This window comes from Solenopsis invicta, chromosome 11 (genome assembly GCF_016802725.1).
Source record: "Solenopsis invicta isolate M01_SB chromosome 11, UNIL_Sinv_3.0, whole genome shotgun sequence".
In the NCBI taxonomy this organism is placed as follows: Eukaryota; Metazoa; Arthropoda; class Insecta; order Hymenoptera; family Formicidae; genus Solenopsis; species Solenopsis invicta.
In genome coordinates, this window is record NC_052674.1 from 872,303 (window position 1) to 1,013,244 (window position 140,942).

General features: G+C 36.9%; 15 protein-coding genes and 2 long non-coding RNA genes across 39 annotated transcripts; 7 read left to right on the forward strand and 10 right to left on the reverse strand.

Annotated features, from left to right (window-relative positions):
• The first annotated feature begins 13,706 nt into the window (after nt 1–13,706).
• LOC105205943 (actin-related protein 2/3 complex subunit 1A-A) lies at nt 13,707–15,872 on the forward strand. The gene is made up of 6 exons (XM_039455076.1): nt 13,707–14,190; nt 14,285–14,545; nt 14,627–14,917; nt 15,131–15,309; nt 15,394–15,663; nt 15,738–15,872. The coding sequence occupies exons 1-6, from the start codon at nt 14,124–14,126 to the stop codon at nt 15,774–15,776; spliced, it is 1,107 nt and encodes a 368-aa protein (XP_039311010.1). The 5' UTR covers nt 13,707–14,123; the 3' UTR covers nt 15,777–15,872.
• A 680-nt stretch (nt 15,873–16,552) lies between these two features.
• On the forward strand, nt 16,553–26,133 carry LOC105198817 (F-box/LRR-repeat protein 16). Of its 2 annotated transcripts, none has more exons than XM_039455074.1 (7): nt 16,553–17,581; nt 20,557–20,924; nt 21,124–21,417; nt 21,503–21,794; nt 23,047–23,242; nt 23,434–23,582; nt 24,102–26,133. In XM_039455074.1, the coding sequence occupies exons 1-7, from the start codon at nt 17,485–17,487 to the stop codon at nt 24,248–24,250; spliced, it is 1,545 nt and encodes a 514-aa protein (XP_039311008.1). In that variant the 5' UTR covers nt 16,553–17,484; the 3' UTR covers nt 24,251–26,133. The 2 variants fall into 2 exon arrangements, with proteins under 2 accessions (XP_039311008.1, XP_039311009.1); XM_039455075.1 differs by lacking the exon at nt 16,553–17,581 and adding an exon at nt 19,917–20,225.
• LOC105198816 (DNA-directed RNA polymerase III subunit RPC8) lies at nt 26,104–29,763 on the reverse strand. Of its 4 annotated transcripts, XM_039455079.1 has the most exons (6): nt 27,860–28,320; nt 27,663–27,791; nt 27,398–27,581; nt 27,008–27,148; nt 26,793–26,932; nt 26,104–26,711 (listed from the first exon to the last, which is right to left on the reverse strand). In XM_039455079.1, exons 2-6 carry the CDS (start codon nt 27,771–27,773, stop codon nt 26,658–26,660), a joined length of 630 nt encoding a protein of 209 aa, XP_039311013.1. In that variant the 5' UTR covers nt 27,774–27,791; nt 27,860–28,320; the 3' UTR covers nt 26,104–26,657. The 4 variants fall into 4 exon arrangements, with proteins under 4 accessions (XP_039311013.1, XP_039311014.1, XP_039311012.1 ...); XM_039455080.1 differs by lacking the exons at nt 27,663–27,791; nt 27,860–28,320 and adding an exon at nt 29,164–29,763 and having other exon boundaries at nt 27,398–27,508; XM_039455078.1 differs by lacking the exon at nt 27,860–28,320 and having other exon boundaries at nt 26,793–26,878.
• A 151-nt stretch (nt 29,764–29,914) lies between these two features.
• LOC105198776 lies at nt 29,915–44,239 on the forward strand. The gene is made up of 4 exons (XM_011165616.3): nt 29,915–30,322; nt 31,755–32,007; nt 39,627–39,797; nt 40,581–44,239. The coding sequence occupies exons 3-4, from the start codon at nt 39,655–39,657 to the stop codon at nt 43,168–43,170; spliced, it is 2,733 nt and encodes a 910-aa protein (XP_011163918.1). The 5' UTR covers nt 29,915–30,322; nt 31,755–32,007; nt 39,627–39,654; the 3' UTR covers nt 43,171–44,239.
• Nucleotides 44,240–44,686: 447 nt separating this feature from the next.
• Nucleotides 44,687–49,354, reverse strand: LOC113004085. Of its 4 annotated transcripts, none has more exons than XR_005575884.1 (3): nt 47,238–49,354; nt 46,731–46,963; nt 44,687–46,657 (listed from the first exon to the last, which is right to left on the reverse strand). It is a non-coding gene; the product is annotated as an uncharacterized LOC113004085 (long non-coding RNA). The 4 variants fall into 4 exon arrangements; XR_005575883.1 differs by having other exon boundaries at nt 45,203–46,657; nt 46,731–48,527; nt 48,794–49,354; XR_005575885.1 differs by having other exon boundaries at nt 45,203–46,657; nt 46,731–47,543; nt 47,811–49,354.
• A 495-nt stretch (nt 49,355–49,849) lies between these two features.
• On the forward strand, nt 49,850–61,467 carry LOC105198773 (peroxidasin). 2 transcript variants are annotated; one of them, XM_011165610.3, is made up of 5 exons: nt 49,850–50,560; nt 56,348–56,865; nt 57,288–58,152; nt 58,369–58,729; nt 58,801–61,467. In XM_011165610.3, exons 1-5 carry the CDS (start codon nt 50,343–50,345, stop codon nt 60,901–60,903), a joined length of 4,065 nt encoding a protein of 1,354 aa, XP_011163912.2. In that variant the 5' UTR covers nt 49,850–50,342; the 3' UTR covers nt 60,904–61,467. The 2 variants fall into 2 exon arrangements, with proteins under 2 accessions (XP_011163912.2, XP_039311004.1); XM_039455070.1 differs by lacking the exon at nt 56,348–56,865 and having other exon boundaries at nt 50,469–50,560.
• On the reverse strand, nt 61,129–63,797 carry LOC105198774 (acyl-coenzyme A thioesterase 13). Of its 6 annotated transcripts, none has more exons than XM_011165611.2 (5): nt 63,327–63,596; nt 62,322–62,442; nt 61,952–62,084; nt 61,631–61,818; nt 61,129–61,391 (listed from the first exon to the last, which is right to left on the reverse strand). In XM_011165611.2, the coding sequence occupies exons 3-5, from the start codon at nt 62,030–62,032 to the stop codon at nt 61,226–61,228; spliced, it is 435 nt and encodes a 144-aa protein (XP_011163913.1). In that variant the 5' UTR covers nt 62,033–62,084; nt 62,322–62,442; nt 63,327–63,596; the 3' UTR covers nt 61,129–61,225. The 6 variants fall into 6 exon arrangements, with proteins under 6 accessions (XP_011163913.1, XP_025992052.1, XP_025992053.1 ...); XM_026136267.2 differs by lacking the exon at nt 63,327–63,596 and adding an exon at nt 62,766–62,906; XM_026136268.2 differs by lacking the exon at nt 63,327–63,596 and adding an exon at nt 62,822–62,846.
• On the reverse strand, nt 63,613–67,318 carry LOC105198775 (diphosphomevalonate decarboxylase). 2 transcript variants are annotated; one of them, XM_011165615.3, is made up of 10 exons: nt 67,136–67,317; nt 66,161–66,231; nt 66,012–66,079; nt 65,906–65,952; nt 65,375–65,526; nt 65,128–65,295; nt 64,761–65,054; nt 64,510–64,671; nt 64,271–64,397; nt 63,613–63,798 (listed from the first exon to the last, which is right to left on the reverse strand). In XM_011165615.3, the coding sequence occupies exons 1-10, from the start codon at nt 67,185–67,187 to the stop codon at nt 63,794–63,796; spliced, it is 1,146 nt and encodes a 381-aa protein (XP_011163917.1). In that variant the 5' UTR covers nt 67,188–67,317; the 3' UTR covers nt 63,613–63,793. The 2 variants fall into 2 exon arrangements, with proteins under 2 accessions (XP_011163917.1, XP_011163916.1); XM_011165614.3 differs by lacking the exon at nt 63,613–63,798 and having other exon boundaries at nt 64,162–64,397; nt 67,136–67,318.
• A 412-nt stretch (nt 67,319–67,730) lies between these two features.
• LOC105198772 (folliculin) lies at nt 67,731–72,790 on the reverse strand. Of its 2 annotated transcripts, XM_026136264.2 has the most exons (13): nt 72,693–72,790; nt 72,573–72,618; nt 72,261–72,464; nt 72,060–72,182; nt 71,699–71,974; nt 71,517–71,582; nt 69,973–70,118; nt 69,716–69,821; nt 69,284–69,558; nt 69,007–69,119; nt 68,573–68,902; nt 68,244–68,478; nt 67,731–68,132 (listed from the first exon to the last, which is right to left on the reverse strand). In XM_026136264.2, exons 1-13 carry the CDS (start codon nt 72,707–72,709, stop codon nt 67,991–67,993), a joined length of 2,079 nt encoding a protein of 692 aa, XP_025992049.1. In that variant the 5' UTR covers nt 72,710–72,790; the 3' UTR covers nt 67,731–67,990. The 2 variants fall into 2 exon arrangements, with proteins under 2 accessions (XP_025992049.1, XP_011163910.1); XM_011165608.3 differs by lacking the exons at nt 71,517–71,582; nt 71,699–71,974; nt 72,060–72,182; ... (1 more) ...; nt 72,573–72,618; nt 72,693–72,790 and adding an exon at nt 70,716–70,987 and having other exon boundaries at nt 69,973–70,393.
• A 912-nt stretch (nt 72,791–73,702) lies between these two features.
• LOC105198769 (mapk-regulated corepressor-interacting protein 1) lies at nt 73,703–76,812 on the reverse strand. 3 transcript variants are annotated; one of them, XR_850892.3, is made up of 7 exons: nt 76,543–76,812; nt 76,365–76,449; nt 75,830–75,948; nt 75,531–75,599; nt 75,163–75,216; nt 74,785–74,989; nt 73,703–74,406 (listed from the first exon to the last, which is right to left on the reverse strand). XR_850892.3 is itself a non-coding variant. In XM_011165605.3 (6 exons), the coding sequence occupies exons 1-6, from the start codon at nt 76,592–76,594 to the stop codon at nt 74,919–74,921; spliced, it is 450 nt and encodes a 149-aa protein (XP_011163907.1). In that variant the 5' UTR covers nt 76,595–76,812; the 3' UTR covers nt 73,703–74,918. The 3 variants fall into 3 exon arrangements, 2 of the variants coding, with proteins under 2 accessions (XP_011163907.1, XP_011163908.1); XM_011165605.3 differs by having other exon boundaries at nt 73,703–74,989; XM_011165606.3 differs by lacking the exons at nt 76,365–76,449; nt 76,543–76,812 and adding an exon at nt 76,059–76,265 and having other exon boundaries at nt 73,703–74,989.
• A 29-nt stretch (nt 76,813–76,841) lies between these two features.
• Nucleotides 76,842–77,727, forward strand: LOC113004093. The gene is made up of 2 exons (XR_003268834.2): nt 76,842–76,984; nt 77,372–77,727. It is a non-coding gene; the product is annotated as an uncharacterized LOC113004093 (long non-coding RNA).
• Nucleotides 77,513–83,187, reverse strand: LOC105198768 (TOM1-like protein 2). 3 transcript variants are annotated; one of them, XM_039455073.1, is made up of 10 exons: nt 82,868–83,187; nt 82,369–82,538; nt 81,706–81,987; nt 81,322–81,588; nt 80,870–81,170; nt 80,595–80,712; nt 79,464–79,575; nt 79,247–79,270; nt 79,002–79,052; nt 77,513–78,818 (listed from the first exon to the last, which is right to left on the reverse strand). In XM_039455073.1, exons 1-10 carry the CDS (start codon nt 82,920–82,922, stop codon nt 78,621–78,623), a joined length of 1,578 nt encoding a protein of 525 aa, XP_039311007.1. In that variant the 5' UTR covers nt 82,923–83,187; the 3' UTR covers nt 77,513–78,620. The 3 variants fall into 3 exon arrangements, with proteins under 3 accessions (XP_039311007.1, XP_011163905.1, XP_011163906.1); XM_011165603.3 differs by lacking the exon at nt 79,247–79,270 and having other exon boundaries at nt 82,868–83,186; XM_011165604.3 differs by lacking the exons at nt 79,002–79,052; nt 79,247–79,270 and having other exon boundaries at nt 82,868–83,186.
• Nucleotides 83,188–85,283: 2,096 nt separating this feature from the next.
• Nucleotides 85,284–88,799, reverse strand: LOC105198764 (DNA replication factor Cdt1). Its single transcript, XM_011165598.3, has 6 exons — nt 87,857–88,799; nt 87,539–87,788; nt 87,084–87,420; nt 86,813–86,998; nt 85,997–86,238; nt 85,284–85,909 (listed from the first exon to the last, which is right to left on the reverse strand). Exons 1-6 carry the CDS (start codon nt 88,624–88,626, stop codon nt 85,538–85,540), a joined length of 2,157 nt encoding a protein of 718 aa, XP_011163900.2. The 5' UTR covers nt 88,627–88,799; the 3' UTR covers nt 85,284–85,537.
• Nucleotides 88,800–89,000: 201 nt separating this feature from the next.
• On the forward strand, nt 89,001–90,301 carry LOC105198765 (mpv17-like protein 2). Its single transcript, XM_011165600.3, has 3 exons — nt 89,001–89,247; nt 89,317–89,478; nt 89,563–90,301. Exons 1-3 carry the CDS (start codon nt 89,152–89,154, stop codon nt 89,980–89,982), a joined length of 678 nt encoding a protein of 225 aa, XP_011163902.1. The 5' UTR covers nt 89,001–89,151; the 3' UTR covers nt 89,983–90,301.
• A 55-nt stretch (nt 90,302–90,356) lies between these two features.
• On the reverse strand, nt 90,357–94,696 carry LOC105198766 (N-acetylneuraminate 9-O-acetyltransferase). Of its 4 annotated transcripts, none has more exons than XM_026136303.2 (13): nt 94,411–94,691; nt 94,023–94,155; nt 93,785–93,906; nt 93,545–93,641; nt 93,208–93,466; nt 92,862–93,119; nt 92,554–92,789; nt 92,248–92,469; nt 91,779–92,100; nt 91,444–91,683; nt 91,081–91,371; nt 90,754–90,972; nt 90,357–90,647 (listed from the first exon to the last, which is right to left on the reverse strand). In XM_026136303.2, exons 3-13 carry the CDS (start codon nt 93,897–93,899, stop codon nt 90,522–90,524), a joined length of 2,385 nt encoding a protein of 794 aa, XP_025992088.1. In that variant the 5' UTR covers nt 93,900–93,906; nt 94,023–94,155; nt 94,411–94,691; the 3' UTR covers nt 90,357–90,521. The 4 variants fall into 4 exon arrangements, with proteins under 4 accessions (XP_025992088.1, XP_011163903.1, XP_039311005.1 ...); XM_011165601.3 differs by having other exon boundaries at nt 94,023–94,163; XM_039455071.1 differs by having other exon boundaries at nt 94,023–94,163; nt 94,314–94,691.
• A 391-nt stretch (nt 94,697–95,087) lies between these two features.
• On the forward strand, nt 95,088–96,475 carry LOC105198767 (39S ribosomal protein L33, mitochondrial). Its single transcript, XM_011165602.3, has 3 exons — nt 95,088–95,299; nt 95,537–95,640; nt 95,944–96,475. The coding sequence occupies exons 1-3, from the start codon at nt 95,259–95,261 to the stop codon at nt 95,991–95,993; spliced, it is 195 nt and encodes a 64-aa protein (XP_011163904.1). The 5' UTR covers nt 95,088–95,258; the 3' UTR covers nt 95,994–96,475.
• A 24,150-nt stretch (nt 96,476–120,625) lies between these two features.
• Nucleotides 120,626–140,607, reverse strand: LOC105197179 (doublesex- and mab-3-related transcription factor A2). Its single transcript, XM_026136296.2, has 6 exons — nt 139,157–140,607; nt 136,899–137,250; nt 124,864–124,980; nt 124,175–124,452; nt 123,168–123,498; nt 120,626–122,547 (listed from the first exon to the last, which is right to left on the reverse strand). The coding sequence occupies exons 1-6, from the start codon at nt 139,424–139,426 to the stop codon at nt 122,216–122,218; spliced, it is 1,680 nt and encodes a 559-aa protein (XP_025992081.1). The 5' UTR covers nt 139,427–140,607; the 3' UTR covers nt 120,626–122,215.
• Between the last annotated feature and the right edge of the window lie 335 nt (nt 140,608–140,942).

The following is a 140,942-nucleotide window of genomic DNA, read 5'->3' on the forward strand; positions in this document are numbered from 1 at the left end:
GGTCGTACAACGAGAAACCGATCACGTATAACGCGCCGGTATTGTCATAAGCGAGCGGTAGAAATGTACAGCATGGTAGGTGCAGATATTTTTAGCAGAAACTTGGCTGCCAAGTTGGCCGTGGACGCCTACATTTGCAGTTGTTTATTGAAATTTTGATATAATGTATGACAAGCACATTTGGTCCATTCCAGAATACCGTCGATATCTCTATAATACAAACGTTTTTTAAAGCTAATTATTCTTTTCATCGAGAAAAGGAAATATAATTATTATTTTACTTCTTCCTTGATATCGTGATTTTGTCAACACTGACAAGTGCACGAGAAAATATTAGGAAATAACTTGCAATATATTTTTTATTTTTTTATATCGTCATAATCCAAAATATTACAATAAAGATTCAGCACACATGGCTTTCTATACTTTCTATATTGAAAATTAGAGAGCCTTAAGAGCTGTGCACTAAAATAGAGAACTACGCGTGAGAATGGAAATTTATACGTATTATTTATAGCTGTTACATAAAATATTTTTTTCAATATTTTTTTCGATAAAAATATATGAGAATGTAAATGAGCGTAAAGGTCCGCGCTATTTTAAAATTTATTGTATTGAAATTTTATCAGTGTCTGCCTTCGTCTATTTATTTTTTGTTTAAACCATGTTTCAATTTCTGCTGACAGCATCCCGCTGTGATACGGGACTCATGCAAAGCGCAATATATTACCTCAACGTTTCACTTGTAAGCAGATATGTACAGGATCACAAGTCTTGCCAAAGAAGCTTTCAGAGGCTTACCTACACTCTTGCATAGAGTTACGTATACGATGGCTATCTTTGAATACGACGCTCATAGTTGCACGCACAACAATGTAATCATGATTAATTGCAATTGTACTGAATTTCTTGAAACTGTTATTTTTCGTTTTTTATTCAGCAACTGTCCAACTAGTGTAACAGAAAGAAAGAGCGAGAGAGAGAGAGAGAGAGAGAAAATCTCAATCAAAATTTTGTCCTTTTAAGGCTTTTTCGCAAATCATCCAATAGCGCTTTAGTGACTTGCAAATATTGCAATTTATAATTACTTATTCTTTGAAATTATGATACTTAAAGAATTGATGTTGCGTCCTTGTATACACAAACCATACACGCTATTGTCAACGGTACTAAAAGATTTTTCAATTTTTACTTACAATTAATAACCATACTTGTCACGTTTCCGTGAAATTTAAGCAACAACGAATAATAATTGTATAAAAACATTATTGTGCTGCGCGACACTCCCACATTAATAGAGTAAATATTTTCTTCCGTCATCGAGCAAAATTTATTTTCATGCACATTCGACTGTTGTCAAACGCGTCTCGGTGATATAACAGACCCGGCGATGCAGAAATATGCAGTATGTGTTTGCGCGATCTCACGCTCGCGCCACTTGTACGGAGTTTTATTATGACGCGACGATATCGGTGCTTTCATTGGACAGCTCCAATTTAACGGCGCAAAACGGTAAAGTGGATTTACAAACATGGCAGCGAGTCGATTGCAAACATATGTGCATTTACAGTCTGCCATGCTACGCTTGTGAACAAGCGGTATAATTTTAAATGATACAACAATCGAACGTTTACAAAATATTTCAATGCGTCCGATAAATCTTGAAAAATTGTTTCAAACTTAGAAACGGATACAAATGTATGAATAATGAAATCTGCGTATGTAAAACGAGCCCAGCTAAACTTGGGCTATGTATCAAATATTCAGTAGAAAGATGATTTCCAAATTATCTTATGTACAAAATTTTAGAATTTAAATTTTACAATTATATTGCAAAAACAATATTTTATGTTTGAATTACGTGACAAAAGAGATAACCGATTCCAAATAAATTAAGTATTCTATATATGATACTAAAAGTTTATGCTGATATAAAAAACATTTTATAACTATGAATTGAACAATAACATACATCTAGTTATAAGATGAGAATATACCCTAAAATTTTATATAATGACAAGCTATTTCTTTCCACGTATTGCCTATCGCTGGTGCGATTTCGTAATGGAGCTTTTAGATTGAACGGAATGTTGGGGCAAAAGCGGATATATATCGTCGGCAACGGTAATGCTGAAAACAATGGCTCGTACTTAGGATGCGCTTTTAGTGGTGGGAGAAAGAAAGAAAGAACAGAGGAGGGGGAGGGGAAGATAGATAGACAGATAGATAAATGTGAAAGACAGAGAAAGAGAGATTGAGAGAGGTGCATAAACCTAATAGGGTACGAATATCAGGTGGTAGTTAAAAAATTTCATTTTAGACGAGGCTGCATGAACTGCATCCATCTCCATTATAAGAACTGCTACGCGTGCGTCTTCGTCTGTTACAATGCAGACATTAGTCGGATTTGATTTATCGACCCATTTTAAAGCTCCATTACACGCGAATAAAAGGGCATTTACCGCGCTGCTCCAAGTGTAGGACTAGCGCGAATGCATTATATGTACTTAAGAGCTGTTAAAGGTTGTTACTAACTTCAACACGCTAAAACGATCGATCGCGAAACTCGCAAATCAACTCTACTGATAATCTCCAAGGAAGATAACAGTCAATGTGTATAACGAAAAAAATTATCCTTTTACCTTCTGAAATATGTACTTAAAATTGAATATTTTGTAACTCTCATTTACTCTTTAATTTTGCATTGGAAATATGTTACTATCATCTATATAACACTAGTTTTAAGAATTCTATTCTTTTTTTCTTTTTATTTCTTATTTGTTTAATTCTTGTTTTCTCTACGCATATCTCGACATGTATCTTTATTGCATGTATTTGTATGAAAAGTTTGCGGTAAAGATATTTGCAACTTAAAAGATATATTGTAAAATAAATTCTAATATAAATTCTAATATAAATTCTAATTCTTTAGAGAAAAAATTTAAAATATGTAAAATTATTAAAAAAAAAGCAACGTTGTATGTCACACAAAAACATTTTCAATAAAAAATAAATATCTTTTTAAAACACAATTCTATACCTCGACAAAGCTTTATTAACTTTATTGATTACATTCAGTTTAATCGAGTTTTATTCGTTCTTTCCTCTAAATACGTAATAGTGCGTCATAGTAATCGTGAATGGTCGGTAACATTTATGTACCTCGAATACGTCAAATAAGTAATAGCAATAAGTTAATAGTCATTGCCAGAAACATAATGATTAATGTCGCTCGCGACTCATTCGTCGACTCTTGTATTACGTTGGCTCATAAAATTTTTCAGCACGTAAATGTACGTGCGACGTTTAACGCAAAACGTGCTCATCTAATTAGGAATTTTATTTTTCTAAGAAAGATCGCAGCCGGGTTATGACTGAAAAATATATGACGATATTTAGTGTTAAATGCGCCCCGTGAATATGAGCCTTTGTTTCGGTCGGTTCACGTATACTGCAACTTGCACGCAAAATTGCCTTGATTACTTTAACAAGTACGCTTTTAACGGGGTACAGGGGAATAGCACGATGTAGAAACCTTCGCAGATGTTAAAGAATTAACGAGAGATGTTAAAACGCGTTCGCATAGCAGCAAAAGGTTAAATGGAAGGATGATAAAGTACGAGCCCAACAAAGCGACAGATCGTGATACAAAATAATGCACGTTCCAACTTGTATTTTATAATACTTGTAGTGTCTTCTAGACTAGCAATCTTTTTCCAATATTAGGGGTCCGACATGCGAGATTTAACGAGGGAATATTCATGCAATTTACGCGCACACACACATTAATTCGCGATCTTTTGGAAACGAGGCTCTCAATTATTACCTTATTGCTTTTGTGAGACTTTCTTTATTGCCAATCAATTATTTTCGCTATAATAGCGCTCGCCTACCCTTTTTTTCTTTAGTTGCCTGCAGCGGACGTCTAGTCCTTGATATCCACTACGTCACCATCATCTCCACGAAAAACCAGAGTGTCTCATTTATTTCTTGTCAACATTTTATAAGAACGCACCCAGGTATTTACCGAGAAACTCTGATGTACATACACTATAATGCGAATCTCGGTGAATGGCTCTCGTACCTCTTTTTACGAAATACAATATTGGTCCCAATATACATACATGTGCATACGTATGTATTACACGTACGTATGTATTATTAGAATCTTATTAGAAACCTATCGGAAAAATATTCATCTTCTTTTAAAGGAATGCTTTGTCACGGCATATATAAATACACACCATTTTATAGTATAACTTTCCGTCACGAGTCTCTCTAAAGCCAATCTAAAAACTTTGTATGCACTGCAAAAAAGCCTGTGATCGCTTGGCAGCTATTTGGCTACTAATAATTTTACGTATGCATTAATATCGTTGCCATTTGATACTTTTTAGCTCGTATCAAGTAAAATTGCTAAAGAGTATGCAACTTGAAAACTATGGATCTACAACCTTTGAAATCTTCTTTCAAAGCTATTTCAAAATGGCATCGCATATTGGTGCTGCAGTTTATTCACGCGTTAATCAGCAGAAAATAACGTAAAATTTTTGCAAACACGTAAATACATTTCCAAGCATTTTCAGGATTGCATCTCTCGCCAGTGTGGTGTATAAATTATTCTGAACACATCCCGAAAGCGCGGAAGTGATTTATACTCGTAGCTTATAGGAGTGCATATTATTCTTGGTCGGTTGTAATATCGTGCTGTCAATATTTACGACTGGCATCAGACGATGTCTCGAGTCTGCAATAATTTAAACTTTACCTCGTGTACGTGGTGCATTTTGCAATATATTCAGTTAGAGATTCTACAACTAAGATAGATTAATACAAATTTAGCAAAATTTCTTTCTCTCTTTGAAAACTTTTATATCAATTTTAAAATATTTCGTAATTTAATTGAGCGTAAGATGTTATAAATTATTTTTAAATTATTTTAAACAGCGAGGGAATCGGAAAAGTACAAGTGTAGTAAACAATTAAATTGTATCTGTATATTTTGGAATGAATTTCTGATATCATCATTAATTGCCAATAAACAAGGCGCGCATTGATCGTACATTTGCTATATCTGTTTGCATTTACAATTCGAAAATCAGCTGCAGCTGTAGGGGGTACAAATTCAATCGTGAAATCAACCGTTCATAGGCTACACAAATGATCCCTTTAGCAACTGTTTTAAAATAGTAATAGATAGAAGATCGACTCGATTTAATTTTTATGAATTGTTTATTTTAACGTACTGAGAAACGCGATGCTATTTTCTCACACGCCTTTCTGAATACCTATATGAAATACATCTAATCGATTGCACGGCGTAGCACGTCTAAATTCTCTTCTTCAGGTGTGAAAAATTGACATATTAAAAGAAATCGAACAAAACTCGTTTTCACGAATCTACAAATTTTATTTTCGAAATATCAGATTGGTAAATTTTGCAAATTTTTTTTTCTTTTTTATTCTTTTCTGTTTCCTCCTGTTTCGTTGTGTCATTGATTGTTAGCGCTAATTGTAAGTGTCGAGTGCGAAGTGGAAGGGAATTCAACATTTGTAAAATCTGATTTCAAAGTTTAGAACGACAAACAAGCGATAATTGATCGATTCCTTTTGTAATTCTCTGTAATTCTATTGTTCGCAAAAAGAATAATTCAAAAGAATAATTATTATTAATGAATAATTTAAATTCTCCCTTACACGCAGAGTAGAAAACTATAATATATAGATACGTATTTGCAAATACGAAACTTTCTATGAATTATCAAATATTTCACATTAAAGTATCTTTGCTTTTAGCGTAAGTAAGTAATATAGGAATAATTGGAGGAATTATTACGAAAGAGTTGAACATCTACCATTTCTAATTTGAACAATATCTCATTCAGTCAAAAACACTCACCGCAACGATATTTACGAAACTTGCGACAATCGGCAACACTTTTCGTTGCAGGAACAATCGGCGATTGGAAAGCGATAATCCTCGCGAGAGGAAAAATCGGCATTTCGCGAGCACGATTTCGCACCGGATATTTCGTCCGTGGGTACTACGGGATTACTGCAATGACAGCTACGCCGATAGCTTTTTCCGGTTTGGTCGGGTAGTACGCGTCATAAATTACAAACAGTTTCAGAAACTGTTACGTAGATTCGACACGGGGCGGGCATATGCCCGCCTCCTTGGTACACGCGGCGAGGCTTTCCATGCACCCTTTTGCGCGTTCTTACTCTCTCTCTCTCTCTCTCTCTCTCTCTCTCTCTCTCTCTCTCTCTCTCTCTCTCTCTCTCTCTCTCTCTTTCTCTCTCTCTCTCCACAACCTCGCGACACATTCAATTCGCGAACCGTTCAGCAAATTCGATACGGAGGACGTCGTGCGAGTGAAAATGTTGAAAATTACTTGAACTTTAAATAAATTTTAATGCACGGTCTTTTCGTAGAGAATGAAGACGCTCGTGTTAGTTGATATCATCGCCGTCCGCCGCGGTGCAATTCATTACAAGTTTCCAGTTTCGTTTTTAAGATTACGCTACTTGGTAATAACAAGATTCTTTACGAGATTGTACATGGAAGAAGTAGAATATTAAATGGCGTCTTGATTTTATCCATTTCTTCTTGAAAGCAGGCGAGAACACAGATAATATCGTTTCATTATATAATAACCGAGCAGATTCCTTCGAGTATCGTATTCTCACTCTTCTTATACTCTGCTTATTAAAGCAATTGACGCATTATTCTATGCGTTACATATATTGAATTAATATTGTATAGTATTGGAAATTAATAGTATAATTATCGCGCGAGAACAAAAGATTTTTAGTTCATCTATTCAATATATTCCCAGCAACGAGATGTTCGCGAAGCATTACTCGGTCGCGCCGAGTAATGCTTCGGGAAACCAGAATGCTCTCGGATCTTAAATTCTAATTCTCAAGTAATAAAAGGGCAGGAAGAACATCGGGATGACGAAGTTGGGAAAGTTCTTTGCGCACTTAGCAATGGCGAGTCATTCGAAGAACATCGACTAAATTACTACAGCAATTTTCAGAATTAATGTCTGCAAACGATAAAGATGGAGGCGTAGATGAGATAAATCCCCTTAATTTACCGTAGCTCCATTTCTATTCTCAACTTTAGCGGATAGATAATTACAATGCAGATGTTACTAACTTTTGGCATTTTATCGTCAAGCTGTGTAAAATAGCCCGTTCCGTCATTGTTCGATTACAAAGATTTCAATTAGCATTATTGCTGTCACATTGATTTATTAGATTCATTATCGTTACCATTGCGTTAGTAGGGTGATACGTATCCGATTTAAAGTATCGATCTCGTCAAATCATTCTCGATGCTATCAAACGCGCGCGGCTGACGTGCGGAGTCCAAGTGGATGGCTCTGATAAATTACAATTCCTGCGTTCGACCGTATTATGCAAATTTTATCCTGCCATCCGACATCGATGACAATACCGCAAAGAACTTAATAAGCGAGGAAGTGACGAACGTCGAGTGATAATGGTAATGTAAAATTGGTTAAATAATTCGTTTCATTATTTCTGTTAAGAAAGTTATTTCGAAAAACTAATATTAATAGGATGAACACGATGGCCGTTTGCCCGTAAGCTACAACGATCAACACTTACCTTAAAAATATTTATAAAAATTCCAGGCCAGCTTCCTGTTCTGAAACTGCAGCGGCGGCGCGCGGCGCGGCGTAGAGAACTGTAGTTTTTCCTTTCTTTTTTTACTGTGTTGCGTTAACTGCTGCTACGGCCTGTGGTAAAAGAGAATACATAAAAGATTTTTTTTTATCCCAAGTTTGTACAAGGAAAATAATTTGTGGGGATAAAACGCCGGGAATATTTTAAAAATTGCCTCAAGCCAAAGTTTCTGTGGTTACTTTACCGTGGTTATCGCCGCATTTATTGCTTTTTCATATTAAACCAGACAAACTGTGATGAATAGTAAATTAACTTTTACGTATTCGCGAGATTTTTTATTACAAGGTAATCCTTATTTTATCGCATTCGAAAGTGTAATCGCTTCTTAAATACCACTACTTACACGCCGGTGAATTCTGAATCAAAGGTAAATCGCAAATCAGATTCCAAGTGGAATGGAAACAGCGGTAGTTTCCTACGAGTGCACATCAATAAGACAGTTCTTTGATATGACGATAACTAGTATCTATGTGCGGTTTAATGTAAAATTCGAATCAGGCCGATTCAAATATTAGATTCTATAACTTGCCGAGAGTTATAGTTTATATTAAGTTATAGTTAATGCGCTAGCTTTGTTAAACAAAACGTTCGCACGTTTGCGTATTCTTTTTAGTAATATAATTATAAGATTATAGTATCTGTAACTTGAAATATCCTTCATCCCTTGATAAGCATTCCTTTCTCGATCATCACTCCCTTCGATACCCCCAACACGAACTCTATTACTCGATATCAGATAAAATTCCTTTCATGACACACGTACGAGTATATACATGGCCATATGCAAGCCGAGGATGACATTTCGCTCGTTCAATATCACCGACTAAAATATCCTTCCAACGATAGAGATCGACGGTAGAACGTCAATGTTAAAGTAACTCAATCGCGGATTTGCATGTTGAAAAGTTGGCGTATCTAACACAGAACAGTGATTAAATCGATGCAAAAAATGTTGCTCCTAAACTAAGTTAAAAACGTTGATGTAGATTTTGCCTGCTCATTTGTATAAAATGATTATAATAAAACTTGCAAATTTTGAATCTTGAATATCAGATAATCAATCTTAAACTCAAACAACCATATTTTCGTTAATTATACAGAATACATGGTTCTTTGCCATTCTGTATAGGATAAAGATTCAACTGATACCTTGTCGTACATTATTTAATCATAAATTAAAAAATATTCCTTAATTTACTTAATTATCTACATTGCGTAATATTTCAAGCTAATGTACAAAGCATAATGTACAAACGATTGGAAGAAAAAGTAACGTTAGAGTCATTAAAGGAAGAAATTACATAGTAACGTAATTATTTCTCATACACAGTTATATCATTACACGACAAATGTCTGTTGGTCGAAAAAGATCGCATCGATAAGACGACGACAAATATGAGATCAACGTTGGGTTTACCTTTTATCTAAATGACAATCTGTCTCCTAGCGCTGTATTTATATCCGGTATATCTGACAACACATCATATCGTATAAACCAGATATATTTGTTGGGAGACTTAAAAAATGTTTATTATTATTATTATTATTATTATTATTAAACTCTCTTAAAAATGTATTGATTATTAAAAACATTCATTGATCACATGATTGATAATTCGAAAATTCTTGTCCATCTTTATGCTCCATTGGAAATTTTCGATAACGACGTAAAGGAATTTTCCCTTGTATCCCAACGAAAGCATTGCGAGCGAACAGGTTGATCAAGATCGCGCATATTTTAGCGGAAATTTTATTAGATACATCGTCTGGAATCTTCGACACGTAGAGGAAGGGGAAATTCAAGTTCCATATTTTCCTGCTCATCGTTACCTTCGACGAGCGATGCTGGCGCGAGAATAATTTAAATAGGAAATCGGAATACCACCTTTCTCTCACATTTTATCGTGCGACTTTATTAGATCGAGGGAAGAAGAAGCCTACGACGGAATCTGATAACTCGTAATTTGCGTAAAAACGAAATGCAAAGGAGTAGAAACTGAGCTAATTTAACGAACGAAAGATAATGAAATTTAAATCTCTGCCCGTTTTCATCTCGCTACTGTCAAATTTCTTCTTGCCAAGTGAGATGAGATTCGTCCTCTCCTCTCCTCTCCTCTCCTCTCCTCTCCTCTCCTCTCTTCTCCTCTCCTCTCCTCTCCTCTCTTCTCCTCTCGTCTCTTCTCGTTGCCGAAGACTCAAATAGAACTGAGACGAGAGACACGTCTCGAGATCTAAATATGACAACCGTGCCAATATAACCCATCAGAATTAAAATAAAAGATACAAACGCGCACGATTAACGCACGCAATCTCCGCATTATCTCCATTATATTATCAAAATATTTTTTTCAAACAAGACAAATCCATACAGATATTCAGATTATCAAAATGTGTCATATTCGGCACATACGAATAACAAGCGTGATTTTTAAGTTCTATATAAAAAAAAAAAAAAAAAAAAAAAAGAGGAAACACGCGAAAGGGCAATAAACAAAAATTCTTTCAATTCTTTGCCATTGTTTACAACTTTATCAATTATTGTACATACGTACTTGTAATGTTGACTTAATAAAATTATAATTTCACTTTGATTTATGGAAAAAATTATATCCTATATAGATGTATAAAGAAAGAATTTTGGTTGAAAACTAACTTTACAAATAGTTAAAACACGTGCTTGCATTGAAAATAATCTGCGCATAGCTATCGATCCAAAAATACAAACTTCTATAGAAACAGAGATAAAGAATTCAGTGCTCCAAATATATATAATGTTATTTTTCTGTATTACGTTTCTTCCAGATAACTGAAGGTTACAATTTATACATTCGATTTCACGGAAATTGTAACAAGCGTTTCTGTATCTCCGAAACGATTGCACGAAATGCAATCAAAAAATTCTCTCGAAATTTCGTGTTGTTAAAGGTAAAATGTACGATTGTATTTTTGTATCTGATGTAATCATAGCAAAACAGATTAACAATATTTTCACTCTACAATACCGGCTATAAAAGTTATCGAAAAATTATAAAATTCAAGACTTTATATTTATTTTCTTTTTTCCTAAGCAACAACAAAAATTTTAATCGAGAGTACCAAAATTTTGGATCTAAAATGAGCTACAAAATAAAAAAACAATGATGATGAATTTGATTTGGTAATGGTTTATGCAGTTACTAAAATGATTCTATTTTGTTGCAGTTTTAGGTAAAACATTAAACTTTTTAACGAACGAGTGGATTCAAATGAATTCTTGCACGAATATACTAGCGATTTATTAATATACGTATATAAAAAAATTTGATTAAATTCATAATATGTATTTCCCCATCAAATTTGCAAATGAATACTATAAGTAAATAAAAAATTTAATCACTTTAAAATCAATAAGAGTATTATGCTTTTACATAAATATTCAAGCGTAATAATCTAAATAATAGAATAATCTATAAAATATTTCTCATGATACTAAGATGTCACACATACATCCATGTATTGTATTTATACGTGAAAATAATGGATCCTGCAATGTCTCTTGAAATCTGCATTGTGTTTAAATTTCTAATCTGATATCTAAATTTATGTGTTCCAAATACTACATTCGCGCAATTCTCTTTGGCATTTGAATCCGCAGCAGTTGTTTGTCTGTTTATTTCTATTAATTTCTAGTAAGTTGTTTGGGCTTGAATTTATCCAAATTAACATAAGAGCCTTAAGGTCTCTAGCTCAAGCTCGACGAATAGTCGATTTCGAAAACGACTTGGCATTCTTAGAGAACAGTTATTTAATACAAAGTACGAAGCAGGAGTGTGTGGTCTAACCAGTTTGTCTGCCAGACTCAGACCCGGTCAATTCTCAAGGGACTGATTTCTCGGTTGCAAAGGTGGTTTTCCGGTTTTCTCACTATGACCACATCGAATATTGTATTCGCGTTACAACGTCCGTAAAGTCGACACTATAGAGCCGTTTGGGTAATGGGAAATGTGGTATTGTCTTTAAAATAGAGAAATGAAGACTATTCTTTCTCAGAATAAGAAGAATATCGTCTTAAAAAATAGTTGTGAGAATTATTTCTATATCAAAATCGCGAAAAAAAGAAAATGATATTAATTTATACACAAAACTGTATTTTTTAGCCTAGATTTCAATAAATATTTTAATCAATATAATTGTAACTTTCAAAATTATTTGGAACTTTACATAAATTATTTTATTACTGTTTTTGCAGGAATATTTATATTAATACATTAATGTCATGTTTACCTATCCGCTAAAACGAGATAATAATTTCATTATATTCCATTGTACTAAATATTAAAAAGTCTCTTTTGATATGAACCGCAAAGTACAAGAGAGAGCTTTTACCTGTGCAGTAATAGAATTTTACTAATTCCATTAAAAGTTAATTTGAAAGAGAGCCAGCAGGATGGAAAGCCGCTTTGCATAGTAAAGCAAAATATATTCTTCTGTATACATATCATTTTAATAACTAACAAATTCAAAAATATAAAAACTTAAAGCTGTAGAAAATGATAAAAATAGCACTTGATATTATCATTATCGCACGACGAATATCTATTTTGTTTAATCAAAGTCAAAAGTTATTCTGCTTTTAACAAATCTTTAAATTATATAATTAAGTTGTTTCCTCCACCCCCCCTCCCTCTCTCTCTCTCTCTCTCTCTCTCTCTCTCTCTCTCTCTCTCTCTCTCTCTCTCTCTCTCTCTCTCTCAATTTATATACAGGTATATAATTTTCACGTTATTTTATACAAATAAAAATGTTTCAACTAAAATATATATGTAAATGAATCTAATATAGTATTAGAATATAAAGTTCAACATGTCTCATTAAATAATTAAATTGTGAACAAATTTTTCATGCGATCTACATATAATGAGTGCATAATAATAATATACTTAAAAAATCTGTAAGGAATATAACAAGTGTTCGTATTATAATTTATACGTTTTGGAATTGCAATTCAAAGCGTTAATTGGTATCGATATTTTACGACTTCACCCGCCTGCTGTAAAAAATATTTCATTACGAGAGGCGCGTATTTTAGCTTCGTACTCTACAGTACGAGATAGTAACAGTAACGGCTTGCGCTGTGAAAATAAATCTGTTGCAATCGCACGCACGCACATGTTACAGCAGTACCGCAGTACCTACTTTATACATCGACCGATTACAATTACTGGGTATACGTACTATATTAGAATGAGAAATAAAACCAACAAGTTTCAATCACCAAAATTATAAATGCGCCATGCAACTCCTACTAGTTGCGTAGATATGGGGTTATAAAGCCTAAATTTTTACGACGACATTTAAATTCACGTTGCAAAATGTACGTAGTTGACTTGATATTTTACTTTATTTTTATTTTATGTTAATTATTATATACTTTATTCACATATATTTCTTCGTTTGTAACATATAAAAATAATTTAAAAGATAACGTGAGAAATTATTATTTAATCGATGTAAACTTACTGGTTGAAAATCTCCAATGCTCCACGATTTTTGGAGCTTTTAACAAGTTTAAAATTTTCATTTGCCGAATGAAAATTTAATGGAAAGTCGATAAAAATGTTAATCTTTAGATTGTAGAGAATTTCGAATAATTCTTGTTGATCGACCACTACAACGTATGTGTGTGTGTGTGTGTGTGTGTGTGTGTGTGTGTGTGTGTGTGTGTGTGTGTGTGTGTGTGTGTGTGTGTATATATGCATTGTTACTTACAAAGTTTGATTACAAAAAAACACTTTGTTGAAAAATCCATTAGTCGCGTATCTCAATATCTCAAGGAACAGTAGGGTTACCAACTTCTTATATTTTTATTTCAAGTTTAAAACTATAGCCTAGAGCCTAGGGAGGAAATTACCAAGTCCCTAAGAATTCGTTTCGGGTGATGCTCGGCAGAGATCGCTGCAGCGAAATTGTAAAAAGCCGGATACCGAGCGGCGCGTCTGCAGTATATACGTATTATACGTACATCCGGGAGAACATAACCTCGAAAAGTGGGTAGATAACCCGCTATCTATGGATGAAGTGTCAATTCCGGTGTGCAAAGGGGCGTGTTTTACGAGCGCGAGGAGGTCGTGGAAATTCGTGTAGACTGACCAGAGTCCGCGAATTTCCGTGAGCTCTGTCGGGGCACTCTCGGGGAATCGTTCGAACGCCAGTGTCTCGTTTAATAAAGTTTAATAGACGACCGCGCCCGTCGCGCGAGTGTCGAGCTCTCGAGTGTCCCGAGTCCCGGATTCATCGCCTCGCGTGCGCGCGCGCGCGCGCGTCCTTCGACATCTCCCGTTTGCTTTAATTTCAACGTTGACGAGCCTTCTTATCGAGCTTTCTTTTCGCTCGCACGCGTCTAAGCGATCGTTCCGAGAAAGCGCGAGATGACGGAGATCTATAACTTGGGTGTCGATGCCATCAGTTGTCACGCATGGAACAGAGATAGAACTGGTATGGAAGATCATCTTTCCCTCTAAGAGCTTTATCATTAGATATTAGATTTGGAGGAAACGATAGGAAGAATAATCGAGAGCCGTTTTCACAGAGGTTGCAGTATGCCCGAACAACAATGAGATCCAAGTGCACAAACGTACTTCTTCCGGATGGAAGTTGCTGGAGACCCTGGAGGAACATCATATGGCTGTCATGGGAATCGACTGGGCACCAAAGACTAATCGCATAGTCACCTGTTCCGCGGACAAGAACGCCTACGTATGGACTCAGAAAGAAGACGGCAAGTGGGATCCCGCTTGGGTTCTCTTGCGAATAAATCGAGCCGCTACATGTGTAAAATGGTCTCCTCTAGGTACGATTTACGCACGTTTAAAACCATCGTTATGTACTTGAAACTTATACTTGTGGTTTTGTACAAAAACTATCGTTACAGAAAATAAATTTGCCGTGGGTTCTGGAGGACGAGTTATAGCTGTTTGTTACTTTGTATCAGAGAATAATTGGTGGTTATGTAAACATATTAAACGTCCATTGAGGTCTACGGTAACTACCGTCGACTGGCATCCAGATAATAAGGTTCTGGTTGCTGGATCGACAGATTACAAGGTCCGTGTCTTCAGTGCATTTATCAGTGATATGGAGGACGCTCCTGGTACTAGTTCTTGGGGACAAAGTAATACCTTAGGAACATTGTTGGTTGAGTTTCCCAACACACCCAGTGGAGGTAAAATTATAAAACTAATCATTTCTTTTATTGCATTTTATTATACATTTTTAATTATATATATATATATATATATATATATATATATATATAGAAATGATTAGTTATATATATATATATAATTAAAAATCTACAATATACAAAATGTACAAATTGTCAGATATTTGTCATTATGAAGAATTGAACTTATCATAATTGCTTTTATGCATTCAGGTGGCTGGATACATTCAGTAGCATTCAGCCCATGTGGCAATAAAATTTGTTGGGTGGCGCACAACTCGTCAATATGTGTCGCCGATGCTACTAAAGGAAACGCAGTCATGAGACTATATACAGAGCATTTACCGTTTTTAAGTTGCATTTGGATAGGTTCTAATAACATTGTTGCCGCTGTAAGCGAGATACGACCTTTAAAAATCATCCATCCTAGATATCGTTCCGATTGGTGATTCTCTCTTTCTCTCTCTTTTTTGTAGGGGCATAGCTGTATGCCAATGTTGTATTCCGTAGATGACAACGGACAAATATATTTTGTTTCAAAGTTAGACAACACGCAAAAAAAAGAGATTGCCGGATTATCCGCTATGCGAAAGTTCCAGTCGCTAGATCGACAAGCGAGGAACGAGACGAATGATAATGCTTTGGATAGCGTGCATCAAAACACAATCAATTGCGTTCGCAGAGTATCCGATCGTGAATTTAGCACAAGCAGTTTAGATGGACAACTAGTAGTTTGGGACTTGAAGGTAATTTGTGTGTTACGTGGTGTTTCAATATTAATGTTAACGATACATTCTAATCAATATTTGTCTTTATCAAGCTTCTAGAGAATTCCATTGCTGGTCTCAAGATAGCGTAAGCATGAAACTTTTTTTATATTGCGAAGATCAGAGATATTACATCCAATACAACGATGTATAAATGTTAAAATGAATACTATACAATTTCTCATTAATCAGTCGCCTCATTAAATTTCCCACGCGATTCCTAGCTCCTTGAAAAGAAAATTATCATTACGCTTTACGAGATGGGAAACATTTAATAAGAAGGGAAGGTAAGAGCTTGACGTCGTTGGAACATCATCGACAGACATAAAGTGTCTAAAAAGTCTGAATCTTAGTTTATCCATAGTATCTTTACTATTTCACCGATATTTCTTATTTTGCTCTAACCAAAATCTGCTAAATCTTGAAGATGTTTTGAGCTTTAAAAACAAATTTATTTAAAAAATAAATGAAGAATTTAAGAGGTCTCGATAAAGTATTTAAAGCTTGGAAAAATGAAAAATCGATAAATTAAAACATTCTATTTTTACTTGTAAAAATTATCGCATAAAACGAAAAACTTGAACTACAAGAGCAAAGTTTCAGTTGTTTTATACGTAAAAAATATTTGTCCGTTAATAGAGATTTTATTTTTATATGAAAATATATTGGAAAATGTGCAAATCAGGAGATTTCTTTCGATTTACGGGGCATTAAAGATCGTAGCGAAGGGTGAGCGCGATATCGCACATTGCCAGGCGCGCGCAATCCCATTCGAGCGCTATTAAGTAGCTGGCACACGCGCCAGGAAGGCAGCGCCGATAAGCGAGGGTGGGGATGAGGAGGCAAGAGGCAGGCAGGCAGCCAGCCAGCGAGCCAGCCAGCCAGCTAGCCAGAGTGGACAAGTTCAGCAACGCGAATATCGATTCAGTCTCGCGCAAACCACCCTTACGCGGTACGGTGTGCCGCTGCCGTCACCGCGAATATCGCTCAATCTCGTCGCTACTGGTCGAATCTTGCCATGCTCACGACCGCTTGCGCGTAAACAGAGGCTGTGACAATTAGACTCGTACGAGTATCTCTCGATGAGCTGGCCCAAATTGGCCCTCCGATCTCCTCGCGATCCCGTCGCCGTCGTCGTCGCCGTCGTCGCCGTCGTCGCGATGTCGAGCATCGATGTGCCGCGCTCGACGTGGATATCCCGTCGCGCCGATCGCGATTATTGATTCTCGACCAACTCGCGCTCCGTTTTCCTTCTACGGCTACCGAACCGTACAGAATCGTATCGTTGATGAGCGTACGCGGCGCGCGCGCGCACGCCTTGAGAAATAGAAGAAAGTAAGGAGTGAAAATCTCGCGCGGGCAGGCAAGCGGACAAGCGTGTGCGCGCGCGCGCGCTCACGTCCGCCCGCTCGCTCGCTCGCTGCCCTATCGTATCCCTTCGCGTGCGCGCTGCTATCATCCCCTTCTGCCGAGAGCCGAGAGTGCGTCGTCGTCGCCAGCGCGGCGCGGCGCGGCGCGCGCGGAAGACTCGTCTGTCGTCCGACTATCGAGTCGAATATGACGTTGCTCCGTCATCCACAAATCGTCGTATCGCGTTACTCTTGACTACGAAGAAGAAGCAGAAGCAGCAGCAGCAGCAGCAACAACAACAGCAGCAGCAGCACGGACGCCGCGGAGAGACGCGCGAGACAAGCCACCAAGTGGTGCGGTGGTGCGACAGCGGCGGGAAGAGACGCCAAGAGCCGCGACGGTCGAACGCCGTCGTCGCCGCCGTCGCCGCCGCCTCATCGAGGAGGCATCATGTCTTCGATATCGGCGCAGGGCGTCGTCGAGCGTGCCAGCGCCGAATTGACCAAACGAATCAACGGCCTGGGATTGCGGACGTCGAAGCATCATGGTCGGTGATAGTAAAGAGCACGTTTCCGTCCATTTTACCTGCTCCGTCATCCCTTGACTTTTGCTATACTGCCGCCACCACCACCGCCACCGCCACCAACACCACCACCACCACCACCACCACCGCCACCAACACCACCACCACCACCACCACCTTCTCTTGCTGCTGCTCCTGTAGTAGTGGCGCGCGCGTACCGTCGTACCTAATCCGTGTTAAATCCACGCTGGCTTCGATTTTTTTTCTCCTCCACCAAGGGAGGAATCGGTGTCAAGTTTATCTTCCGCTCGAATGGCGATAGAGAATAAAAAGCTGTAACAGGGGTCACCACCGATTCGCTGATCCCCGATTTCTCTCGCGCGACTCCATTTCTACCTACCCTCCTTACGTAATTCATCTCTTCGCGAAAGCTCGTCTCTCCCTCTCCCCCCCCCTCTCTCTCTCTTCTTTTATCTGAGCGTTCTATCGGTGTTCGCTGGAGCGACGCGTTCGTTACGAGCGCGGAAACAAAACTTGCACCCTTGCTACACGCGATATTTTTTCCATAATTTATCAAGCGGCACACCACTGCGCTACGTGACTTTCGTCATCGCAATCTTAACTGCAATGAAATCGATAGCACATACGTTCTCGTGCATGCAAAAATAGCAGCGATATCGCCAACTCGAGTATAACGAAACACTTTTAGAGTCTAGCTTGTAGAGTCTAACTTTCCCGCTTAGCATCGCGCTTTACGATAATCGTGATGTGCAAGGCGGTCCAGTTTTCTCGATCGATGAAAAGATCTCAACCGAATAGTCGGATTTGAGAATCCAATCGACATCTTGGTCTAATTCGACATCTTGTGTTTTTTCCCTTGCTAAACGCGCCCCGCGCCACGTCACCCACGATTCATCACATCTCTTCAATTTGAACGTTGAAAAACGCGCCGAAGACTACTGCGTTTACCTTAAAAGACACGCAAATAGAAATTATTAAATATCTGTAAAAATAATCAGGCACTAAGTTCAAGCTTTTTGTTTTAAAATTGTATTCGCGTGTAAATTTACCTCTTGATAAAAGACGATGGAGAAAATAGATCAATTTTAGTTCCCAAAGTGGCAAACAAAAACGTTATAGTTTTTTATCTGTTGAATCTAATTCTGCATTTTTCAAAAAATTTTATTTTTCAGAAAAGTATTCAAATATTAAATATCTATAATAATACTGTAAATTATTATTGTTGAGCTTTACGAACATAGCGTTTTTCTACTACTAAAACATGATAATTCGTGTTCTGCTGGGTAAAAAAAAAATTATCTATAGGAGCGATAAGAACTATTTTAAATCTTGACTACACGACATTTGAGAGCATTATTATTTATTATGTTTTTCAAAGATTCTTTCGTAGAGTATACTGTTTGTATTTTGTGTTGTAATACTAGAAACTTTACTATTAAAAATTGCAAAATTTGCGCAAAAAATATTTTTAAGATTTACTTTAACCGAATAAGGCGTTCTCTTCATTTATTAATTTGTATTATTCACATTGGTCGATTTTCACTTAATATCCTCCTCTATTTTATATATTATAATTATATATTTTTATACCGTTGTCATAATAGTTTTTTACGTATTTAATAACTTTATATGCTGATTTAAATGCTTTTCCGACATATTAAAATTATTTAAAGGATTCAGAATCAGAATCAACAGCTCAAAAGCTACAAAAAACATATCGTTTTAATTTATCACTCCAAAAGCCAAAATTGGCCCATTTTACTCACCTATTGACCCACCGTTGTTCTTTAGTTTAACCTGTTTTATTTTTTATGTTATATATATATATATATATATATATATATATATATATATATATATATATATATATATAGATATCGCGTTTTGGGTATAAGAGATATTCTACTACTCATCGAGCCATATTTGTTTACACGCTTAGAATCCCTCAAAAGCTTCTCAAATTTGCGTTACTTGTTATTAACGTATAATATATTGTTAAATTCGGAATACGTTTATGCATCGCGCACACGGCACTCTTGTAAAACATACGTTTTACACAAGAAATGGAAAAACTTTGTTAGCAAAACATTCCCGGAAACTGGAAATTTGAAAGAAACACAAGGAAACGTAATTAACAATAAGAATTCCGTTTAATTTTCGAATTGCACGTAACGATACGGAGGCGATGACACTCTTTTCTCAAATATATATATATATATATATATATATATATATATATATATATATATAATTGATCAAAGAGAACTATAAATACAGAATGCAACTCTCACACAAATGTATAGATGCCAAATGAAAAAATTGAAAAGAATGAAAAAAATAATACGCCGGAAAATCTCATAACTGTAATATCGCTATCACATTATAGTGGATATTATCGCCATTTGTACAAGATAAGCTTATACAGTTGCTAAAAGTAAAAATAATTTGCAAGATAAATGACATGAGGAAATAGCGGTGCACCGCGTCGTGCGCGAGCCAAATAGAACATACAGCTCTGAAAGAAAACAAGAATACCCAGGAGAACTTTGACTAATCTATCATGCCAAATTTCGCTAACGTATGGAAAATTACAGTACAGTCACGCTGATACTGTATCGACTCAGAAGTCTGATTGTGAGAAGAAAAAGTAAAGCACAACTTTAAACACAATTCCAGTTTACGTCTTGCCGCTTTACGTAATATTAAAAATTTCATAGATCCTTCAAAGCCCAACAAGTTTTGATTTTTTTTCTTTAATTTTTCTGTTCTTTAGTCGAGCAGATTTTCACTTTCACAATTTCTTTACTCTTAGCTCTAGCTTTTTCCTGGTCGAATTGTATCCTCTAACTCTAAACCATCTCGTTCTCTTTCGACTTGAAACTTTGAATTTTCCAATGTTATGATTATCGCTTAATCCACTGCTACTTTGAAAAGTAGCGAATGAAGAATGTTTTTTTAAAAGAAGTAAATTTTTTCAGGGAGCGGCAAGACGAGCGTCATGGAACGCGTGACGAACGTCTTCTGTGGCAGCAGTAACAGCGTCGCTTATATGAATTTACAAAGTGCGAATAATGTAAACGCGACACCCGAAAAGCCCAGCCGAAGTGCCGCACAGAACGCCATTAACAATGTGCCAGCGGGCAATAATAAGGAACGCATGAATAATGTCACTCCGAGCAGAACTAGAATACCTAGAAACAAGATGAAGATAGCCGTTCCCCTGGCCAGTGGAGGAACCGGCGGCTACGTGCCGCCGTCTACGTGGGAACACTTGATGCAGGACGATAATTTCCTTGGACGATTTTTTCTCTACTTTAACGCTACGGAAAGAAGAATCTTGGCTCAGGTGCGTGTAACGGATGAAACGATGACATTTTCTCCTTTTCATTTCTATACGTTAATAATGCCATGACGTTCAACGTCCGCACGATTCGCACGTCCCTATTCTATAAAGATAAAGGCAAAGATAAAGATGTATCCTCACCAGCAAAATGCATTACCGATGCAACCCAGCGCTTAACTGTATGACATTATCGTGTGTATAGGTTTGCACGAGATGGAGAGATGTTCTGTATGCAAGACCACGTCTTTGGACAGGGCTGGTGCCAGTGGTGCGATGTCGCGAGGCTCGCGCTATGCAACCAAACGCTCGTACTCGACTTTACGCTTCTCTAGTGAGAAGAGGTTTCGATTCGTTAGTCCTTCTGAGTGCAACGGATGAAGATATTCCGGAATTAACACGCGGTTTCCCATTGGCACAACGATACGTGCACTCTCTATCGTTACGATGCTGCGCGGTAACGGACAGAGGTCTCGAAGCTCTCTTGGATCATTTGCAGGTAAATTTCTTACCTTTAAATTATTTTTCATTGGACACACACGATACGCAAGTCAAATCGACTTACGGTTTGCCATTATTTTTAGGCTTTGTACGAGCTTGAATTGGCCGGCTGCAATGAGATAACGGAGGCTGGCCTGTGGGCATGCCTTACCCCCAGAATAGTGTCGTTGTCTTTATCGGACTGCATCAATGTCGCCGACGAGGCTGTGGGCGCCGTCGCTCAACTATTGCCGAGCCTTTACGAGTTTTCTTTGCAAGCTTATCACGTTACTGATGCTGCGCTCGGTTACTTCAGTGCAAAACAAAGCAGTGCGCTCACCATTTTAAAGTTGCAATCCTGCTGGGAGCTCACAAATCACGGCGTAGTCAATATTGGTAAGAATCCTGTTGTCACTTTTATATTATTTTCACGTATTTCATTCAGATTTATTTCTCTTCATCTCAAATTCTTTCTTATACCATATTATGTATTAATGTATTAATGTACGAGACCTTTTGAGAAATTTAATATAAAAATATAAAAACACTCTTTGATATTATTATATCTTTAAAAATTAAAATTAAGTCATATTTATTGAAATAGATAATAAAACTTTATTTTCTAGATAAAACTTTTTTTTCCTTCAAATCCTTAAAATCACGCGATAAGAACAAAAATATTTGTGTTAAAATGTCTTTTGCTAATTGTTAATTTTAATTACCATCTTTGTTAATGATTTAATTAATTAACTAGTTGAATATATGTATGTATGAATATATTTATGTATGTAGAGAGTAATAGTCTGAAATTAAAGCAGATGCAGCTATGTGCTAGCTTGAGATTAAATTTAGAATTAAGGAACATAGCTTTATTTAGCTTTCAAGCTGTCACCGATAGCTCAGGCTTAAGTTGTAATGAGCGTGCTAGAAAATGAAAGCGTGTACTTTGCGGATATAACAAATTTATTGTATATTTTTAACGGAACATTTTTAAGCAGACAATTACGTTGATAAAATTTTATACGTCAACTATTTGTGTTTTTGAACATGAAATTAATTTACATTAATTAAATTTATAAAATAATTAAAATGAAAAAATAAAAAATTAAATTTTCACTTCAAAATGTCAAATTTAAATGTCAAATGTCAAATCTAATAAATCTATACACATTTTTTTCATTTCTGCTCTAAAAAGCAAAGATACAATAGAATGATTTTTTATAAATATAAAAATTTTTTATATTTTTTTTCGCAGCTTATTTTATAAGCAGATGTTTTAAGAGACTGTGTTTTCGAAATACAAGATGTCAAAGTTAAAAAAAAAAAAATACGAATTTCAAAAATCTGAAAAACGCTTACAGATATTTTTATTCAAATTTGACATCCTCGTATTTGGAAAACAAAATACTTTAGGGCATATATTCACAAAATCTTTTTTTCGTAAAATAAGCCAAGGAATAGCCTTTTGAATTTTTTTGTACTTAGGAATCACTCTGCACATAATATAATATAGTAATATCCAAATTTGTGTTCGAAAGATTTTTGTGTATCTTTTTATAGTTTTAAAATAATACTATATACTTTTCTCTTCGTATGTAATTATATAAGATATGTTAAATTAATATTAATATATTCGTTTTTGCCTTAGTACATTCCTTGCCCAATCTGACTGTACTGTCGCTTTCCGGATGCAGTAAAGTAACAGATGACGGCGTTGAATTAATCGCGGAAAACTTGCCAAGACTTCGTTCCTTAGATCTCAGCTGGTGCTCAAGGATAACAGATGCAGCCTTAGAATATATTGCCTGTGATTTGAATAATTTAGAAGAACTCACATTAGATAGGTAAGAAGAAATTAATTCAAGTATAACTAAATTTGCAATTACTTTCAATCAAGATACTATTTGTTGTGATAATAAACATATATGTGACTTATTTGTTATATATTTCATGTTTCTAATATATTTTTATAATTTATGATAACGCATTTATATTTGTATCTTTTACATTGTATATTTTTCATATTACTGTACAGGTGTGTACACATTACTGACATCGGCGTCGGTTACATCTCGACGATGGTTTCATTGAGTGCTTTGTTTTTGAGATGGTGTTCACAACTCAGAGATTTCGGACTTCAACACTTATGTGTCATGAGATCTCTACAAGTGTTATCCGTGGCAGGTAAGATCACATATCAATTTAATCATAACCTTAAGCAACCTTTCTTGCGTCATAAAATATTATTTGTTTGTGCGAAAAACGACATAAAAGTTTTCATTTACATTAAAGAAATAAAAACGTAATTTTTTTTTCTTAATGTGGATACACATTCTTCAGGAAGAGAAGAAATCTGTATTTCTGTATAGAAATAATATTCATATAAATAATATCAAGTGTCATTTAAAATAATCGAGAAAAGTTAACTTTCAACACAAATAATATATTATTTTTATTAAGTAATTATATAAAATTTACACACACACACGCACACGCACACACGCGCGCACACACACGCACACACACACACACACACACACACACACACACACACACACACACACACACACACACAGACATACGCGGGCGCGCACGCACACATGCACACACATTTTTTGCGCAAGAGAAGTTGAGAGAGAGTTATGTAAATTTAATTATATATTTAACAAGGGCATATATTAAATGAGCTTTAATTTCACATAGGTTGTCCATTGCTCACAAGTAGTGGTTTATCTAGTCTGATACAGCTTCGACACTTACACGAGTTAGAACTAACTAATTGTCCAGGAACGTCGCGAGAACTGTTTGACTATTTACATGAACATCTACCACGTTGCCTAATCATCGAATAAACATTAATAAGAATATCTACAAATAAAATTCCTTCATATGCAAATGTACGTGTCAAACAGAAAGGGTTTAAACTGCGAGACTGCTTAATTGAGGAAGTTGGCAGAAAGCAATATTTTGAACGAGAGACGGGTACGGTAATAAGAAACAACTGACGTCCAAATAATGAAAGAACACTACATTTTCTTCGTAATGGTCTAAGAAAACACTAGCCCTCAATATAATGCATAGACATTTTTAATACATTAACGTTCTATGCATTTCCGTTCGTATTTTTTCATTCTGCCACGTAATCGTATTACGGGCATGTACGATTGCGATTGTATTTATATCAATTAGACAAAACGAAAAGAAGACTCGATGCATGTAATAATTATGTACACAAAAATGAATTCAATATTGTACATTAGAAAAGATTGATAATGCATCAGAAAAGAGAATCAATGAGTCCTTCTTTTTGCCTCCTAATAATGTAGAAAATTCGACTAAATATATGGCAAGAGACTCAACAGTTAGAACTGTGATAAATTTATATTGTACATAATACAAATTGGTTCGCATACATTCAAACGACTACATCATCAAGCGCATTTGACGGACGCAACAGCCGTGAAGCAGTTGGATAATGAATTTAGGATATACCGTTTACGTATTGTTATTGCTCGATTCCATCGAATGCGACTATCGAGCATGCATTATTTCATTTTTTGCGATTATAGCTGCAACACACTCCACATGTTGCTTGAAAGAAAGTATTTGGTAGATATAAATTATAACACAGAAGATAACATTCCAAATCATATTACCCAGTAATCTTTATCAATACATGATTCGTGTTATTTGTTTGAATGATACGTGTGTATAGACAGAAAATCATGGCTCCCAATTGTAGCACTAACATGATAACATCCATGTCATCCGTATATTATCCCTTCATATATCCCTGTGCAATCAGTGTTTTCTAAATTTAAGACTTTTTACTAGTTGTATTCTTTGTGGTTTTCAAGTATAAGTATATATATAATTACTAATGTAACACTTAGATATATTTCGCGTATTTCAAGTGAATAATTTTAATAATTTATTACGTCGATATGTATTACATCTTTTATTGACATATACATATATCGAATAGATAGGGGCTCTTAATGATTAAATAAGTACATCATATTAATCAATTTAAACAAGCGTTACACGTCTGAGTTGCGCATTAAGACAACAGCAATAAAATGCCAAAGAATATTTTTTTTCATTTACAATTGTTTGCTATTCATCCAAGACGCATAGAACCTGGAAAAATACAGTGCAACGTATACACCGTGCAATCAGTATTTTTTTTAAATTTAAGACTTTTCGCTAACATTCTTTGTGATTAAGTATTTATTAATGCAATATACAATAATTAAGCCAGATACTTTACTAGAGAAAAGTCTGAAATTTAAGAACCATCAATTGCACAATATATTATTGTATTGCATAGTGCGTCTTTTGTATTTAATACAAAAAATTGATGATTGAAATAAACTGTTAAAACATTGTATTTTATGTGATATGTATAAGATTATTGATTATACTTAATATTAATCTGGATCTGGAATATGTTCTGTTAAATTAAGTTATAATATCTCTAAGGAATCTTAATGGTCATATACAAAGATAATTTTTACGCGTTGTCACATGTTTGGCACGTAATATCTTATGTATATATTGTACAAACTATACCTCTATAATTCTGTTATCAATCAAAACTGAACGTAAATATATCTATACAGGCAAAGTTATATCGAAAAACCGAGTCACACTGTGAAATCCTGTTCACAGATGCAAAATGTTTAATGATGACACAATGGAAATGTGCTGTGAAATAAAAATTTATTGACCAGAATTTCTTGTACTTTAATCATACACATCTTTATTATACATAATTTGCTTAAGGTTCCTGATCATTCTTCAGTATTTTATATCAGACTGTCATGTCAAAAATGGAAAAAAAAAAAATTTAATACATTTCTCAAAATATATTAAAAATATCTTTCAATAAAATAATACAATTGAAAAAATAGATTTTGAAAATATATCGGAGAATTTTCATTTTGTTTTAGAAAGGAATCGAGTCACATATGTTTTTATGTATTTATTCTACAGTATTTATAACTGAATAGTTTATTTCGTTTTTGATTAGGCACAACTCCATTTCAGATGTATGATTATTTATTGAACAAGCAAAGAGAAAGTTTTCGACAACATTTTACAAGTTTGTTTCATCAATTTCAATATTTCTTGTTTTACTAAAAAATATTTTTATTTTAATATATCTTGTAAAAATTGTGTTTTGTTTCCGATATCATATAATCAGAGAAATGGTGATTGATCAGTAGCCTTAAAACCGACTAATATATACATAACAAATTATGAATCTTGCCACCAGGCAAGTAAACCTAAACCAGGTTCATCAATCGATCCCTATAAAATATTATCCCATTAATATTATTAAAATTAAAAATAGTATATTGATAACGCAACATAAAGAATTTGTAAACATACGTGTAAAATATATGGTGCAACGTTATTAGCTTCTGGCTTCTCACTCATGTCGCGAGATGCATTAGGTGCCGATGGTAAAGGTACTTCTGTAAAGATTTCTTTTACTACTCTGAATCGTATAACTTGATCTGAAATTTCAACTTTGTGATGTACGTTTTTATAGATAATTATAACATGATTCTTATATATATATATATATATATATATATATGCACCTGCATCCATAAATAGATCATGAGTTTCTCCATCATCAGTCTTGTATTTCCACAGCCATACTTGTTCCCTTTGGTCAAAATGTGACGGATGTTGTAACTTATGAGGCGGTATGACTATATCTTCAAAAAATCCTAATGTAACTGTATCAAAACAAATAATAATAATAAAAACATGTATGACAAGAAAATGCATGCTTTCGTATAAGAACAGTCAATTTATAATCTATGTATATGTGTATTAGTTTCATATAAAAAATTGATTAAAGAATTATAACAGTTGCAAACAATCAAGTATGAATTAAATGATAATCTACTTCAGGAATCTATTATTTTATATTAAATGTAAAAAAATGACATGTAAAAAATTGAATTATGTGACTAGAACATTACCATGTACACCCTCGGGACTACAACTACGAATTTTTCCTATTAATATTTCTTCCATCCATGGACGAAATACAATAAATCTAAATGTCACTTTTGTGTGAGAAGCTCCATCTCCTGGAAAAATATATGATTCTTCGATCTTTGTAATATCATGCAATGTGATACAGAGACCTACATCTTTGTACACCTACAATATGTAATAAAATGGTGAGTTATATGCAATTTTTTGATAATAACAAATTTATTTTAGTTAATAAAAATAACTTACTTTATTAGCAAGTTTTCTATTTAATTCGTTAGCAATAACATCATTCAATTTTTGTTTAAAACTACTTGGTTGTATTCTAACAGTATCTTTTAATTCCACCAGCACAAACATTTTTGTTTTAACCTTACACTATAAAATATCACAAATAATAATTTTTGTATATAAAATATATATGGAGATAAAAAATCAATACATACCCTTAGTCTAATAAAATACACACAAAATATGGAATCGTCATAAGAAAAACGTTTTTATCATAAATTTTATATTTTTTGTTTATAATAAACATATGTATAAAACAAAACCGTAGAATAAAGCAAAAAGAACGAGCAGTTTAGTTTAGTTTAGTTGTTTCTTGCTTTTTAATTATATAGTTCAGGCTAACAGAATATCAAATTGGTCAGAGCTTTGTTCGTTTATTTTATTTTTGAGATAGTGCAAAATTGAACCATGGTTATATCAACGAAACTTATCGCACGTGAAAAGAGCAACGAATTTCTTCTTCTTTTCTGAGGCCCTGGATGTCAGACTACTCAGATTACTACACGGCCTACACGGATTTAATGAATTCTGTACATATATACATACACAAGGACTGACAAGAGTGACAACTGTGACAAGGACGCCGGCCAGCTGGCCAGCAAAAAGCATATCGCCCGACTGTTGGCACACCTGGCGAAGAAAGCGCCGAACGCACGTGTCATAAAAATCATTCCTAACTTAAAGCGTTTTTGACTGCAGTGGGTTTTAAAGGCCATGGCACGTAAAAAAACTTAATCATTAAGACGTACATACGCAGTAAGAAATTCAACGTGTTGGATTTGCTACTGCTTACGTTTGGCCTTATATTCTCAACTGCCATTGGTTAATTCGCTTACTGCTTAAGTTTTTTATGCGTCCCAGCCTTAACAGATCGTCTAACGTTCTAATTGGACAATTCCGGCAAATGGCGTCGAACCTGGGTTAAAACCCACTGCAGTCAAAAACGCTATTAATCAACTTAATCGTTCCTAACTAGTATATTTGATCAACGAAGACTGCGTCAGAAGATTGCAAAATTGTATATTCTGTATATAATTGCAAAAAAAAAGAGAAAATCGCAATCCTTCTGTAGAATAAAAGTACGCATAAAAAAACTTGAATAGGATAGATTTTACGAGAAAATCAAAAGAAGAGAAGAAAAAGCCTGAGAATAGTCATGCCCACGATTTAGCTGATACAATTTGATTTTTCGAGACGCCATACGCCATCTCTATAACGTTAACATATACTACGATGCCAATGTATATACAGTCGGTTAATACCTCGGAAAGCACATCAATCGCATCTGTTGGCACACCTGGCGAAGGGATGAGTGCCGAGCGCGCGTGCACGAACTTTAAATTTTTTCTATCCTAACGGCTTATGCGCGATTTATTGAGTCGCAATTTATGCGAGCGCAATTAGGACGAGATTTGGAGGCAAATAAACAGTAGATACTCGTATAAATAAATTGACTCACCGTTCGCTGATCGCTCCGTCCAGCTCCGTCTCGTAGTCTCAGCCGCCGGCGCTTTCGAAGATCCAAGATTCTCCTCCTCTCGATTCATATTTGGCACAAATGCGCGACACTTTGTTCGTTTTCGGCACCCCCGGTACTCACGCTCGTCGAAAACTCGAGATACGGGATACGAGATACGGGGCAACGGAGAAGACGCGATTGAACGCGCGACACGACATTATGCCATCCCGACCGATCATTGTCGCCTGAGCGATGCACAAAGGATCCAAATTCTTCTCACGACGATTCGTCTCGATTGGTACTTGGCACGAACGCGCGAGCCTTCGTTTTCGAAACTCTCAAAACCCTCCTGGTGCTCACGCGTGTCGGAAACTCGAAATAAGAGGCAACGGAGAAGCTGCGAAACACGATTGAACGCGACACGACTTCGCATCATGCATTCGACACGACGGATGTCGAACGAAGGCCAACGAAGACCGACACCTAACTTTCGGTAGTCCACGCTCTCGAAACACTCGCCGCTCGCATCAAACACTCATCTACGGGATGACGAGGATGCGAGTTGAAACGCGCTGCGACGCACGGCAACTTTCCACCGTGCTCTCTAACCGATCGACTGCTGGCACCTAGCACTGCGTACTGCGTAGCGGCGTGACTCACGTGACTGGCGCGTGCCGCGTCTGCGCGCCGCTGCGCCGCTACCGCCGGGCGCCGCTGCTACGCAGTGCCAGCAGTCGGTCGGAACATACGTCTGGGTACGTCGCGGTTAAGGGGGTCGGAGGGAGGTCGTGGAAACGAATACATGCGCAAAAGTTATAGTCCGCTGAAAACGGAAAAAGAAAAAAACAGCAAAATCGGCGGAATGAAGCCGCTATCAATCACAAACGTTCCGCAGTTCCGCAGTCCCGCCATTCCTCATTCCATGTGAGCGCACCCTAACGTGTTAGAAACTGTCGCATCGGTCGCATCTAGTTATTTCATAAGCGTCGGTCTACGGGGTTCACTCGACTGACTACACGGCAACGGCAGCCATTTCGACGCTCCTCGACGCTCTTTCACGCTCACGAATTCGCCGAAGTATACAAGCTGCTCGATCGCGTTCGCAAATTGTTATCGTCGTTTATAACCAGCGTTCTTCTTCATGAAACACTCCACTTCGGTGAGTCGAACATTCTGGCGTGTCACATGTCGCGATATCTCATCTTACGATGTATCTCGCCCTCTTCCCATTTCCCAACGCAACAATGATAAATTGGATAACGTGGTCGGAACAATGTATCATCCTATGCGTTATTATATTTCTCCAAATTCCTTTTCTTCCTCGTAAGATTTTTTTCTCGCATTGTGTGCTCGACGATCAACGATCCGCAGCATTTTTTGCGTTATAATTCTCGCTCTCACCGTTTGTTCGATATGTGCCGAAAGACGCGCTTACATGGCACGTTAGCAAGGTGCATATCCATAGATGGAGATTGGCATAAAAGATTTGAAGCCGGACAATTTTAGACGTTTTTATCTGTTTGTCGTTAACATTGATAGTAAGTGTGAGATAGTGCATATCGTATATTACCTTTAGAGTAATGTTTAAACATTAGCTACTATTGATGCTTTGACCTCGTCAATAGACGAGGTGAGCAAAAAATTAGTGAAGCCATGTGAAAACTCAACTTTAATCGATTTCTAAGAAAGCGAGAGAAAGATTTCAAAAAAGATCCTACAAACATTGTTGAAAAATCAACAATACGAACAATTCTGAAAGCATTAGAAAATATAACAATTTATTTTTTATTTAATTCTGTTGATAACTATATTAAATTGTTATCAATATAATATAGCTAAAATAATACAATAGCTGTGTCCAGCAGAAAAAGTAGTTTTGCAACTGTTGTAACATTCTTTAATATGATTGGTTTATACATTCAGATCCAGCCAAAACTATAAAGACAAAAAACAATTGTATTAAAGAATAACAGTGGCAAAGCTATTCTTTCTGCTAAACACAGCTAATGAATTGGATCATGTTTTTCATCTAAATTCTATGGGAGAGTCCAGTTCGACCATGTTGCGATTGATCACGGCTGTTCATAGCGTCCAGTGCCCAGAATTTTTCCACTGTTCAAGCACTGTTAGTGGTTGGTGATCAATCTCAACGTGGTCAAAAGACTCTCACTCAGATTCTATTGTATCAACTTAATATTAACTTTCTATTTTCAAATATATAAAAACTTATTACATGTTTAGAAATATAACTTATTACATTTAAAAATCTATAACTTTAATCATATTTAAGTAAATTTAATATAATACAACCATTTGCATTGAAACAAGTGCAACATAATGTCATTGTTTTACAATTATCATATATTTTCTGAGAAATTGACATGAGTATAAAACAATTATACATCTATAATAAAGAGATATCTAATGTTAAAAATTAAAACATTTTTTAACAAATTATATTTGGCTGGAATAAATTGAAGTTTGTAATAAATTGATATATAACTGTGAAAAATAACAAGTTGAATACAGATGCAATTTATAATTGTAAAATTGTTTAGGTACAGTGAGGGGGATCTTGATGTATGTTGCAGGGCTTTAGATGACTCGGTGTGTGTGTTAGGTGCCAAGGACAGATTTGGTCTCTTCGATGGATTTTGCACAATGACATGGTGCAGTTTACTTTTCTGCTTCTACATTTCATTGTCCTTCGCTGATGAGTGATTTGCTGCTCGGTCATCTTTGTTCTCGATCAACTCTTATCTTTCGTCGTACGTTTTAGCTGAGAAAGAGAAAGAAAAAGAGAGGGAGAGTATAAAGAAGAAAGAAGTTTCTAAAGCCTAAAAGGTAATTTTAAATTACATAATAAATCTAGTTGATAATTTTGGAGGAAAGTGTTGTGATTCTACTACACAGGCAGGTTTAATTATTTATCTCCAAGAACTCTGTGAACGTCTGTTTATGTATGTGTATCTATATATTTACCTATATATTATGATTTTTATTTTGACTATATATTCAGTATCTTACAAGGGTAAGTAATTTATAATCACAAAATTTACAAAAAATAATAAAGAAATTTTGAAAAACATATTGATACAAACAGATGGATGACATGATTTATATTTGCATTTATACAATATTATCATTATATGTCCTCCATAAGATACTTGCATGAACTTTTATCTCCAACTCTGTTAAACAAACTACATAATAGATTATGTAGGGCATTATAACTTTTTGCATTAGAGATCAAATCATATTTAATCTCTAAAAAAATAATGAGATTGTAAATTACAATTTATTTCTTTAAGAATAAAATCAGAACAATTTATAAATTTTTCTATTTAAGATTATGGTTAGCTTTCAAAAAATAAATTTAATATTTTTTGTAATGCTTTATTATTAATCCAATATTTTTTTGTTTTTATCAAACTATTTTTAATGAATGTCTTTATATAAACATTTGTTAAAAGCAGTTTAAGCTTTCATTAAAAGTAGTTAAAGTTTTTCAGTAATTAAAAAAATTTATGTGATAATTTTCCTTAAGTTGTATGTATGTATGTATGTATGTACATATGTGTATAGTAAAGTTATCACATAGTTTTTTTCATTAATGAAAAAAGGTAAGTTTTGATTCGTTGCAATAATAGTTAACTAATGTATGTACTTTTTTTTAAAGAAATAAAGGACGAAAAATTTTATATAACATTGTAAAAAATCTCAAAGATTTTAATGAGATTATCAAATTATAAAATACTTAAGGTGATTATGATAAAAATTATATAATATTAAGTAAAAATTGTTTTCTACCAATTTTCTGAGAGAAAAAAATCTCTGAGAAAAAAATTGAGTATGCTTTTATTAAAGGCTTAGTATTAAAATATTTTTCAATATAAAAATCTTGAAATTTGAGTCAAAAGCAAAAACTAAATCTTAAAACTAAAAATGTTACAACTGTTAGATAAAATATTTACTGCGTTTAATTCTTCCCTAATCTTTCCTAATCTTTCACGCGAAATGTAGTTTCACTCATGACTTGAGTCTCATGATCTGATCATCAGAACTGAGAATCGTTAACATTTTATTACGCGGTGTATTACAATGCGTTATGATTACCGTTGAACCAATTGTCCATACGATCTCTTTGTTGTATCGCATTGAGACATAAAGACATTAAAACGTTTATCTAATAAATGCGAAACTAAAAATTAAACGTGAAATGATAAATGATATATTATAAACATAATTTAATGAAATTATCCAAATAACCCGAAAAAGTTATGTTACAATTCCATTACAAATCGTATTAATATCTTGCAAGCGCGCATATATGAAAATGTGCAATAAAACTTATGTAGCATTATAGTTTTCATTTTTACACTTATTTTTTTATAATACCCGACAGTAGTACGCGTATAAATAAAATTATCATTACAAGAAATAAACTGACAAATTAACAGATAATTCTCGTTATCATCACTATTATCTTCAAGTGGTGAGATGTATACGAAAAAATAAATAATGAGAAAAAAAACATAAATCGACCTGTGTATAACAAAACAGTTTTCTCTGTTCCATCGAACCGAAATCTTTGACCTCGACATTTGATGTTTAACAATGCATTAAATACGCTTTTGTTTTTATATGATAATGTGGTATGTATATCGATTGCGACATATACATAACGCAGGGAGAAAGCAGCAACGGATGACTGAAGTACGTTGGTGCAGCCGTGATTTATCGACTTGCTTCCATCGTTGCGAACACTTTGGAATCGAATTGAGCATGTGATGCCTTTCAGGTGTGACGTACGACGTAGACCGATATTTTCTCGATTCTCATTTTATACATATGCCATATACATGTACATGTATCATCAAGTGTATCGCCACAAACTGTGATTTATTCCTTTTACCTTTTCTTCTTTTTTTTATTTTTATTTTTATTTTTTTTGCGACTGCCAATGAAGTCTTTCAATATTTTTCCTTTGTTATATAATAATAAACCGAATCTAACTATATGAATGAAAAATAATATAATTATGGTCCGGCGTGTTCAACGAATGGAAATTTAAAGGCATTTTTATATTGCCTATAGGAGTGATTACCTGGTCAAAGAGAGAGACATACTATATCATGGTCGTTTCAAACCATTAATAAATCGATGCAGCTGCAGATTCGGATTGTTTCGGAACAAAAAGCTGGCGACTGCAATTGTCACTGTTGTGGCACATAGTTGGCTGACTTATATTTACGTAATTTTCATGGTGTTCGAGCTGGACGGGAGTCGCGACAACTCGCATCCACACTCAGCAATCTTCCTTTGAGTTTCCTTTGCAACTCCAAACTGCTCTAAATTTCGTGAAATGTTAAATATTCGTATAATAAATCACGAAATGTATTTATAATCGTGTATAAAAACAAAAAATTATAATATTCTGCAATCTTACAAATAACATTCCTTAATAATAAATATACGAAATAATTTTTAATTTTTTTTTTTTTATTTGCCGAAACACACAAAGTTAAAAAATATTAAGATCTTTCTGAAGTTGTATAAAGCGTAACCAAGCTCATGATAATCAAATTTTGCGAGATTCCATTATCACTATAAAATTACTATATTTAATTTACTTATCATAAGTATATATATTACTAGATATTATCTTACTGGATTGTATTATTATCATAGAATACGGTTAAGGTACCGTAAGAAATGGTTTGAAGCATTCTTTGATTGGTCGATTAATCGATAAAATTCATTATTGTCATTGGTCAATCGAATGCTCCAAAGCATTTGTAGCATAAAATTGACCGTAGCCATAATTAATATTTTTCAGCATCGTGATGGATAAAATACGATGTTGAACAATTGTTCATCGTATATCAGTTAAATTTCGAACGATATACGAATTGTAGTTGTATTACCAGCTACTATTTCTATTGCCTCGATTTGATTAAAATTTATCTAAAGAATATCAATATTACACGCGCGACAAGATGTAATAATTAGAAATTTTTATCATATAGATAGGAATTTTAATATAATTAATTTTAATCAGTTTTAATGTGAATCGACTGTTTACCTTCACATTGTATCGATGTTGCCGTAGTTTCGAATATATAAAATTCGAATTCGAACTTTGCAACGCTTCTTGCCATCTTCTTGCTGTCTTACATTGTTTAATTAAAACCTGCTTAAAAAGTATATTATTGAATAACATGACGAGAGATATTGTGATCAGAACGTATAATACGTTCACCTTCACCGCGTCCATTCTGCGACCGATTCCAAAAAATCTTAAAATACTCGATGAGAGAGATGCTACACAAGTTGGTTTATCCATTTTCGTCATAAGCACTTCCAACTACTACTTCTTAAAGTTTTGAAATTGAATAATTTTTGGAGTATGTTATGCGAAGTGTGCTAATAATTTTTCTCTTTGTTCCGAGAGAGATGCCCCTATCAATTGTAGGATAATTGCAAAAGCAACGTTACATGTACATATATGTGTGTGTGTGTGTGTGTGCGTGTGTGTGTGCGTGTGTGTGTGTGTGTGTGTGTATGTATGTATGTGTATGTATATGTATGTATGTATGTATATATATATATATGTATATATACATATATATATATATATATATATATGTATATATACATATATATGCGTTTGGTAATCAATTCGTTTAATCCATGAGGGATTTATGAGAACGAGCGCTTCGAATAACCACGACACGCAATCGTTGATCTCTTTCTCTCGATCTCGACGAAAGGATTCCAGCAGTTCATGGCCGATGGAAGCCGAAGAGATGGAATGAGCGGCGTCGTCATGCTCGTCGACAGAAACAGACACACGTGTCTAGCACTTTGTACGCCTTAAAGCAACAGGAAGTGATTTGCCGGTCATTTAATCCTATGAGATTTTATTGACCATTTTTCTTTCTCTGCGATTCCGAATTTATTCCGGAAAGGAGGATATCCGTGTGTGACTTGCACGAATTAGCCGCAAAAGCTCTTGAATGAGTTACGTATAATGTTTCGATATTTTGATTGTTCGTTTTAAATGTATTCCAACATACGTGAAGATGTATTTGTCACTTTGTCACGGTTCCAGTCACCTTGTGTCGAATAAGTCGAATCATCTTAAAACATTTGTTTTTCAATGATCGAGTGGTGGCTAGAAATCACAGCCTTGCAACGGTGGAACGAGTAATATGTCGATGGGAGTCAAGAGACAGCCGATTGTTACCTCAGTGGCGTGAAAATTACCGCTTACGGCGATTCCCATAATTATAGTTGTCCAAAATGCGACAACTACGACTTTCGAATAATATACGCAGAGTAAAATTAGAAAACGATCGATAAAAAGTTAACTCTCTCCCCCATTCCCAGTTATCTTCGTAAATGACAAAGTTTATTTCCTTCCCTTAATCCATCAATACGAATATTTAAAAATTGAATTGCTAATTAAATATAACAAATCTTTTTCTCATTCAACCTTTTATTTTAAGCATTCATAGATCAAACTGCGGTTTGGCTAAATAACATACTTATTTGCGTATATTCGCAAGTGCACATTATTTTCTCCACACTTGAGTCACTCCATGACTTCAATGACTAATTGATGTAATAAACACATTATTTCTCGGCATTTAATTTAACATTAAAAATACTCATAACACACCAATTTCGCAAAACGATCGACACATTTTATCGTTTTCTTTCTTATCTGTTTGAATTATTTCAAATACTTGGATTTAAATTCTCACTTCAAAACTGGTAGCAATGTTTATTTTTAAAAATGATTTAAAAATAATTTTTCTTTTAATCTGTCTAAATAACTTTCTATTAAAAAAAAAAAAATCGAAAAATTAATCAAATAAAAATTTATTCTTAAATCATTACGTAAGATACTTAAAAATTTTCTCTCAAGTAATATTTACTGGATATGAAAATTTGTATGTATCTTGAGCTTAAAATCCGTTTCAACGCGAGATATATTTGAAACTTTCAATATGTCTAAAGAATTTATGATTGGTAAAAAAGAAGAATAAGCTAAACTTGATGATTCGATTGTTGACGTACGACTGTAACACACGTGGGTGGTTTGTATGTCTTGGAACGCTCCTCTGTCAAAACTTCGGTGCTACTGGAATTCGCTGTAATAATAAAGTCATCAGGTACACATGTGCTGCCGTAAATTTTTCGTAAATATTTTATACTTTTCAAGCATGAGAGCATTCGAAGTTAAAGGTAGAATACTTTATATATGTTAACTCTAGCTTTGTCATTTTATTTTGATTTAATTTTTTTTTTTAATGGCGAGACTAATCAATGTTTTTGTTAATTATTACTCGTTTTATTATTACATTTAGAATAAATTTTCTTTGATACTTGCTTTTTTTTAAGAGAGATTGAAATAAATATAAATTTTTAAAAGGTTTTCTTACCAAGATTTAAAAATCAATATCTCGTAAAAAATGATAATTTAAACATTTATTTTACGTATGATAACAATATTTCTCAGAATAATATTATCCAAACATCTCGTTATGTAATAAATCCAGTTATCCGATTTGATCACATGTCTATTCTTGCGTGACCTCGGTTCAGGAAGCACTATTAAACGATTGTAATAAAATATTTTCAATATCTTATCACTTATCTTTATTTCTGTACGAAAGAAGAAAGTGAAATAATAATTTTATTTTGAATACCAAAAATCAACGTGTGTGCATTACTTGATTAAGAAGACACTCTGTCGTACGCTATCTCGCTCGTACAATCACGCTTGCTTCAATCGTTAATGGAAGAAAGTTTACTTGAAAGTTATCTTGAAATACTGCCGAAATTGTAACGATACACTGTTAAATATTAAAGAATCAAATTTAAACTAATCCCTTAAATTAAATAACATTTTATTATTTTTAATTTTAGGTGTATCAAAATTTATTATTTTAATACAAAATATGAAATTAAAACATTATCTAATCAACCCATTTCTATGATTAAATTGCTTAATTTCAAAGTAGCGTCCGTACTACATAGTGAATAATAAATGCAGTAAATAATAAATTTGAGTCAAAAACTTAACATTTTTATAATTGAATTGTTTAATAAATTTATTGTTTTAATTAAATTGGTGACATAATAAGTAGGAGCAATGACGATCTATAGGAGTGATAAAAAAATAACTCAAATTCGGTATAATTCGACACTGTGAATTTAACAGTGCATGTTGCGTGTGGACATGACAAAACTGTACATCTGTAAACTTCACAAAAAATTAGGTCACACAAAATTACAAATTGTTTTATTTTTTATCTATTAAAAAGCTGTCGCAAACATTAGAAAATATAATGAGAACTGATTCGTTACGAGAATTAAAGAACCTCCACTAGATAAAAATAGTGTGAAGAAAAAGATGAATGTACATGTATCTTATATTTGATTTTTTTAATGTAACTATAATTATCTATCGAGTATACATATTATTTTATTTTGTATACATATTACGAGAAGAAGAGTCTTAAGGCATAATAAATTTGCTGAAATAAAACATACATAATGCGTTTTACCACACGTTGTTTATGAACGTCTGAATCAAAACATATATCGATTAAATATTGGAACATATCAGTTGTTAATTGTTTTTTATTATTCTCAGCCTAATTAATACAAGAAGTAATATAGGAATACATATTCCAAGATATATAGGCAAACATGCTTAGACAAAATTTAATTACAGTGGAACTTATGATTATTGTGTTTGCGAGTTTATTTTAATCCGTTAAAATAATGTTACCTAAGGAAAAGGGGATGGAAAAGAAGCAGCGACGAGATAAAATTTTTTATCGTTTTAAAATTTTATTTGAAAGTAGAAATAAAGCAAAAGTGTAACCAAAAGAAAGAAAAGTCCAAAAAAGTTACTTTCGGTTCGTTGAAACAAGGTAAACTTGAAGGGGCTAATAAATGAAATAAAAAAAATTGTAAAGCTAATGAAAAACAATAATCACTGTAACATGATGAATATAATATACCATACGTAATCTGCGAATAAATGTTATTGATCAATGAATAATTCTCATGTATAAAAAAATCATGAAAATTAGTTATTAATATATCATACGTAATATTTAAAGTACGTAATAAATGTGTATAAATAATCTCATATAATAAATTATAAATAATATTACTAATTCTATTGAATTTTATACAAAGAGAAAGGAAAGGGTTACAATGTGATGTGAAGGATAAATGCATATTTCTAAAAAAATACATTTTACTTCTTGTTTTATATAAACTGAAATGCATACTGAAAATATATGTGCCAAACATCTTCTACAATAAATTGCTTTGCCAACAGGGAATAATTTAGCAAATATCGTGACATAAATTCATCAAAGATACATATACTTCTTTTCTCCGTCGCTTAATTTCGTTGCTTCTCGGTTCGGTTGCAGATACAAGTGTCGAACGACCTCTCTGAAAATGAGCGTCATAATAAGACTACAAAATTTGGCGTGGTCCGCCAATGCATTGGACATACGCCAGTTTTTCAGAGGCCTCAGTATTCCGGAGGGAGGGGTTCATATTGTCGGTGGCGAGTTAGGAGATGCGTTTATCGCATTCAGGTAAATACCGTTAATGAATTCACATCTAAAAAAAGAAATTATGTTAATGAATGTATTTGCATTTTATTTTCTACGTTTAACACGTATATATGTATGTATGAACGTAATAACCTTGAGCATTTTATATGATTATTAAATTACTTTTTATGATATTCATATACATAAATTTACAATCGTAAATTCCTCGAATAGAATTTTATACGCGTCAGATTTTCTTATATTACTTACATGTAGCTAAAACTCAATTCATAATAGTCATATTTATATTTTATTAATAATTTCTAATTTCTAACTGGAAAAATGATTAAAAAAATTTTTGTCCTCTTAATTTATAATTTACTTTTGCAATAGACATTTAATCGCGGATTATTTTACGTAGTAAAACTTGTAACAACTTGTCAATATAAATATAATATATAAAGTAGAACATTAATTTCTGGTTACCAGATCTCGTTATCAATTATACCAATAATGTTATTATTATCCTTCTATGTATATTGCGTACGTATCTTTTTTTTAAAAGGATTAAAAATTATCCAATATAATGATAAGATTAAAATGCATTAACGTATGACATAATATCCACCAAGTGATAAAATAATCATTTCTTTTCGTGCACAATTTTGAAATAGTAAGAGGAAAAGAATTAAAAACATTTTTAAAATTTTATGAATTTTTTGAAAAAGAATAAACAAGATTAACGTAGGTTCTTAGCGAAAGGTTATTGGCGAGGTTGGCGACGTCAGGCGGAAATCTGACGGATATGTCATTTTGCTATTTCAGTACTGACGAAGATGCTCGACAGGCAATGATGCACGATGGTGGAAAAATCAAGGAAATGAAGATCAAGCTATTATTGAGCTCACGCACCGAAATGCAAAAGGTAATCGAGGCTGCTCGACAGCAGACTCTGAGTTTGCAATGCATCATGCAAACCGCGCCGGTGACGGTACCGCCTGTGGTTCCTGGCAAAGCACAGCCCGGCTCGCCAACGGACAAGAGAGACAAGGACAACGACAGCGAGTCGAGTAAGGACCGAAAGGACAGACGCGATCGATCGAGATCACGGGAGCGGTCGCGGTCGCGCGACCGCGATCGTGACCGAGATCGTCGCGATCGGGACCGCGGGAGAGACCGGCGACGCCGGGATCGTAGTAGATCGCGAGACCGGGAACGCGACAGACGAGACCGGCGTCGTCGCCGGGATCGATCCAGATCGCGCGATCGCACGAGATCGCGCGATCGCGATTCCAAGAGGAACTCTACGAACGACAGACGCAAGGATACTAACGAGGACGACAACAGCGAAGTCGTGTGCGTCGGTCAGTTCCACAAGGACAAGGTATCGGCGGCAGCGGCGGCGGCAGCGGCGGCTGCAGCGGCGGCGGCGGCAGCGGCGGCGGCCACATCGAAAAAACCACTGGAGAATGGTGTATGGGAGGTTCCACCCCAGACGCAGATGCAAGCCGCTCTGTTGGCGCCGAGTATCTTGGGAGCTGGCGTCGCCGCTCTGTCCCAGGACTCGGAAAGTCAACGCTTCGGGACAACGCCCGTGATAGGCCAGCAACCAATGTTGCAATCTGGCCAGTTCTCGATAAACGGTCTCAACGGTGTTGGCAATCTCATGCAACCGCACATGCAGACGCTCGGACACACGGTGGGCGCGATGACGTCGTTGTCGCAGAATCTCAATACCGCCACCAGTCTGCCCGCCAGTTTGGGCGGTCTTGGAACACGTCCCAAAGATGGTCCCTGGAGTCAGAGCGAACAGGGGGGCAGGATGGATCAGACTGGACGATTCTCCGGCCGGTCGAATCAATTCGGTAGTCAGGAATACGGCACTACCGGCGGCAATTATCGCGGCGGTAGCAGGCCGAACAATCCCTTCCTGAACAAGGTGCAAGAGCTCGAGGGTCGTCGCAATCCACACGCGTTTCAGTCTGGCGCCTCCAGCTTCGGCGGCTACGACAACGATCGGCCAACGTCCGGTAGAAAATCCGGCAACTCGAGATTCTCCAACGATAATAAGAACGGCAGCGGTGGCGGTGGTGGCCACTGCGTGGAAGTGCGTAACATGCCGTTGAGCGCTACGTACGCGGATCTACGACACGCCTTTCACGGTATTTACATTAGGAAGGACGGCATGAAAATAATCAACGATAATCATGGTAACCGCGTGGGCATGGCTTATATCAAGTTTGGCAAGTCCGAGGGCAAAGAACTCGCGCTAAGCACAACGAGATACGTGCGAGGCTCCGAAGTGGAGGTACTCGACTTGGACGAGAGTATCTTCGACAAAGCGGTAAATTCTTACTCGCCCGAGAATCGGGAGGACGGTATCGATGGTGGCGACGTCAGAAACTCTATGTGCATCCTTCTGACCGATCTGCCCTCCTTCACCAAGGAGATGGACATCGCCAAGCTGTTTCACGATTGGAAGATCAACGATCTCTTCATCACCAATAGTAAGGAGACCGGCACCACTCAGTACATGGCTTACGTGCAATTCGCGCGACTCGAGGACGCCAAGTCGTCGCTAAGTACGCCACTCAAGATCGGTAGCAAGCAGGTGACCGCGACCGCGATCAGCGAGGAGAAGTTCGCCCAGGCGAAGCGCGAGCACGAGCAAGCGAGCATCAACCAAACGGATTGCATTCTCATGCGCGGTTTGCCATTCCAGACGATCGACCGCGACATTTTCGACTTCTTCTCGGACATTGGCATCGTACCGCTCTGCATTCACATGATGCTCAATCAACAGGGCAAACCGGCCGGCGAATGCTTTTGCGAGTTCGATTCAGCAGAGAAGGCGGAACGCGCCATTACCAAAAACGGTTTACCACTCGGCAAAAACATCCCCACTATCGAATTGGTGCCACGCGTCAAGATGCTCGAGACCCTCGGCATGATGGAGGCGCAGCAGCAGACGCAGCAACAGCAGCACTTCCCGCTGCAGCAGGAACAACATCAGCGACCGCCGCGCTTCTCCGGTCCGATGGGCCATATGCTGCGCTTCGGCAACACCGGCGGCTTCGGACCCCGTTGTCCGCCCGGCGGCTTAATGGGTATGCCGCGTCACCACATGATGAGCCGCCATCCACCGTCCATGGATTACGTCGAGGGTTTCGGTAAACCTGGCTGCGTGCTGTCGCTCGAGAATGTGCCCTTCAAGGCGGACATCAACGAGATTATTGAGTTTTTCGGAGACTTTGACGTGAAACGAGAAAACGTGATTCGCCGCTATAACGAGAGGGGCATGCCAACGGGAGATGCGCGCGTGGCCTTTTCCTCGCCCAGCGAGGCGCAGCGCGCTCTCAAGGAACTTAAGCATTGCAAGATGCGAGAACGCACGATATACATGAAAGTGGCGTGAGATCCAACGTTCCGCCGTGGAGAGGCTGACGACAGCGCGTGAAACGACACCGCCCAGATCGAATATATTCGCATCGAGTGCTGCTGCTCTTTATGTGCGGAACGAACATCCAATAGGACGTCTTCTGAGAATTAACGTAAGAGTTGCTTTTATACGAGAGACGAAGCCCCCCGTACGGAGATGCTTTGTAATGGATGGAAGAGAGCGAGAGAGAGAGAGAGAGAGAGAGACTGTTTTATTAAACTCGCGTCGATTTACGTGTACATATATAACGTGTAGTACATAAACTTTAAAGGTAATTTTCTTCATTCTCATTTATTCGTATTCATGACTGCCATATCGCTCAAATTATTTTTTGTCTATCGTAATTAAAAGCATTTAACTGGTTACTTACTGCGTCAAGGACTGTATTTCCAGCATGGTCGTAACATGTCTAGGACAAAAACGTGTTCCGCGTCACTAACACGACGCGGAAAAAATTGTCCGTACATTTTACCAAAAGACATGAAAGAATGTACATTATGAATATAAAGAATTTCATTATCTCTTTTATTTTTAATACCATTTTGATGCCAAATAATGTTTTAGTTATGGATACGGACGAAGCAGAGTACAAAGTTAAAAATTTGAATGATTGCGGTTTACGTTGCGTTTGCTGACATGAACTAATATTAGACCTCGAATGCGGCTGGAGATCATAAAGAGAGTAATCTTTAACTCGAAAAACAAGTACATTGTGTACGTTACATATGTCAGATTGTATATACATATACAATACAATACATTACATATTATATACATTACATATCTTATATATGTAAGGTATATTAGTATAACATAATGTACATTCATGATAGATAATGTGTATATTGCAGACATTAAATGTATATATAGATCACGCATTATAATTTTGCGCAATCGTACGTACATCTATCGCGTTTGGACTTGTGTAAAATAATGAACAATACATTAATAAGTTTATAGATTACGCGCACGATTACACATTGTCATAAACTTATGTTACGATAACAAACACTTGAAAAATTCAATAAATTTTTATTCAAATCTGGTCATGTTTTTATCTTAATCTAATATTAGCATTAATGACGTCACATCCACAAGTTAGTTTTAATTAATTAAAGATAATATAAATTAATTTTAAAATAATATTTTATTACTGTCTTTATATCTTTTTCAGAGAACGTGCAAATCTTATTTAATTTTGATAATTTTTACAGGAATACTAGAGGATAAAAATAGAAAGATACAAATAAAAAATTAATTGCATTGTCCATTATATTTTTGAGTATTTGATTTAAACTTACACGAATTATTTTTCTCGTTTTAAAAGTTGTTAAAAAAAATCAATTTTTTGGAATTTATTGAAAATGAATTTTATTTGGAATGATTATTACACAATTGTTTTGTTGGTAACAGAAAACAATTAAATTATTCGTTGAACATTGAAATAGAAATAAATGCTTATAGAGAAATTGTTTTTTCTTTGTTTTCTCTGATTAAAAAAAAAAATTATAATATTTAATTGTGTCGCGAATGTTACAATTATCAGCTTAATTTGATCGTTATATTTTTATTGTTCAATGTTGCGGTCTAGCCGTAGTCGAAAATAAATGGACAAATTTCCTGTTGCCGGTACCACCGTGCCGACCTAAGGGACTAAGCTTCGTGACCAAAGCGTACTGCAGCAAATCGACACTGCCTAAATATTGAGTCACGGGCTATTTCTGTAGCCGCGCCTCGGTTATAAGCCTGTGACATCGAGCGGCAATGGCGCATTTCAAATTATTGTGGCCTTACATGAATGAGATTCTTCTCCGCATATATATTGAATAATAAGCATAAAATATTTAAATTGAAAATAAATTATTAGGGCTAGACGAAGACCTTCATAGCGTATGCTAGTCCCCCTCTCCCCCCCCCTGTCTCTTTCTTTCTCTCTTTCTCTCTCTACATGTATATATTATTTTCATTTTCCACAAGTACAAGAACTATAGTACAAGATAAAAAGTAGTTTAGAACGAAAAAATGTATTAAAATCATTAATATCTTTACAGATAGATGTACATTTAATTACTTTGACAATGCATGCAAATTACAAAACTAACAGATTAATTCTTATATCTCTGTTTAAATTTAAATATTAAACTTTTAAAACTTACATATGTATATGCATTAATTAAAAAAATATAGAGTACATATATGTACAATACTTTTCATTAGATTATTTCACAATAGTTGCAATTTCTTTTCTTACCTATAAAACATTCATAGGTGTCATTTATCTTTTATATTTTATTATTATATAAGAAGGGATACTGTTGTAAAATAAAACTTAATTTTTTTCAACTATACTTAATGTAAAAAAGTGTATAGGAATGTATATAATTACTTTTAACACGAGTAATACACAAATTTCACACACGTAGAAATATTATCGCAACCTTGTTTTTTCCTCGACCTTCGAAAAACTATTGGAACATCTGTCCCTAATACCAAGGTGATTTGCTCGAGTCTATTCAACAAGTTCCATCATAAAGCGTGTCACATACAGGAAGATTGCAATTAACCTTGCTCTATTTAGATACAGGAAGCTTGACTTTACCTATATCCGAAACACATTTGACACACAAAATGTTCCAAAATATATCTAAGCATTTAACAGTTTTTATCTTTACTTTTTAAATGTAGTCGTGAGATAACTTTTGCTTTTACATTCGTAATTCTTAAAAGATTAAATTATTGGTGTAATTAAATAATCTCTTGATCCATGTCATCATTTAAGAGCTTATTTGCGCTCTCCAACCGGTAGACATATATTATATAACAATAATTACTTCCTATATGGTTGAGAGTTAACCACACGAGATCGATTTGCAATCGCAGCCGGGCAGCGACGACGTCGCGTTACATACATTGTGATGAATTACGCAATCGATATTCGATATCGCGATGCAAATTACGATGCTGACGATACCTACGCTCCTTTGCTTCGCACATCTGTAAATCGACACGATGCGCGATGCAAGGATGAGCTGCTGAAATTATAGAGACGGCGCGTGGCGCAGCGAGAATGAAGAGCGGAAATTTCTCAGCTTAAATCCATGACAAACGAATACGTTCTGCACTAGCCTAGAAACGGATCACGAGAAATCTCCGAAAATAGCAACACTGCGAATTATTCTCGTACGTACGTATAATAATTCAAGCTCTAACGTATACCTAGTTGGAAATGTCGTTTTTATTCTTTAGTCTTTTCGTCTAGCTTTGTCATATTTCCTCATATAGATAACATCTCCTTGATTGCATTTAATTATTTCGACTGATTAAACATTGATGAAGAAATTTGAAATCGCGCAGCGTTGGTGCGGACGATCGACGTTGGAGTCCTTTGATCTTTCATCTGATACCGGATAAAATCTTGGCCCCGACATGACATTCTATTTTTCTTTAAAATTCTTTCCTGGAACTTTTTTAATTAAAAAATCATAAACAGTATGTTCTTGTACATGTACATTAGGAAATTAAGGAAAATTACGTACATTACGCTATTCTTCGACAGATGATCGCGTCATAAAACGATCTGTCGATCCGTCGAGTTCCCTTTCGACGAGACTCGATCGTGTATCACTCGTTCGAGAAATTTTATCCCCTGTATTTCGTGTCAGCGCCCACTCGGGATTACGCATCTACCATTTTAGGTAACGCAGTATCATCATCGCAGCATCTCCTGCCACAAGAATAGATGGCGAGCATTCTTGATCATTTCAATTATCTAGTGAAATAGTGAAGCTTATAGTTTCGATGACTTATACATATATGTTAATGAGATAAACAGCGGCGAAGTGGCAGTAAAGAAGTACTTGCGAGAAAAATCAGTCGGATTGCGTTTAAAAAAAAAAAAAAAAAAAAACACACAAATGCAGATGTTATTCTAATAATTTAATCTTTATGTAATAGTGAAAGATTTAGTTATAAGATTTTTTCCAACAAAAAAGCAATACCTAAGCGCAATAAGAATTAATTTAATATTTTAATGAATAGTTTACTCGTTTACTAGTATTCCTCTCTTATCGGATGGCAAAGATATAGATATTTGAATCCTTTATCTCGGTACACGTATACGGACGAAGTGCAGTCTTCGTTGAAATAATAAGGGCAACGAATTTTCCTCTGCATGATTCTAGCCGACGACGACGTATGCGGGACATCTGACGCATAAAGTCTAATCTAAAGCACACATCTCGATGCCGACTAGAAGCTCACATCCAATTGTTTCTCCGGGACAATTCTTCTCTCGTAATAAGGATGCACTCTTTTCGCATAAAGTTACACGAGATGTTAAATTGCCGATACTATAAAATAATTCGATAAAAATATTTTTATGACTTATTGTTTACCAAGTATAAAAAAAGTAAAGAGGCAACCACGGAAAACATTGAACGATTAAAAGCAACTTTGGCTTCCGGTATATATAATACATGTATACCGATTTTTAGTTGTGCTCTTTTATTTTATAATTTACTATATTTAAAATGTATGGATGCTCACGGAGGTGCTTATGAGGAAGAATTATACGTGTTATCTCTTTCTTCGTATCGATTATATCATTATGACTATACCTGCATTGCTGCTCTGTGCAATACAACTTTGGTATCCACGAACGAAAATGGAACATTTAAATCCTCTTGAACGTCAGTTTGATTTAACGTGAATTAAACAATTTCTAGAGCAATGCACACATGTGTAATAATTCGATGAAATATGTTATCACACATACTTGTGTATAAATTTGAAACATGTATTACGATTCTTCCTCCGCAATTTTTCCTTTGTACAATGATCTAATGCATTAACACTTGTTCTCCCTTGTTTAATATTCTTTTGTTAAGTGCCCCATTCATCTGCATTGTTCTCTGCGTATATGTATACAACTGTATTAAATGACGAAGCAATCAACGACTACTTTATCATTCTCCTTTGCTTCCTCCTAGGACTGCATTATGCGTGAATAAAAAAAAAAGAACGCTCTCACTTCTATTTTCTCTCTTTTTTTTTCTCCTTGCTATCAAACAACATTTTCTCGTGGAAAATTGTTTCCAAATTTTTTTACAATATATTTTTGTAAATTAATTCTTTTTATGTTTATTATGTGAGTCTATAATATATCGTTTCAACAATTTCCCGATGCTATTTATAAACTAGATCGCCGTCTCATGGCACTCGCCAAATATCGATTTAATTAAATACCGTCATACCATTTTTACACAATGGCTACCTGTTGCCAATCGTTGATTACGCGCTTCACGCATTTTTGATGCAATACCCTCACACGTACACTGGAATTAAGCATATAAATAAATAAACGTAGAGGGACGTAGCTTAAGCAAGCTTGTGAAAATTTTAGTTTTCTTTTACTATTCTAATTCGGTATCTAACAAAAATGAAAGAGATAAAGAAAGTAAATAATGCTTCAAGAGACGTTAAGTTGATTAGTCCTTCCTCTTCTATATTTTCAATTTAGTATATAAATAGAGCGTTTATTTAGCTTGGATTTAGCGCCACAAGCATTTCTGCATCCGCATAAATGTGTAAACTTAAATACCGTCGTTACGTATTAAGAAGACCACTAATGCATCCATTCGCTCCTTCCTATCCTTCTCCCGTTTCTCCCATCGTGCGAAATGCCTTGTGAGCAACGTACAGTGCTTCTGCCTAGTGTACAGAAACAAAATGTTTACGCCCACGATTATTACATCTGCAGCTATACTGCTTCAGACACATGTCGAAAGGTGGGTATATTATATTGAAAACGTGCGCGCGCTTAAGAGTTTTGCTCACTCTCGTCGCGCACTCTCGATATGTACGTATGAAATAACAATCACCTTAAAAGATTAATTATCCGGATACACACATTACGGTAAGCTGAAGCGAATTCCGAGATGTGTATTTTTTATATAATCTTATCAAAATTACAACGAATCCAATACTCAACATACGAGACACGCGAGATGTATAAAACGAAAAGAGAGAAGAAAAATATGAAAAATATTACTATAATTTATAAAGTGTCGAAATTATATTTCTATCGAAAACGTATCGTCGATACCCTCCTAATGCTATCTGAACAATATTAATTACTACGTTGATATGGCTACCATTAAAAATTGATCGAATCTAGATCATTGACAGTGCTGAGAGAGCAGCTATCTGAATTATTAGAAGCAAGGTATTGGTACATCGTGATCATTTAAGGAAAAATATCATCTAAACATATATATATATCTCAAGTGACAAAATTTTCTCTCCGACATAAAATTATAAAAGTGAAAGATGAGATATTTTAATATCATATTAAAGTCTTTTAAGTCATCGTCTGAAAGGGGCGCCACGCGCGTCACCTTCTCTCGCGATTGAAGAATATTTCGTTACTTGGAACGCAAGTCGCGTTCATGGCACAAGTATGAAAGCCCTACTTTGCGTATCTACTCTTGTACTCTTCGATTCGTGTGTCTCGAACGACCACGAGCGACGGCAGCGAAACGCGAAGAAGAGGGAAACGAAGGGAGGAAAGCGGAGAGGAGGGTAAAGAAGCGCGCGAGTCAGCGCTAGTCAGCGGCGCGAGTCTCGTTGGTCTCTGTTGGTCTCTGTTGGTCTCGTGCACGGGGCTCGGGGAAGTCTTTTGTACTCCCGCGCGCGACGCGATGGACCCTCTCTCTGGACGGAGTCCAGACGCGAGTGCGAGTCGCGTAGCGCTACAGTAGTGGCTGCTGCCTCTCGGCAACTGGAGGGCCCACACTCTGCAGCACTTTGCTAGTCGCCAGTCTCGTGCTGGCGACGCGCGTTTTCTTCTTCTCCTCTCTTTTACCTCTCGCGATAGTCGCGACGCGATCTGGTTTCTTCTTGGAACGCGTCCCGAGTTCCGAGTCCCGAGTCCCGAGTCCCGAGTCCCGAGTTTCGACCCGCACCAGTCTTCCATCCGATCGGATTCTCATTGATCCTGGTGTCTGTGCGCGGTGGTGGCGCGCGGTGAAAGTGCTCGACAGAGAGAGAGAGAGAGAGAGAGAGAGAGAGGGAGAGAGAGAGAGTGCACGCGCATCCGCGACCAACTCCACGTGCAGTGGTGGTGCAGCGGCATCGCGACACCAAAGGACATGAGGCGGATCACCATGGACCCATTCGTCTGGACGTTGCTGCTGATCCCACCGCTCTTATTCGCGACGGATCTCTTGCAACAAGCTGCTGCGGTAGCACCAGCTACCGCAGGGGAATGCCCACAGAAATGCGTGTGCTACGACAACACGATGCAGGTGCGATGCATGTTCGTGAAGCTGAGCCAGGTGCCACGGGTGCCAGCTAACACCACCGTCCTGTAAGTCGTCTGCAGTGTCTTCGATCATTATTTTTATTTAACATTATTTCAAATTTCGATCACTGCACCCTGTACGCAACACGTTATGTCAAATATTCCTTGAAATTTTTCTCCCTGCGAAAGTTCGATATTTATAATTACAAGAGATTACGATAGTAATCATTGCTGTTCGATAACCAATCAACGTAGGTGGAATTATGGTGAATTACGAAAGGCCAAGAGAAAGTGCGTTAAGGTGAATATTCACTTATGGGAAGGATACTAATCGAGACGTATGATCAGTTAAGAAGATCGCAACTAAGCGCTTTCTCATATGTTGGCATTCGCCTACTCTTCGCAGTATCGAAGAAAAGGAATAACATCGTGTTTCAATGTGTAATAAAAACTTATTCCAAGAATTTGTAATAATTATAAATTATAATTAATCCAAGTCGTATGCAATAATTGTATTATATAATGAGTATACGCAATTATCTGCAACAGATTTTGAATTTAAAAAAAATCATTTTTTTTTATTAAAAATATGCTCTATGTTATAATAGCCAGTAAAAATCAAATGCGCGAATTTTCGAAATAGAAATTAATTTAGCGAGCAAGTATAAAAGTTATCGATTTGAAGTAAAGTAGATCGATAAAACTCAAGATCGCCAGTTACTTAGAACTATATATAAGTTATGATGCAGCTTTAAAGTGGAGTTTCGGAGAAAGGAATGGAGGAGAATGGAGTGAAGCGGTACACGAACTCGATCCACTGTTTAATCCAACATTCTTGATATTGCGGTATTATGTGAATAAAGTATATTTTTATTAATATACATTTTCAGGTCATTTTTCTGGATGAAAGCTCGATCATTAGAATTCGTATCGGATTCTAATGTTTTTCTTTTTTTCTTACAAATTGAATGTTACCGCAATACATATATTTTATTTAATTACGAACAATTAGGATAAAATACGTGGTTAAAAATAAAGAGAGAGAGAGAGAGAGACAAAAGAGAGTTGGAAAACTAATTAGAAAATTACATAAAACATGAAATATATGAATGGCATATTTTAAACAATGGCATCACAAATACTTGTCTCGTCGACCCAAGTTATCGTTTAAAAAACCACGTTTCAATTACAAATATATCTTTTCAATAAAAGTACATGCGATATTTATATCAAATTAATTTAGTCATGGCAGTTTATCTCGCTATCTCCAAAGACGCGTGCCAAAAAAAGATTTAATACTTAAATTAAAAAAACGATAACGTGATTTAATTCTCAACGTGTAGACGATTAACTATTTTATCATTTCATCTCGATTTATCTCGTGCTGATATATGTCATCGATATCACATAGGTTTGTTCATAAACTTCGTTGAAAAAAAATAAAACGTTAATCTACAATCTGTACGAAGAGTATACAAGTTCTTTATCATCTTTGTTGTAAGTCACAAAGTTTGTAAAATCTCGGACAAAGATGAAATGGCATGGCAAATATTGGTAAATCAGTTTGCAAGTCTGTGCAGCGATAAATGCAATTAATTCTATTTGTCTTATAGTATGACTATAATGTGAATATTATTAATATATCAGTACATCGGATTACAATACATTTCCCTCCCTCTCTCTCTCTGTTGTTTTATTTACATAACACAACCTAAAAATTATTGCGAGCACTAGAATTTATTTGCTATAAAAATAAGATATTAATTGTTTTCATTATCTTAACGATTGCGCCATCATTCATTGTTATCATTATTTGCTATTTAAGTATAATTATTATTTGTTTTTTAGTTAAATTTTTTTCTTTTAGAAATAAAATAAAATTTTAATATATTTTAAAAAAGAATTCACTCAATAGTGAATAAACATTTAACCATGACCCTATTACGCTATTAAATGGTATAGATCATTGTGAAAATGTAAACTTAAAACCTAGTTAAGAAATATCTTGGTTCATGCGCTCTTTTTTCTTTATAATGTAATCTTGTCTCATACGATTTGTTAAAATTAAATAAATCGTAAAATCAAATTTTTTAATTGTACGTATATAAGAGAAATACTTCTTTCATTTTATTTTCATTATAAATAATGATATTCTTTTTTCACATTAAATTCCACTACATCTTTTCTAATGACAATCTCATTTTATCTAAAATATTTTATCTAAAGTATGTTGAGTCATTTAAAAAAATAACTAATTCATCGTTTTTAATCAGCTGTTTTGAAAACACGTAAATGTAGCGACACAAGCATTTGGAATACATTCCAGAATGCTGCTGCGAGATGTAAAGTTTGACTCTGATTAACGATCACTACACACGCGATGGTGATGAAATTTCGTTGAAATAAAGAACCAGTAAATAGGTATTATACAATTTATAGAGATTCTATACGTTTACATTTTATGTCGTCTATCGCGTAAGCCAGAGAAAAGCTGTCAAAGTTAAATCTTTTTTTCTTTGTCTCTTACGCTCATATAAATGCAAACATAATTTACATTTGCCTCTGTCTGCTATTTCCGTAACGATGAGCCACTCTACGCTCAATGTCAAAGAAGCGGCATGGCGGTGGAATCTACGCGAAAAAGTTCATAGACTTGGACATCGTATGACGATTGTGCAAGGTCAAGAGATTAGAATATAAAGAAACAGCGCAAAGTTTAATGTAAACGATGTTGTTTTTAATTATGAATCACATACACACTCGACGAATTTAACGGATAAAATTATGGTTCTTTATAAAGTTATAAAATAAAAGATAAAAGAAATAATCATGTGCGTCGGTCGATGAGCGATAAAATATCCAGTAGTAGGACGTTGACTTGAATATCGAGTATCTTTAAGTATATGTCTAGAGTCTCGTTGAATAAATATATACCATACTTGTGTACCGCGCGATACCGATATCCGGCGAGATATCGTCTCTCGCGTTACACATGCCACGTTATATCATCACCATCTTCGATTCTATGTAAAATGGCGTGCACAAAAAAAAAACAGTTGCTGTTTAAAATACTCGAGTCAGAAATTATATCTGTTTGATTAAATCATCCGCGGTCTGATGTGAAGTATCGATGTGCACGCCAGTTATGCGAATTTATGGCAATTAAACACATAAACATTAAGTATTATGTTGGTAATACTTACCACTCTCAATATTTCAATAACACAGAGAAACGAATTTTTTTTTAATGTTAAAAATGCTTAATACATAAAAATGAGATATACATAATTGTATCTATTTATATGTTTCTTTTGGTAATTTGGTTTGATAATTCAAAATTTATCTATTTATTTTTGTTTTATTGTACAAGTGATAACGTCATTGTTAAAACTAACACTTGTTATATGAATTCGTACGGATCCTTTTGATTGTACGAAATGAGGCATAACCATTCGAGGGCGTGAATTCGCATTCCACCAAGAGGATAGATTATGTCATCGTTATAATTGTAGGTATTCATGCATCTCGATGAATCGAATGGCGAAGCTATGGCTTCGACGAAATCCGATATTTGTGATCAAGCTGAATACGGACCAGAAGAGAGACCAGATCATCTTCCCGGAATAATTCTCATGTATCCGCTATTATTAATATCGCTAATTCGCTTGCAATCTCCGTTATTAATATAAGCGTTCTATCACGTGGCGTTAAGTGAATAAACCACTGATATTTGTACGTATCAATGCACATTTCTATCGATGGATCGTCGACCGACTGAAGTGGTCTTGTGTGATGGCTATAGCCTCGGAAATAAGACAACGTCAAAATATATTTACAGATACGAAAAGCAAAAAGTTGTAAGTATAAAAATTCGATTTTTCAAACAAAACTTGCGAAAAATAATCTTTAATTTAATTAAGAGAATATTTTATATTTTACATTTTATAGATAACACAATATATTACAGAGAGACCATGGATACTCAAACATGTGCTTACTATTATATATACGTGCAATAGTTTTTCGCTATTTAAACACTTTTAATATTAATAAATGTAAATAAAATTATTTTTAATACAATTTTTGAAAAAGTTTTAAAACAAACAACGCTCTTTATTATAATGTTGAATTTATCGTACATAAGCATTCTATTTGAATAATCATTATTGGGAATTTTAAATAGATTATGATTTTGCAATTTTAGAACTCGTTTTTCACTCATTATGATAATTTTAATAATCTATCAATACATATAATTGTAAACTTGGTTTTTCAGATATATATATATATATATATAAAACGCTCGAAATTTCATAACTGACGTCGTCAACACTAAAGCGATGTTTTATTGAGGCCGCGTTTAAAGTATTTAATTTAACTACCGTGAAATGTGAAATTATATTGTCTGCAGAGTAATTTAATGCCACAGTAAAGAAACTGAAGCTGATTACTAGAATCGTTTCCTTTCGTATTAAATGAAAACAATTTCTTAATTGGCTAACTGCCATCAGAATTTATTGATATCTATCTATTTATCAATATATATGGCAAGTATTATATATATATATATATATATATATATTTTTTTTTTATACTTATATGTATACACAGTATAAAAATTATTACAAAATGTAATGTATACGTTTATATATTAATATTAATATTAATATTAATAGCCATTATTTAATATTGCGTAAAGTCATATAATTTATAAAGAAACAAAGAGCTATTGCATTGTGAAGAATTTCCGCCATTTATAAGTTACTTTTTCTACTTTGCTTTCGTGTTTGCGCCGACGACGTGGCGACGATTCGCTAGTACGATAAGAAGAAGGCTGAAATACCATCGGATCGAGAGCGAGAACTCGAGTCAGTAATTTAGAAAGGAAGTAATGTGCAACGAGTCGAATAAAATTGATAATTAAGGGGGCTTGAAGTTTGATAACTTACAATTAGTGGATAACTTACAATACCTAGCTCTGTCGCATCGTGCACCGAGCCGTCGTAATAATTATTCGATTGTGCAACGCGATGAATTTTTGAATTAGTAAACTCTTCATCTAATTGTGAATCTCCAATTTATTCCGATACTCAAATATTCGCACTGATTGTCTCATTGGCATTTCATACGTATCCTACATACATGACGTACATATACATGCATATACAGCGTTGATGAAATAGATTTTAATTTAATAATCATAATCTTTTCGATAAGCAGTAGTCGCGCGCCCAAGTTTCGAACATCAAACTTTCGCACATCTAATTCACTAATCGATTTTATCTCAATAAATAGATTTTTATTGAGATCAAAAAAACAATGATTGCTATTTACTTCTTATATCTTCCGAGGAACGTTTATAGTCACTGCTCATTTCACTAAATGAGTGGGCGGATAGATTTATAGTTATGGTATTCTCGCCCACGTATTATATATGAAATTCTGTTCAGATATACATATTTATAATTCATATTTAATATAATACATTTAACATAGAATGCGATCGTTTAAAATGTGATTGTCTGTTTTTTAATTTAAAAGAAAAGATCGTACGTGATATTCGTGCAAAATAAAATTCCAAATCCTGCACCACGTTATCTAATAAGATTGTTTCTATCACGTTACAATTATTCTATTCTATAGATATATATTATATAGTAAAATGTCCGCTACAATATGCTTTTCTAGCAAGAAATCTTTATTATAATGAGGTTGATGTGAAATTTTTCGCTAAAATATGACTCGTTTTCGAGTTTCTCTTGGAGAATCTGCATAATAATGTCGATATTGTCGATTTTTTTCCCATCCGCTTGCGCTATGCGCTCTCATCCCGAGAACTCGAAATGTTTTCAGAGATCTCCGATTTAACAATATCGCCGAAGTGGGCGCGGGATCGTTTCACGGACTAAAGAAATTGCACACCCTGCTACTGAACGACAACCACATTCGGCGACTGCCGCTGGGCGCGTTCGAGGGCGCACCGAATCTACGGATACTCTACTTGTACAAAAATCGGCTGGAACATATCGCGCCGGGCGCATTTGCGGGGCTACCGCGACTCGAGCAATTGTACCTGCATCACAATCATCTGCGAGAGATCCGACCGGGTACGTTCAACGATCTACCGGCGCTGGAACGTCTGTTTCTGCACAGCAACAAACTTCATCGGCTGCCGGCGGACGCGTTCGTCAACGTCGGCCCGATGACGCGGCTGCGTCTCGACAGCAACGCGCTCATTTGCGACTGCAATCTGGTCTGGCTGGTGGAACGCCTGCGGGACAGACCTACGGAGATGGCGGCGATTTGCCAATCCCCCCACAAGATGAAGGGTCGTTCCCTCGCTACGATGCTGCCAGAGGACTTTCATTGCAGTTGAGTACGAGTTGAGCACGCACCTTTCGTTTTCTCTTTCCTTCCTTTGAAAAGCTGCCGATGCGACTCCCCGAATGACAATTCGGCGAGTGATCCTCACCGAGATACGGAGATGACATTTTTTTACATGACTCGATTGCGTCGCGGTCGTTGCGCTGAGCTGCGCGTGCAACTCTCTTACGATGCGTGGCCGTCGCCTCTCTCGCACAAGGGATCGACTTGTCTGTCCTTGGCGAGAAAATTATTAAATCGAAATTCACATTCAATCAATAAAATTCTCACCAATTACTCAATTACTCTAGAGCTTGTTTCGTTATTCATATACTGGACGGAAAGATATAGATAAAGCAGATAGATGATCGGCGATATAATTATTTATCTTTTTTTCTAAAAATTTTTCCAAAAAGTATTCTTTTCACAGCAAAACCACGCATCATAGAGGGCCCGGAAGACACCGTAGTGGAATTTGGCGACACGATGACATTGACGTGTCGAGTAACGGGTGATCCGACGCCAAAAATTAAATGGATGAAAAACAAACGGAAATATTTTTGGGAGAGAGAGCGAATGGCGACAGCGGATGACGATAATGAAAAGTACGTGATCCACGAGGACGGTGACAAGTACGTGATCCGCGAGGATGGCACCTTGGTGATATCGGGCACGACCGAACAGGACAGCGGGATATACGAGTGCGTGGCCAGCAGCGACATGGGCTCGACCAAATCGAGAAAGGCCAGAGCGGTGATCACGGCGGCGGCGGCGGCGGCGGCGGCGACGGCAGCCCGCTTGATATTCGCCGAAAGGCCGGAATCGCAAAACGTCAGCGTCGGCACCGACGTCACCTTTTCCTGCCGTGCGCGAGCGCTGGCTAATCCCAAGCCGGATGTTCGCTGGTTCCGAGATGGTCGAGCCATCTCCTTTGGCGAGAGAATCTCGCTCGAGAACGACGGCGCCTCGCTGCGCATCCACGCGGTCAAGGAAACCGACGCGGGCAAATACGAGTGTTATCTCAAGAGCATCGACCACATGGTTCATCTCTTCGCGGACTTGAATGTCTTTGTCCGCGACTCGTCGTCGTCGTCAGCCCCCCGATTGCTCTTTAGACCGCGAGACATGGAGGCGGAACCAGATGCCACCGTTGAGGTACCTTGCCGGGCCGAGGGTATCCCAAAGCCGGTGATACAATGGAAAAAGGACGGCAGCGCGCTCGAGGGTAATAGGTTCAAGATCATGCGCGGAGGCAGTCTTGTTATTTTTAACGTGACTCCGCGAGACTCCGGCAGGTAAGGAATGAATTGCAATGGATTGTTGAAGGACGGAATCTTTTTGTCTTAAATTTTTGTCTTGAATCTGTGGAAATTAATTGTTAATTGGAAAAATTATAAAATCTTTGACTGGAAATATTAAAATTAATATCGAGCTATTTTATCATTATGTTCCGTGCAATATTATCGCGATTATATTTTTCACCCCTCTCTCTCTCTCTCTCTCTCTCACAGGTACGAGTGCTCGGCTGTAAACGATTACGGACGCGCAACCGCCGATGCTTTGGTGCGCGTTCGGCAGCTCGGTGCAGCGGATACGACGCTCGTCGTACGAGCTTTTCAAAGTGCCACCGAAGAGATCGATCGTGCCATTAATAAAACGCTGTCGTCTCTCTTTAATCCCGACGGCTCGTCCAAACACCAAGTTAATCCATTTCGGCTGGCACGATTTCCGGACGCGATCGGTCGCGCGGCCGCCAGACCAGCCGAGCTCTTCGAGAGAACTCTCGTCAACATTCGACGTATGGTGGATGCCGGCGGAAAGGCAAACGTCACCGCTGACTTTCGTTACGAGGACATCTTGACGACCGATCAGGTAAATGGAAATTTCATCGATTATACATCGGATTACAAAGGGGAAGGATGATAGGGCGATACGATTTCCAGGTGAGGGAGATCGAACGATTGTCCGGATGCACCGGTCATAGACGTCGACAGAACTGCAGCGACAGATGCTTCCATCGGAAATATCGAAGCGTAGACGGCAGCTGCAACAATCTGCGCCATCCTACTTGGGGCTCGTCGTACACGGGCTTCCGAAGAATATTGCGACCGATCTACGAGAATGGTTTCTCGACGCCAGTCGGCTGGGAGAAAGGACGACGGTATCACGGTTATCCGAAGCCCGCCGCGCGTCTCGTGTCGACCACCCTCATCTCCACTCGCCACGTCACATCGGACGATCGGATCAGCCACATGGTGATGCAGTGGGGTCAGTTCTTGGACCACGATCTCGATCACTCGTTACCCTCGGTCTCGAGCGAATCGTGGGACGGCATCGATTGCAAAAAGTCCTGCGACAACGCCGCGCCCTGCTTCCCGATGGAGGTGCCGGCGAACGATCCGCGCGTCGACAACAGACGGTGCATCGACTTCGTGAGAACGAGCGCCGTGTGCGGTTCCGGCGCGACCAGTATCCTCTGGGGTGGCGGTCTGATGCCTCGGGAACAATTGAACCAGCTGACCAGCTACCTCGACGCCTCCCAGGTTTACGGCTACGACGACGAGCTGGCGCGCGACCTGCGCGACACGACCACGGATCGCGGCCTGCTGCGGGAGGGTGTCGCGCTTCCCGGTCGCAAGCCTCTGCTGCCGTACGCTGCCTCCGGCCAGTTCGTCGACTGTCGCAGGAATCCGCTGGAGAGCTCGATCAATTGTTTCGTGGCCGGTGACATTCGCGCCAACGAGCAGGTCGGCCTGCTGGCCATGCACACCATATGGCTGCGCGAGCACAATCGCCTCGCTCGCGCCCTGCGCGACATGAATCCACATTGGAATGGCGAGAGACTCTATCAGGAGGCGAGACGTATCGTCGGCGCTGAGATGCAGCACATCACTTATCGACACTGGTTACCGCGTATATTCGGAGACGGCCAAGAGTCTTCTTTGCCGCCGTACCGGGGCTACGATCCCAACGTCGACGCCAGCGTGTCCAACGTTTTCGCCACCGCCGCCCTGCGCTTCGGCCATTCGCTCATTCAGCCGCGTCTCGAGCGTCTCGACGCCTCCTTCCGATCGATTCCGCAGGGTCCTCTCGAGCTGCGAGACGCCTTTTTCGCGCCGTGGCGATTGGTCGAGGAAGGCGGCGTCGACCCGCTCATCCGAGGTATGTACGCCACGGCGGCGAAACTCAAGCTGCCCGAGCAGAATCTCAACCGAGAGCTCACCGAGCAACTCTTTCGCACCGCGCACGCGGTCGCGCTCGATCTAGCGGCGATGAACGTTCAGCGAGGGAGGGATCACGGGCTACCCGGCTATCTGGAATGGCGCGATTATTGCAACATGTCGCGCGTCGAGACGTTCGAGCATCTGGCTGGCGACATCAGCAGCGCTCGAGTGCGGCAAAAGTTGCGCGAGTTGTACGGCCATCCGGCTAATATAGACGTCTGGGTTGGCGGTATTCTCGAGGATCAGTTACCAGGGATGAAGGTTGGACCGCTGTTCAAATGTCTCCTATTGGAGCAATTCCGGCGAACGCGGGACGGCGATCGGTTCTGGTATGAGAATCCGAGTGTCTTTGACGCGCAACAGCTCGTCCAGATCCAGCAAGTGTCACTAGCCAGAATCTTGTGTGACAACGCCGACAATATTACTCGCGTGCAACCCAATGTCTTTCTACTGCCCGAAGCTCCTACAAACGACTTGGTCAGCTGCGACGAGATTCCTTACGTAGACTTGAGTGCGTGGTCCGACTGCTGCGACAATTGCGAGAATCGCGACAATACCATCTTCCGCGTGCGCAGAGAGGCTGAGAAATACTTTCCACCTGCTAATAGTTCCGACGTCCACGTCAACGATGTAGAGTCGTTGAATCGCGATGAGAAAATACAATATTTACTAAGGATGTTCGAAGAAAGTGATAGAGAGGCCAAGAGACTGCGAGACCGGGCTGACGATCTGGCACAAACGGTGAAAGAACTCGAATCAGTTTTAAGAGACGTGTTACGTGAACGCGACAATAGGAAAGTAAAATTAAGCGTGTACAATTGAGGCTTGGATCGTCCTTTCTCGCTCTATGGCATATGTCGTGTTTTCGCACTCTTGCGTTTCGAATATACATGCCATATTCTTTATACATTTGTTGTTGTAAATAGATGCATCGTGAAATCATTTCCTTTAGGCTAACACAGCGGTTACCAAGATGTATACATGTAATGCCATACAAGACGAGCAAGGCTTAAACAATTTTTATAACACATTAACAGGGAAAACGCATCAAGATATATACATATTACAGTGTATTCTTGTAACTTTTTGTTACGTACATTATGTACATTTATCGATACGATTTATAAATCAACCTAGTAATGTCTCATTGTTTAACCCCTCCAAGATACTTTGTGTGTTGCCCATGGGCAACAATATCCTTACCGTCATTCTTTGTGAGCTCCACCGTGAGAAAAGCCAAATTCTTCCCAGCACGTAGTGTTTTAGCATCAACTGTCACTGTTTCACCAGGAAATGCAGCTTTCAAATACCTGTGCCATTAATTACTTTGTTGTACAATATAAACATTTATACATATCTTTACTAATAAAAATTATCAAGTTACAATCGTTTAATTTCCAATCCTTAATCAATATCTCAGTGTAAAATAAATTTGATTTATCAAGAAAAGAAAATATCAATGAAGCAAAATAGTATAATTTTAACTATATATAAATGATTAGAATATGACAAAATAAATTTTATAAAAATTTCAGCTCAAGCTCCTTACGTCACATGTAGATCTATGGAAGCACCAGGAGGAGTATCAGTTTTATAAGTCATTAATGCGCACGTAGATACACCATCTATAATAGTAGCGGTAAAACCACCATGCAAGAAGCCACCAGGATTTAAATGTTCTTCAGCTACAGTAAATTGTGCTTTGCACTTTCCATCGCCAGCTGATAGCAATTTTATCTATTTGGAGAAAACAAATGTATATAATATTTTAATATCTTTATATATAATAAGAAATGGATAAAATGAATGATAGGTTAAATCTAATTAGATATTAAATATTGATAAATTAAATAAAACTTTTTCAACTTACATTTTTCATACAACGATCAAAACCTTTGGTATTCACCATTCTTCCCAAAACGGTCTTTATAAGTTCCATTTTGCACGACATGGTTTGTACTCTGATTCTATTATATCTCACAGCCACACTTTGTACCGAATAACTATAATATTAATAGTTATTTGAGTAATTTCTTATCTTTGTAAATTGCTTATATCCTTAAATTTTGTATATCAGCATATCAAATTATATAATTTCTAAATAAATCACATTTCATAATTTACAAATGCAATTAAATTTTATATATATAGCAATGAAAATTTTTCATTTAATTTTACGAGTTAAATAACATTCAAATAATACTTTTAATCCTGTCTCTACGATATTTTAATTCTGTCACCTTCAACTGTATTCGTGTCACCTTCAACTTATAATGATTACGGAAGAATACATTATATTACAAAACGTTATCGATGCCTTGCCACTTGGTTGGTTTTCAACATATCTAGTTGCGCGATCGTCTAGGATCAAAAACATATCAAAAACATCACCTAGAGCATGGTGGAAGAATACACTTCTTCTTCTCAACGTTAATGGTACCCGTCCCCAGTGTCAACGTGGCGGGGACGATTTGACCATAGTAACCAAGGTATTTTTATCTTGCTTTCAGTAGTTATATAGGAAACAAAAAGACTTAAATAGGAATACGAGATATGCTTGCACAAAAAATAAAGAGGATTGCATCAGCAATCCTGACCGCGCTTTTTCACTCTATTACAAACACGCTTACTGGTACACGGCCAACCAGCGAATCGGAAGAATACACGATGTACAATATTCTTACACCATGCTCCAGAGTATCCAGTGATACAGAGTCAGTGTTATTGTTTGGTTTCTGACCTGGATGCAATTGATGTGCTTTCCGAGGTATTGACCGACTGTCTGTATAGACATTGGCATCGTAGTGTACGTTCACGTTCTAGAGATGGCGCATGCATATGGCGTCTGGAAAAATCGCATCAGCTAAATCGTGGGACATGGCCGTTAGTGTCAGGGCTTAGTGTATGGTGTATAGTTCAATGACATGGCTATTCCCAGGTGGTTTTTTTCTTGGCTGGTCGGCCGCGTACCAGTAAGCGTATTTGTAATAGAGTGAAAAAGCGCGGTTAGGATTGTTGATGCAATCCTCGAGTTCTTCACCGAGTTTTAACTCGAGTATATTTCTTGGCATTCTTATTTACGTTTTTGTGTTCCTAAATTGTTTTGTTTTGGTCGTATCACTCCCGCCCAACTAATATACAGGGAGTGGGTACCATTAATCAAGAAGAAGAAGAAGGTTGTTTCTTCTCTTCCTTCTTTCGATTTTCTCGTAAAATCTATCCTATCCAAGTTTTTTTATGCGTACCTTTATTCTACAGGATTGCGATTTTTTCTTTTTTTTTTGCAATTGTATACAGAATATACAATTTTGCAATTTTCTGACGCAGTCTTCGTTGATCAAATGCACTATAATTTTTTTTAATTTTTTTAAAAGCCCACAAATAACAATAAATAATTTATCAGATTTCGTTGCTGCAATGGCAGATAAACAACCGTGTTATGTTGTATATGTACATATTTGAATTGCGATTTATCAGCGCTAATTACGCATTCCGCAATTTCCGCTCAATGGGACGGAAAATATACCTTAGCGGAGCGGAATCGGCGGAATGAAGCCGCTATCTCGGTACCCAGTCATGAATGTTCTTCCGCAGTACCGCCATTCCGCATGTGAGCGCATCCTTATTCTTCAAACTATGCACCACTTTGCACGTAACTTCCATCTACATTGCACACACAGGATGTGTATGCAAAATTTTAAGAATGAGTCCCTCATCCTAAATGGAAAGTTATGAGTAAATTAATTTCGAAAGGAGTCCACCTTAGAAATTAATAAGTCTTTCTCTGGTTGTACCAGAGAAAAGAATTTTGACCAGAAACGCCAAAATTAAAAGCTAAGGTTCACATATATAGATATTTAAACGCAATACATTTTTCTGAGCTCAGAGGAAAACAACTTTAAAAGGAAAAATACCACTTCCAAAAGATCAGTGACATCTTCTATACAAGCTAAGATTAAATTAGGATAGGTGGTATATTAAAACTACTAAATAAATATTTATGACATGAATAAAAAATGTAATTATATATACTTTAGAAGGATAAAAAGTTGAAGGAAAAAAAATATAAAAATAGCAAAATCAGAGAAACATTAAGTATAATTTATTTGAATGTACACTTGAATGCACACATAATAAATAAGAACATATATATTTTGAAAAGTTGATCAAGAGCAATTAATAGGGTTACCTTGACCATCCAACAAATGATCCTGTGGATTATTGAGATATTTAGGTCCATCTCCCACTTTAGTATATATCATATATTTAAGTTGTCCTGGTGAATGCTTCTGAAACTTGAGTTTCTCCACGAGAACCTATATAAGATAATACTTGTAATACAAGACAATTCATAAATGCATGTTTAAATAGTTTCAATATCAATTAATAGATATATATATCTGAATACAATATGTAGAATATACATACTTGTGAAGGCTCAATTCCTTCAACAGATAGTCCTCTTCTATATTCAATCGCAACATTTTGAGGAGGAGGAAAAAAGTAATCGAGAACACCTATCACTGCTGGTACATCTTTCTCTAATAAATATAACGTAGCATTTGGCCCAGCGTCATAAGTGTATGCAATCTAGTAATGTTTCTTGTCAATAAAATGTATCTATTTTTGTGTACAATAATTTATCAAGAAAGAAGCAAGTTGAAAAATATTTTATGTACCTTCACGTCGTTAACTGCATCATTATAAGAATGTACGAGATTCATAATACTGTTAGAAATATCGTTCGTATAAATACATGGAGGATATGTATCCAGGCACACAGCATGAAACTGATTAGAATCCTTCATAGTAAGTTCGGCAAAACTTTTGAAATCCTTCTCAATGATCGCTTGTTGCATTTTATTTGCTCTTTCTGGGACTACATGCTTTATTCTGTATTTCAGGAGTTCAGATGTTTCTATGCTTCGTCTCATACCTATTGCACTTGGTACTTTTTTTTGTTCATCGTTAACCTGTAGATTTGTATTTTACAAGTACCCTTGTTATATTTATTATCAATATAAGCAGAAAAAAAGCTTTTCTTACCACTAGGATTAAAATCCTCATTTCGGGCCAATAAGACGTAGGCACGATTTGCTTTGCCAAACTGTCTGTTCCATACTTGTCCGAACCCATTTGCCACCTTACAAAACCACCCATAACACTGCGACACGCTGATCCAGAACCAGAACGCGCTATGATACTAATGTCTCCCTAAAAAGATGTAGATGACATCTCGAGAATATATAAACACATTTTTTTCAATATATTAAACAAAAAAAATAAATTATACTTCAATTTTATAAAGCTTGGCTAATGCTGCTGTGAGGCACGCATATCCTGCAGCACTCGAAGCTAAACCAGCAGCAGTTGGAAAATTATTCTTTGAACATATGTGAATCTTCCAGTCGTTTATATAATCGGATAATTGCGAACGTTTCCTAACTTAAACAAAAAAAAAGATCTTAATTTAATTTACATTTTAATGGGTATACATTTAATATGGGTGGCGTAAGAACTCCAAGACTGCTCTGTTCCAAAGATCTGGAGGAGGAGGAGGAAGGGATTAAATCCATCCAAAACGTATTAGATTTTTATATTAATCATCTTCTCGGAAGACAATGATAAGTTACTGAGAGTACCTTTACCAAGGTAGTCTCACGAGGCATGGCATCAAATGGCATGGAGAGTGGTGACGACACCACTTATCTCTATCTTATCATAAATAATCACAAAATCAAAATGATCATGATTTTCAGTCATGAAGGTTAGAGATTAAAGAGAGATACATTATTTAATAAATTTTTACATTCACAACACTTACTCTCTTTTAAACAATTTTGAAGCCTTATATTTTTTATATCTTCTTCCCTGAAAAAATGGCAATTTATTGCATATGAAAAAATAATGAACATGATTTTTCAACATACCTTCCATTCAGCCAAATACAATCTTCTTTGAAATCAGGACTGATCATAACAGTAGTTTTTGCATGCAACTGTAAAGAAAATATAAAGGCTTAAAATTTCAAAGAAAATATAAAGACAGCTTTTTTATTCATTTTGAATTTAAAATTTACCTGATCTGTATCTAAAGTAGCACTTATAGAATCATTGGTTGGTAAAATTAGGGATTCATCCCTCTTTCCCCCTAAAATCAATAAAAATTCTGAAAGTTAATTTTTATTAAAAAAAAACACAGATACAAGAACAAAGGAAAATCGTATAAACAATTCATTTCCATACTGTCGTAACTACGTTTCTTGTGTAACTTTTTACCGATAGCTATTCAAATTCAAATATTTTCTTGTAAAACGAACTGCACAAACATGACGTAAGTATTCATTTTAAAAACATTTAAAAATACGCTATAAAAATGTGTGTGATGGAATTAATTGTAAGTTATAAGAATTAATTTGATCTATTTAGACATTTGTACTCAAAATGCGCTTATAACGGAGTTTATGTATTATTCTATCTTTGTTCTAAAATGAAAGATAAAATAGAAAACAGATTATAAAAGATAAGATTAAGATAAAGATAGTGAGATGCAATAGTACACTCATTTGATTATAAGTGCATTCTAAATACGAGCCCATACGTAAATAAAACATACAATTTATTATAATCATGCATTAAAAGCGAATATCAATAGAATTTTCTGAATAATACATAAAAGTTAATCGCGAAACTTATAAATACCTTTTCTCAAAGTATTCCGAAAGCTTAAAACTTTAAATTTATTAAATAAGAAAGATTTACAATTTATACACGGCATTTACATGTTAATACATATGTATCAGTTAAAATTTCAAAATACAACTACACGTAAGTATATAATAAAGATATAATAAAATCAGTAAAAAAACATCTTGCAAAATAAAACTGAGTTTTTAATTCATCGATTGCATTATACGTAAGCGCAGTTTTTACAAAGCAAATTATATTTGCGGATAATGCAACTGATCAATCGATGAATCAAAAGACTCGCCTTACGTTGAATATTTCTTGCTGAATGATAAAGCTTTGACAATGTGATTGGTATGTATACGTACAATATTTAATAACTGCAATATTGACCGGTGCAATGCAGGTAACGGTACTCATGATTGACAATTACGTTTATCTGCGTATCTTTACTGATCTTTACTCCTCAATCACTGTTACCGCTACCAGCTGTTGCTAGCTACTGTGTGTGATACTTATCAGCTGTTTGAATATATACGTAGAGAATGGTAGAGAAACGCCACGTAATACAACCATAGACTTACATATACTTAGATACCCTAGACTGCTAACTCTAAGGAATAAAAGTAAAATAAATTTATTTGGGACAACAGATGCCAATCGTTTTTAATGAGTCCAAAATCATCATTATCAAATTAATTATATAAGTATTTGAAGATTTAATTTTATTAATATTATTTCGCTGTGCACATCACGTGTGGATTCACTAATTACGACGTCCGAAAAAAATGTCATTCTGTAAATGTGATATAACAAAATATAAATAAACCTACAATTTCTTTAGAAAGATTACATGTATAATATACAAAAGCATATACAGACATGAATTTTAAAGTTGCAGTCGGTAAGTTATCTCTTATGGTAAAACACTGGACAGGAATTAAAACTCACTCTTTGCATAACTTATTTTGATGAAACGAAACAAATAGTTATTTTGTCATCAATACTTATATTCATTAAATTCATTTCTCAACACAATTCTCACTTTTTATTTTTTATTGAATTATAAATAAAAAAAAAAAAAACACAACCTTGAACACGCAGTAATCATTTCTCTCGAACAAACTCGAGGAATCGGAGTTAGACATATATACGTAATCAGTGTAATAAATATTACATTCACCAATATATTACAACGTGTATAATAAAACGATCTTTATAAATTATGCTGGATTAGATGGTAATCCCATAGACCATGCGTCCAGCAATTTTTTGTCCTGAGGTCCAGCACCCAAACTGAGCATAAGTCCAGAGAGATCGCCACAATGGCCTCGTCCACGCATCGCGTGAACGACTTTCGCAATGCTATACAATAGTAGCAAAAATATATATTCATGTATGTATGAAAAAGTCTGATATTTAAAATCAGTGTAATGGAAATGAGACATTTTATAAAACAGTATGAATGATTCATACTTAGCCCATTCTTCCTGAAGAGTTGCAAAGTGTGCTTTAAGAACAGAGTTTCCAAGTTTTTCATTGTTGAGTGATTTTTCAATCTTTGTGAGCAAGGTCGGAAGTTTTATTGGTAAAGTACCGGTCCATTTCACTATATGGGATTTTGCATTCCCAACCTTATGCTCATTAAGTATTATGTCTAGTCTGCATACAGTTGCACAAGGTAAAGGAACTGCTACTGAAGTGTCTACACCTAAAAATTATTATGTTGTATATTTATAAAATATTTTTTTATAAGAGATCACATTTGTAATTATATTTTCTAGAATACCGATAAAATACGATACCGATAAAGTTACATGTATCAGGATCCATATATTCCAATGTTTGTGTTTTTACTCGTCGACATGCTCTTGGAACAAGACTGCTAAGTCCATACAAAGATTCCAACCTTTGAACCTTAGGACCTCTCACTAAGACTTGAACACCAGTTAAACAGGAATATAGTAACTGTCTAAATTGATCTTTCCCTAGTACTCGTTTCAGGTTTCGTAAAATTACAGAGGTAGATTTTTCCGTGATTTCAGAAAATTCTGGCAAAAGCTCAGTGTTATCCCAATTAAAATTAAAGTTTATTGGTAATTTTGCGTTCACTAAAGTAAAACCTTCTTCAGTTTCTGTAAATTATTTGTAACAATATAATTTAGCCATTAGAAAAAAATAAATTTTAATATTAATCATTATTGTAAACAGGAGAATGCTTGATAAAATAATTACTGACCAATTTGATGTTCAAAATTATAATTAAGTTCATCATCCAATAAACTCATTGGAAAAATTTCTATAAAATGCCTCGCTCCAGCACTGAGAATCCATACTAACCACATGTGAATTCTGAAACGTTACACATATACACACACACACACGCGCGCGCGCGCGCATATATGTGTGTGTTTGTGCATGCGCAAAATAATTAAAACTTTAGCAAATAATTGTAACAAATAATCATACATTTTATTACAGTTTGCGCGTACATGCATGAATAATAGAATATTTACCTTACAAAAACATGCTTTTCATTTGTTATATCAGTAAGCGTTCTAGACTGTTTGGAGGAAGTATTATGGCATCCCATTCCGCTGTTCGCTGTCGTCAATCTCATTGCCCTTTGCGGACATTCCGCTTCTTCCGCATTATATCGTCTCTCGGCAAAATCTTGCAGTTCTCTAATTACCTCTTTTAAATTGTCAATCAAAAATGGCCACATATTTAACAAGAATTGCTTGTCTCTCATGAAAACAATAAAACTGCACCATCTTCTAAATCCTCTTGCCTATAAAAAATTCATATATTATCCTATAAATATGCCAATATAAAAAACGAGCCAACAAAATTATGACAAAATCCTTAGTTCTAACAATTTTAAATGACATGATTTGAAAAATTTGTTGTAATAACTACCAAACATGCTTTTTCGTTGCATAATTCACCTGGGCATCTTTCAATGTAAAAGTATGACTTAAAACATGCCCCCTGTACTCATCTCCAAAGTAGCAAACACCTTCCTTACCAGGATGTACCTCGCAACTAAGACTCCTTGAAACAAAAGAAACCTTGTAGTAATAAAAGAGCTTTTTTACAAATCTTTATTTATAAAAAAAGCTAAATCAATATAATTTATGAACAAGTTTGTAATCATTTTTGTATAACATTTATAACTCAAAAGTATAAAATATAATAATTATACCTAACACAAGCATGCTTTAGCAAGTTACCAATATCTTGCATTAATGAATATTGAGCGGACAAAAAAGATGTTCTTGTTTCATGTTCGTTGCTTAAATATTTAACATTCCCGATGCTTTGACAGCCTTCGCATTCATCTTGTCCATCCTCCAAAGAAGCATGACCTTGCCTCAGTACTTCTTTCGGTCCATAAAATTTTGATTTTTCTGTATTCTGAGTATCATAGTTACGATACGTTTGGGTGGTAAATATCACTTTTGGTCCATGCATTTCACAAAAGGTGCACAGTGCAATTGCAGCATTCATTGCCTTTAGAAAGCACAGGTTTCTACGAGTCCTTTTTACTTATCTCAAAAAAAGGAGATAAATTACTTATTATGCTCCTTCACATGATCCTAAATTATTTAAAGAAATGGAATAGCCTAAAAATAAAATCTTCATAAATATGTATTTAACACAATCTGTACAGCATACATGTATGTAACAATGAATAGAATTATGTACATTATATAGAATTATGTACAATCATTACAATATTGCAATATATTTTTCAAAATACCTATCTAAGAACTTGGATAATGATTATATTCTCTGAAATATGTATTATTAGACATTCGCAGAATGCGATGTCCACATGAAAGTAATTGAATATTTATGTAATTACAATTTACGATTTATAAAATTGGAACAATTTACAACATAACCTCTGTCAAAATGCTTTTATAACGTAATCCTATCATTTACCTGCTTCTTTATAAGTTGCTCAGCAAGATTTGACGTCCAAGTGAATTTTTTTCATCCTTTTCACGTGATAAAACAAAAATGAAGTCGGGGCAGAGACACGTGACATTATGATAGCTAATCTCGACATTGGTTCACACAGTGAACACGCACATATATGCGCATACATACGTATGTTGTACATGACGAAACTAAATTTACACTTTTGCATATAGGGTTGCCAATTGGAAGGTGCCTTATCAAAATAGGTCCAACAGCCGTATAATCTAACAGGATTGATATTTCTTTTAAAGTTAACACGGCTTACAAAAATTATTACGTAAAATGTTACATGAACAAAAAACTTGATTAAAAGACATGTTAAAATTAACTTAAATTAAAAGTTAATTTTGAATACAGCATTATTCAGAGTATCGTATTTTTTAAAAAATTAGGATACTCTAAATAACAAAACAATTTACAATATCAAACAAAATTTATATGAAGCAAGAAATATTGTTGTTTACATAGAACGTAATTTTCTTATTTTACAATTTCTCTTTTTAGGTAAATTTTTAACTTGGGAACAAATTTTAAGTTAATGAGTCTTAATAATAATTAGTTGAAATTAAAGATGTGTGTGTATGTGTGTATATATGTATAAATTATATGCATATAATACATACAATACAAATTTTATATATATATATATATATATATATATTGTAAAGTTTTATAAATTTTACTAGGATAGAAAATGTGATAAATAAGAAAACTTTATTTCCTCTCCTATACATGAAATTTATAACCAAATTTCAATTTGACACCTTCATAAGCAGCTCTCATCCATATGCCTACGGCATGTGCACCAGGATCAGGATATTTCAATGTCTATAAACATATTTGTATAAAATTTGTATAATTATGAATAAAATTATAATTCTGCCTCGAATCTAAATATATACATATGAAGTATATAAAATATATTTTGCATAAAGTAATAATACCTTTGTAGAATTAACAGTACGAGAGCCCGACATATTTACAGTTTGCATTGCAAAAGTTTCAGCAGTTTTGACAGCCTCCCCAAATGCATTAACAGGACTTGATCCAGAATTTAATGCGTCTCTTAATTTATTTTCTGCAGATATCAAAGCGTCCAACATGGTTCGATTGCTACGTGATGTTCCACCAAACTCAGAAATCATTTTGTTTGCAGATGTTAGAGCAGTTAACCACATATTGGCAGTTATTTGCTCGTCACTTTGAAACTTGAGAAAGCTCTAAAATATTTCTCAAAATTTCCTCTCTTAATTCTAATGAAAAAAGATTGTACTATTGTACTATTCATTGTACTAAAAAGCTTACTTTAGCGACAGTATCAAAAAATAATGAGTATATTCCACCCTGTGAGCCAGCCATTTCTTTCTCAACAATATGGCTTATTTGTATAAATGTTACAAAAGGTCTTATTGCTAAAATTCTTCCCTCCTATAATATGCATGATATTTACAATTATAAAAAAAACAGATATTTATAATTAAATATATATTTCATTCATTGCACAACCTTAATTGCTAATTTTATGGTTTTGGCACTTTGTGCAAGTATGGTTCCATAATTTCCATCCCCACATTCTTTATCCATTATATCGAGTTGTCTTGCACATGCTATTAGAGCTTCGCATGCAAATGTTAAAACTATAAGAAATGCTGAACGATTTTGAGGTTGCATCATTGGTCCTATATCAGATACACTGTTTTCATGCACCATCTGCAATTACAAAACTTTTGTATCACAAGTAGCAGAGTAAAAATAAAGATTTATAATTGCAAAATGCAATAATTTACAATTAATCATTGATAATTAAATTCAAATTACCTGGAAATTTTGATCTCCCATATTATGTGACATTTTATTCATCATTCTTCATCATGAAATCAAAACGTAATTTTATTTTTCTATGTAATTATACTATTGTACGAAAATTAATTCAAATACCGAAATTGCCGAACCATGCGACGCCATCAGGGCTGCGTTCAAAAATTTTACTCGTCTGGTAGAGTAACTTTGAGTGACCAATCAGGATAAAGAAGTCTTGAGGTTTTTTTAAGATTTCTTCATCCTGATTGGTCATTCAAAGTTACTCTACCCGACATGTAGAATTTTTGAACGCAGCCAGGGGTGCGTTCAGAATGAACGTTCGGTTGTACCCAGGGGTCCTATTCTTGAAATCATGCGATTAATTTTCGTATACGAAAATGGCAAAATAACCAATAGGAGAATATCGGTGAATAATTTCATTGGTTATTCTTCCACTTTCGTATATGAAAATTATTTGCATTTCAAGAATAGAGCTCCAGATGTCGTTTTATCTTTGTTGTTTACAGAATGTTAAACAAGGATAGAATAATGCCTGGGTGCACCTAGACGTTCATTCTGAACGCAGCTCAGCTAGGGGCGTTCAGAATGAACGTCCAAGTGCGCCCAGATGTTGTTTTATCTTTGTTGTTTACAGAATGTTAAACAAGGATAGAATAATGCCTGGGTGCACCTAGACGTTCATTCTGAACGCGGCCCTGAATAAGCGCTGCGAAACAATATGGCGACTCATAATGAACTTTTCATTGGCTCAAGTGGTAGCGCATCATGTTTACGAAAAGTACAAGTTTACGAATAGAAAGAATATTGTAAAGAACAAATTAATAAATGTACAATAACAATACTGCAGATTTAAAACATTGTTGCATTAAATAAACTTATTGATTTTATTATATTTAATATATAATACGTGTGGTCATGTTTAATAAAATAATGTATCATTATATATTTAAATATTTAAAAATACTATATTCTAATACAAAAATGAAATTATGCTCTATTGTAAATCACAAGCACAAATTAGACTAGTGCTATTTTCTTTTTAATTGTTTCTGTATTTGTATCAATATAAATATATATATAATTTACGTTATATGAGAACAAATAGAAATAAAATACAATCTGAGAAATATTGCTGTATGTATAAAGAGGTATTTATTCATCATTGTATAAAATTCAACTGCACATGGCTGAATTTTATTGCACTACGTGACGACTACTCTCGCGAACTGCGCTTTGTCAGGCGCGTAATATTGTGGCATTTAAATTGTCGCTAATCGGAGACATCGGAGACTCATTGCAATAGTCCAACAGATACGTAATAAGAGAAAGAAACAATTTATCTTGCCATAATATAACAATTCAACGAGCGAGCTCTGCAACAGATTGCATCACCGATTGCGAGTTGAACTCGACAAGTAACAATATAATATGACGATTTTTCTTACATATTATCAGTCTACAAATTTATACTAAATCTTGGCTTATGTAAAAGTCAAACACAATCGTTGTAACAAGTACCCGCAACATTATGTCATGCATTCACGCGATCATGGCATGCAATATACATATGTATATATCTAGAATTAAAGTCATCATCTCACGCAGGATTCATACCGCACAGCTTTGGGTCTTTACTCGTACTTATGTTAACTCTATTTTGGTATATGCATTGGTACATACTGGATCGTATCCTTGACTCTTCTTCTGTGTATGTGTAAAACTTGACCAAAACTCTGAATCTTTTGAACTGGCTTTGTATAGTATTTTGCGTTACTATATTTATTGTCTACCAAAAATTGTGTGTAAAACTCTGCTGCAGGCTTTCAAAGCTCTGTACAAAAACAAAAGTCCAAGATTCTGCACCTTATTAAAATTGAGCAATTCTAACAATAGAACAATAAACAAGTATCAAGTATGTTGTGTAGAAACTTTCATTAACAAATGCATGTATAAACAATTACGAAACCATTTAAATTATTAATGGTGTTTGCTATCGTGTTATTTATATTTTGCGTACGCGCGGCGTGTACAAAATTGCAGATATACTAATTTATCGCTTCATATTATGTGATGTGATCGTATATATATATATATATATATATATATATATATATGTACAACTTGAGTGATATTTTAACCGGTAATTTGATAGGACTTGATACATATATTGAACTCACAGATCCGAGATCTATATTTAACACTATCTTACCAATTTTCAAATTTGGTTAGATTTAAATCACATGCTTAAGACGCGATATTGATCAATTACGTAGAATGAGCTGTTATACTACTTCCAAAGTAGTAAAAGTCCTCGGAAAATAATTTTAGCTCTTTTTGAATATCTCAGAGTGACTGCGTGATATTGTTAAACAATCGTTTGCCCCACCAAGATTCCAAATCAAATGGTTTAAAGTCTGAAACAATTTATTTATATTTTGCCATTTACTTTGTACAATCAGTTACAGTAGGTAATACACAACGCAATATAAAGATATTAATTACTTTTAAGACTCACAATTACTCATAATTACTCAATCTGATTTTAATCCATATATAATTGTGAATAGTAACATTATATTGCACTTACCTTGAAGACTATTGTTTGGTTCATTGTAATAATATACTATTGAATCCTTAGGACCTAATAAACAAAATATTAAATAGTAATTTAAAATGTCTTTCTTTGTAACGTCATTGTATGATTATGAATACGTATACACATGTGTGTTTGCATCTCTCAACACACAAGTTAATTTTAGATTAGAGGCAACAGATTACAATAGAGGCATAGAGATCATTTTTAATGAAAGATAAAAAAAATGTTGAATAATCTCTTAAATTGCGCGCATATAATTAAAAGAAAAAAATTTTCTAATGTAGATATATAGAGAAAGAAAATAGATACTACACTCACAAATTAACTAATTTTGATTAGTCTTACATATCGTTACTTACTGCAAAATTCTGCACATTCTGTGCCATCAGAACATTCACTTCTTTGTCGCGTATTAACTTGATTCCATGCTGTTAAAAATGATAAACAAATAAAAATAATAAATTTTGTTTAACATTGGACAAAATATAAGCACACGATATATGTATCTAAGATCTTGTCTTTTTCTTCGACTAAAGTTTCACGTTCAGCCTCTTTCATACTTTGCATGGTTTGGCATTCAGCATCTTTCATACTTGATACAAGACTACTACAACTCTACGCTTTATTTCACACGTGCGTAGAATACTTTTCTACCTACATTCGTAAATAAATTTGATAAGTTCCTTGTGCTGTGGTGTGATAACTTCTTGCATTTGATGTCGCTGCGAAATAAACTTAGATTTCCCATTCATATGGAAGACTGGCTTTGGTATATCGCTGCAAGAGTAAAATACATATATGTATAGAAACCTTATTGTAAATAATAATGAAGCAAATAATTTTCTTTTGTCACGCGTTATTACACAAATACAATCGGGCAATCTTACGCAATATGCGATGGAATAAGATTGTTTGTGGCAGGAAGTATATAAAGCAACATCAATTTAAATAGATATTTGCATCATGTTTCGTGCAGATATGCTCTATTAGGAGTTTCAATGACACGCACAAATATCACACCAATGAATTACGTTAATAGCTTCAGCGATTTTACAGGACAAATTATTATGATGAATTGCGTAATGTCGAAAGCGGCAGCGAAAGAGAGGGAGTAACGCGGCGTCAAGAAAAGGGGGTTAGACCTCTGTTCCTTCTTTTTTTTCTTTTTTCTTTAATCTCTCTCTCTCTCTTACCGGGTGATCTCGTGATCATCCTCGATGTCGATCTTCCTCGTCAGATCGCGAAGAGTTTCCAATCTCTCCAGATTCTGACTGATTCCTGCGGAAAGCGACAAATGAATTTAAAAATTCCAGATCGTTCACCACTGTCGTCTGGGTGACATTGGTCATCCGAGAAATCCAAATTTAGTACCTCGTCGTGTTTTCGCTACGATCTTGCTAGGTCCCTTTGACACGGTATACATGATCCTCGTCCTCGGATAACCGCGGAAGCTTCTTTTTGCAAACGCAATACGAGATCATTCGCGAGCAATCGTCACGCCTGCCGCGTGTTCCCGAGCGAATCGTTGCCGACAGTTGCCGATTGCAACAAACTGCTGATAGCAAGGCTGAAGCTTGACGATATTCCCGGCTTACCACTTACATACCAGTTACCACCACACGGCTTACGAAATCTTTCATCAGCTATCAGCGCAGCCCATGACGATGAACTGCACTAACATCGCGACGAAAGAAGTGGGAGATGAAAAGCAGAAAAGGAATGCTGCTTCAAACTCCAATTCAAATTGTATCAATTACACACTTGTAATCGATACTAGATAACATCCTACTGCAATGCTGCTTTATTCTACATGGTAAGATAAATAAAAAACATTTTTCCTAAATTTTTGTAAACCTTTCTTCCCTCTCTGTTAAAAAATAAAAACAAATTTATATAAAACGATATAGGAAATATTCAATCGTTTTTAATCATAGTTTGTAGTTGTGAGTTGGGAATTAACAACGTCACTGTTAATTACGATAAAGTTACAATCATTTATTCGTAATAAATTCCATCGAAATGATAAAGAACAAGTTGATATAAGAATTTTATCATATTTCACTAATAGAATCAGTGTTTTCGTTACATATAATGATAGGAAATAACATTTCTTGGAATATGAAAAATAAAACGATAATTACAATAGAAAACAATAAGATTTTTGGCAGATTATACTGGTTTTTATTCTATTAATTTTCAGAGAGAGAGAGAGGGGGGGGAGGGGGAGAAAGAAAAGTGCTAACAAGTTGCACCTATCATTTTTAAGAAGATTCGATCAAGTTTTATATTTGAAAATGTAATGCAAGAAATAAAAAAAAATAGAAACGTGAAAAAAATGTGGTTGTGATGCACAATTTTATTCTCTGCGTAAGTGAAGAGTACAGATAATCCTTATTAACTGTAAGTTCAGTTAATACAGGCACCGCAGGTGTACTTGTTTTTTTTAGCCATCTATTTGCATAAATAGAGTAAAAACGTAAGCAAATGTAAAATAGGAAGTACAATATTAAATGTTAGGGCAATTAATAAAATCCCGAAGGAGAAAGCTAAAAAAAACACTAGTTTTTCATTCTTTTCCAGAGCTGTAAACATAGGATGTCAAAGAATCTCTAATCAACAACGTTATACTGCTGCGTTTATAATAATTTCAGAATATATTACTCATTTATAATATTATTACACATAACTGCAGTAATAATAGCAGTAATAATCAATTGATGCTACTAATTTATATTAATCTACAATAGTAAAGTCTCTACAAAGTCTCTCTACAATAGGAATTACAATAGTAAAAATAATAATAAATCTGTAAAATGTATCTCTGTATATAGAATGTTAAACAGCTGAGACAAAATTTACTTCAACATAGAAAAATAGTTTATCAATATGTAGAGATAAGTTCGATTATTCAATTGGATATTCGTCCAGATATCCATGTATCAATCCGAAAATTTCATCTAATTGCACGCTTGATTCGTGACTTCGAGGCAAAATTTATCATAATAAAACCTGTTGCGATACAGTCTCGGTATTTCGATATGGACGCATCGTGTCGCTTATGTACAAACTAATCCTTAACATGCTATCATTACGTAATAATGGTTCGTAGAACAACTTTAAAGCAACTTATCTACATTACACGTGTATACGATCATAATTTTATAACTGAAACAGTATCTTAAACATGATTGCATAAAGATCAGTTACCTTATTAAGTACGTATAAGCACAAAGCATTTTTCATATGTGTATCTTTTCCCTCAATTTTGTATTTCTAACTTATTTCAGCCTCTTATGTTAAAAATACAAATTTGTATTGTCGAAAATTTAAATTGTCGACGGGAGCATGATTTAATCGGAGGGAAAAAACGTAAATACGTGCCGTTTAAAGTAACACGGCAGTCCCAGAAAGTTTAACCTTCCATGTTACAACAGACAATTTCAAGGTACTTAAAGAGCGAATAAAGATTTGTCTTGATCTTTGTTAATTTGGCGCTGAATGTTCTGGTTACCGGTAGTTGAAGAATTCGAGGTGGCAGTTGTGGCTGTAGGGAGGGTTGGTAAAGCTTCAGCCGCGGCTGCACGTTCTGCTAAGAAGCGTTCAAATTCCGACGATGTTAACGATTCTTGATCACCTTGTCCTCCAGGCTGCAACGACAACATAGCACCATAATTGTTGAACATCGATACCGATATTCTTGCTTTAATTGCTTTAATTGCGAAAAGATTTGTGTAATTTTTTAAAATTTATGCGTTATGATTTTGAAAATTTTATTGGTTCGGGTATTTATCACATAAATTTTAAGAGCCTGTACATACACAAGTACTTACTGTGCGATCTAACCAGGCTGCCATTTCATTGAATTCAGATTCCAAGTTCGGCTAAGTATAGAAAAACAATCACAAACATTGAACAAAACGATAAAGAAATATAAACAATATGTTATGCAATGCGAACAAAATCTAATAATAACATAAACAAAATCAACAATTTTCATTCCGTTAGAAGCAATGTACAATTGTGATAACAAATATTTAACATGCGTAAACAAAATTTAGTAAAAAAAGAAAATTACCTTGAGCTCATTTAGTACATGTATCTATAAAATATGGAAAATATTTGCAACAACTAATTTACATAAAGCATTAGCGCATGCAATGTTTATTAATGTTATGTATGTTTTAAGGAAAGGAGAGTATTATTCTAAAAAAATGTATCTTTTGGGAAAGTTTAAATGAGTAATGACTAATTTTTCCTAATAATTAGTTTAAGAAGGAGAGGATGTTACGCACACTAGCACTTGTAGTGGTCTGTTGAGGTAATTTAGAATTATTGCGGTTGAGAATTGCCGTGCTTAGGCTCCCTCCTCTCACTTGCTCCAAATTATCTTCATACTTGCTGCCACTGTATAATTCAAAATATTAAATAATTATTCAAGAAAATTAATCTGTAAATATATATTATAAATAAATGAATATACACTCGGGAGCGAAATTAAGGGATCACCAATTCTGACTTCGAAAAATAAGCGCAATTCAAGAGAGTGTAACTTTGTCAAAAATAATCGTAAAAAAATTTTTAAAAAAGCATTTTAAAGTTTGAAATCTCTGGTTTGGAAATTGATAAGTCATTAAACGATTTACAGATTGTTTACGATGTTACGCGGATTCAAATAGGTACGCTTTTTATTCACTGAATTATTCAACATTGAAGTAAAAAAGGCCATTATTTTTGCTTCAGTGTTGCCTAACTCAGTGAAAAATAATCGTACAACGCTCAACAAAAACGCGAATTACAGGTAAACATTCACGCTTTCGAATGCTGTAAACTGCATTTGCGTGCGATTTTTATTTCGCGTCGTGGAGCTTTGCAAAGTTTGTAAAAAATTTTGAGATTTGACGCATCCCCATTTGAATTCGCGTAACTTCGTAAACAATCCGTAAATCGTTTAATGACTTGTCAATCTCAAAACTAGAGATTTCAAACTTTAAAATGATTTTAAAAAAATTTTTTTACGATTATTTTTGATAAAGTTACACTCTCTTGAATTGCGCCTATTTTTCGGAGTCAGAATAGGTGATTCCTTAATTTTGCTCCCGAGTGTATATTGAAGAAAATTTATAACGCGATAACTTCGAAATAATTAAATATCTAGTATAATTCGTATTTTCTTGCCTCGTCATTTTTTTAATGACAGAAATAATTTTGTTGCAAAAAAGTTAGAGCTTTTTGCGTATTAATTTTTTTCATGTATTTTTATACAATTTTATTCTAATTACATGTTTTTTTTTAAGAGTTTTGAAAGAAACACATCTTTTACTAATAATAAGCTAGACAGCTTATTCTATTGGCATAATTTTAATAATCTGCTATTATAAATGATGAAATTTTAATTATTTTTCAACTAATATAATATACAATACCTATTTTTTGTTGTTTCGTACGTTGCATTACGCGATTGCGCAAACATATCAAATTCATCGCTATCTCCTTCTTTTTTCTCCTTTTGTCTCGTGTTTTTGTCTACACCTTCAGCTGCATCTATTATTTTAAATAAAATAGCATCAATCTTGAGATCAAGTTCATGAATGTAGAAAAAAATGTGCGAGAAATATACAGATGTAACTTTATATTGTATATTTAACACAATCTTGCGTTGAGTGTAATACTGCATTAGGTTTGCATAACTTTGACTCACCGAGTTCACTCATCTGCTTTGTTAAATTATCCACATCGTCAGATAAATCTATAAGTGATTCTGCTTCTCGCTTAGTAAGGGGTGGTGTCGAGTCAGCGTTCGGTGGATGTGCAATTGTCTGGGCTAATATAGCGCTCGCTGGTACTTGCATTTTATTCTTCGTATAACGCGTATAACGAAGAAACAGATTGTTTAATTCATCATTAATACGCAATAATTCTGCTGTCATTTCGTCATGGGCCAATTTACCAATCAAATCGACGACACGTTCTTGCATTGCTTTACATGTGGAATGAAGTTCCTGCAAATAATCGTTTAGATACTTATGATGTGACATTTATATCTTGGAATTTGTAAAAACAATTCTACAAGAGAAAAAAATACATATGAATGAAAGCACACAAAATTTAATAAATAAATTTATTAAAAAGAAAAACATAAAAAATTCCTACGTTCAATAACTCAAGATCCGCAGAATCTGGTTGTTGCTTGCAACTTTGGTCTGGACTAGTAAAGTGCGCCAACATTTCTGATAATACGCGCATATTTCCCTGAACAACATCAAGCTCGCTTTGCAATTTGGCCAATTGTTGTTCGCTCAATTGAGTTAACTGGCCAGTAGACTGTGACGTTTGAGAAGATAAATGTTGCGTTCCCAAAGACGTGGGTTGTTCGCTCGTAGTCAGGCTTGCCGGAATTTGCTCTGTTTCAGGTACACTCTACAAAAGTATTGTTGAAAAAAATAAAATATATTTTTCAAGATAGAACGGATTGAAAGTACAATGACTAGTTTTTATATTAAAAAATAAAAATAAAAATAAAAAGTAGAGACTTACTCTTTCCGGAGTGATAATTGGTGCCATAGCATCCAGATCGGTCATTGGAAACTGTATGCCTTTCACCTTTAATTCTTGATAAACCTGCACTACACCTTGAGTATGTGGCTGATGACGGAATGTATCTGCCCAAGTTTGGATTAAACTTAAAACTTTTTCTTGAACTGCCGTTGGTGGTTCATTTTTGGGACCGATTAATTTAACTAGATCTTGCACAAACTCCCTCGAACAAGCAAGAGTGTGAAAACGTTTTCCACAATTCTTCACACATGTCTCCAATACCTATTATGTACAAGTGATATTATCACATATAGTCGCTATATATACACATAAATAAATTAATAAACGCAATGTGCTTCACAATATTACAGTACATTATTATCATAGAGATAACAATAATTTTAAGAGACGAAGAACATTCTCTCGCACTTGTCACGTAAATATAATAATATACAACTAATTCAATTGGCACTAATCGTGTAAATTGTCTAAAGGTCATAAATATCAAATGGCACTTGATTAAAGCACTTGGTTATTATGTTATTGTTACAAAGATACAACTGTCGGCTGACGCGTCAAGTTATTCGACTATGTAAAAAAAAAAAAAAAATAGATTGAATATGATTCTATGTAAGGGATATCATTAAGGTGTGTAATACTAACGGTAAGCGTATACATGACTATGGTATAATTTTTGCCTGCTGCCTGATTGAGTCTGCGTTTGATAGCTTTAATAGCGTCTTTTGGTCCATCCTCGGTTTCATTTATAATATCACATATCTCCATGTTAAGCGTCCAATTCTCACTGGGTAAGCTACCATCTGTAGCAGACTCTGAAATGACAAGAGTAACACTGAAGATTCGCTACGTACATATTCCGAGAAAGTATTTCGAGTATTTGATCGATCAGATCGATCATAAGTAAATTGATCGGAATAAAAGATGAAATTCGAGCGACAAGAAAAGATGCGTTCCGAGTACGCACTTGAAAATTATATTCTTTCGATGTTAATGGAGATTACTCCGTATAAATTTAAGCGGTCCGAAGCAATCCGAAAAGGGGTGCAGTAATCAGGAATGGAGAATAATTATCTCGAGAAATCGAAGAAACGATAAACACCTTTCGATACGATGACGAGAAAGACGATTAAGAGGCACTCACCGATCTTTTGTCCTACTTGCGTAGAAAAGGGATTGCCTACTCCAAAAAGTGACATTTTCTCGGAGCACGTAGGAGGAGCACCTGCGTCGTTAACTCCCGTTCGCACTCACTCGCATACGTATACGTGAAACGTGCCCACTAATCGTTGACAGGATTGACAATTGGCGCACCCTGACAATTTGTCAATTTCGCCTGAGACCGATTGACAGAATCATATGACCTACGCAACGGTAAAGGCGGACTACACAGGACTACACAGAAGCAAACATCGAGTCGCGCAACGCTGCAACGGCTGCAACCGCGCTGCAACGCAAATGTCACGAAAGTGCGCGGTGACCGCCAATCAGCTTCGACTACTTTAACGCTGCTGCTGTTGCTGCTGCTGCTGCTGCTGCTGCTGCACTTTGGTTGCCGTTGCCACCCACAAACACAAGCCAGATGCTCGAAAGACAAAACGCCCTTTAATAACTCTATACATTATAGGCTTGTATATTTTTTTAAGCTTTTACAACTTGGCGACTGTCTAAGATTCTTTAATATGATTCGTTTATATATTTTGATCCAACTGAAATTTGAAGGCAAGAGCCAATCATATTAAAGAATTCTACATGGGCGCAAAGCTGCTTCTTCTGTTGAAAAAAAATATATATATACCACATACCCATATATGTATCAAAAGGATATAAAAAATGTATAAAATATAATAAATGCCGTTGTATTGAGATTATTGTAGATAAATGTGATGTACTTGTATTGTTTTATTGTCTTAAGTTTTATTTTGACAGGTTCAATTTGCCGCTTAATTTGACGTCATGATGACGCAGTCAAGATACAACTTTTCATTGGGTGGCCGCTATTACGATGCGCAAGCGCAACCCTTGTCTTTTTTTACCATGCACGTATATATGCATTGTGTATGTATGTGCACATATATGCACGTATATGCAGAGCGCAGATGGAGTAGATATTATGGCGCACTGGCGCAGCCTAGAATAAAGTTGGCCGCGCGGTTTACGAATTTTGTCCGTCGTGTTACGCAGACTCCGTAAATTGGTAAGATCGCATTGTTCTCGCGTTATTCCGAATAGAATCACGTGCGCGTCGCGCGACTATCATCGAATCGGGTGTGACGTAAGTCGAAAAGTGCCGCGCGATATATTCTAACGATTTAGTGATTGGTAATCGTCATGTTTTGGCGAGTGAATGTTTTGTGTGCGAACACATCGAGACGAAGACGGAAGAAGCAGCGTTGGCTCAGTCAGAATCGGCGAGTTTCGTGGAATCGCGCGCACGTCCCTCGAGTTAATTATTTTTTCCTCTCGACTCTCGATACTCGATAAAACCGGGCGTGATCGCCGGGATGAGCACACAAGATCGCACGATCTTGTGCTCCAGGTATTAGTGTGCAAACAATTAATGCGGCAAAGTCGATCTTGCGCGAGTGTCAAAATATACGCACAATGATGGCTGATGGCGCGATTCAAGAGGAAGAGTTGAATGAAGCCCGGGGCACGGGGGACATCAGGCGTCAGCCTGGAACAACCATGGGTAAATCATTTATTGTTGCTTTTCAGTTGGAATTGTAATTGCTTGTCCGTTAAAGTGCTTATCGCCTTCAATGCACATTTTATATTTGTATGACCGCGATGCAAATTAAATATTTTGTAATATTGAACCTATTTAATTAAATATTTCTAATGTGTTTTCAAATATGATCATTTTAAAACTAAACATAAATTTCTGAGATTATAAAAGAAAAAAAATTAGATTTTTACATAGCTGTTGTAAGTTTTAGGATAATTATATCTAAGAGATTTTTTTGTAAATATAATTTTTTCTAACAAGAGAAAAGAGAATTTATTATACAATATATATAAATTTTTTTTATCTGTTTAATAGATAAGTAAAAAATTGAATGTGCAAAATAACTCTTTTGAAATGTTGATTGCTTTGGACACATTTTGTTAACTTGTTTATATTTATCATGTTACTAGATTAATGCAATTTTGACTCCGCTGTTGCGCATCAATGTCGGTAAGTCTGAAATTTTTATCTTAAATTATTATTATTTCTCACTTAAATACTGAAAAATATTGTATTATACAAAAAAAATATAATTAATTATATGTGTGTAGTTGCGTTTTTTAATAGCTTTATTAATAAACGTGTCAAAAATAATGCATATAGGTTGTCAGCAGTTTTGCTCAAGAAATTTAGAAAATTTCTTATGTATGATTCAATTCCGATTCCTGAAGTTACAAATTTGCATTGATATTTCTCTGAAAATAGTTTCGTATCACATATAATATTATTCATATTGATAATATCATTGTATAAACAATTCTTCAAATCATTATAATAAAATAAAATAATTATAATCTCTATTATAAAATAGGAAAAAATGTAAAATGTTGCATATATTCCCATTTGTTACATTTTATTTCATACTTCAGAGTTTCATATTTACTAAAAATGTTCTGCGAAGTGTGAAGAACAAATGGTGGTGTCATAAATTATATATAATAAGATACATTATACAATCCTCTTTTTATCACGATATAGAAATGTGTAAATATGCAAAATCAAATGTTTCTGATTTGAACAGCATAATAGTTTCACTATTAGGTGAAAATGCAGATATCCAAAATATAATTTATCGGAACGTACAAATTAGGATGTTGTCTTCACTTTATCATTGGCTAAAATTTCTAATCGTTTAATCACTTTAGCAAGTTCAACGTTTTTATCTAATTTCAAATAATCCACTTTTCGTACGTTATGTATATTGGTCCATGTAGGTAACAGCTTGCACAATTGTCGTATGTGCTCCTCCATTTCTTGCGATGTTAGTTTCGTTCTGAAGGAATTATTTAATTTTTGTATCACTGATTCCATTGGTAAAACGCTCTTTTTTTCTGCCACGAAGATATTGCGAAGAAGTTTCGCTAATTCGGGAAGTCTGGAGTATAATGCAGCCTCTTTATCTGCATTTGGTGTTCTCGTCATTGCTTCTAATGCCTTGGCCGTTTGTTTAGCACGAACCTGCAATTCAGAAGCGAGCAATAAATGCTTTTAAAATATGAAACAATAAATCAGTCAGTTATCTGAAATAATCTTAATTAATCTTACCTTTTCAAGTAAAGCTTTGGGGATACCTTTAAATAGTGTACTCAGATGATTTGTTTGCATGGATGGTGTACTTGGGGGAGTGTCTACAATAGCAATGTTAATCTTTGGAACATTATTCTCTGTTGTTTGGGTTGCAGAATCTTGTGTCAAAGATGAAGATTTGGAAGTTAGATTTGCTTCGGCAAGTCTTTGCAATGCTTTCTCCATACGTGTACCACAATTAAACAGAGATTTAGCTTTGTCTGTAAAAAAATTTTTTTTAAGGAATAATAACCAGTGGATAACTTTATACGTATAAAATTGTACCAAGCACATCAACAAAAAATAAAAAACCTACATATCCTATAAATAGCTTGATCTCTTTGAAGTGATATTTTAAATCCATTTTCAAAAATTAATTTATTAATTGAGAATCGGGTTGAATAGTGCATAATGCGAGACTGCACAATGTAACTGATCAAGTATTGCGCGCAACAGTGAGCAATACCTTTATACTAATTTCGTTATGTGCTGATTAATCAAGAAAGTTTTGCAACAGCTGATAAGTAAAAACTGAGTTTCACAATTATGCAGACTACGCATTATTATTTAGTCCGTGCAATTTTTTGACCCACTTAAAGTTGTCATTCAGTTTAAGACCACATTATATCATTGAGTATAGTATAATACATGTGTATACTAGAAATATATGCTCTACATATTATTCCAATATTTTATTTTCTAGTGCGCACATAAATAACAACAAAAGCGTTTGTAATAGATAAAAATAGAAACTTTTTCATACAAAATTCCAAACATTAACATTGTAACTCTTACCAAGAACATCTTTAGCAGTTGGTTTTTCAACGTGAGGTGGTTGTGGTAATACAGCTTGCTCAATTTTCTCGCAAGACTCTACATCAAACTCGGGATGCCAGCGTACTATTTTCTCTCTTGGTATATTCATTAATCTCGGAGTCCCAAGGCTTGACAAAAATTTCTCGTGTTCACTCTTCACTCTTTCTGCAACAGAATAATACATACATTCAAAGATGTGTAATTCACATTTGATACAGATAAAACTATTTGATAAAAATAATATGTATACCTAATAAAGCATTATAAAATTTCTTCCTTCTTTCCAATAATATTGTAGGGTTCATACTGTTTTCAGATGCAGTTTTCAATACGTTATCTGCATCAGGTGTATTTCTGCCATTAATTTCTTCAACTACAGGTGTTAGAACTAATTCATATTTTTCATGCTTGGACATTGAACCAAAATTTCGATGCTTTTCTTGATGATAAGTATAACCATCAGGGTAAATAGTTTTGATTTGAGCTAGATGCTCTTGTGTGAAATTACGACGTAATAATTCTTGAACTGCAGGTTTTAGTTTATTGAATGTTATCAATTCTTTTCTATTAAATAGCATTGCTGAAACCTAAAGACAAAATTAAACGTTTGACATTTTATTACAAACGTAAATTTATTTAAACCACATTAACGACACAGGATATCAAGATAGTAAAAATATTAAAAGATTCACACAAGGATAATACCGTATCTACACATCTGAATATCTCAGCCAAAAATCTATAGTTATATGGTAATGCCAATCCAGGTATCTCGCTTTCAGCCAGAGACAGATATTTTTGATATGCCTTAACAGGACTGGATTTCCCTGGACTTGGCGTTGTCTCCTTAGGCTCGAACAAAATTCGCCTTTGAGGACTAGCTATCTTGGAGAGATTTTTATCCTTGGTTGGAGTCAGTAATCCTTTAGTTGGAGATTTATACGTCTTTTGTGGGCTTTGTACAAAAAGAAAAAAAAATTTCAACAGATATATTTGATGATCAAATTATAATAAGATGCTCACCTCACAGGAATTTCAAGTTCCACCTTATCAAACTTTTGCATCTGAGGTTTCTCAATCTCAGTCTGTTTTTGTAATTGCTCCAATGTTTGTTCGTGATTGGTGATTCGTCGCATTATGGCTTTCAGCTCTGTCAATCTGGACGACTTGTTGATTCTGTTTTTGATGTCAGTCAAACTTAAGTCTTCATTTCTTGCAAGTCTTTCCATCGTTGAAAGCTTTGACGATGGTGGAGTGAGAGAACCAAGTATGTTGACAGGTTGTTCCTTTTCTGTTTCTTTTTGGACGATATCTTTGGAAATAGCGGCAGAAGCCTTCTTGGGTATCTGTTGCGACTTCTTTTTCGGACTAAGTGTACCTATCTTCTCGAAAGGAACTTTCTTGATCTCTGGATCATTGGCCACTTTTGAAAAGCTCTCTCTGATGTCTGTCTGGCTTTCGTCAATGGTGGAGGGCAATGTACGAGAGCGAGTGGCTCGCATTTTGGGTCTACTCACTTTCGAAGAATCGAATTGAATATTGCGGATCGCTTTGTTGGCCCGAATACCGTCCTTGAAATTTGCGTTATCATTCCGCAACATGATTTTCGGACTGCTTCCCGTCAGACTTGTCTCGTCAGACGCGGATTGCTCCGCCGACTTGCTCTCGATGGTAGTTGTTGTCTGCGCTTGGTTATCCCGCTCTAACAGTAAAATCTTGGATTTGCCGCGTAATTCGTCACACGCCTGTCGTTTGCGCGTATTAAAGTACGCCGTTACTGATGGCTGCGACATAGTCTTTTATGTCTACCGATCGCAGAAACGCACAGGTTATTAACCAAAAGCCCGCCTTTTTATCTCGTTGGCGCGAAACAACACCGCAGACGTCACCACACTCACCACTGCTCACCACTGCTGCTAGATATCGTTGGATATCGTCAGATGTCGTTTTATTAAAAGCCAAATGGCCAAATGCACTGAAAGCAGAGAGAAATGGAGAAACCTGTGAGAGTGGCCTCGGCCACAGTTTATCTGTGACCTGTGACTTAATTTTAAAGTTATCCCGTCCGTAAAATGTGAACTACGTAGTCAAAAATGCCTAATAATCCTGTAGGTAATGTCAACAATTTTGTGGTTCTGTTCCCGTGCTATATGAGAGAGAGAGAGAGAGTGAGAGAGAAGGGAGGGGGAGTTGGGTTAGAGATAGACGAAGACGAACAAATCTGCACTTGAATTGATTATCATTGATTAATAAGCTCGGGTATTCCACGTGTTTTAACTAACCTTACTATCGATATTTTCTCAAAGAAAAGTGATGTTATGGATTATGTATTTTATATACACAATAAAGTTAATAGCAAGATTATTTTAAAGAAACAATATCATTTACTTTGGGTTTTATCAATGGGTTACAAAGTAGGTATTAAATGATGTAAGAATTAAAATGCAATAAACGCAATTAAATGTTTTCTATCTCTATTTTAGGCAATGAACATTACGAGAGGAATTGGATTAATCTTTAGTAGGATAAATCACCTAAGAGAACGCTTGTTCGCACCTAAAAATTTATTGTACACAAATATTGGAATATCGATTTCTCTTTCTGGCATAGGAGATGTTTTAGAGCAACATTATGAGATATTGAAGGTTTGTTGACTGTAGGCTCTTACAATTAGAGTGTTTCATATAAAGTTTTACAATACTATAATACAATTTGTTCATATTCTTTAGAATGAATGGGACAGATGGTGTTTTACTAGAACAAGAAATATGTGTGTATCTGGCATGTCTATTGGGATAGTTTGTCATTACTGGTATAATTTTTTGGATGCTAGAATGACTGGACGCACTTTTGGTATAGTTTTAAAGAAAGTTATTATAGATCAATTGATTTGCTCACCTCTTTGTATAAGTACATTTTTCTTAACCCTGGCCTTATTGGAGAATAGCAGTTTGTCAGAATTTAAGAATGAAATTAGAAAGAAGGCGCACAAATTATATGTAGCTGAATGGATTATATGGCCTCCAGCACAAGTTATTAACTTTTATTTCCTTCCCACGCGATACAGAGTGTTTTACGATAGTATGATATCTCTCGGTTATGACGTGTACACTAGTCACGTGAAATACAATGTTCAAACAGATAGATGATATTATTTTAACTAGTATTTAAATATTTTGCAAAGTTACACATTAAATGACAAAATTAAAATAGAACTTAATTGTCAATTCGCTGAAAATTTCTTACTATCTATACTACATATTTTAATAATTATATTTATGTGTGTGTGTGTGTGTGTGTGTGTGTGTGTGCGCGCGCGCGCGCGCGAGTATATATGTATATATATGTGTGTGTATGTATATAAAATTGTAAATGTGAATTAAGATACAAAATATACAAATAAATAAATGACGATTGTTTTTAGCTCGATTTTCGAATCAAACTGAAAATAATTCTAAAAAAATGTTACTTTGCTCAATGATGAATATTTCAGGCAATAATCCTTGAAATACACAAGGCGCAATTTTTACCTTTTATCATCTTTTATTGTAAGAAAAGCGTAATACATATTTACTTACTTAATCTTTTCTTTAATTGACTTATGATATGAAGTTTTCTTCGTACACATTAATACTGCTAATATCTTTGATTTTATATCTTTGATGCATGAGAACGACATTCTTAATTTTTAAAACATTCCATCGTGAATACCGATAGGTACTAGCACAGCTATAAACAGTAGCAAATTACGAGCTACTAGTTTCCAGTCGTTCGGTACTGCATACGGTGCCAAAACGTGCGTCAATCTATGAATCTTGAAAATAAAATCTTTATAAGAAAACATTTTTTATTTTACAATTGTTATTAAAAGTATAGTTTTTATTTCTCATTAATACAAGAAATTAATTCGTTTTTCTTACTTCGTGACTGGCACAAATAAAAATAAACGATGTAACTAATAGATTCAATACTGGAAATCTGGGTAATAGCACAAGTACTCCGTGTGAATCTGCTGCTAGCCATATATGACCTTGCGCAACCAAAGTTTCTAAACTTATTCTACCCAATCCAGCTAAAAGTGCAGAGTGTTTCCCTCGCAATGCCAAGGATGCGTTTCGAAGAGCGATATATCCTATAATCTAATAAGTAACAATTAGCAATAAAATAGTTATAAAAGATTGATCAAACATGAGAGGCAGATTAAGTGATAATAATTAAGAAGTTATAGAAGTTATAGAACAGTTTACCGGAATAAACGCGACATAAGAGTGAATTTCCTCACACTCTGATACAGAGTGACACAAAATTGTAAAAGTGGTATATGCTATTAAGGAAACCAATGCTAGTACAGAGGATAATGCGGTGCCTGGAATGTGATCTATTCTCTGAAGAGCGACAAGACCAGCTCCAAAAGTCAAGCCCCAGACTACACTGTATCTGTCGACTCTCCAACGAGACCACCATTCGCGGATATCATCATCAGTCGTCACAAACAACGCTTTCCAAGGCCTTGTGACAAAAACTTTTTCAAAGAACACCTGCACTGATAAAAGCGTGTTACTTTTTTTTTAGTGTAATTTTCAATTTCTTAGTTCAAAGTAGTTTATTACCTCCGACATGTATAGTATGGTAATTATTGATACAAGACCCAAGAGTTTTAGAGCAAAATATAGCAAAGCTCTCGGTCCATATTCTGCTAAACTTCCAGAATATATTCTAGGTGGTAGCCACGCTAAAAAATAAATCACTAGAAACCAAAACGATACCAATGGTACAAAATGATAAAATTGATATGGCCTGTTCATGCAAAGGCATAAGGATACCGTCAATAAGTTTAATCTAAACATGACCTGAAACACAACAACCAGATTTGAATCTAGGTGAAAATACAATTTCAATGACTTAAATTTTTGCGTTATATAGCTTATACTTTTCTAATACTTACTCTAGCAAATCTAACAAGAGACACATCGCCAGTTTGCCAAAAGTAATAAAAGTGTCCATATCCAGACAGAAATAAGTAAGCAGAATTAATTAATCTTAAATACATATAGATCGGTAAGACATTCTTGGCACCAGTGACATGGTATATGAGCACAACCGCTTGCATTAAACCTCTCCATTCATCCGTTTGCTCTCTATTTAACACTCTTGGTCCTCTCTCGCGATCCTCAGTGAAAAATAATCCAAGAGCTAAGATATAGCCGAGTGGTAGCCAAAAACTAAATTCACTATAATACTTGTTCTCCTTCATGAAAAAATTCGTTCTGTAAACGAAAGATGAGATAAATATACATATACACACACACACACATATACACACACACACACACATGTACATAAGAAAAGAAAATGATTAAAGCTATTGTGTAATATAAAGACAAAATTACAGATTTTGTTGAGCGATTACTTACCTGTCACATAAATAAAAATAAGCTAATATAAGGGAAAAGAGGGCCAGTGATGTAACAAGGGTGTAGAAATCTTGTACCTCAGGTTGCTTGATTTCAATGATTTCCGAAGTACCCGCTTCTTCCGTATCTTCTACCTCCTCGGTGGTAACATGAGAATAGGCTACTTCGGAACGATATTTGCATAATTTTCTGTATAGCCATACTCCTCCTCCTATTGTTAGACTAGACAAAGATTATTACAAAAATTATTGTTCATGAAGGGAATACACATCGAATTAACAAAAAAAAAAAAAATTAAATATTTACAATAATGCAAGCGCAGACAGACTTAACAATTGTAGAGTAGTTGCTGGCTCAGGATAACTGCAACAACTGCCATCATCGAAATTCATGTGATCATTGCAGTATGTATTTAATAATATTTGGACTTTATGACGAAGTGACAATGGACTCGCCAAATAACCATCCGGACTTTGCTCAAGAACACCCAAGCCCACTAATTTGCTGCTTTGCCATATACGAGCCTCGCTATGAGACAATATCTGTATGCGGCAATTATAAAATATTTATCTTTTTCTTCGTATAATCACAGCTAAATATGTCATCGATGTTACCTTCTCGGCCGCTTTATTGCATATATTGATCTGTTTGTTGTCTAAACTCAATAATTGTGCAGGTAGTCTGTCCTTGAGCACAGGATCTTGTAAGAGCCATAGAAACCGAGATCCTTTTTTAGCCAAAAAGTCTATTGGCTGCACTAATCGAATCAAGCCTGTATTGTATTCTGAATAAAGTTGAGCATCACTATTATTATTTGCAAGAATTGCAGCTGCAGCAGAGCCCGCGACAATTACGCTAGGTGCATCTGTCTTCTACAATATCAATGATATGTAAATTTTACTATTTATTCTCCCGATATCTCTTTCTATACATTTAGTCATTAATTACTATATATATTACCATCCAGCCTCTAAGGTCTGCTATCATAGAATTATCGAGTTGTGGTCTCCATAAGAATTGTACGTTTAATTTGAGTTGCCCATCGTTGAAGCCCAAGTCAGAGTTTTCTGGCAGCTCCGTGAGATCAGATGCTTTGCCATCAATCATAAATTGCGAAACAAAAGATTTATATAATTGTCTTACTCTAGTATCACCGATAAATATAAAATGATTATGGTGGCCCATGAAAGCTAGATATCTCATACATCTTCTGCTGTCTCTGTGTAAAGTTATGTAAATTTTTTATATGCAAGTCAATATCTCTCTCTCTCTCTGAAATTAAAAATAATAATCTTACGTTTGAGTATAATGATGCATCATGCATCCGTATGGTTGCCATTCTTTGTCTCCTTTGTATCTGCCTTCTGTCAATAACCATTTGCAAGAATCGCTACCTATAAAAATTATCAGTAATAATCTACTTGTGCCAATAAAATATCTTAGAATTAAATAAGTAAAAAATATGCAGAATATTGCAAAATCATTATCTTTCAATCATAAATTTTGATTAATTTTTACATATTTTATAAATAACTACCATAGACAAGATGTATAACGCCATGATATATAATAAAACAGACAACAAGCGCAGTAGCTAATTTCTTTGCACTTGTTACTGTTATAAGACTAATGAAATGTTCCGCCGATGTCATGAAGAGACTGCAAAATAAAATTTATATTTTATTGCAATTTTATACTTTTATTGATAATGCATACATGTACCTATTTAAATATGACAATATATCTGACATCAGGAATACTTAAATCTTGCATACCTAATCGAGATGCTCTCTTCCCTCTCTCTTTCTCTTTCTCAGATAGAAAATATATTATTGTAATTGACAATAATGTACACTAACAATTCTTTCATATAACAAGATGTAAAGTTTCATTCGTATCGATACTCTTCTGAAATGCTATATGATTAAACTGCATGGTTGTAGTTTATTATTTGTTTAACATGTAAACAAGTGACAAAATGATTTTTACAAAAATATCGCGTTCTTTAGCATGATTTTGTAATAAGTGCAGTGTAATAACACCATACCATGCCTAGTATAATTTACCTAAATAGTTTTTATATGTCTTCTATACTATGAAGCAGCTACTGAATCAATGAATTTACAAATGAATACAAATCCTATGCTTGAACAAATTTATTACCTTCCACGTTAATTTACGTGGAATCTACGAACGTGCGTTTATTCTATTACATTTTTATCAATACTTTTCTTTTCATTGACTTTCATTGAGTGTTGACAAGAGTGAATCACACATTTATATCACATTTCCTTGTTTGAGGTGTAGAAAGTGTATAAAGTATTAAAAGTACACGTTCGAAAAATATAGTACTACTGGAGAGGAACCTGCCATGCCAGCCTTTTTTCTTATAACGTTAAAATCCCGGCTCACTAACGACGCACATCCATTTAGGTCGGAGTATGAACTAAAATTACATCCATTTTGCGACACTGTCAATAAAAATGGTTCAAGTCTATGCTAAAAGCACCTAGTGGGAGTAGTGGGGGTATCCCCATACATTATACACATGTCTTTATATTATTGCTAACGTATGTTGTTTGCAATCATATGTTGCTATTAAAATTGCTCAGCATCTATTGGTAAATTGATACCTTCACGATACGACAACTTTGCATAGCAACTTTGAAATCATCATCAAAATTTGCTATTGTAATAATAATATTATTTATACTATCGCACAAAGTTTGGTGTTGCTATCTTGCTGTTAAACTTCTGGCAATATATATATATATATATATATATTATCGGCAGCGTTGCAAATTGGATGTGATACGTAGTACTAAATTTAAAAGTGAACGTCCGATGGCGTTAGTGAACGGGGATTCGATCGACCGACTCCTAACCTGTCCTAACCTCTTTCTTCGAGTTGTGTAAGCGAATCAATTGCACATTATATTTACTATAGTATGTGAATATTTATTTACAATATATTGTACGTCTTTTGTATTGAAAGAAATTTTTACAATATCATGTTTTTAACAAACGTACTGTTAAAAAAGGCAAAAAGCAAGTAAGTAAAATCAAAACTGAACAAAAATTTGAGGTTAGAATAAGTAATATACAATTATAAGTGATAACAAATGTGATTTAGTCACGTAACCAATTTCAATTTTAAATAATATTAAATATTACTTTGTTATAATTTATACTGTATAACAAAGTTAATATGTTAAATAGAATGTTAATAAAAAGATGAGATTGATATAATATTGATTAAAAGATGTCAAGTTTTCACTTCTCATTATAGGCACATTTTAGTCCTTGCAGAAAGTGTTGTAAGTGGTCATCGGTTAGTACGTATCAGAGACAGATTAGCTGACAAATTAGAATTTATATCCTTTGATCCTTATGGTAAGTAATTTGTACACACACACACACACACACACACACACACGCGCGCGCGCGCGCGCTATACAGATACGGAAAAGATTATGTACATTAATTATAATGAGAGATAATAATTAAATGAAATAATTATATTGTCTATTTACACTATTATATTTCATAAGCAACATTCATATATGGTTTTTTTTTCTTTAATTATAATTAATGTATATAACTTTTTAATATTCAATAAATAGAAAACATACATTAGAATGTACATTATGAAATAATATTTGATACTTGGACTAATATTATGATTTTCATTTACAGTTCGACAAAACACGCTCTATAAAGAAAAGAAAAAATTACATAGCTTATAATTTACAAATGTTACAATGCACTATTTACAAAATTGTTGTCAAAAAATGTAAAAAAATTATTAGATCGAGTACAATGTGACATTTATTACCTTATTTATCATAAAATACAATACTATTGCAAATTGAAACACACAAAATAATGTTTTGTGTTTGGGATATTTAATTTAATTTATTGTGTAAAACAGTATACTCTTTAAGATACATTAAGATAAATAACAATATAAAACAACATGAATAATTATACAGTTGGTTAGGCATCAGCAATACTGCTGCTATTAGGTCTACTAGTAGACACAAAGAGTATAAAAGCGAGAACAAAACGAAAGAAAGAGAAACATAAAAAGTAAAATAAAACAGAAAAAATAACACAATTCCAAATACTATACATAATATTCTGCTACTGCAAGAGACGCAAAAGTAAAATAAATAAAATACTATTGTACTAAAATAAAATAAATAAATTAGCCTTGTTTAGAATAAAACGCATTAGACTACAGCTGTTACACACACAAGGAGAGTCATCTAAGATTGGACGATATATTGAACATAGAAATTTTTTTATCTCTTTTCTTTTATAAATATTACGTAAACTTAATGTTATACAAATACCGATAATAAAAATAACAAATAAAGAAAATAAAAAATGATATATAATGATATAATATAAATGGCTATATAATTACATGATAAAACATTGTTTGACTTTATTGTATGAAAGTATTACAATTCTGTTTTTTCTCACATTTTTTTTATTTATAAACTTATTAGTTGTTGATTATAATTTCAAACATAATAATTTACACATTTGACACTATATTTAGTTTTAATATAATAATTTCAGATGCTTTTATAAGAAAAAAAGGGGAGAGGGGGGGAGACTTTCAATTTCATCTTACATCATAATTGAAAGTTGTCAAATAAAACATGTAATGAGCAAACGTTTTGCCTAAGTTTCATGTTGGTCATGTTGAAAAGACAGAAAGCGAAAGAGAGGAGAATCGGCGAGAGACCAGCCAAGAGTCTCGACATCGAGATTGGGGGTAGATTTCCTTTGATCCTTAACAAGGAACACAAAGTTGTATTATTTCCACCTGGGTTTCAAACGGTTCAGAATCCGCCAGGCGTGAAACACGATCCGCTTCTCTCTCTCTCTCTCTCTCTCTCCCTCTCCCCTCCATTTCGTGCCCGCTTAAACCTTTCGTCCTTTTCCTGGTACTAGAGATTTGCTCTCGCTACCTCTTATTCTCTCTTTCACGTCTTCACTCCCTTCCCGTTTTTCACTCGGTTTTGATTGCGGAACGAGAGTAGCGGAGTCGCGCTGTTTACTGATGTTGCAAATTCAATTTCTCCTCAGCTCGGACTTCCATTGTCCAGAAGAAGGGGGGGGGGGGAACCACAGAAGGGGTTACACGTCGGACAGAGAATCGTCTCTCTATCTTTCGCGATTGTGCGCGTGACAGCTCGTGAGATTTGGTATCTTCCGCGCTTTTTTCTCTCTTCCTTTTTCTCTCCTTCTTGGAAGAACAGACTTGCCGACTTCCTTCAGGACGTGCACGCACGCACGCACGCACGCACGCACGCGGCATGCAAGCTTGTAATCGTAATACATGCATTTTGTTCGTGCAAGACGAGGACACGAGCTTTTCAACACATTCGTTTCGAAACTTTATGAATTTTGTATCTCGCAGATTAATTTTTATTGCTAGTAAACAATTTTGTTTGAATTTATTATACATAGATGTAAGAGGACAATACGATCATAATCTCTAAGTAAGATTCATTAAAGTTCAAATATTTGAACTTTGAAAAAAATTAATTACATTTATTATTTTTATCCAAAAGCACAAATTTATTTAGTAATTCATTGTTAATAAGTAATTCAATAATTCGATTATGCAATTTGTTACGTGAATTTCTCAAATGAGTAAAATGGAGTGAGAATGAGAGAACAAGTATATACAGATGCGAAAAGAGCCCGGTTTTCCGGGAGCGTTTCAGTTACCTCGGGTTCGAGAGTGTTTTTTCGCATCCGCGCAAGTTATTCACCGTGCTTGTTAACAGTGTGCGCGAGCTTGCTAAAGTGGCCTCGCTGCTAATTAACTGCGTTATTTTTTACAACTCTCCCGCGCATTTCCATCCGTCATTGCCCTCTTCCTCCTCCTCCTCCTCCTCCTCCTCTTTCTCCTTCCGAACCACCGTTCTTCTCTCAGGCGCTTCTCGCGGCGCGGCGCCCACCCGCAACGGGATTCGATATTTTCCGTTTATGTGCTGCGGCTTCCGCAGCATTTTTATTTATTCACCATTTTTATTTTAACCACGATAATGAAGAGAAAATACATATACGGACATACTCAAAAAGTTATAGCGTTTGTTCGAGTGTACGGAAAATCGAATTCTTTTATCAATCATATCGGTTCCAAATCAAATTCGGATTTTTATGCTACTTGCAACGTTGATCGTAAGTAGAGTGTTATAATATTTCACACTTTTGTATTTATCGAAATGTTTGTTAAAAGAGTGAAAAAAAAAGATATTAAGATTAATTCGATTGAACGATCGCGAGCGAGTGAATCGATCGAATGTCGCATGTGTCGCAGGGATACGAGATACGTGAGAATTGATGTATATAACTTTGAAACCTTAATATTGCCGTGTCGATTTCGCGAAATCGGTCGTGGTGGTTTAAGGTGGAGAGAGATGGTATAGACGTATCTCTCTGCGCGCTGGAGCAGACGTGGCGGTCTGCGCGCTGGAGCAGACGTGGCGGCGGCGACGGCGCCGGCAGCAGCAGCAGCACCCTTCTTTTCTCCGCCACGAAAAGGTACTTGAAATAAATTGAAAATGGCTGGTATCGCTCTGGCCCCCGGACAAGTGATACCTACATCATCTACACGCACACTAGCCGCCCCCTTTCACCGCCTTTTACCCTCTACCCTGACTTGGCGTTCTTTCATGAATTCGAAACGCGACGTTCGAGTCGGATCGGAATCTGGTCGAATCACTTCAATTAATTCAATCGAGGATAGGCGGAGCAGGAGCAAGGGAGAAATAAATAGCGCGTGTTACGTTTCTCGAAAAAGTTTATGCGAGAAGCTTGTTAACCCGGCGAATAGTCCTAACCTAATTTTTTTGCCTAAACGATCGTCTGTTCTGTAATTTATTCGAGATTATTATTTATATAAATTTATACTATTATATAAAATTATACTTTTTTTAAGTTTGAAGAAATTAAAAAAATAAGTACGAATTTTCAATTAGTAACAAAAATACCTATAGTAATAAAGACATCTCAGGTGACTATAGTTTACTTCCGGATTTACCAATTAAGATTGCATCTATCGTGAAGATCAACTATCGAAAAGATACAACGATGTCCAGGTCTCAAAGTATATTTTAAATTTCTACATCTTTTAATTAACGAAATTTAATTAAAACAAATTGTATATTACATTATAAAATTATATCTTCAATATCTCGTCTGACGTCTCATATTTTCTCATCTTTTTTTTCTCCCTGCGAAAATTTTACCATTCATATATAAGTTTACACATTCGTTCTAAAACAAGAAAAATCGTAAGATTAAATTTTACCCCTTTCGTTAAGAAATGAAATAATGTGACGATTCACAGCGAATTGTTGGTTCCGCTGCGGAGAACCGCCCGGTTTACGCGGTTTTCCGCGTGCGTGACGCAGAAGCGCATAAACGAGGGCGCGGTACATCATGTATGCGCACACACGCACGCACATATGTAATCTCATATATATATATATATATATATATATATTATATATACATATATACACGTATATATACACGTAGCAGTAAGCCAAGGCACACACGAACGCGACAAGGTGTATTGAATCGACGAGTATCATGCAGCTGACAGCTAGAGCTAATTGAATCTTGACTCTATCTATCTGTCGACCCGAGGCTGAGACTCGCCACCGCTACCAACACCGCCGCGCCGCCACGAATTGCATTTTCCGTTCGGCGGTATCACTCGCCCTCGCTCCCGAAGAATTCTATCTTTCCCATACCTCGCGTTTCCTTCCTTCCTTCCTTCCTTCCTTCCTTCCTTCCTTCCTTCCTTCCGTCCTTTTCTTCTTCTCTCTTGACGCTCGCTCACTCGTTACTCGCTTTAAATTCACATTATTTTACACCGGGAAAACGTGTCAAATAAGAGAGCAAGCTATGTAGCTTATTAACGAGCTCTTCTTTGCAAATCTCGGAATTTTGTTTACAAAAATTCTTTCTTTACAAATTACGTGGACACACAGGTGAAATAAACTTTTAATAATATACATTTCTACAAATTTTAATGAATAAAGTCATTGCTATCTACAGTATAAGTGTTGGAAGAAAATTCTGTTTTGTAGTAGTTAATAGAATCTACTGAATCTGGGATATTCCATACTACAACACATCGTATGCGTGTATTACTAAGATCGAAAAGGGGAAAAAAGTCGGGTAAGCATTAGACGTGTGCGTGTTATTGAGTTTACCGTCTTGTTAATGGCATCATCTAAACATTGTCTGACGCGCACTTTGGAAGAAGAATCTCGACGCGCGGCGCGGCCAAATCTTTTACAAGGAATTACAAAGCGTGCGAACGAATGTACGGTTTCGGCCGAGATAAACGCACACTTTTGTGCAAACATTCGCGTTTGTGAGAATATGGTTTATGTATGTATCATACACTTGCAAAGAAACGAGAATGACGTCGGGGTGATGGGGACGAGCAAGAGGGTAAGAGTGACGACGAGAGGACGTGGAGAAAGAAACGAAAGAGAACGAGAAGCCGATAAAGAAAGAGTGCGCGCGCGCGCGTGTGTGTGTGTGTGAGTGAGTGAGTGAGTGAGAGAGGGGGGGGGATCCAATATAACTGCACACACGTTTATAGGGTCGATGGGAATATATTGGAGCGGATATTGAAATACTTGTTGGTAGTTTGAGTTGAAGGCGAGAGATGCCTTTCTCGATGCCATCTTGATTGCGCAATCGAGGCACCGATGCGGCCCCCGCTACAGAATTTGACGATAAAGATCGCACTTGGATTATGGGAGGCCGTGGCACGGAGGCTGTTCCCTCCTCCTCTGTAAACGGTAATGGCGATCGTTCAATTACCTGTTTCACGAGCTCGTCTTGGAAGTCTTGAAACGCCGTTACACGGACGCTATTATAGCTTACTGGACTCGTTAAGAGAAAAAGGAAATGTGACACAATTTTAATATTGTAAACAATTTGAAGGAAACGTTTATTTATAAGGATGAAACGTATCTCTATTCAAATGTCTATTCTGAGACTTGATTAATTCTCGAAAAATTCTTGATATTGTCTCGGAAAGGCCAATATTCTCTATAAAAGTTGTTAATCAGAGAGAGAGAGAGAGAGAGAGAGAGAGAGAGAGAGAGAGAACACATGATCGTCAAGAGATTGACAATAGTCTAAGGTTAAGATATGATTATCGCGCGGATAAACATCCGTGAGTGCGCCAATTATTCGGTATATCGAGATCGAACGAGTGCACGACAAGATATGAAATAATTTAGTGAAGCGCGATGCGGTTCCAAGCCCACCTGGGCACACATTAAAAACCAAGGGCTAACGAAACCCTTCTCCTCTCTTTTCACTCGCTCTTTGTTATTCAACAATCACGGCATGCACACACGGCATATTATTAGTATAATATGCGTTGAGCCGAGAGAGAGAGAGAGAGAGAGAGAGAGAGAGAGAGAGAGAGAGAGAGAGAGAGAGAGAGAGAGAGACGATTACGCATTGCGGTGCATCATTGTCAAAGAGTTTTCTAACTGTGAGTTCAATTGGTCGGTCGATGCATCCTAAAATGGAGAAGCGATACCAACGCAATTGGTTCGTGCGAAAAGAATTCCCTTCCGTACGTATCTACGATTGATCTTTCCGCGCATTCGACCAATGGAACTTGACAAGCGCGAAACATATGCCGCTTGCCCAAAAGAATGAATTTAGATCGGAACAAATGATTGTTTCTGTCGTAATTTGTTTTTTACAATCATCCAATTTATTCATAGGTCCCGTTTCATGCATACTGAATCATATATGTTTGTTTAACATTAGTTTAACAACAATGAGAAATGATGTATCGCACGCATTATGCGTGAAACGGAGCGCATCCCACATATCGATTTCCTAAAAATGGGCATTCTCAATAATACGAAATTAATTATTGAGAATTATTATCGAATTTCCAACGGAATACTATTATTTTTGTTAAGTTTAATTTTTTTAACAAAATTCTAGTTATAATATATAACAGACACTATACTCTTTTAGCAATATCCAACAGAGTCATCTAGTTGCTCTTTTTAATTTAATTTTTTTATTCATAGAACTAAACTATAGATATTATATGATTGACATTTTTTACGTAACTCTGGTAACACTTGATTATTATAATTTTTATGCAATATTTCTAATAAAATGTTGTAATGTAAATGTATTTGAAAAATTCACATTTGCTTAAGAATTTTTATATTTTTTTAGTTAATTTTCTTATACATTTTTTTATAAAATTTATTATACTACCATTGACGTGATTAATTTTTTTTCTTGATTTGACATCAATAAACACTCGCGAAAGTTAACAAATCGTGCAACCGATACGAACGCTTGTTTCAATCATATTGCGAACGATCGACGCAACTGGCCCGCGGAGAAGAGAGAAAGAGAGTGAAAGAGAATGCGATTGCTCTTTGGTGCGGTGGATATCGTATCATCCCGTGATTTTTCAAATAACGCAAGGATAATGACTAGCTCGGAATTGGTGGATAAAGCGCAGGTATAGCCGCACACACACACACACACACACACACACACACAATATCACTTGTATAAAAGATCGCGCGTACCTTTCTCTACGAACATGATGGGTGCGATCGCGAAACCCTTTCAACCGTCGTCGAATCATGCTATTTATCCTTCGATCGAAGAAAACAATGATCCTGCGGATCACGCAAAGCCACACTTGGGGCAATCTTAGAAAGAAAAATGTTGTACGCGCGCTTAATTCGATCCTCTTTCCTCCAAGTTCGTCCGAACCTCCACCTTGCCCGAAAGAACTCGTCTTTCCGCGTCTCGCGATGATTCGAATTTGTATACGGTGATCCGTCGAAGGGATCGTCGTGTTATTTCAATCTCTCCCCTGTCAAAAGAGAGTCAAGTGTGTCGCAGTTTTAAAATTTGAAGAAGAAGAAGAAGAAGAAGAAAAAGAAGAAGAGGAAGAAGAAAGTAAATGTAAAAAAATAATTCTGCATACAGTGCCTGATAATCTTTGAAATTTGTAACATAAAAGAATTAGAGTTAAAAGGATTAAAGGATTAAAAGGATCGATAGCTCGTTACCGATAGGTATTCCGTATCTACGGTATGTATAGATACGTGCAAACGAGTTGCAATTTTGTCGAATAACCGCAGAATTTGAATCATCAAAGATGACAATCAACGCCGGAAGTGTATATATAAATGGAACGTAATGTAACGTTACAACCAGCCACCAGAGCCAGGTCGTGAGGTTGCGCGAGGTATCGCTTGGAATTGGCAGCGTATCAACGCATGGTTACCCATTGCGAGATTGCGTTCTTCTTCGAGTGTGTAAGACTGACATGATGCCGGGCCTCTTTTGTGCTTCTTTTATGTCCGTTTCTCCGTATCCTTTCTCTGTCAATCAGGCGGAGATCACAATGGCAGACGCGACACATTGTGTAATTCAGAATGAATGCGAGGTCTTCCGGATAATTATTACGCGACCACGCGGCGGCCAGTCCTTGCGGTATGTGTTCTCTACACACACGTACGTAAATTTTACCCACGCATACACACGATTTACGGGATGAAGAGAGAGAGAGAGAGAGAGAGAGAGAGAGTACTCCCAGGTATCCTCGTACTCGACAATAGGGGGAGAGGGTCAGCAACGTCTTCGTCGTCGTCGTATGTGCCACCGCATTCGGAAATGCGTGCCGATATCTCGTTACACCGTAATCGGGCTATAATCGATCGCCAAGTTTGTAGCGCAAGGCAAATTGATGGGCGTGGTGAGAACGACGACCGGGTGGAAACTCGAGAGCCTGAAAGACAACGGTAGTCGCAGCCACGGAACAACGACCGCCTCGAGGAAATCTGAGATTTTTCTTCCTTTCTCTCCGAGTCCCTCTCTTTAATTCTCTCTTTCTCTCGGGACGAGTCCCGCGCGAGGCGCACTGTTTCTTTCGGAATTGAAACTGCCAAACGTCTCTCTCTCTCTCTGTTGCGTAATGTTTGTCAGATAGACGAAAATATATACGTACTCGTGGAAAATACAAAAGACGCGGATATACATTTACTTTCTGATACGGACTTAGGACCTTTCCGATTTTGATGCATGGGTTTAAGAGAAAATCTTCGAGTCGTACAGCTCGCTATCATTACTTTTTCCATCTTTTCTCGAAAAAAGAGATATAACGTATGGAATATAACGCAGAAATAGCTACTCGTATGTAATATCGCGATGACGGTATAGATAGACAGATATAATACGTAACTTAATTAATCCTCCAAAGCTGATACCAAAAAATTTGTAACACAATTACCGATAGCTCTGACAGATCCATTTTACTTTAATTAATTTCAAATCATTTATTATCGAAATGACATAATTTATATACAATATAAAAAAAAGAATATCAAATTTATTATTTACAATTGACGACTCAACAGACCGCTGAGTCGTCACCGTCAGCTCCAGAAAGTAAAACATGGAGAAAATATGATTATATTAACACACTATTCTACTTATACTACGCGAGGATGCGAAGAAATTATATTCCAGTATATATGTGAACCGTTTTACATTTGATTATATATTATAGATTATAGATTACCCATCTCTGCGAAAGATTAATTAAAAAAAAAATAAAATAAGCTGAATGTGAAAAACATTTTTCCCATGTCCGTCGTATCGTCATAAAATAAATTAAAAGATTGTTCTGTCATCTTTTATGAGAAAATGAAATAATTAGAAATCGTTGAAAAAAACTCTCGAACGATATCTCGAGTAAAAAACATGGAAACAAAAAACTCGAAACTATATATTCCATATATATATATAGTATTACATCTTTAAGAGCAAAAGCTCTTTCTTGCAATTTCAAGAGTTATTATTACACGTAAATATACGTGTCGCTTAAGCGCGCGCCGCGCGCCGCGCGCCGTATCGAAATCTCTCGTTTTATAGGTATAAATTGTGTGACACGTCTGACGAATCATTCTAATAAATGGAGTTGTACTGTTTCCTACCGAGTGCTGTTTTCCTCCCTCACTCTTTTTCCTTTCTCTCTCTCTCTCTCTCTCTCTGTCTCTCCGTCGCTCTTCCTCGCTGTCCTCCCATCGCACGTATTCCTCTCTCTCCACACCGTATCTCTTTCCTTCTCGCAACAAGAGCGGTCCTCGATCATCCTTCATCTCTCGTCAATGCGTCCCGGGGACTTCCGCGATTTCTGAATAGAAATCTCCATGGCGGCTGACAATGCCGCGGTACGTGGACAATTGCATAGTCTAATGGATCCGCCTCACATCACCGTAACTTATACGTACGTGTCGTTCGTGAAAAGTGAATATCGACAACGTCCATTCTACGTGTCTTCCTACGGTTCGCGGCTAAAACGAGAGATCGACGTCCTCTATTTTACGTGTCTTCCCGTACTTGTCATCAGGTTCCACCGCGCCTCTCTCCCTTTCTTCTTCCTTCTTGCTTCGCGTAAATTGCGTGACGTTTAACATCCCCTTTATGTACTATCCTCGTGTGTACACCTGCCAAAGAAAAACTGACGTGAGGGTGCCAGCGAGAAGTCGGAAACTACCACTGCTGTGTGACTGTAGGATTGCTCAGATGAAAAGATTTCATTTTCTCATAAAACGTGACGGACGATCTTTTAATTCTATGACGGATAGGGAAAATTTTTATCACGTGTGTGTGTGTGTGTGTGTGTGTGTGTGTGTGTGTTCAGCTTATTTTCTTTTTCTTAATTAATCCTTCACATTTTCATGGCTCATCTATTGGCTCATCTATTTTAATTCGAGTGTCAACGTTCACGCTATAACACACTCGACGTTCACGTGGAATTATCCTTATCCTGAGGTGGTCATAGTTAAAATTCCAATAATACATGAAGAAAGAACGATTCGTATTCATCCATACGATCCTGCGATATAATTTCTTCACGTCTTTTTTTCTATTAATATAGAATATACATATAGTTTTAAAATTTAATTCTAAAATATAGATTTCATAAGATTTCGCGATTGACACTGTACGCGAGTTTTAAACGTTGATCCACTCTATCGAGTTTCGATACCGCGTATCATTTAAATATAGCGCGGATGATTCGCGTGTGATGATCCCCCGTGCAAAGGGGAAAGAATTAATCCGAAAGAATAACTCTCTCTTGGTTACGATTCGTCCTTTTATACGCTTGCTTGGGCGAGCCACGCTTCATCATTTGTCGCTTGTCGCTTCAACAAAAGGTTGAAAGTTTCAACATTTTGCGTTCTCGTACGATCGATCCGCGTTTATTCGCGGTCGCATCGTATAACTCGAGGAAGACGGAAGAAGGATAGAACGCGTGGTGTGCGGGGCGAGGGAGAGAAGGAGAGGGTTGGAAAGGTCTCAACCTTTTGGTGGTTGAAGATAGAGAGAAGGAGGCCACGCTCTCCTCTCTAGGAGAGATGGTCCAGGCAGTTACGGCATTATATACCTAACAGGAAGAGAGACAAAGCGAACAAAACATTGTCGGGGCGTCGCTCCGCAAACAGAACCTTTGGTGAGGAGGAGAGGAGAGGAGAGAAGAGATGAGAAGGGGAGGGGGGAGGGAGAGAACTAAAACTTGGAACAAAAGTCCTCACTTTTGTTCCCTCGAAAGTTTTTCAAATTATGGTCGTAACGGCGAGGAGAGGCAAAAGGAGAGGATGGCGGTGCGAGGAAGACCTTCTGTGATTTATACCTCGCCAAGGTTTCGGAATTATTAAACTTTCCGGTACCGAAGAAAGAGGCGAGATGGAGAAAGGAGAGGACGCGCGCGCGCGCGATGCGCAGGCTCCAAAGACGGAAAGAGCTTGTACTGTAATTAAGCCGTTTTCTAATGAAGATTGATCGGTCAATTAGCACTGGCCGCCCACCGCGTGTTTATTCCTTTATTTAGTGCCATCTCTCCAATCTCTCGCTCGAGAGATTTTCTTATCTCTAGAAATACACATTTCTCGTTACAATCGTTAAAACGCTTTCCAAATGCATCTCGATCGTCGCAGGAGATTCATTTACTTTCAACAGTTTCAACTTCTCAGAGTGAGAAATGTTTCAAGTTTCATAATAATTAGAAGCAAAATTATTTCTACGATTTTTTTTTTTTTTTTTTTTTTAATCAAAGCATTATCTCTGTCAAAAAGTAATTATATATCTCTAATAAAAGTATTACAAATAGCGAATAAAAATAACGCACAATATACGTGCAAACGTGATTCTTCTACAAGTGTTATGTAATACAATATTCTATTATATCTCTCTACTGCCGCGAAAAGAAAGACAAAGAAAAGTTACTTTGAGTTACCTTGAACTATCTCGCGTGCTACGATCACCGATGTGTTTTGCCGCGAAACACTCAAATTGTCCATTAACAAGCAATTAAACCGCTGGTAACGAGGCGGGCACAATTCAGCGGGCCGAGTCGAGTTTATTCCTGGAAGAGATTAAAAGCTGCCACTTGTGAGTCTGGTGAAACCACCCTTCACCCTCGTATTGGTCCTTCTCCCTTCTCCCTTCTCTCTTCTCCCTTCTCCCTTCTTCCCGCCACCGCGCCGCGCCGTCTCCTTCTCTCGATCCTGGTGGTCCCCCCGCGTCTCATTCGAGTTTCCACGAGCGGCCACAATAGAGAGTGGGAAGCCTCTTTCTGTGGATCGCACAATGGATATAGTATATCAAACAAATTCGACCCCGCGGAATTATTGGCCAGGCTAATCCCACGTTACCGGCCACGGGGACGATAGTTGTTCCATCGACGCCAGCACGTGACCCTGTGACTGTCGAAGGGGTTGAAGGCCCGGACGAAAATTCAACCGTGGAACGCCACGTCGTCACCGTCGCCGTCGTCCGTTCGCCCCTAACCGCGATTAATAACGTTTCGACGGCCGATAGATATACAATATATTTGGCGGTTCGCGCAAATTCGATTTTCGAGTTCGATTCATGAATCTTACATGAGCGTGAGCGAGCCGATCGTTAAGAAACTTTTCGTTTCGGTTCAAAATTTTATGTAAACTTTGCGTCACAATGTTTATTTTGAAATTGACAAAAATCCAAAATTTTCATTGCTAAATATTGATTAGGCTTCAATCAATTCCAATACAAACGACTTTATTGTTCAATTTAAATTTTGTTTCTCCAAATCCATATATATGTGCCTTTATACTTATTGTTAGAAGATGTCTCGAGTGAATAGATAAAGTTAACGTATAATATCTAAAGATTCATCAATCAAGTTATAAAAAAAATTTATTTTTTTCTAAGAAAAAAGAACAAAAGTTTATATGAGTGAAAATAAGAAATATAAACTTTGAATTTTTATAAGAATATTTAATTTCAATACGTTATTGATTTAATATGTTTATTAAAAAAAATAAAGAAATAAATAAATAAATAAAAATTGCTTTTGAGTAATACATCAATTGTAATTTCAACCAAATCATTAATAAATGTGATTCTATATTTACTGCTACATCAGCACATTCTTATACAGCACAGATCTCTTAAAGACCTCCAGCGTAGAACGTTCAAAGGATGTCCGCTTGTTCTAAGGATGTTCCCTCGTGTTATTTGAATAAAGTGTGCTGAATGGATTAATTTTGAAATTAATTTAAAAACATAAACAATGGAATCAATATATAGATGTAAGAAAAAAAATTCAAATATCTCGCATTTCTCTCCGTATATATGTTACACATATATAGAAATAGATTTGACGAGGAGTTTAAACGTGATTACGATTGATTTATTCCGCGACTCGAAATGCGGTTACGGGCGCAATAAAGATTCTGATGGCAAGTCCGCATGCGACACGTCCTTCATTCTGACAGGATCGAAAGCCGTAAAAATCCTTGTCGGACGAAAGGGTAGCCAGATCTAGGTACGCATGCGTTTGACAGAGGAGATATATTTCGATCATGGATTTTGGATAGCCGGCAAGGATTAGGGGTACACCCCATTCGCGTGTTTGTTGGAAACAATGGGCGATTCGGCTGATTGGTCGTTGCCGGCCATGTACAAGGTATAACCTCCACATAATAGAGTATATATATGTACATAACGTTCGAATAACGAATAATGACATTCTATTATATAGTTTAAGCCGATTCGAAATTAACGCCGTTCGACATCAATGGTCCAATGAATTAGAAAAATCTCAGCTAATTTATCGACAGTGTCCGAGCTGTGCGACGATATTATGTATTATAGCATTAGTTAAATTGTTACTTAATCTTACTATCAATACTGCTATGTCTATAATAACATACGTGTACTGATGTGTCTATTTATATATTTATATATTTTTTTCTCATTATCTCTTTTGTCGTGTGTATTTCTTCAATTTATATATTTCAAAGTCCTCTTTTTTTCCTTTAAAAGTACAAGATGCTAAAATATCGAAGGAGAAAGCGAATAGACTTTCAAACTTGATTGCTTCTTTTGCTTCTTGTGCGCAAGACTTGTTTTAAAAGAAATTTTAAATTTTATATGAAAATGTACATATGTTAAAATAGAAATTTCCTTAGAGGTTTCAATGTGATTTAAAATCTAGTTTTAATTTAATCCATCTCTATTTCAAACGCGGCGCATGTATTTCGCGTGCGCGCGCGATTCTTAAGCGGCGCGATGTGCAGACAGTAGATCTCGCGAATAAGGAGCAGCTGGAGCAAGTAGTGGGCGTAACGGGCGATAATTTGCATGGAAATTTTTATCGGCTCGGCCGAAGAGGCAATATCTGGCAGACGCATTTAAGATTTCGCCGGTGATAATAACAGCCGCAGAAACGGCGCGGCGCGGAGCGTAATGCCCGCGTACCGGTGACACGAGTATACCGTACAGTGTTGTAAGGCCATGCGTCGTGTCGCTGCGTACACACACACACACACACACACACACCCTGCATAGAGCCTTATATCTTCTACGTAGCTTCTCTACGCTTAGTAATGCACCCTGGGATGATGCAACGTGACAGCATTGCCCACCCATATCGTGCTCGTGCCTCGCGCGTCGCTCCGAAGAGGCAAAAAAATGGCATCGAGCCCCCTCGTCGCTAGATTATATAGATTCTTTCTTTCGCCTGCATCCTATTCTTTATCGTCGTCTTATGATAATATTATTATATTCCGCGACACGCACCAAGTATACCCTTTCTTTTTTTTTTCAGACAAATTGTGTATTTAAAAGTTTATTGCTCCTTTAATCATTCGTTTACTTCTTCACGAACAATTTTGTATTCAGAAAACAAGTATTAGAGATGGCATCGTGAATCACAGCGAATCACACATTTGAAATAGCGATAATCGATAATGCGTGTGTTCAACTCCTTAGGAGTGACTGAGGAAAAATTGATCCCGAATTGGTCTAAGCAAGATGTTATCGTGGTACAAGCGAGTGCCTCTCCTTTTTGTATTAAGAATTAAGATATATCAAGAGCAACTGCCATGGTATTGTTATCTCGAAACGATAAACACAAGCGAAAATATTGAGAAGAAAATCGTCAGAGGAAAAAATGTGAGAAAATGGGGGATCGGAGAATCGGTGATTGTATCTCCAACGCGAGTCTCCAACGGAAGAATCACGTCGAGTCGTCGCGCTCTTGAGATCGATGAATTCTCACCGGGAGGAGAGGATCTCTGCGGAGGATCGATACGACTCGACTTGATATAATACTGATGAAACACGGTTGTTCGATCGTCCGGAAAGCCGTATAGTCGTATAGCCGTATAGCGGAATGCCCCGAGTGCCGCATGCCGTCTTACGGGCGACCTACTAGGAGAGAAGGAGGCCTACCTACCCGGTAAAGTGCGCTCCGCCACTCGCCACTCGTGCACGGATGCTGAGCACGCAGGCACCATATCACTGTGTGTGACCGAGTATCCAGCTCCCGATTGGCTTCCGAGGAATTCCCGCTGAGTTTCTTTCTTCGCCCGCCATAAAAGAGTATTTAAGAGACTTTTGCGGAAACAAAAAAAAAACAAAAAAAAAAGAAGTGAGAGGGGGCATAAGGGGAAATGAGGGGAGATAGAAACAGGCACGCGTGTGTCCGCGCGTACGCCTCATGGCGGGGTGGCGGGCACCCCGCCGATACATCTCGTCGTTTTCGACGAGGTCGTTGAAAAACAATCGGACACAATGGCTCCTCGAACGTTCTTATTTATTATACTTATATATAGTGCTGCGCGTAAAACGCGCGCGATCGGATAAACGGTTCTAGGGTATGGTTCCCAACTAGAGACGTGCGAGAACGCGTGTGCATTTTGCGCACTCTCAAAAAGTGTACGTGAAAGAACGCACGAGCGCGTTTCTACGTAAAGAACGATCTCGAAGGGTAGTGTTTTTCTTTCTCTTTGTAAAGAAAAATGTGGTTTTTTTTCTTTTATCAAAGACGCGTCGCTTTGCAAATAAAAAGTGTGTCGCGTCGCATCTATCGCTGTGTGATACTAAATCTTAAATAAATAAATTAAAAAAGTATTTTATAATATTTATAAAAAATTATAGTTTTAGAGAGAGAATGCGTCTTTCTTAGGTTCTCTCATCTCTAGAAATACGTATATTTAGTTAATTTTTTAATATTTTTATTTTTTATTTTTTGTATGCATAATGTATTTTGTGCAGATGAGAGACGCTTATCGAAACATTGTAGACAAATATCGTTTGGTTAGAGAAAGTTATATGTATAGTAGACAGTTGACACTTAATTTATTAAATTAGCAGTTTAAGTCTCTCTCTCTCTCTCTCTCTCTCTCTATTGACACACTTTTCACATGTTTGAAGAGATCAATTGGATAATATCGCAACGTTTTCATCTCGAGTATTCAGAGATATACGTGCTACCGACATCGTGAAAACCACTGGCGTGTACACAGAAACTCACACGACGTGTACACACGCATTTCTAATGCCTCTTATGTGGGTCTCATTGTGCAACGATCTCTCTCTTGTTATCCGCTAGAATCGTTACGAACGGAGATTCACCCGCGGCAACCCTCGACCGCATGAATGCGTCTACCTGCCGCGGTCGACCACGTCACAAAAAATATTCGTTTCTTCATTTTTGATCACATATTAAGGATAAGGGTCAAAATAAAGGAGTATTGAAAGAAAAGGAGTATTCTTAATCGCGGAGTAGCGACGACGGCTATCGCAGTTGTATTGTACGATGTAGAATTTTATTTCTCTTTACTTTTTTTACACTTTGTTGCTATCGAATTAACTCTCTTTACCTTATACATATTAAACAATAATTAAATTGTATTAAAATGTAACATATTTCTCAAATGTAAAAAAAAAGTAAATTATTATACTATTTATTTTCTTAGATGCTTTTTTAATTATTATTTTATATATATATATATGTTAATGGAATAATATTCCATTAATAATATAATACCGTCTATCGATTCTTTGGAAAATACGAGAAAAAAAGATCAATTTTACAATTATTTCTCACAATCGATATATTAATTATTTGGCCAATTTTCAAAAGATAACAAAACGGCTAGCCTGAAAAAGTAGGGAACTTTTATATCACTCTGTCGTGGCATGTGACATTGGCTCTGAAATGAACGATGCGAAATAATTTGCGAAATAACGTGCGCGCGTGTGTGCGTGTTGTATACTTGGTACTAATTGGTATGTGTTGGCCGGCTGTACGAGTGGCCACAGAACGCGATCGCGCGATCTCGCGATCTCGCGATATCGCGCGTTGCGTTGCGTTGTGTTGCGTTGCGTTGCAATGGACACGCGCGCGCGACGATAATCGATGTATATCGCACAAGTACTTATGGCAGCGCGTTTATGGCATACGCAACGCTCGGCCAGGCGTTGCACCCCCAGGCAGGCCTGGCAGCGGCCGGACGTGAAATCCACTCGAGCACTCTCGATCCACGTCACGTCTGCCACTGATTAACATTAACTTCGTCGAAAAAATTGTACCAAATGGCAGCCGCGCAAATTCGGCGCTGGCTGGCTGGCTGGCTGGCTGGCTGGCTGGCTGGCTGACTGGCTGGCTGACTGGCTGGCTGACTGGTTGCAGCCATGCCTGGTTAGCTAGACGTCAATGTCGTTCATTTTTTGTTATTTCGTTGGAACGATCGAGAGCATAACCCAGTTTCCGCTTTTGCACCGTCAAATGATAAATATCATCACATTACGATATAAAAGCGCCCATCGATATAGCGAGCGCGGGTTTATACTTTTCATGATGGTTGTCAACATTTTATGCTGAATGAAATGACGATTGTGTACATTTCAATATAAGGATAATATCATAAAAAAACTGCTTTTTCGACTGCAGACTTTTCTAATGACGGAAATTTTAATCTTTGTTAGATGTACGTGGTACGCCTTGCATAATTATTAAAAAAACATTTTAATTTTGAAATATAAATTTACATTTGAGTCACTGCACGCAAGACGATACTTGATGCAAAATCATATTGCACAAAAAGAACATGGCTTTCAATTCGAGCTTATATTCGTGACGCTTCTCTATGCATAAACTGCAGGATAGTAAGTTTGTACGAATCATTCAGTCGATCATTGACGAGTCTAATGAATAATAATTATTAATATAAAACACGAAGACGGTATGAAATGGAAAGTGTTAAAAAACACAATTCATCATTAGATACGTTGGTGACTCGTTGCGCGCTACTGTCACCCCCGAATATCGAAGGTTACCCCCTTGAAAGCGCGCAGGGGTGCAGTTAATTCTAAAGCGATTAGGCGCACGCGACGGGGCAAAGGTGTCGACCTGCAATTGACAACGACTCGAGGGTCACGAAGCCTTCGAAAGAAGAGATCGCGAGAGGGATGCGGTGCGGCGCGACGCGGTGCGGCGCGGCGCGGCGCGGCGTGGTGTGGCGGCAGCGTTGAAGAGAAAGAGAAGGGAGGTAAGGGGCGAAAAATTAAATTAAATTGCCCGATCCGTAAATCAGCATACTTCGTCGCATGGTCGGAGCATATAATACCGGATTAATACGTACACATTGCGCGCGCGCGCGTGCGTACGTAAACGAGTAAGTTTGATACGTTCGTACAGATACGCCTTCTCTCCAATTAAGTATAATAACCACATTTAAGTGTTTTGATTTTTTAACCGTCGGAATTTCACAAAATTATAAAAACTTTTCAAGTAAGTAATCGTTTGTTATTATTAATTAACGAGTAACGTCAGTGTAAAACTATCGTATGTTGTTTAATAGAGTGGGAAAAGTTGGGAGTGGCAAAAATAAAATATCATTTAAAATTTTAACGAAAAAGACTCGACGACATATGGAGCAAGCAACATGGAATATTTTATTGGATACGTTGCGCGAGTTAGGGTCGAGGAATATTCGATCCGCGGGACGTGACCATCCTTATAGCGTGAATCAAATCTTAAGGAGGTGACTGCGAATTATTCGAGCTACCAACGTCGCGTCGCCGTGCCGCGCCGCGCCACCACCCTCGATTATAGAAGACAATTTTAATATCGTCGAATAATAGAGAGCACGGGGTGAAGGAAGGGTGCGTCCTGAAAACTCGGGTGGTATAAGGTCACGGTGGAGCTCGATAAAGGAGGAGTTTCAGGACTATCCCGGTCTTGTGGGTTGGCTACGTGGTGAGCATGTGAAACGGCATTCAATATCTTTGCTATCGAGGACGTACGTTGTCACCGCAAAACTATTCCGAATAACTCCGTCATGATATAATCTAGAAAAAAAAAAAAAAAAAAACAACAATGGAATCGATAAAATTATGATGAAAAGAATCGAGGATTGACAAATTAAGATAATTTTTATTATCATGAGAAAGAAAGGAAGAGGTAGAGAGAATTTCGGTAAAAAATATATTGTATTGCAACATATTTTTGAATTATCAAATATGTATTATATTATTGATTCAAGTACTTGACGCGCATCAATGAGCTCATTCGAATGAAATAAACTCGGCAACTACGAGTAAATCTTGTATTGTAGATGTTGTTGATTGCATTTGATTGATAAAAATATTTTTTTAACACGGTACCATTGCAACGATAAATATATCTATATAAATACCCTAATATTTTATCTATTATATAATAATTTACTTGGGTGCTGGATATTTGTGCTCCATATAGAAGATATTTTTCTCATTGCCGCACGCGGGATTCTCAAAGCCCATGCACCGAATGAAGATGCGAGCACTGTACATTGCTCAAGAAGAATAAGGTCAACATCACGTCTAACACAACATACGTATATGCACAGCGATCTCCGAGGACTGTTGCAAGTACTGACGGATAAAAGAGGCGTGGGAGGCATAGAAAGAAGCTGATGGAGTGGACGCTCCTTGTTATTGTAGCTATAATGGATAGGCAAACATGGTGGACACGCGGTGGAAGGTGGAAGCCGCGCGCGGTGCGCAGGTAAAACTTGCGCTTACGAGTCCGCACGTTCGCATGTATGTATAATACCTGCACCGAGTTGGATTACTCGGCAAATATTGCGCATTATTTCGTCCCCGTCCCGATGTTTTGTGGAAGATTACTTAACTTGCCGTGACATGAAAAATAAGCTCTGCCATCGGTATGCAGGCAGAGCCGGTGACTCGCGGTTAGTCGTAACTCGCGAATACGTACAAATACGTAATTAATCCCTGCTAGCTGTTAAGGCAGACCTGCAGCTTTTGCGAGCAAATATTTATCTCGCGTAACTTCAATTAACGTTTCGTCCCGAAAACGACAAGTTTCTTTCTCTCTGTCTCTCTCTTTTGGAAGTAACGTTTGGTGTTGGCTCGAAAAGTTCAACTTTTAACGTTACATCGAATATGAAATATGAATATGAAATATGAATCATAAGAGAAAAGGAAAAAAGATAAAAAGAGGAAAGTGGAAAGTATCTTCGACCATTTTTGATATTTTTGATTTGCAAGTTTTATTTTGACGTCTAAAAATATAAAAACAATTGAAAGAATATTTTTTAGAGTATTGACATTGATGTATATTTTTTTTGTATATTTAAACTATAAATTTTTTTTATGCATTTTTATTTAACGAGAGAGAGAGAGAGAGAGGGGGGGGTGAATATTTGGAAGCTACATCAGAGTTTTCGAGTTATGAAGTTAAGATTCCTTGTCGAACTCGTGAATGACTTTGGCTTCTGACGACTCGGTGCCAACAATTACAAGGTACGCGCAAGCGTTGTATTCCATCTACAATGCGAAACGTATTTCAATGAGCGGGTGACGATGGAATCCGTTTGGAATGGAGGGTAAAGGGAGCCGCTTGGGGGATCGAGGTAGCGATGTTCGCGGTGGAACCGTCGACGCCGGGTATGAGGACAGGGCGAGACGATCATTGAAATGGAAATGCCATTGACGCAAAGTGAAAGTAATTAATGGAATATGTCCGAGCTATAGAGTGAATTCGCGCGATGTCTGACGCCATTGTCGCCACGGAGCGAGATACACGTATATTCCGGAATGGTGCAGGACGAAGGGGTGCTCGGCCTGTTTCTAAAGGGTTGGAAGAAAGTGGCAGGAGAGAGGAACAGTAAAAATTCTACATGGAACAAACGAGAACGAAATACAGAACTTTTTTTCTTTGAAAAAAAATTTGAGGAAAATTCAAATAGAAATGAATGAGTATCGATAAATTAAATGCTTTTATGGATAAAAGCTTATTACATTATGTAATTTATACGTTAATATATTTACAATATGAGAATAATAATAATAACATTAATACATTTTTTCGATAACAAATAATTAATCCGTTTCGCAGCATGAAACACCCGAGTACAACTTGTATATAACATTTGTTGTAAGAATATGGCGTAGATAAATTTTCCAAAGGCTAATGTATACAATAAAGGACAAGAGAGAGACTAGATAGTGTTGTACGACAAATGGAAAGGATCATATTCGTCGAGGAACGGTTGCCAGTCAGGAAGAGAGAGAGAGAGAGAGAGAGAGAGAGAGAGAGAGAGAGGGCGAATTTTCCTAGATTTAATTAATATTTCATTTGCATGCTATTTCTCGCCTTGTGCAGCTTCCAGCGCGCAACCGTGATCCTCGCCATCGCGGTATCGCCACGGAGAACTAACACTCGGACGCAAAGAGGGTACAGCCGCTACGTCCTCTATCTACGTGCACCTCGACACTGACGTCCACGTACACGTACACAACAAACGTTTATAACGGCACGGAGAATGCGGGGCGGTGCGAGCTCGCGAAACAGCATGGTGCTCTCTGTATTTCAATTTAGCGCCTCTATTGTTAGATACTAATATTATTCAGTTCGGAATTGTTTCGCGACGTCCCTCAGAGGAAGGGAGGGACTGGGGTGCGAGCGCGAGCGCGAACGCATAGATTCTATTGCTTCGTTCTCTCTATTCTCCCGACTAATTCTGTGCTACGCCAATCAAGATTGGCGTATTCACCAACAATTGAGAAATGAGATATTTTCGATAAAAGCGATAATGGAATATTTTTATGTCATTATCCAATTGTATTATTAATATTCTTACATTTGTCACCTGGGGTAAAGGTGGTGGATTATTACGTTGAGTAAAATTAATCACAGAAAAAAAATGGAAATGTAATATGGTGTAATTTTTATTGCATGTAGTTGTTGTGAATTGCAAAGAAAGTAGATAATCGAGATAGAGTTACCCGGCAAAAAGACTATACCGTCAGTGTCATCCTTCGTTAAATCACTTATACCTGTGTAGATCCCATATAGATCGGTAGATACCACTGTGAGACCGAGATTGTTCCTCGGGGCGAACAAACATGGCGCCATGTTTGTCGACGTTCGGCAACACTTTATTCTCTTCTCTTCCGTGCGCGCGCGCGAGCGCAACCCAAAGAAACGGCCCAAAGATCTCTCTTCGATTGGCTTCCATGCACTCGTACGTTATATGTATGTTTAAGCGGCCCGATATGTAGCCACAAAACATACGTATGGGTAAGCGTGTGCACCCACATAGGGTAAAAGAACTTGTCTCTCGGTTCCCATCCCATACGGAGAAGAAGACGAAGAGAAATAGCGAGCGAGAAAGCAAATATTGATGGAAGTCGAAAAAATGTTAAAAGCCATCTGACTCGTTATTCGGTTAGCTATATTCATCGACCAATAAAGAAAGAAAAAAAAATGAGAGAGAAAAAAAAAGGTAGTCATGCATGGAAGTAAAAATTCTCAATAGTATTATGTAACGTCGTCGTATCGTTTCTCAACGACTCACATTACTCGTTATTAAATTTAAACTTTTATTTTCGGATGTATGTGTAATAACAAGCATCTCAATATTATAATCATTCGATTGAAATTAACACGATATTCTCATTGGCTGATACAGGGACATTCTTAAATCTTTCGTATGTGCGAAAGCATTTCTGTTGTCCGCGACGTATGCACTTAGTGCAATCTATTTAAGACACGTATATCTATTAATTTAGACGCGTATATACGTAATATAATTTAACTCAACTCTATTTTATTTTATAAAAGAACAAGAAGATTGGTGACTCACACATTTTGAAAAATTATTCATCTTTACCTATAATATCACTTTAAATAAAGGAATTAAAGAATTCGTGATGATTTATTGTTGAAAAATTGAAAATTTTATCAAATTCAATGAGATCGAGGGAAATGAATTGTGAAGCTAGGGGTCGACACGAATATATAATTCGATGAACCATCTCGCGCGCGCGCGCGGCACCTAAAGAATCTTAAATTACTTTGCTCTAATCATCCAATGCTCCCCTTTTTCGGCAACAATCGGATCGGTTTCAAACTCTAACAACCAAGGGGAAAAGGTTCCCACTCGCGATGGCTTAAAATTCCTCGGTGCAGACGCGAGACGCGAGACGCGAAGAAGAAAGGGGATTTTGTTGCACTCTCTGACTGCGGATTAAACTCGGTCGCGGTGCGGCGCGGCGCGACGGCAGAGGTTAAGGGGGCGCAAGGAGGGTGAGAAGGGAGGAGGGTGCTATTATACTCCATTATAGATGGTAACCAGTAGCCAAAGGAAGAAACTCAGCGGGGTGTCGATATATTGCCACCCCTGGAAAACCAGGCGACTATACCTCGTAAATAATAACCGGAGCATTATAATGCCCGTATGCACCGTATGCACCGCGCGCACGCGGGCACAAATTGCCGGGTATATAACGCTCGGCGCGTGTTCAGGCATCGACCTATCGGATATGCGCCTTGTAGAGGCCAGTCGATTATCGGTATTTCATACCGATACCGTGTACCTAAGTCTGTCGGAACATCCCACCGACATAATTGTCCAAGTATCTACCAAAATCATTCGGGAGAGGCATTCGATGGAGAAAAAAAAATGCAAAAATATATATATACGTACATACGTAATACGGTATATGTATTATATGTACAACATATAACGCATCACACTGTCACGCACATATAAATCTAACAATTGAGATATGAAATGACCCAAAAATTTCTCAAAGCCTAGAACGCGTTTAGAAAAAGTACTTTGTACCGTGCGGAAAAAATTGTATAATTTACTAGAGAATACAACTCTGTATCCAAGTATCAATTGAGCGGCAGAATTGACTATAATACTCTCTCTCTCTCTCTCTCTCTCTCTCGCATTGATCGAGATTAATTTATTGAAAAAGGGCAGCGCGATTTGAGATTGATCGAGCATGAAACGATTTCGGGAATACAACGGGTGACGGACGTCGCGTATCCCATTTCTTCACCTGCGAACGATGTTCGTCATCCGATATCTTTTCCTTTGGTTTGTTGAAGGATGCAGTAAAATTTCATTCAGCCGGAAAACCATCTTTCGTAAAAATCAATCGTCCTTCTTTAATACCTCACTTTCTGTATCTGTGGAGAGACGTGTGTGTCTCGTTTCTCATCGCCATAAATTTAAGCTCTTACGTTGCAGATAAATTTGTGCAAAATAGCAACATTTCGTATTATATAGATTATGAAAATTGTAAAGGTTATTTAAAATTAATAGCAATTTATGTAAAAAACAAAAAAAAAATATATGTGTGTGTGTGTGTGTGTGTGTGTGTATAAACATGAATTAAACATAAATTATTAATCCTATACTTATATATTAGAGGAAATAAAATTGTTGAAACATTCATTTTGAAATATTTGCATGCCTAAAGCAATATCTAATAGATTAAGATTGATAATCGAAATAAAAATCAGCATTTTTTAATAAAAGATTTTTCGGTATACTATATTGTAATATTTACTTTTTAAATAACGTTAATAAATTCAAATAAGCGAAATGAAAAATTATTTTTACGAAGAGTCAATTTAACGAAAGAGATACGGTTCAGTAAATTATTGACGCGTATATATTAGAGTATCAATATCTTATTTATTGTATGTATTTATGGTCTATACACTTTTTTTCGAGTAACATATTATTTGGTAACTACAGTAGACGATATTTTCGGTCGCTAGCGGCCAATCTAGATATCTTGCAGGCGTTATACTTACAGGCAACACTTATATGTATACGAGTGTACGCGCGTGTATAACACGTTTACAATATAATATATTGTATTTTGGCAAAAATCTCGAGATTAATGTCATTAGTTATATAGCATCGTATTTACAGACTCGTCTTCACTTTCCTCTTTCTTGGGCTGATATATACTCGTTGAAATTTTACCCTACACACATATCTGTCTATATGTATATAATCTTTATCTACACATGTATAAAGTATATTCTGAAGACGAATCAGCCGTGAATAACTTATTATCTTCTGGTGCTTCTCTCTTCATATACGTACACTGTACGTTTTGTATTTTGTACGACGCGACGTCACGTTGCGTCACACAGCGAAATTCATCTTTTACGACTTGAAGTCAGCGGATTATTAACACGGGCATCTGATTAAGCGTTTGTGCCAGCTTTGTGCCAGCTTTGCCTCGCCAGTTTTTTGCGCGAGAGATGTACAAGTGTATAAATATTAAAACCAGATACTCTCGGATTGTCAGATACTCTCAATTTTCAATATTTTCGTATTCTCGAGACGCTCTCGACATCTTCCTTTGAAGACAACAATATTTATCCCTTTATTGTCTAATTGAACGGAGCTTCATTGCGACGTCATCAAGTTTCACACTATTCGCAGACGCCGATAATGAACGTAAATTCGATCTTTTGAGAGAGTCTTTCTTGAAGACGATATTTTATCAGCTTCTTAGTAGTAGTGGTAGTAGTAGTAATAGTAGTAATAGTAGTAGTAGTAGTAGTAGTAGTAGTAGTAGTAGTAGTAGTAGTAGTAGTAGTAGTAGTAGTAGTAGTAGTAATTTTCTGTCTAATACAAAGACTTTTCCGTGGCCTTGAAATTTATTGTGTTTCTGTGTGGCGTGAAAACGGCCAGTCATTAAATTTACCATCGTCATATCCGGTCTGAAGATGATTTAAGGAGGTAAAAAAAAGGGAAGATCTCTCTCCCTTGGTAGAATTTTCGTATATTTAGGTTATTTATTTTTTTCTTTCACTGTTAAAAGATTGTGTCTAATCTGCGCGTATTTCAAAACCAAATTATATAAATAACATTCTCAAAAGATTCAAAAGGGAGTCAAATAAAAAAGAAGGAAGCCGAGTGAAGGGGGGAAGGGTTCTTACAAGAGATACGACATAGTAATAAAGGATTAATCGATGTTCTCGATCGTTGATTTCTTCACCAGAATATAATTTCATGTCCGAACGATCAATCTCCTCAAGATTTTGATAAGGTTGCATCATTATCCTCGGTTAGAATGTGGAACAATCGTCGTCGATGAGACGTACATACATACACACGTAGATGAGGCCTCGAGGCCTCGAGAACTCGAGAAAGAATTTTCCAATTGTCTGACGCGCGCGCGAACGAAGGCGTTAGGGGAGTATCGAAGAGTACGAGGACCAGGCGACGGCGTAATTTTCGTCAGGTCACTCGGAATAACTGGTCTTATCGCTGGCATCATCGGGGCTCGTCTCCCGATAGGCGTCGCCAGTACCATTGGCATGTAGACTCTGGTTGGGCGGTTTGATGACGGTGGGCAGGTAACCGGTACCGGTGTAAGGCGCGGCCAGGAACCGGTGCCGCGTCGATGATATCGGGGTGGTGCAGTACGCGGCGCGGCTCGCGTAAGCTGCCGCCGAGACGGACGCGGCGGACGCTACGGCGGCCGATGCCAGGGCGCCGGCCAGCGGCGAGAACGCAGACTTGGGCTGCAGACTGTCCTCGCAGACCAGCACCTCCATCGCGGACACTACGTCGCCTGCGACACATAGACAAAAATTCTCTCTTTCGTCCTTTTTGCCAAAGTGCATGGCCTACTCTTTCCTACTCTCTCCTACTCTCTCCTACTCTCTCTGTCCTGTCCGCGTGGCCGCGGAGCGTCTTCGTCGTTCGCGAGCTCACTCTAATATGTGACAATTTGTGACAAATAGAATACATTTTTTTTTTTATTAATAAGTATGTTATCTATTGTGAAGAGAGAAGAGAAATCTAACAAAACAGACGTCTCTCGCCTTTCGCCTTTGCAATTTTTATCCAGACAGAAAATTTTCAATCGTAACTTACTTCATTTCTAATATGATCAACTGATATGTGTAATATATACCAAGCGTATCACCTTGCGAACGAATAATAATTGGAAAACGACATATAAATGAAAATTTTACTCGCAAACTCGTGCGTATTTCTCGTATATCAACGTATACATCAACGATCCTTTCAAATAATCAATTGAACTTTAAGAATTTCCTTTTCTATGCGATTAAAACAATAACTCTCGGTATCGTAACGTTCACAAATTTTCTTTCGTTTATGATTAATTTGAAAAATCCCCCGAGAAAAGAAATTCTTAATTCCTCAAGTTAAAAAAATATCGCTTACCTTTGTAACGATGGAGAAGCGCTTCGACATCGGCGCGACGTCTTCCGGGGAACACACGCAGCAGAAGATCCACCGGCGAGCGTTGTTGCTGTTGCTGCTGTTGCTGTTGCTGCTGCTGCTGTTGCTGCTGTTGCTGCTGCTGCTGCTGTTGCTGCTGTAACTGCAGTCCGCAAGTCTGCTGAATATTTTGCATTTGCATCTGCATCTGAATCTCTCGCGGCTCGGGGATGTGGTGATGATGCTGATGCTGATAGAGCGCCGGCGAGCAATACGCTAGCGAACTCGCCCCGTAGAGAGGCGCGTAAGGAGGAAAGTGCACCGTTGCTCCGGCCTGCAATCGAGCGTATTTCTCGTTTGAGAATTATCGCTCGTACGCGGCGGCGGCGGCGGCGGCGGAGGCGGTGGCGGCTTTATTATTTCGCGTCTTTGAATAAAAATATTTTTTCTTCTCTCGTTTGATATTACGCCACGGCACAAGTAAATGTATAATATCGCGCGTTTTTTCTTACAATTCGTTGCAATATTTCTATGACGATTCTATACATATTATACACACACGACACACACATCTTAAAAAATTTTGCCTTTAAATAGAATATTACTTTTAATTGTAAGTACAATTATCAAGTTAAGAATCAGAAAAACTTTTACTCAATGTCTCTACAGATCATTTCTTTTTTATAACTATATGAAATTATTATAGATTAAAGAAAATGTCTCTTAAACAGAGACATCTCTATATGTATGTGAAAAAATATTTTTAATTTTACAATCGTATATAATTAGTGATATGACAAGTTAATTTCACAAATCAAGTTATATTAACAAATTGTAAAGAAAGCAATATCAGTAACAGGAGAGTGGGGGAAATTTGAAAAAATTATCAAGATAAAGATGTAGTCATCTGTGTGTGTCATCTGTCAAAATATTACATAACTTTCATTTTGCCAATTTGGTTTATCGTTTTTATATTATATTATATTAAAATGTAAAATGATAAAACTCACAGCTAACGGGGGTAGCGGGGGACTAGGCCTAGGTTGAACCAGATCTACCGGTTGCAAGGTCTGTTGCGTCTGCGGGGGACTGCCACTCTTGCGTAGGCTGAGGTTTTCCGGCGCTGGGGTGTCCTCCCTTTGCGGTGTCAAGGCGGGTGTCAGCGGCGGGGTGTGCGTCGGACTCTGCGAGCCTGGTTCTGGACTACCCTCCTCGGAATCGTTCAGACTATTGGTTCGTTTTCTCGTCGTTGTCTCGGATTCCGGTATTCCTGACGACGTCGATACCACTGTAACCACCATTTACCACCGTTTATCACCGAGGGCTTTACCGAACTTTATATGAAGAATTTCATGGCTCGCACGTGATCGATCGATTCGAAATGGAGCAATGCTCAAATTAATCGCAACTCTTACAATTAGTATAGATGTTTGGATGGAAGCAAACCAGTTATAGTAAAAGCATTTATTAAATATCATTATTGTTAAATATTAGGATTCTTGTAGTTAAAAATTTTGTTACAATTATAATAACTTAACAAATTACAATATACATACAATATACATGTATCTTACCTGTCGTAGTAATAAATAACGTTCAAATTTGAATAAAAAGATAATTTTATATCTGCACTTTTTACTGTTTATAAGACACATTGCGTACATTAAGAAAGAGATGTACAAAAATGTAACAATTTTACCTAATGAACGATCGGCTCGTAACTCGCCACCGGAATCAGAATCACGATCATCCTCATTGCCTGTGTCGCTGGTCGACAAGATGGTCGTGTTTTCGGAAATTCTAGGCCGCTTCAAGCCTGAAATAGAACGAGATCTCTCCTTGGAGTGCATTTTAACAGCCGCGAGTAACAAGAAAAGCAACCAAGAGCGAATTTATCGCGATTCTGTAAGTTTTGATTCATCGAGAATTGCGAGAATTGCGAGATTTGTTAAAAATATAATTGCGGAAGTTGACACGTATAGTACAACACATACGTAACACTCGCGTGTAAGCCAGGGATATCTATCTTTGGCAATACTAAAGATTAAGTGCAGGGTACATACACAAAACTACTCGAGAGGGCGCGCCGTTACAACAGGCGCGTATGATGCACGTGCACGAGTATTAAGGCGTCGGCAATGCGTGAAAGAATTGGGTGGTTGGGAGGTAAAAGTCTGACCGCTCGTTAAAAAGTTTAACCGTTCGTTTACTATATTAGTAAGGAAAAGATTGATGGGGCCGCTGCCGCCCGCGCTGCACGGGGGAAATGTAGCCACAGAGCGGTTACGCCAACGGTTTCCGCTTTCCCCCTTAACCCCCTTAACCCACCCTCTTGTATGCCACCCTCGATAGGGACGAGTGCCCCTTTGCGTGTCCGTTTAAGCACGGGAGTCTTTAACGTGCTCTTAACTACGCCGATTTCTCCATTAGGTAGATTATCCGGATTTTCTCTCGATTACGCGAATCGAGTATAGCATAGTAAAGTATAAAATTATTATTTCATTTTTTTTATCATTTTTAGGTAATTTTGTTGCAATTTACTCCGTGTCAAATTGTTGATTTGAGGACAATATTGATTCAAAATATTATATCGATAGGTATGTATATAAGTAACACGTTCGTATCGGGGATACATTTCTCCTTAACTTGTATAATTCATATACCCTTATCTAGAGTTTATGATTAACATTAACAATTTGTGTTAATTGATTTTGCACCCCATTACATTTATCTCAGCGACACTAAATAACATCGCGATATATATATATATATATATATATATATATATATATATATAGCATGAATGAGTGACGTTCCTCGCAGAGAGAGAGAGAGAGAGAGAGAGAGAGAGAGAGAGAGAGAGAGGGGGGGGGAGATGCCGAGGGAAAATTCCGCAGCAGGATACAGCTATCTTCGTCCCTCCTCCTACGGCACGGCGTGGCATCTAGATAATAACATTAATAATTGACATCCGAGGACGTCAAAGGAAAGGAATGCAATATCGAGAGTCCGCGTTAATGTAGCTGCTGGCGCACCGAGGAGATTCTTAAACCCTCGACGTGTCCTGGGATACGTTTGTATAAGTGTTGCACACACCGATGAACACGCGTTTAGACTCCACTCTCGTAGGAATCGCCAGTAGATATTACCAGCGACAGAGACTGAGACCGTTATTAAAATATCATTCTTTCAGGGATGGAAGCAGTCCCCGCCCTCCCCGGGATCAACCCCTCCGGCTTTTGACGCGCATGCCATTCTCACACGACGTTGAAATTCCTATCCTTTTGTAACCTTCCGCGTAACCGGCTTAACCGTTAAGTGCATATCTGCCGGATCCTCATATGCAATGTGACGAGTGTCAAGTGTCCGCGGCGCGTATTGCGCGTTTTTCGAATACAAACACAAGGTTCAATCGTTATAATTCTGTCATGTTCCAATCGCTCCAATCGTTGCGAGTTGTTGAATCACATAGTTGAACTAAATTGATGAAAATAATGTCGCGAGAAAGTCGCAGAATACTTTGCACGCGATATTTCCAAAGGCCAAATAGTAGTCTGTGCTAAAGTGCCTGTCTAATCAATGGCGGGAAAGGTGAGAAAAACCGAGACTATTGTGAAACGTCGCCGCCCCTTTCGACGGGACGAAGCAACGTGGCTCAATAGGGAACACAGTATCGCGAACAGGAATCTTTTTCTCCCTTCTTTCCTTCTCATCCCCCTTGTACTTGTCTTGTATTTCAAGAAGGGTGTGTGTGCAATTTATTGTAATCTCTCCTGCCCCGGCACGCACGAATGAGAGAGAGAGAGAGAGAGAGAGAGAGAGAGCTCTAACTTGTCTTGGATATCTTCCGACGCCGGGCAATCCGGGTCGCTATATACCTAGTGTGTATTTTGATACGCGAGAAAGTTAATAAAACTCGTTGCGTCGGAGAAAGAGAAGCGCCGCCGTGTGGTGCCAGTATACTACCAGCTGCGGATATGTGCCTGTCTGTCGACGACTATTCGGTGCAGAAACGCGCGTCGCTGTGATTTAAACTCACGTTATTTACAAGCTTGCGTCGAATGGAATATACAAAAATGCTATACTAAACCTTAAATTTTTTTTTTAGAAAAAATTGTCTATATAATTACCGAAATAATGACAAATTTAATTGTTATTCTCGGCGGCATAGATACGTTATGAAATTATGTCTCATTAAAACTCTATCCCATACGTTTTTCTTTCGATTCTTTCTAGTTAATCACGTGCACTTGTCTCCTGCATCTATTAACTTGACAATAATTGTCTTTGCAAAATTACCGCGCTTTCAATACGTAGTACGCATGTATACATATGTTATATCATAGAAAAGCGATCGCGTCGTTTGACGATCGACTTCACATATCGTGATCTCATAGCCCGTGACGGACAGCTCTGTCGATCCACGCTACGCATTCTTACCGTTATACGTGCTGGCTCGGAAATGACGATTAATTAGACATGTAGTCGACGATGCATGTACGTAGGACGTACGCAGTCGAATTCGCACGGACTCCTCTCTTGACGGGATGCGACGATCGACGCGACGACCGACGCGATGACAAGACGCACTCGAAGCAGATACACGCGCGCATAACCAGCGGCGACGTGGCGGGTGTTGTTGTAGGTCTACGCCCTAACCTGCGGCGGCATGGCGGCATGGCGTATCAGCACACGGTGGAGACAGACGCGGACAATGGAATCATGCGAGGACAATACCGAATAATTTAGAATGGCACATAGATATCGGGAGAAGCTTCGGCCTACGACGGCGGCGGCGGCGGCGCATAATAGAGAATAGGAGTAATAGGACACAGCCTGCGGGGCAACTGTGGAGGACACGAAACATCCCTATAAATTAGGCTTAGGCGAAACGAGCCTAACCGCGCGAGCGCGACGCTTTTCGATACAAATCCCTTCTCCTTCTTCTCCTCCTCCTGCTTTTGCAACGCCCAAGATTTCAAGGTATTAAGAGAAAGGGATTCATGTCTTTTAGACCTTTGGATGTAAAACTTGTTTTATTTTACGTCTCTCAATGGGCTTACGTATCGCAAAAGTATCGATATCGATCTTTCAATTTTATAGAGATTATATAATTATATCAATGACAGTTTTTCCCTGTGTTTCAACACCATTTTACGTTCGCTAATTCTGGATCTCGAGATTACTCGAGACGGGGAGACGGCGCGCGCGTGCGCGCACGCGAGACTATGAATTATCAGCTCCTATTGTTCGCGTAAGCTCATAAAATAATTGGAGGGTGCGAAACTCGGAAACGCTTTCTCTTTCTTTGGCTGCACATGCGATTGATAAACGCCGCGGCTTACGTACATAATGTTTATTTTGCAAAGCTATTCAATTACAGCTTACAGCTATGTGAGAGTAATTTAATTACTCTTAACATTTTTCTACTGTAATCCGAGATTTAGTTTTTATGATTTAATACTCATTAGTGTATATAAAGTCTACGCAATGAAATGTAATAATACAACATGTGTATATATATATATATATATGTATAATAGAAAGAGAGCAAGAGCATGCAGCAGCAGTTTGTAGACTCGAACCTCGAAACGGAATCCAAGCAATGAGAAAAGATTCTCATTATTACGCATCGATACGCCCGGAAAATAACAGCATTCGATCTGCCGCGCAAAAATTTGCGGCTTCTCGCGGCCGATTTGAGGGCCGGTGCAAGAGAGCTCGAAGAAAAGGCAAGTTCCTTATCAAACACGAAAATAGTGAAAGAGAGAAGAGAAGAGAAGAGAAGAGAAGAGTGAAAGAGAGGAAAAGCAGGAACGAGACGTACGGGGGAGGAAGAGCTCTTCAGCCTTGCACGGCAGCAACAGCCCGATCAGTCATTAAATCGTCGCGATTCCCTTTTATTTCCTAGCCTCTCCTCCCCCCCCCTCTCTATACACATGTGTAAGTACACTACACGTATGCATCTATACATATATATGTATTTATGTATGTACGTATGTGCGAGAGCACCGCTTTACAATGTTATGTGTTTTCGTTGTGAAAGGGGTGAATACGGCTGCGGGATAGTGTGTGTACACCCCGGGATATATGATGGATGGGGTGAGAGTCGAGGGAGAGAGGTATAACAGGATAGGAGGTGCAGGAAAAACGCGAGAGAGAGAGAGAGAGAGAGAGAGAGAGAGAGAGACACGAGAAGGTTGGAGAGCGATCGGGCGTAACGTTTTTAATTGTTTCGCGCCCAGTCGCCTTTTGTTTTGGCGTTTATGCCTCGTAAACGTTTGCCAAGCACGCTCTCCAAGCGTGGTAGTAGGCTTTCTCGGGAGGAAGAGTGGGCGCGATTCCCTTCTTTCTCATCCTGTCGCTTCCATTTCCCCGCTACAGGGGTTCCTTCGAGAGCTCCTCCTTCCGCGTCGCACCGCACCACGCTTCTATTTTCCGAGGAATATAACGTGATCGTTAGTTTTTTCTTTCTGCCTGCCGAATCTACAACGACCGTTTTCATGCTCGGCTGGATGTTCGCCAATGCGTTGCGTTCGCGATGCTGGGCCGCCATGTTGTCGCATGTCAAGGAAGCTTTATTCTGCACACTATCGACTTTGGAGAGTCGTTTATACGTACTTATATTCACAATCGTTTCTTGGATTATCAATTAAATCACATTATAAACCTTTAATTCTTTAAATCTCTTACAGATTATTATTTATTTGGAAATATTTTGAAATTATAATACAAATATTAATATCATATATCCTTTTTGTTACAGGATGTACATGTATATGTATGTCTATGTGACATAATAAGATAATTAAATATAAGTTGCAAATATTATATATGTTTGCAGTCTTTATAATAGAGAAAAAAATGTTGAGCTTTTTCTTACGTCAATCAACTATTTGAACTTGACGTACGCGTTCCCCTGATGCCAAATTAATTAAGTTGACTGGATCGAATGGCCCTTTTATGCTGGTAAAAGTAGCCGAAGGGCGAAGCCTCTGTCTCGTTCAAGTGTCTGATTTCCATCGCTTTTTTTTCTCTTCTCGAGAGGACTAACGTTGGCTTCCGAACATTATTTTAATCGCTCTCTTTATCGAAATTAGGTTACATCGAATTAGCTGTGAATATACGTGAGATGTGGAAATATTTTGAAATTTTCATCTCAACTTTTAGAAAGATTAGAAATGCGGGAACACATGCTCTGTTCCAGAGAGAGAAAGAGAGAGAGAGAGATTGCTGCATGCGAGTGTTATTTACAATAAGATAAGGTGTAGACACGCACATATTTCATCTTATCTCTGTATAGAATTGCGATAGTTTTTTTTTCAAGAGCTTCCTTTTCCCAGTATACTCTAGTATATTCATCGCAGTTAGCAATTTTCAAATATATATCTTGAATCGCTGATCGCGACAACTTGACAGTCGCTCCATTGCACATTATTCTCCATCTCCATTTCAGAGAGGTATAGCTTTTACTCGCTTTGTATTCACACCGAGTTACCAGCATAAAATCACGTTCAAGATGATATTTAGCGACATTCCCGTGGATCTTGTATCGATCAACAAAGATCGAGCTGTCAAGGTCTATACCGCCAGCGATCCTAGGAGAATCCGACAGAGAGCAGAGAGGAACGTTATAGTCGGAACGCTGGTAGAAGTTTTGTTCAAACACTCTTAGAGACGTGCTCCTTCGGCGGCGCGGCGCGGCGCGGCACGGCACGGCACGGCGTTGCACGTGTACATGCATTCGACCCCGTGAGCGGGTACACCTATGCAAATAGGTAAGGTCGGGTCGGCCTTATACCTATCTGTCCGCGTTTGTATTCTTCCAAGTCCCGCTGACTCTTTGCAAACAATGTTGCCAGGCACGTCGTAAGTAGCCATGACGTCCCCCCCCCATCACTCACTCACTCTCTCTCTCTCTCTCTCTCTCTCTCTCTCTCTCTCTCTCTGCCTCATCCGACTTTGAATTTGATTAGTTAAATAGTACGTTTACTTTGCCGAGTTCCTGTGACTTATGTATTGTACATACTATATACTTTGGGATGTCGCAAATCAATAATAGGTGATCGATCAACAGTTCCAATTCCGTTACTAATTCCTTAATGCAAATTTTAGATACTTTGCTAAAGAGTGGGCAATTTCTTACTTTCCTTTAAATCATCATTTTAATTCTAATAACATTTACTGTCCACTTAATATTATAAAGAAAAAATAGTATTATCGTTAATAATTTTGCTTTTTAATTTGCAATCATATGACCTCGTAATTCAATTTTCATGTAAAATTCAAGTTTATTGTATACTTCAATCCGCGAGAATAGAAGAGAAGAGGGTAATATGGCACTCATTTTCATTTTATTGAATAATTTTGTTTATAATTAATATTTTCTATTGAAACTTAAACGATTACACATTTCGTCAAAGTGTAGTTTGACTGATTCTAAACTCAAAGTAATGAAATATTTATTATTTAAGACGTGATTTATGAAAATCTAATGCACTGCATAATCGATGGAAGAAAAAAAATGGTTGTAACATGGCTATCTATACAAATAATTAAAAAAAAATTAGTTTAGTTTAAAAGAAACAGCTTGTATAAAAGTATCTTGTTATAAAATTATATGTTTTTAATTTTCCATTGTTTAGAATTTTCTTGCGTTCGGAAACTTTAGCAATACCATTAGAAATTTCATTAGAAATATCATTTTATTCCTGTTTAATATTAAACAATATAAAATGATGTCTCTAATGTTTCTAGACACCGCCCTCTAGAATGAAAATCGATTTATCGAAGAAATAGTTCGCTTAAAAAACCATATTAATAAAATTCCACATTATTGTTTTAACTTTGTATAACTCGAAATGTGTACAACCAAATAAAAAGTTAAATAACAAAAAAACACTCGTATGATAATGCACTCAAGTTTAACAATAATGAGGAAGTATGTGTAATTAAAGGTTACAAGTACTCAAAAGTAAAAATGCTTCATAACAATTGTCAGTTATTATGTATTGGCATGTTAACATCACTGAAAAATGGCGGGCTACTAAACGAATACTCCATAAGCAATTGTTAGAATGCGTCATCGAATGTAGAGGAGATAATACAAGTGTCATAATACTCTCTTCTCCTCTACAATTAGAAAGTTATTCTTGTTAATTCGATTGACAAGAATAAATTCCATTCGAAAATGATATTATTTTTATATATGTATAAATCGATTTATGCGCAACCAGCTTGAATTAGAAAATTTAAGCCTAGGAAAGGTAAGATTTTGACATAAAAAAACAAATTCGTCGTTCGATCGAAATCTTTCTCCGCGCGTCGCGCCGCGCCGCGCCACGCCGCGCCACGCCGCGTGAATTCACACGAGCGCGAACGCAGCAAGGCGAGGAGAATATCCAAAGAGCGCAGGGGGCGTATTACAGTGGGGACGAAATAATTTCCTGGTGTCCTCCGCAGTCACGAAGGACGAAGAACGGAAGCGAACTGGTCTTTCACAAAGTTTCTTGGACACTCGAAGAAGCTTCTCCCTCTCCTGCGAGAAATTGCCGGATAATGGTCCCTGGTAGACGAAGCGACCAAGTGATCCTTACGGGATAAAGGGTGTGTCGCACACGTACGTACAAAAGGCGCCTGCCACATGCGTGTGTGCACACCGGTTTCTACAAAGCCTCCCAGATCCTTCCTGCTCCTCCTACTCCTCCATAGAGAATCTCAACGGAAAGACCAAATCTCTACATCGTCCTTTTCGACGTAATGATTGCGCCCCGTGCACGATGCTCTTCGCCCTTTGCTACGCGAACTCCACCCTCGTGTATTTCCTCGCTCGTAAATGTCAGTTAATATAATCGACTTTATGAATAACTCGAAACTATTCCAACCGGACCGGCATCCAATTGCGCGCGCGCGCGTGTGTATGCGTGCGTGCGTGCGTGCGTGCGTGCGCGTGCGTGCGTGCGTGCGTGCGTGCGTGCGTGCGTGCGTGCGTGCGTGCGTGCGTGCGTGCGTGCGTGCGTGCGTGCGTGCGTGCGTGCGTGCGTGCGTGCGTGCGTGCGTGCGTGCGTGCGTGCGTGCGTGCGTGCGTGCGTGCGTGCGTGCGTGTGTGTGTGCGTGCGTGCGTGCGTGTGCGCGCGCGTATCATCGTGCCGTACACATAATTACGTAAAAATCAAGTTCATCAAACATTGTTTACATATTTCAGTTATACATCTGATTGTCCAAACTAAAAATAAACAATTCTAACATGTGCAACGTGACTTAATTTGATTTCAAGCAATCAGTATAATAATTATAATAGACAAATTTCTACAAATTACAATAGACATTGTGAAAAGCATTTGCATATATGTTGCATAAAGTCGCAGACAATCCGCCGATTATCATTTTTCTAATTGCTACAATTAGATTGTCTAGACGTTACAATTTGATTAAAATAACATTTATAATAATAAGAATGTCCATTCATTTCAGACAATCATTGTAAACTGTTAACTAATGCATTTTTAAAATTAAATTTAACAGATATATGAGCATGGATAGAGAATATAAAACAAAATCATGAAACCGTCACACTTTATTTTCGTCACATTGTATGACAAAAATGATTAAAACGGAAATAACATGGCGAAAGGATTTGAATAAAAAACTTTCATCTTTTATACTGAAATTTTCTCCGCGTTCGAAGAAAGAGAGAGGTTCCTATTTTTTTTCCTTTTTTCTTTTTTGTAAAGTCGCGAGTATCCGTTCCCTTAGCATTACGTATACAGAAGTGGATATCTCTTTTCCCGTTCGCGATATAATGGGGGCTCGTCGAGTTTCTCTCCGCTACCGAGAGTACACCCACCCACTTGGTAGCAAGCAACCTCGTGATCTCTCCGACCTACTCAGAGAGAGAGAGAGAGAGAGAGAGAGAGAGAGAGAGAGAGAGAGAGTGCGCGCGCGCTAGCGACCAGCAACTCAGAATCCCCCGCGGTCGAAGGCACTGGTCCGAGAAATTCAATTACTGCTAAACTTCTCGACCGGAGACTCTCCTCGCGGTTCTATACTAGTGTAAGTACTCTGTTTCGAAGATCAACCAGAAAGACATCTTACGTATCTCCCTCGTCGCAGGTACGCCGCGCGCAATACATTCGGGATCATAATTGAAACCAGGTGCACGCTTAAGGGTTTCCCTTATAAAGTAACTTTGTTCCTCTTCTTTTTAGTGTTTTTAACAATATTGATTTGTTGTATCAATATTACTGTAAAATGGAGTTAGATCAACAAACTAACGAATCAATAGAGATAATTTTTTAGTAAACTAATTACTGGGATAATAAATCAAAAAGTTATATACGCTTTCACTGTCTAATACGCAGTCTACAATTATAAAGTGAAACAAACTATTATTTTCTCAGGTTTTTCTTTTTTCCTTTTGAAATAAATTTTGATTTAGTAAATATTGAATTCATAACTAATATATTGCAATAGAATATACCAGTGCCAATATATTATATATTAAATTGTGTGTGTGTGTGTGTGTGTGTGTGTATGTGATGTTACAAATAAAAAAATTAAGCAAAAGATTTAATTTGTCGGTAAAATAAATATTATCATAAAACATCTTATAGATTAATTCACAAATCTAAAAATGGCAGATTAGATTGTAATTTGTGTAAGCAAAGATTATTGGTCTAATCGGTCTAATCTAACTTATCGATGTGTCATAGTTTCAATATTGGATTCAATAGATTATTCACTTTTTTCTAAATCTATAAATTTAAATCGATAGTACGATAGACTTTAAACTTGAATCAATCCTTAATTGCTTCTGGAAATTAGAGAACGTTATTCCCTCCTTTCAATTAATCTTTTCGTTTTTCATCGGCGACAGAATCTGTGTTCCATAAAGAATCGTGGAAGCATCTCGCCCCTCACAGAAAGAAAATGTTCGCTCATGATATTCTTCGCGTCGACATCGTTTGCCCTTTTTTGCACGCTTTGAATTCGCCTGGAAGGCGATCGCTATCAGAGCTCATGCTTTCCTCGTTTTCTTCATTTCTTTTTTGCTCTTTAGGCGATATAATCGGATATAAACTCTGTGATATACTACAGAAACCATAGCTAGGTATAATAAAAATTATATACATCGATAAAAAGCGTGTACGAAAATAAAAGCAAATTTTTTTAAATACAATTTGGGCCGTGTGATGTTACATTTAATAATGCTGTATAAAATGCTCTCTCTCTCTCTCTCTCTCTCGGTCCTAACTGAATCTTTATTTTTTACACACACACACACACACACACACATTTGTTTATTATCAAGCACATTTTTACGTATAAAGAATTTACCTAAAACATTGTATAATATAGATTTATTTGATATAGATTATCTGAAAATTGTTAAATAATCATGCGAAAGAAGCGAGAAAAGACAAATGTATAAGCGACCAAGAGTAAAACGTACCGTAAGCAATTGGATCGTTCTGCATACTCTTGTTGCAAGTGTGAAATGGATGGACGCAGATGTAACGAAACATCACGATGCTCATAGATTTTATTAACCATAACTATATTTGCAACGCGAGCGTAACGAAAGGTAATCTCTTTCGAATGTCATTGCCAGAGGTAACAATAAAGTGCGATATGAGCGATAGAAAAGCGCTACATGGAGTGTTCGTAACAAACCAATAATCGATTGCAACTGCATTGAAATAAAGTGATATCGGTTGAGAGAGAAAAAAGAAAGAAAGAAACTGATCCTGATGTGCACAGAGTTAATAGAGACGATGGCACGCGCATATTCCGATTATAAATGTCTCCTCCTTTTATATCGTTGAATATAACAATTTAATCCGTTCGAGCTTGATTTTTTCTTGTTTACAATAAAAATAAACGCAAGAAATGCATATATATATATATATATATATATATATATATGTATATTGCGTATATCGAAGATAAATAAATAAATATATATATAGTAAAGAAGAAAGGTTGAAAGAACCGAACAAGTTCTTTCAAACGAATTTGAAATAGGTTTGTTGATGTACGCAGGGTATAATAAGAATAAGGCGTGAGCCAGAGGCTTATCAGAGTAGCGAGAGCGCACTTGAGTATATACTAGGACGTAAACGCGTGCACCTCACTTATTACAGTATTACACTGTACAGGGGGCGAGAACGAGTCGTCTTGGAAAAGAAGTTGGCGAAAGGAGAATATGAAAGGGTCGAGCGAGAAGGCGAACAGAGAGAATTAAATAAGGCCGTCTCCTCACTAACGAGTACGAGACTTTCGCTTCGAGTGGCATTTGAGTATAATAAGGGCTTGTGACCATTATTTACTTAACAACATTATGGCCTGCGGCCACTTGCCCTACTTAAGGCGTGGTACGCACGTTCTTAATGGGCACTCGTCCGCAAGTCACGCGTGTGCCGAACGCACATGCGCGCTTGCTTCTTAGTCGCGTGCCGGGTGCCGCTGATTATTGCGCCCGTATATGTATATCGAGCTTTCGCTAAATAACGATACTCCGCTTCCCATTTTTCCTTCCGAGGGCGCCAAAGGGCGCTATCGAATGATCAAACCCTTACATAATGTGCTTTAACTTTACGACGTCGATTAACGTAACAACGCCGAGGCTAAGAAGCTTTTAACGACGTGTGCACGTTATATTTTAACATTAAGTTACACATTACTAGAAAATTTTAATAAAAGGCAACATTTTAATAAAAGGTAAAATTCACTTACCGACAACAGTGTCATTCTTCTCAACCTTGGACTGTCGATATTCGTCTTGGGTATTAGTTCTCTTTCTCGGTAGGAGAGCACATTCCGTAGGCTGCTGCTGATGCTGAAGCTGCGTTTGGATATGCGCGGCAGCGGCGGCTGCCGCTGCCGCGGCCGCCGCGGGTATCGCCAGACCCGCCGGACTCGCTACGTGCGTCGAGTGCGGGGGCGGGCTACCAGCTGGCGTCGCACCAGCAGCGGTCGCCGCCGATAGAACGGGGGCAGTATTGCAGCTGCCGGCATTGTATTGCAATTGTAGGCCCAATTCGCGCGCTTCGCTTTCTTCCTGGGCCTGTTGCCGTCTGAGCGCGACCTGTAACAATTTCATTCTTTCTCGCTCAACTACGAATCTACCCGTACAGGGTTTTCGGTATTGGCCCAGTATACTGCACCAGCGTCGGATGATAACATTGGGCCAACTCTTGGCTTATTATACGACCGGTCCAGTGTTGCAATGGGCCAGTACTGGTAAATTTTACTTTGATGCATTCCGCGCGGGCGTCACCTACACGGCGCGCGACATCCTTTCGACTCTCATTGCGCACCGTGACGCCCGCGTGGGATGCATTTATACATGAAAAGTTTTCAGTGCATCGAAATCCTATAGAGATATCTTTCAAAGTTCGAAGAACAAGATCTCTCCCCCCCCGCCCCCCTTAAATTTCGTAGATCTGTGTAATTAAATAAGTATGTATTTATACGTGTATATGTCAATTTAGTATACATCGTCATATATGCATAAACATGTATGTGTGCGTCATCCTTTCGAGTTTTATTGCGCACCATATTAAGTGACGCCCGCGCAGGATGCATTAAAGTAAAATTTGTCAGTAATGGCCCAGCACTGAGCCAATTGTAAAACCAGTACTGGGCCAGTACTGGTTCGATTGTAAAACCCTGCTAGGGTACATAAAAAAAATATTCTACGTGTGCATTTTGTTCAGCTGTATTATTTTGGTATTTAGCAAAGCAAATTTATAGCAACGTGTGCAACTTTGTTACAATACGAGCAACAATAAAGAATTAATATCCTTTTTGAAAGATATCACCCGTATGCCGATTCTTATATGCCTAGGAAATATACATTTTCAAATCTTATCGTCGCAAATACCGTGGTTAAAAATACACATTTTTTTATGTTATACAAATTCTCTCTCTCTCTCTCTCTCTCTCGTGCATTACAAAAACGTAAAAGAATCACAACTATATATACATATTATTTTGTTGCAGAAAGCTATATAGATGTTCGTAAAAAAAAAGATTTCGAATATAAGCCGCGGTCATATCAATGGTACTTGAAACGATCTCAATAGTATATGGTACGTTACAATTTCTTTTTCTTTCTTGCTCTTCGAAATGAATGCATTAGATTATCTTCAACGTGTATAGTAATTTAAACGACATATGTGTTGATACAGAATAAAGAGGGAACGAATTAGTGAGGGTTGAATTAAAATTAGAAAATGGCGTTTCAGAAAAAAGGTAATAAATATGGAAAAAATTAAACTTTTTAATTCGCATTTGGTTCGTTCAACTCTATTCATCTGCAGTCATTATTAGGTTGATTGTAAAAAATCTCTGTACATCTGACAACACATTATATAGTATTTTTTCAGATACATTCAATCTTGACTTTCAGCACTAACATTTTGTTACGGTCTATGATATTTCTCTTAATAATAACACTCTTGCAGAAATAATAATTTACTATCAGCAGTTTTTATTTAAGATTTTAGTGGGATTGTAGAATTCAACCCGCCTTTTAAATGTTTTTAGAAAATATCCTATTCACGTATTTTATATTTTTTTATATTTACAAAAAAATTCAAACTGATATAATTTCGAGAAACAGAAATATATTTCGCATTTTTGTTACGAAAAAGCGTAGTTTTTATGAATACATAAAAATCATTTCTTTACATTTATTCGCAATAACGAAAATGATAACAATTAATGATTGTCTATTAACGCACTTTTTTCAAGATATATATATATATATATATATATATATATTCAAGATATATACATCGAAGTTACCAAAGCTTGCATTTTCCAAATTATATATAATTGGGTCCTGTTTCGAAAAAGAAGAATTGAAGAATTGAAGAAACGAGAGAGCGTTTGGAAGAAATTAAGATTGTCGTTGAGTCGCGTTGGAAAATGAGAGATTTGCTACTAGAAGAAATACAATATATTTTTCAGTGATCAGAGAATCTTACCTGAGCAGCCATGACGCGTTGCCTCTCGGCGATAAGGGTGCACTTGGCACACACGCAATCTCGCCATCGGCAATAGCGCTTGTGGCCCTTGAGCGCGGACACGACTCCGTGATTACGACATCGCGCACATTTGGGGGTCCGCTGATATCTCTCAGCACTGGCGCGCAGGAAAAACGCGGCCGGTAGCACGTGATGTTGCTGTTGCTGTTGCTGGTGTTGCATCAATTGGCCCACGTCGACGCCGAGGCCGACGCCGCGGGGTAGGGACATGGTCGCTCGCTCGTCGATGCTAACGACGAGCTTAACGACACTCGGTCGTCACTCACAGGGAGTGGGGAATTTCCGACTCTGTGTACTCCGGATAGAAAAGTTGCTCAGCGTGATCACCGCGCGCTGTATATGATCCGGGCCGGGCGCGAAGCCGCGTACTCGACGACACTCGATGATGAGTACCCCATACCGAGGGGGCACGTCTTCGTGGTAACCGAGCGAGCCACCGGCGGAAGCTGTGCTCCTTCCTACGCCTCTCCTTCTTTCTAAGTGTGTATCATGGGCGATCCCTTTGGAGGTGCGACTCGCCACCGCGTCACCCGATCGAAGATCGGAGATCAGGTCTTTACACGCACCATCCTCGTCGAGATATCGCAAAATTATTACGTTTACAAGACGTTGCGAGACGGCAAGGACAAGTAAGCGAGTAGGTGGATAGATAGTACTTGTCGGTAATCGTACGCGTGTACACACCTGCACTCTCGTAAGTTGATCGTACGCGGCTATCGCGGCTGTCGCGCGACGAGGAACAACACCCTCTCGTTCGGCTGCCGGGGGCCGAAATGCGGAATCGCGTCCCGCGATTCATGCTCTCGCCCCCTCTCACTCCCTCTCGCTCGCCGGCATTGTCAACAATTGCAGCATCCCGGGTGAGTCGATTCAGGTAGCGCGCGCGGATAGCGGAGAGGCGGTAGTGCGGCGCGGCAGCAAAGTGGGAGCTCAACGGGGCCACAGTCAGTGGCAGGGAGAGGAGAAAGAGAGAGAGAGAGAGAGAGAGAGAGAGAGAGAGAGAGAGAGCGAGCGAGAGAATAAGGAGACAGAGACGCGGAATCTGTGTTCGGGGAGGGATAGGGCAGAAACTAACGGCCCCCTCCATACTCCACGCGAGCGCGAAATAAAACACTGTGCCACAGTGTTCCACCCCGAGACCTCGGCCAAATGCGAGGCCTCACCGAGCCACAGCCACGCCTCTACCGGCCGCCGATTGGCAGACTCGCGCTGTACCAAACGGAGATGTTAAGAGTTTATATCTGCCGTGGAGTGAAAGGGGGACATACCTAGCCGCGTACCCACCTACCTACCTTCGCCCACTCACCCCGAGGTCGATCGTGTGTATCTTCCGCACGGCGGTGATGGTGGTGACGATGATGGGATGGTCACGGTGTGGTAGTGGTGGTGGTGGTGGTGTGATGGTGGTGGTGGAGTGGTGGTGGTGGTGGCGGTGGCGGTGGCGGCGGCGGCGGCGGCGGCGGTGGTGGCGATGGTAGCGGTAGCAGCAGCAGCGGTGGCGGTGGCGGCGGCGGCGGTGGTGGCTGCGGTGGTAGTAACGGTGGTGATGGCAACGGACAAACACATTACCCTTTTATTTAAAACCCGTTCCGGTATAAAACACAATGCGAAGCGATGCTCAGACGTTTCTCTATGCTCCGCCTTTTGTTTCAGCTGACTGTTCTTAACCACGCACGCCTTTCTCGTCCTCTCTGTCTCTCACTCAACGTGTCTTCTCTTTCTTGCC

Excerpts from the sequence above, each read along its gene's own strand:
- LOC105205943 (XM_039455076.1), top strand. The coding sequence starts at position 14,124 with ATGACGGAGATCTATAACTTGGGTGTCGATGCCATCAGTTGTCACGCA. Across the intron at positions 14,546-14,626 it reads TGTAAAATGGTCTCCTCTAG|AAAATAAATTTGCCGTGGGT; the intron begins GTACGATTTACG and ends CTATCGTTACAG. Across the intron at positions 15,664-15,737 it reads TAGTAGTTTGGGACTTGAAG|CTTCTAGAGAATTCCATTGC; the intron begins GTAATTTGTGTG and ends GTCTTTATCAAG.
- LOC105198817 (XM_039455074.1), top strand. The coding sequence starts at position 17,485 with ATGTCTTCGATATCGGCGCAGGGCGTCGTCGAGCGTGCCAGCGCCGAA. Across the intron at positions 21,795-23,046 it reads TCACGGCGTAGTCAATATTG|TACATTCCTTGCCCAATCTG; the intron begins GTAAGAATCCTG and ends TTTTTGCCTTAG. Across the intron at positions 23,243-23,433 it reads GAAGAACTCACATTAGATAG|GTGTGTACACATTACTGACA; the intron begins GTAAGAAGAAAT and ends ATTACTGTACAG.
- LOC105198816 (XM_039455079.1), bottom strand. The coding sequence starts at position 27,773 with ATGTTTGTGCTGGTGGAATTAAAAGATACTGTTAGAATACAACCAAGT. Across the intron at positions 26,933-27,007 it reads TGATCTATTTATGGATGCAG|TTGAAATTTCAGATCAAGTT; the intron begins GTGCATATATAT and ends TACATCACAAAG. Across the intron at positions 26,712-26,792 it reads TTGCACCATATATTTTACAC|GGATCGATTGATGAACCTGG; the intron begins GTATGTTTACAA and ends AATATTTTATAG.
- LOC105198776 (XM_011165616.3), top strand. The coding sequence starts at position 39,655 with ATGAGCGTCATAATAAGACTACAAAATTTGGCGTGGTCCGCCAATGCA. Across the intron at positions 39,798-40,580 it reads GATGCGTTTATCGCATTCAG|TACTGACGAAGATGCTCGAC; the intron begins GTAAATACCGTT and ends TTGCTATTTCAG.
- LOC105198773 (XM_011165610.3), top strand. The coding sequence starts at position 50,343 with ATGAGGCGGATCACCATGGACCCATTCGTCTGGACGTTGCTGCTGATC. Across the intron at positions 56,866-57,287 it reads GCCAGAGGACTTTCATTGCA|CAAAACCACGCATCATAGAG; the intron begins GTTGAGTACGAG and ends TTCTTTTCACAG. Across the intron at positions 58,153-58,368 it reads ACTCCGCGAGACTCCGGCAG|GTACGAGTGCTCGGCTGTAA; the intron begins GTAAGGAATGAA and ends TCTCTCTCACAG.
- LOC105198774 (XM_026136265.2), bottom strand. The coding sequence starts at position 62,919 with ATGCATGCGCCATCTCTAGAACGTGAACGTACACTACGATGCCAATGT. Across the intron at positions 62,085-62,821 it reads AGCACATCAATTGCATCCAG|TTATTCGGTACAAAGTGTGG; the intron begins GTCAGAAACCAA and ends TTAATATTATAG. Across the intron at positions 61,392-61,630 it reads TCCATAGATCTACATGTGAC|GTATTTGAAAGCTGCATTTC; the intron begins GTAAGGAGCTTG and ends TTAATGGCACAG.
- LOC105198775 (XM_011165614.3), bottom strand. The coding sequence starts at position 67,187 with ATGAGTACCGTTACCTGCATTGCACCGGTCAATATTGCAGTTATTAAA. Across the intron at positions 65,953-66,011 it reads TGTATTTGGCTGAATGGAAG|GGAAGAAGATATAAAAAATA; the intron begins GTATGTTGAAAA and ends CCATTTTTTCAG. Across the intron at positions 65,527-65,905 it reads TCAAAATTGTTTAAAAGAGA|TTAGGAAACGTTCGCAATTA; the intron begins GTAAGTGTTGTG and ends TTTTTGTTTAAG.
- LOC105198772 (XM_026136264.2), bottom strand. Across the intron at positions 72,183-72,260 it reads CCATAAAATTAGCAATTAAG|GAGGGAAGAATTTTAGCAAT; the intron begins GTTGTGCAATGA and ends TGCATATTATAG. Across the intron at positions 71,975-72,059 it reads TTTTTGATACTGTCGCTAAA|AGCTTTCTCAAGTTTCAAAG; the intron begins GTAAGCTTTTTA and ends GAAATATTTTAG.
- LOC105198769 (XM_011165605.3), bottom strand. The coding sequence starts at position 76,594 with ATGTATACCGTGTCAAAGGGACCTAGCAAGATCGTAGCGAAAACACGA. Across the intron at positions 75,600-75,829 it reads TATCAAATTTATTTACGAAT|CATGGAATCAAGTTAATACG; the intron begins GTAGGTAGAAAA and ends CATTTTTAACAG. Across the intron at positions 74,990-75,162 it reads ACCAAACAATAGTCTTCAAG|ACTTTAAACCATTTGATTTG; the intron begins GTAAGTGCAATA and ends AAATTGTTTCAG.
- LOC105198768 (XM_039455073.1), bottom strand. The coding sequence starts at position 82,922 with ATGTCACTTTTTGGAGTAGGCAATCCCTTTTCTACGCAAGTAGGACAA. Across the intron at positions 81,589-81,705 it reads CAATTATCACTCCGGAAAGA|AGTGTACCTGAAACAGAGCA; the intron begins GTAAGTCTCTAC and ends ATACTTTTGTAG. Across the intron at positions 80,713-80,869 it reads AAAGCAGATGAGTGAACTCG|ATGCAGCTGAAGGTGTAGAC; the intron begins GTGAGTCAAAGT and ends TTAAAATAATAG.
- LOC105198764 (XM_011165598.3), bottom strand. The coding sequence starts at position 88,626 with ATGTCGCAGCCATCAGTAACGGCGTACTTTAATACGCGCAAACGACAG. Across the intron at positions 86,999-87,083 it reads ATTTTATAATGCTTTATTAG|AAAGAGTGAAGAGTGAACAC; the intron begins GTATACATATTA and ends ATTCTGTTGCAG. Across the intron at positions 86,239-86,812 it reads AACTGCTAAAGATGTTCTTG|ACAAAGCTAAATCTCTGTTT; the intron begins GTAAGAGTTACA and ends ATTTTTTTACAG.
- LOC105198765 (XM_011165600.3), top strand. The coding sequence starts at position 89,152 with ATGGATTATGTATTTTATATACACAATAAAGTTAATAGCAAGATTATT. Across the intron at positions 89,248-89,316 it reads TTTTATCAATGGGTTACAAA|GCAATGAACATTACGAGAGG; the intron begins GTAGGTATTAAA and ends TCTCTATTTTAG. Across the intron at positions 89,479-89,562 it reads AACATTATGAGATATTGAAG|AATGAATGGGACAGATGGTG; the intron begins GTTTGTTGACTG and ends CATATTCTTTAG.
- LOC105198766 (XM_026136303.2), bottom strand. The coding sequence starts at position 93,899 with ATGACATCGGCGGAACATTTCATTAGTCTTATAACAGTAACAAGTGCA. Across the intron at positions 92,470-92,553 it reads CTGTCTGCGCTTGCATTATT|TCTAACAATAGGAGGAGGAG; the intron begins GTAAATATTTAA and ends ATCTTTGTCTAG. Across the intron at positions 91,684-91,778 it reads CTCTTGTTAGATTTGCTAGA|GTCATGTTTAGATTAAACTT; the intron begins GTAAGTATTAGA and ends GTTGTGTTTCAG.
- LOC105198767 (XM_011165602.3), top strand. The coding sequence starts at position 95,259 with ATGTTTTTAACAAACGTACTGTTAAAAAAGGCAAAAAGCAA. Across the intron at positions 95,300-95,536 it reads TTAAAAAAGGCAAAAAGCAA|GCACATTTTAGTCCTTGCAG; the intron begins GTAAGTAAAATC and ends TTCTCATTATAG. Across the intron at positions 95,641-95,943 it reads TATATCCTTTGATCCTTATG|TTCGACAAAACACGCTCTAT; the intron begins GTAAGTAATTTG and ends TTTCATTTACAG.
- LOC105197179 (XM_026136296.2), bottom strand. The coding sequence starts at position 139,426 with ATGTCCCTACCCCGCGGCGTCGGCCTCGGCGTCGACGTGGGCCAATTG. Across the intron at positions 124,453-124,863 it reads ACGAGCCGATCGTTCATTAG|TGGTATCGACGTCGTCAGGA; the intron begins GTAAAATTGTTA and ends TGGTGGTTACAG. Across the intron at positions 123,499-124,174 it reads CCCCGCTACCCCCGTTAGCT|GCCGGAGCAACGGTGCACTT; the intron begins GTGAGTTTTATC and ends GCTCGATTGCAG.